Source organism: Dermacentor andersoni, chromosome 7 (assembly GCF_023375885.2).
Source record: "Dermacentor andersoni chromosome 7, qqDerAnde1_hic_scaffold, whole genome shotgun sequence".
In the NCBI taxonomy this organism is placed as follows: domain Eukaryota; kingdom Metazoa; phylum Arthropoda; class Arachnida; order Ixodida; family Ixodidae; genus Dermacentor; species Dermacentor andersoni.
Window position 1 is genome coordinate 86,309,775 of NC_092820.1, and position 104,588 is coordinate 86,414,362.

Here is a 104,588-nt window from a genome sequence, read left to right on the forward strand (position 1 = left end):
ACTAAGTGTAACAAGATCCAATGCAGCGCTAACTAAATACTGGATAAAGTAAGTGTCACACTGCAGAATATCACAAATTAAAAGACAAATGGAGGAAAACAAATGGAGAGATGAGCATTCCAAAAGCACAACTGACTTTTCTTTGGTAATTGCGCAATATCAAACTGCCTAGTCAAGCATAAAAGCAGGCACTCTAAAGCAGTTCTTTTTTATTTGTTTCATTAAAGCAGATACGCTGATAAGACACGCTTATAACACATGTTTATGCATATATTAAAACCATTTTATGTATTCTTTACTCAGTATATCGCCATTCAAGAATGCTTAAGCTTCGCATTTTATCTCGTATATTGCAATTTACGTAGTAGTGACTAAGCCTTTTTACTCTTATGCACTCAGGCCTCAAGGATCAGTCCATAAAACAAATTTAACCGTAACGTACTCAGGCGTACTTTATGGTCGGAGTTACAGTTTTTTAGCACGCAGGAGATGTTGCATAGTAGCAGCACAGCATGTAAATTATTCTCCAGATCACATAGCTTACCTCAGTGCCTAGGATACCCCGATACGACTTGCGCGGTAAAGTACAGGTTCTGGAGCAGCTGTGCCCAGTTCTGGAAAAGAAGAGCGAATGGTTGTGTCTACCGGTTCCGTTATAGCAATTTCGTTGTTTTTGCTCTCACTTCTCCGCAGCTCTCAAACGATCTATGTACACCTCTTGGGAAGCTTTTACGACCCATGCAACGTGTGGAATGCCGGCTTTTGTGGTGCATTCGCAGTTGTCATATGGCCGGAAATACGGTCTTTGTTGCACACATCTGCTGATAAGGGCGCTGGATAGACGACTACGACGAAAAAGTAAGCTTGCTCGCATGGGCCGAGAAATGTGGCGGTCAGCGGCACTCTGTGACCTACATTCACTAGAAAGCATACCACCGCGTGCTTTCCCATCCTTAAGGTCCAATGTTCTCTCACGTCATGTAGTTTATTTCTTTAAAATGTGCAGAAAGAGAAACAAAGATACGTGAGATTTTACCAAATATTTTGTATCCCTGCGAGCTGCACGTCCAATGACTATTTACCAACAAATGAAACGCGATGATTTATACACTATGGTTGTTTTCTTCGTTAAGTTGACTCTGGACTCACTGAAAGAAATGCGATGCAAGAAATAGTTTTCAGCGAGAGAGAGCAAATGATAAATGAAACATACGGATGTTAACCAGGACTGAGCCCGGTTGGCTACGCTACACTGGAGAAAGAGAAAAGGGGACGAAAAGATTAAAAGAAGAAGAGAAAATCTACTGGCGATATCATTCGGTCACTCAGTCGGGATCACAGACGGTGACTCAATCCGGTAGCTTTCCAAAATAGTAGCAGCGCTTTTGTGGCTTTCTGTAGCTGCGATATTTGAGGCCACAGTCCTAAGGTGTTGTTCAATGTTAACGGTGTTCTATCTAGCTCATTGAGAGCCGTGCAGAGGTAATGTCTTTCATGTTCAAAAGATGAGCAGTTCCCAGTAGATGTTCTATAGTTTCCTCGACACCGCAGGCATTGCACTCGGCGCTATCAGCCATTCCAATCAAAACATGTATGCATTGGTGAATGCGACGCCTAAGCGTAAGCATTGACGTTTGGATTGTGAGTCCTGCCGTACTACTTCAAAACTTGCAATTGTCATTTTCCAGTAACATTTAACAGGCAGTAACAGGTAGTAATTTTGCAGTAACATTTAACATTTTGCAGGTGCAGCGGTGGCGTAGAGGTAGAACACCCGCCTCGCGTGCAGGAGGTCCGTGGCTCGAATCCTGGTGCCGGCAATTTTCCACCGGATTAAAAAAAAAATCCGCTTGTTGATAAAATTGCATAAACAGGCCTGGAGTGTGGCCTGATCCCGGTGACCAGAACCGGTAACGCACTCCCTCACCAGAGCAGGATTGGCCACCCTGGTGCAGTACTTGGCCACAACCTCCTATATGAACACAAAAATCAAACCCCGGCCCCTCAGTCCCCAGCAGCTGCGAAGCAACTGACCGCGGCGGCGGTCAGACCTGCGACGCAGCAGAGGGTGCTAAGAATCCCTGGCTCCGGACAGGCCGCCATTGGAATATGAACCTGGCAACGTTTAACGCTAGAACGATATCTAGTGAGCCGAGTCTAGCAGTGCTATTGAAGGAATTAGAGGGCAGTCATCATCATCATCAGCCTAGTTACGCCCACTGCAGGGCAAAGGCCTCTCCCATACTTCTCCAACTACCCCGGTCATGTACTAATTGTGGCCATGTTGTCCCTGCAAACGTGTTAATGTCATCCGCCCACCTGACTTTCTGCCGCCCCCTGCTACGCTTCCCTTCCCTTGGAATCCAGTCCGTAACTCTTAGTGACCATCGGTTATCTTCCCTCCTCATTACATGTCCGGCCCATGCCCATTTCCTTTTCTTGATTTCAACTAAGATGTCGTTTACCCGCGTTTGTTGCCTCACCCAATCTGCTCTTTTCTTATCCCTTAACGTTACCTTTCTTATCCCTTACCACTTCCAGTGCTTCGCTACCTATCGTAAACTGCTGTTCTCTTCCGAGACTGTTAAACAATACTTTAGTTTTCTGCAGATTAATTTTCAGACCCACCCTTCTGCTTTGCCTCTCCAGGTCAGTGAGCATGCATTGCAATTGGTCTCCTGAGTTACTAAGCAAGGCAATATCATCAGCGAATCGCAAGTTGCTAAGGTATTCTCCATCGACTTTTATCCCCAATTCTTCCCACTCCAGGCCTCTGAATACCTCCTGTAAACATGCTGTGAATAGCATTGGAGATATCGTATCTCCCTGTCTGACGCCTTTCTTTATAGGGATTTTGTTGCTTTCTTTGTGGAGGACTACGGTGGCTGTGGAGCCGCTATAGATATCTTCCAGTATTTTTACATATGGCTCATCTACACCCTGATTCCGTAATGCCTCCATGACTGCTGAGGTTTCGACTGAATCAAACGCTTTCTCGTAATCAATGAAAGCTATATATAAGGGTTGGTTATATTCTGCACATTTCTCTATCACTTGATTGATAGTGTGAATATGGTCTATTGTTGAGTAGCCTTTACGGAATCCTGCCTGGTCCTTTGGCTGACAGAAGTCTAAGGTGTTCCTGATTCTATTTGCGATTACCTTAGTAAATACTTTGTAGGCAACGGACAGTAAGCTGATCGGTCTATAATTTTTCAAGTCTTTGGCGTCCCCTTTCTTATGGATTAGGATTATGTTAGCGTTCTTCCAAGATTCCGGTACGCTCGAGGTTATGAGGCATTGCGTATACAGGGTGGCCAGTTTCTCTAGAACAATCTGACCACCATCCTTCAACAAATCTGCTGTTACCTGATCCTCCCCAGCTGCCTTCCCCCTTTGCATAGCTCCTAAGGCTTTCTTTACTTCTTCTGGCGTTACCTGTGGGATTTCGAATTCCTCTAGGCTATTCTCTCTTCCACTATCGTCGTGGGTGCCACTGGTACTGTATAAATCTCTATAGAACTCCTCAGCCACTTGAACTATCTCATCCATATTAGTAACGATATTGCCGGCTTTGTCTCTTAACGCACACATCTGATTCTTGCCTATTCCTTGTTTCTTCTTGACTGTTTTTAGGCTTCCTCCGTTCCTGAGAGCCTGTTCAATTCTATCCATATTATAGTTCCTGATGTCCGCTGTCTTACGTTTGTTGATTAACTTAGAAAGTTCTGCCAGTTCTATTCTAGCTGTAGGATTAGAGGCTTTCATACATTGGCGTTTCTTGATCAGATCTTTCGTCTCCTGCGATAGCTTACTGGTTTCCTGTCTAACGGAGTTTCCTGTCTGACCTGGAGAGGCAAAGCGGAAGAGTGGGTCTAAAAATTTATCTGCAGAAAACTAAAGTAATGTTTAACAGTCTTGGAAGAGAACAGCAATTTACAATAGGTAGCGAGGCACTGGAAGTGGTAAGGGAATACATCTACTTAGGGCAGGTAGTGACGGCGGATCCGGATCATGCGACGGAAATAATCAGAAGAAGAAAAATGGGCTGGCGTGCGTTTGGCTGGCATTCTCAGATCATGAACAGCAGGCTGCCATTATCCCTCAAGAGAAAAGTGTATAATAGCTGTGTCTTACCAGTACTCACCTACGGGGCAGAAACCTGGAGGCTTACGAAATGGGTTCTACTCAAATTGAGGACGACGCAACGAGCTATGGAAAGAAGAATGATGGGTGTAACGTTAAGGGATAAGAAAAGAGCAGATTGGGTGAGGGAACAAACGCGAGTTAATGACATCTTAGTTGAAATCAAGAAAAAGAAATTGGCATGCGCAGGACATGTAATGAGGAGGGAAGATAACCGATGGTCATTAAGGGTTACGGACTGGATTCCAAGGGAAGGGAAGCGTAGCCGGGGGCGGCAGAAAGTATAGTGGGTGGATGAGATTAAGAAGTTTGCAGGGACGACATGGCCACAATTAGTACATGACCGGGGTTGTTGGAGAAGTATGGGAGAGGCCTTTGCCCTGAAGTGGGCGTAACCAGGCTGATGATGATGATGATGAAAACGATGTGTAAATGCAGCAAACATTGCCACATAAGCAGTTTTCTGCTGGCCGCTGTTGAATTCGAGCCCAAGTGCGAGGCCAGTTTTTAGACAATTTAAATATTGAATAAATATTTCTGAAGTACGGATACTATAAGAGAACCCAATAAATTGTTTTATTTATGCTTATTTCCAATGCTCTATGAGTGTTTGTGGTAGCTTCAACAGAAAAGTAATAAATTAGGCATAAGTGGCCTTACAATGCGCGACCTTCGCCCTGTTTTGGAATTTGTAAGTGGAGAAGCAAATCAATTACTTTTAATACGGGAGGACCTGAAGCAGGCAAATAAAAGCCGCCTAAGCTGTTAGAATTGTGTGCATAGCTAAACAGCGAAATATACCGCACTTAATTAAGTATGCCCTCTGGCTTACTGAAGTAATGTCTATAAGAAAAACGGGGACAGTGTATATGAGTTAGCCTTACAAAACAAGAAAAGCACACCAGCACAGTTTTACTGGGATGACGTGTATTTAATTACCACAAGGCTATAATAAAATATGTATTAGAGGATTGCCTGCTTTTGAATTAAATTTTAGGCGTAAAATATTACCTGTTTTTTACAAAGAAGATGCTAAACACAGACAAAAGACATTTCGCTGTTCAGTAGAGAAACAATAAATCGAAAATGACTTTTCCTCCAAACATAGTGCACTATGGTTGACAAAAACGCATTACGATCTTCCTACGACTCTCACAGACGACTGGCTTTGAATAGAGACAGCAAAGCCAGAAGAAAACGCTTAACCTCATTGCCATCACTCATCTCGCTCTGTATCAACACATGCTGCTATGATTATGTACTACAAGATGACGCTGTCGTTAAGCCGTACCACGCCAAGCTGGTAGCTCACAGCATGGCGAACCAGCACGCACCACCTTGAATCTTCCGTGTGCATAAATAATCAGATTCTTGAACCCTAGCTAAAGGACCGACTAGGAAGGAGCATGGCTTTAAAAAAAGCGTTGTTCCGCGTTTTCAGATTCATTTATGGAAGGTTAATTTACCCTGCATGAAAAATTGATGTGTCAAGGCGGCTCAAGCGAAGATAGAGTAATTGTTCAACAATGAAATTTTGGTCGGATATTGCATGTGTGAATTCCAAGCACAGCAGCAGTGAAATAACTTGTGCTGATCGTAGTACACATGTACATTTGGCGTTGCAGTTTATATTGTGTTTCATTAATTGAGGTTGGCTTTGCGAATACATTCAACGGGAGCCCCAGTGTGTTTTGTAGCACTTTGAAAGGACCAGTTTCTCAAAAGCCTATGATATTTATTAAGCAGACACAACCTATTTACTAGGAAACAAGAGAGCGGGCAGGAGAAAGGTAGATACAAAGAAGACAGACGACATAAGCTTACAAGAAATGCGCTCACTACACTATAAATTGCTACAGCACACAGGAAAATATACAGTGACGTTGCGCATGTCAACATAAACCAGACTTTGCCGATAATGAAATAGCAACTATATCAACTGTCCCTCCTATTACAACTGAGTTATTGAGTACAATTTTGCAATTTAGCAAATGTTTAAACGGAATAAATATGAATTTGTTTAGTATTCTGTTACCTCCTACCTGTAAATTTCGATTTGTCCTGCAAGTATGTCCAGCCCTTCATTACATCATGTGTAATGGCCTGAAGTGTAATGTGTAATATGCGCGATGTGATGTTATAATTATTTGCTCGAAGTAAAAGAAATATACGTATGCGCAATATCACACTGTCTAATCATGTGCGGTTTACACTGATTTGCCATGGCATGTCAGATGTATGAAATACTGCATTCATTGTATTCAAATTGGAATGTTATGACTTTAGAAACGCGACGTTATATTCAACATCACTAGGTGTGACATATGCCATATCTCTCCTACAGACATAAATAGCGTTACATCGGTGGCGTTGTTATAACGCTGTAACTTGACTTTAAATTTTACGAAATCAAGTTGCAGTTTATAGACGAATGTTTTTTTCTTCATTCACAGCGGAGACCCCTACGAGCAGAAGAGTGAAAATATCTTCGGTTGCTAGTCAAAAAGCGCTTGACCGAGCAATCTTGCGATAGGTTGGCCATCATGAAACCTTGATATCTTGCTTTACCGGAACCTGGAGTCAAGCGCTACCTCCTTGGTGCGCACTTAAGGATATCTCGATGAGATATGAGCTCTCGAAGGAGAGATGCAATAACAACGACACTCACGCATGTTTGAGCTAAACTGGATGTTTTGTGTCTCCGTCAGGCTGATAGTTGCACTAACGCTTACTCGGCGGATTGCTCCTTGTTGCCAAGATAAAAGAAACTGGAATTCTGTTGAAATCAATAAACAAATATTGTGCAAAGATGTCCTCAAAATTTTTGCGTGATATCCCGTGTTGTCCGCAAACTGACTGAAAGATTTTATAGTGAAGAAACAATTTTTTCATATATTTGTATTCTAAAGTGTTTGAGGCAGAACTAAACTAGTTATTGCAATCTGAACATACTAAAAGCAACATGTAATGGGGTGAATATGAAAGAAAAATAAATACCCATACTTACCGATGCGAACATGCGCACATGAGGCTTCTAAACCAGTCATCTTAGATAATCGCCTAGAAACAAAGTTGAAAACTAACTTCAAAAGCTTGGTAGGATCGTTTTTTCTGCACCTTGCCGTCACCTGCCTCTATGAGAACCTTAACTTGTACTAAAGTGGAGCCATCACAGATTATTTCTCGGCATTGAGTTAAAAGTTTATTTACTGAAATATCTGCATAACCTTAGCTGATGAGTTAAGAAGCAGGTTATTGTCTTTTTTCATTGCGCCAACATGCTGCGTCACACTGCTGGCATCGCCAGCTTCAAAGTTTACACACGTCAAATTCTTTGGATTACCGCTCTTCTTTTCTGTCGGGTTGCTTGTACTCTGTACATGGCGTATGAGCTGAAATTAAGACACTGCGGACTATGACATATCTTATTTACCTTTGAGTTGGTGGTTATAAGTTTGTCTGCAATTTGTACCCAGAGCTCACATACATGCTGCTGGTTGACAAAATAAGCATATGTTTTTGTGGTGTACAAGCTAATATTTGCTGCTACTTTATTTGCGTTTAATGCATACAGCCTTAATTTGCACAAGAAGCATGGCCGCGCACGAAGATAATGTAATTCTTCCCACTTTTTCATTGTGCTCCTAGAATGGAATACTAATGCTGCTATTGATATTTTTAATGTATTCTTCTGGAAAGTTTCTTTTTTTCCATGTGAAAGTCTTTTGTTTAGACTCATGTTTGTGGACATACTGCGTGCAACAAAACATGCACATTTGCCAACTTAGAATCTTCTATGAAAGGTAACGTGATATGCGTTGGTATTCACTTTTTAGCTTATCTGTGCACCTCTTAGAGCTCTGGGCTTCGTTAGCGAAATGCTGGCAGCAATTAGAGGAATCTCAAAACTATATACCGGCGTAATTGCTGCTGCGTTGTTCAATAATGTGGAGCCAATATTTATGATATGTCGAATTGTACTCAAGAATAAATTATCTATTGTTTCGCAATATCAAAAGAGTACACCACGACGAATTTATCAGTCGCGATGAGGTGGTGGTTGTTCGAGTAGCGTAACAGCGCGTGCGGCATAAATAAGAAAAACATAATTACCAGTGTTGTGGAACACGGCTTCCGTACTAAATGTTTCATTCGTTTATGGCATTTAATGCAAGTCCCATCTGTAGACATGTCACCCTCGCTTTCCCACTAGATAAATTAGCCTTAGAGAACTTCCCTTATTACATCACTGAAATTTATAAACTCAACATAATAACATGGGTGACTACTAGCAATATATGCCTTTAGTCTTGAGCGCATGAGGTGTCCTACACTTTGGATGTTTCGGTAAAGGTATGCGAAACACAAGGAGCCAATCAGCCATTTACCTCAATTTATAAACATGTGCATAGTTTTGTTAGGATCGTAGACAAGAGTGGAACACCACTTCCAGGTTTGATTTTTTACCGAGTGCTGTAAGACCACTGGAGAACCATCCGTATTAACCTTGCCGTGTTCTAACACAAGTACTGAAACCTAAGAACTGTGCTACCAATAATTGCATAACTGACTTTTTTCTACGTAGCATTATACCAACGCCAATGTGCTGCTATATTTTGATGCTTTATTTCGAGCGACCTTGCATTGATGGTGACTTCTCTAGTTAATGTAGCTTGCCACCAAAAATATGGTAGCTTGATTTGTAAACGCACCTATCAGTAGTAATAACAGTGTCATTCTTTGAAAATAGACTCAAATGCACTCTGAAATACAGACAGTCGTGGGATATGAAGAAAAATTTTGAATCTTTAGGAGCATCATGGCATCCTTGTTGATTTGCGATCACAAACTTGCAGCACGTTTGCAGAACATTGTGCTTTTCAAGAAATGAGCATGTAATGAGGGAAAGGTCGCTCCCACAGTTTTAAAAGAGAGCCAGTAAGATATATAGCAATAATTATTGAGTCCTCAATTTTGACTTACTTTCAAGTGTTGTCTGCCACACCAGTTCGTCATCGTGGTTTTCCCGCTGGACAATGACAGGCACATTGTTTACATTTGGCTGAAATAGAATAAATTTGAGGGCGACGGCAAAGAAAAATTTTATTTGCGTAAGTGAACTACAACCTTCACCCGCCACAGGGGCTTAGCGGCTATGGTGTTGCACTGCTAAAACACGGGGTCGCGGTATCAAATCCTGGCCACCGCGGCGCCATTTCGTTGGAGGTGAAATGCAAATGCGCCCGTGCACTGAGAGCACGTTAAGACCCCCTGGTGGTCAAAATTAATCAGCAGTCTCCCGCAAAGGCGTGCCTCATACCCAAATCATGCTTTTCGCACGTAAAACCCCAGAATTCAATTCATCCTTCTTCTAGCAGGGCAGTGAGGTCTGTCTACCTGGCGTCTTCCGCTGGCTGCCATGCGACCCTCAGCCGGTTTTCTCCTTCTAGCCGGGCTGCGTACATATGGCGTATTATTGTACCAGCGTACCAGTGCACATTATGGCGCGGTGACGTGCGGGTTTGTTCAGCATATGAAGAAACTTCGTTAACTAATGGAAAAAAGCGCATTACTGGCGCTGATGAGCCACCATATTGCAGCGCTCTATACCATTTTTCGAGAGAACGATGCGCGTGCGGAGACCTTATCAACCAATATGAGCGGCGTGACTGCACCAGCACCTTTCTTGGCGACACGCGGAAATTGCATGCGGCCGTCCCTGACAAACGACAGCCAAACTATCGCACGGTACATTTTCATGAAACACGGTAGAGAAGGCTGCAATCCGATATCGCCTGAGCGCGGTCGCGTCTTTTGTTGCATTAGCAATTATATGGGCCCTCCAGGCTCATTTCCGCCATGAGCGTCGCCATTGCCGTTGCCGTGAGGTTCCGTATAAAGTCACGCAACGAAGGAAAGCTGGAGGAAGCGCGCCGTATTCTGTCGCGCGTAAGGCCCCGAAGTTGCGGCAAGAAGGCGGCGGGTGGCGTTAAATCACTGGTGGCCCGGGCGTCGCATACGCCTATCCGGGCCGCTCTATCTTGAAAGACATATGCGTTGGGTAGAGTCCGCCGTGTGCTGTGTTTTTGTGGCTTAGTTCGCCTGATTCCATAAGCTGCACGAAGCCAGTTCACTCGCTACGGCTGCCGCGCTTCCTCACTCCAGCCTTCTGACACCGAGTTTGCGTGGTCATCGAGTGAGAAGTGTCCATGTTTCCTTGTACGCGCGTAACACCATGATTGTTAATTTATTAAACATCACTATATTCACAAGTTTATACGGCTGATAAAACTAGTATATTTACTTCGTTTAGCTGTCCACTAATTTGATATCGCAATCGATGCTGAGCGTTTGAGGCGAATCTTCGACATTATTTCTTTTTTTTCCATCTTTTGGGCATTTCTCAAATGCCCGAAAAAAGCACTATGACGGAGGAACTCTGCAACAACAAATGCATCGTTTTTATGTGAACATCTCTACAACGTAACGAAACGCACTTTGCCTTAAAGAGAACTTAAAATATCTTTCATAATTATTCTTCATTTATTACCCATTTGAGGAGAATATGTTAAAACAGCACCGCACTTACTCTGTCCTTATAGGTACCGCAGCAACACCTTTCTATATTAAAATATGTATGCTTACTCAACCTGAGACAAACACACCCCTCAAACTCTTCTGAAAGCAGTGCTTCCAGAAAATTCCACATTTTGCCACCATTCACGCGCTATAGAATCTACCTAAGTTGCTCTATCACGTTGGAAGAAAAAATTCGTTGCTATGATCTTATTTACACTGTCAGGTTTCTTAATGTCCGAGAAACCCGCATCTAACTGGCTAATACCTGGATCCGAGGAAGACATCGGAAGGCTCATCTACAGAGTCGAACGTTGTGTCAGCGGCAACTCTCACTGACTCTCGTGCGGCGCTTCATATGCTGGGGACGGACTATGCCGGAGTGCCCCTTGTTGTTCGAGTTGGCTGGAAGGTGTGACGCATCGTCAATCAAGGTTGCGACCTGGCGCTCCAGTGGATACCCGCACACATCGGATTGCCAGGCAACGAAGAGGCTGCCTCCCCCGCCAAGGCGGCGCACGGTGAGCGCTTCCACCTCGCCCATTTGGTGACGAGCTTCGACGCGGCCAAGACAGCGGTTCTGCGCAGCCTCTCTGCGCAACACCCCGATCGGCGCATCGTTGCGGGAACTCCCCCGCGCCTGCTCCCGCGTGCGGGCCTCACTCGGGCTGACTGCGCCTTCGTTCTCCGCCTGCGCATCGGCTGCTACAAAACAGCGGGGCGCACAAATAGGCTCACGGGATCCGGCAGCCCCGCGTGTGGTAGCTGCGACGGCGTGGAGACACTGGAGCATCTTCTGCTTCACTGGCCGGCCTTCGGGACCGAGAGAGAGGCTCTGTACACCAGCTACCGCCGATGTGGTTAGCCATCCACCACCCTGCAGTGCCTACTCTTCCCCAATGATCACAGCTCCATCACCAGGCGTGCATTTTCGACATTGGTGGAATTCTGTGAAGCAATACACCTCCGAGCGCGGCTCTAGGCCCCGCAAACGCTTAGCTACATTGTCGTTTTTTTTACTATTCCGTTCTCTCTCTCCTTTTTACTTCCGGTCTCTCTCTCCTTCATCTTTTTCTTTCCATACCCCTTCCCCGTGCAGTGCTGTTGAGGTGTCCTCCAGTGAGAGACAGTTACGTCACTTTAAAAATACGTTCTCACATCTACAGAACATAGTTTTTTCTCACTATCTCTAGTATGCGCGCAATACCCTGTCCGATTAAGAGTGGGCACTATTGTGCAGTCTTGGCGGCTGCAATTCACCGGAGGTGAAAACTGAGAACGCTCTTATAATTGGCTTTAGGTACACGTTTAAGAATCCCTAGTATTAAAGATTATTCTTATGTCTCCCAATATGACGTGTGGCTTAATTATATCGCAGTTTGGGCACCTAAAACCAACCCCGAGCTTGTCTTAAAGGTTAGCCCGCGTCGAAAGTATCCGGGCTCTTCTTTAGGAATTACTTTAAAAGGCCGTATTTTCCCCCACACACATTTTACCTTCGCGTGCAGCCCACGCATGCTTTGTCTTTCGTTGGATGTGCGCTTACGACGTCCATGATAGTGGGTTTTCTCAAAGGTACTGTAGAAGCGTAAGCGAGCGAAACTCGGATTTTCCCGCCATCAGCGAGTCGGTTGTACGCAGCCGTACATACCTATCGCTATTTCACGTGGTGCGTTTTCAGAGAACGAGCGTACCTGCACCCCGGCGATTCAGATCTGTTAGACTTAGGCCGGTCACTAAATTAGTAGAAAGTCCCAAAATTTCTGCGAAGTTTAGCTACTTGGAATAAAGTACTGGGGAATGTACGCCAATTCCGAAGCTGGTGCAGCCTTATACAGGGTCTGAAAGCGCGATCTGACATGAGGAAATAACACTAGATACTGGCACATGACGCAGACGCCACGAGGGTGAGGCACGAAGTGAGCACACGTGCTATTGTGAACGAGTGGTTAAAGCCTTCGGATGCGCTCAAACGCAAAGGTTCGTTCGCACTGCTGATCATGTACTTGTTCCTAATAGAGAGGCCCCGGCAAGAAATACCTACCATACGTACCACAAAATAGCTAGAATGATGGGAAAATGCTTCTCAATTAAAAAGGCGACAGTGTAGCGATGTGCACAGCTTCTTTAGAAAGGAACAGACAGTTATTGAGACAGATATTTGAGGCTCCTAATCAAAGAACGCAAGTCTTCTATTGGATTGACGCTGGTTACGTGCCCCTGGGGCTTTCGGAGTGCAGAGCCCACTTTCTAGATTCGTGAACTACGTTTATACATTCGCCGTTCTCCTATATAACTTTCGGCTCGGCACCTCATAAAGCTGGTGGTCACTGCGCTTCTGGTCAGTGGTGGTCGTATGCTGTCGGTGCAAGTGAAAGCGTCCGAGGGTGAGCCGATGATAGTGCTCGATTTCTCACGTGGAATGGAGGAGCGCGGGGATGAAGCGCGACGTCTTCCATCGCGCGCAAGTAGCGGGTGGGGAGGGGAGGGGGATGCCTGCTATTCCGGAGGCGGTGGGTAGAACAGAGTCCAGGAGCAATGAGTGCTTACAACTTCGTGTAGGCTGTGTATTCGGTGCTCGGTTCGCGTGGAAGGTAGAGGCAGCATTAAGGACAATTCGCTCGCTCGGCGCTGCTGTTGCTGCTACTGCTGTTCCACTCGCCAGTGTTTTTATCGCCAATGTGGGCTTTCATCGAGCGAGATGTGTTGATGTTTGCCTGTGCAGGCGAGACATGATGCTTGTTAAGTTTTGTTCGTTTGCGAATGTTTATAAGTGGCTGCGGTCGTGAAATTTACTATCCTTACTTTATATAATTGTAGAGTAATTTGTTATCGCAATTGATGTTATGCCTTCCGCGAGAAACTGACTTTCTTTTTGGATGACATTACCTCAAGTCAGAATGACTAAACAAAAAAATAGAAAACACAAAAGGAAACAAGAGGAAGAGGGCGCTGCTTCCCTCATTCCTTAACACGCATGCGACTTTAGACTCATGGCACATGTTGACGTCAATGTACTCCCTGCTAGATAGGAAGTTCCAGTACTTTCATTTGCCATCCCTTTTTGTATGGGCCCCACATCATGCACAAGAACATACGCTTGAATAGGTCCTGTATAAGTTGAAGTAAGGAAAAACTTATTGCGTTTCCTATATTTTCCTTCACACATTCATTCAAAAATACATGTCAGTTATAGTGATGAAGAGATCTAGAAAACGAATCCACGTGGGCTGCTATATATTGTCTGTCTTGCATAATTTTGGTCGTACGTCACGAAGTCCACTCTAGCATTTTTGTTAGGAGGGTTAGCAATGGAAGGTTGAATATTATGGATTGGAGCAGAACATGTCTTCCACTGATACATTAAAATCTGGGAGGCATAGACACGGGAGTGTCGCGGAGGGCTGAACAGGTCCGTGAAGTGCCGAAAGTTTGACAGGGACCCTGCTTATGAGATTTCTCGCTAATCTGTCATAAAAATGGTGTGATACTGTGACGGGACAGTTTCAGATAGAGAAGCATTTCAGGTTCACTGTGAAGAAACAAGAATTCTTAAGAAAACCCTGATTCTCTTACATGAATATATCTGGATGCACATAGAGACAAAGTAGATTAATAAGTTTGACCGAAAAGTTTCCTGTATAAGTATCAGCATTTTGCTTAGATGGGCCAATAAGATTCGTATTAGACAAATATTTCTGCAGTGTTCGTCCGGAATTTTTAACTTGATAGCTGAGCATATGGCTTTGTCCCAGAAGAAGTTGTGCATCCACACTCCTTCAAGAAACCGATATGATTCTTGGTTCATTTCAATCGGGTTGTAGTACCCGCAAAATGTTGTGTAAATCAAATTAACAATTCCAGCTTTATTTGCTACGTAATCAGAACCTCTCATGAGCTCCATTAGGAAGAACAGCTCAGTGTGGCATGCATGTGGTACACGCACATTTATGAGGAATAGGAGTTCGACAACAAATCTGAAAATCATATGCAAGTGGGTGTTGGCATAACAAAGCGCAAACCTAAATACAACCTAATAAGCTCGCTTGATATTTTGGCCCCACCAAGCTATAAAAAAATAGCAAAAAAAGTCCCGTTAGCTTTATTGTCACTGTGCTAGTGTCCGGATTTGAATCCTCTAGATACAGGATCATTTGCATTGTTATATCCGTAATTTACAAAGTTTCATATTCTACCTTTTTAATTATTGAACTTAGGTGGCTAAACCAAATGAGAAACTTCAATCTCATCCACTACAATATCTCTCTCTCTAAGTGAAGAAACTTTCATCAAAAGATTAGTAGTGTGCGCTGCACCAACGAACATTTCGCCACATTGGAAGGCTTTCTAAAATCAAAATTGAAGCGGAGAAAGAGCACCTATGACGTGGACCTCATCATACTCTGTTTCTCACGAGGTTGCCATCCCCGCCAATAGCATGGCCCCACGAGGCACTGCGTTGCGGTCCGCCCATTTTCTCTAATTGTTGACTTTTATTTTCTCTATAGGAAATGAAAGCCTGGCATCGGGAACTAGGTGCATCGCAGAAGACACCCACAATGATAGGATGGTGTAGGTATGAGCACACCACCGACAACAGACATGAACACACGGTTACACCACCGAAGCAAATGAAAAAACGATGCTAATCTACAAAACAGCCCATCATGGGTCTTTTCCAGCGGTCGTTGTGGCAGCGTGACCTACTAATACGCATTTACAGTCACCAACGATGATTTTTAATCAAATGTTATTTGAGGAAACATTTCACTTACAGAACTGCGTAAGCTACTCCTTATCTATAGACTCACCATCCACACGGTCAAACTCTAGGTATAACGTCATCGCGATACATGGTGATGTAATTAAAAGAATGGTGACCTTATAAAACAACTAATACATATGTGTTGTAAAAGAAAGCAGAGAAGTACACGTTCAGCAGACCCCTTGAATTAATTTGCCTTCTCGTGTTTTGTTGTCTATGCTTCGCGCTGCATTTCACTTTCCAGAATTAAACTCGCCTAAGTTGCAAGTTTCCAGTGCGGCTCGCAACGTCGCTTCCAGCACCTCGGAATGAGAAGTGACCCGTCTACGACGGTGACCCGTCTAGTGTCCTGCCAGCATCTTTGTGGGGCGGCTCCAAGGAGGTGAAAGAAAACGAAACTGGTGGAGGGGATGCTCCCATAGTATCTTACAAGGAAAGGTGAAGCTAATGCTTGCCCATCCTTCACCTGAACTAGAGCCTCGTTGGGTGATCTTCGCTTACAGATTAAGTGATTTGACTCTGTTTTGGTTATGCTAGTCTTGTTTGAAAATAAAAACCTGTTGTTCTCAAAGAAAAAAAAAACCACTTATTCTGAATATTGATGACGTTCTTCCCGATACAATATGGCAGGATGTCCATATTTCACACTAAAACCAGTAATACAGAAAAACACATACATAAGTATCTGTTTGGTAAAATAAGCCTTCATAAAGAAGGAGGTTGATTAACTCGTCTATAGAGTGCGAAAAGCGCTTCTTCGCCATTTTTCATTCTTTATTCATATTTTGTCATGCCTCTTCTGTGAGGCTCCACCTTCGGGACATTGCTTCCCTTCCAACGGTTTTTCTTTAGCCTCCTTGGGCATCCCTCACATTTACTCTCTCGCCCAGACTTTTGTATTCGGAATATTGGGTAAGCAGTCGATGGTGCAACTGACATGGCAGTAAACGCTAATGGCCTAGTCGATGCCTTTCTGCCTAAAGCATTGAAAGAATAGCGCACTTCTCTTCTCCATCATTCTCTGCTCGGGAATGGTTTTATTGGTGCGCATTGACGTGTCAGGCGGAACCATCGGCGGATGAGAATGAAGGCAAAAACTGCAGGCACACCAAACAATCATTAACTCAATTGATAATCTCATTCGAATACGTTGTTACCTTCTGTTACTTGTTTTTTCCAACCAAATGTCGTGGGTTCGAGTGTCTTAGGTAGCTCTACATTAAGTAAATGTGCCTTTACTAACTTCGCTTTAATTAACGCCAAAGTTTGTGGGTTCGAGCATCAATGGCCGCACAACTAATGTGGATGCCCTTCAATTTTGGTCCCGCATAAGGTCGAGAGTTAGATTCCCAGCAAAGGTTTTGCGTTTGAGTGCCTTAATTACTTAGCCTTAATTAACACGAAAGGTCGTGGGTTCGAGCCCCACCAATGGTTGTGGGTGGTGTCATCAATTTTCCTGCCGTAACGCTGGACGCTCGATTTTCCGATAATGCTGGACAACAAATTTTTTTATCCATGAGGCACTTAAAGCTTACGGCTTAAGAGGAAGCTTTAGCTCAGGTGCTCCCATCTTAATACATGTAAAATGAGAATTAGTTTTTCTCGGCAACCACTGCACCAAATTTGACGAGCTTTGTTGCACTTTAAAGAAAAACTCAAAATCTAGTGACTGTTTGTTTCAAATTTTTGAGTTAGGTTGGGAATGTTTTATTAAAATTAACAAATATTGAAAATTTTCAGAAAACGAAACTATCAAGTTTACAATCTGTAACTCATCAACGAGAAATGATAATCTAATTTTGTGAAATGAATCTAGTAGCACATCCAAAGCGGAGAGAATCTAAGAAAATTACTAACATGGAAATACAGCTTTTGTAGAACCCTTGTAAACAACGTAACAAATTCACATAAGGTGTAAAATGACATACCGAATTTGCCCGCTTGCAATGATCGAACGGATGCCGTTCACAGAACCGTAATATCTGTTCTTGTTGCAGAGCTATGAATTTTTAAACCTCGTGCTTCCATTTTTTTCAAACTTCCGCATTTTTGAAAATTATTTTAACAAAATTCAGGCCCTAAATCGAAATTCCGCTTGCGACAGTCTCTAGAATTTAAATTTCTCTTTCAAACGCAACCAATTTCAGTAACATCAGTCCAGGGTTTATTTCAGAAAAACGTTCTTGCGTTTTACATGTATTTGAATAGGCCGCGTCGGAGTTGGGCCCGAGCTAAAGCTTCCTCTTAAAACATTCTTATTGCGCAAACTTTTTAAAAGAAACCAATATCAAGCCAATTGCGGCAGCGGCCAGTGCATAGGTTATTACCTGTACTTACAAAAAAATTACGTGTTCCTACCCTAAATTCTTCACTCAATAATCAATAGCCCTGCTTTACGAAGCATGTCATTAAATAAAAAGTAATTGAATCCTGCTCTAACCTAATGGCGCTTCACTACTAAAGCGATAAGGAAATGCTTGAAAACCTGCACTTACCTGAAAGTAAAATGGCTAATGTTAGAAGTTTTCTCAGTTTTCTGCTCGGTATATTGTACATGACTGTGAACATGTTCCTAGGGGTGGGCAGCGCAACTCGGACGAAAGCCAAAAAGAAGTACACGAAACGAGCGCAGACTAACAACTGGTTTATTTTTTTCAAACAAGTGACTGAAATATGCAAAAAATGTGAACACGTGTAAGGTGACGCTTACAAGGGTGAAAGGGTGTTAGCCTATCTTGCCATTCAAAAACTGATATTCTTTATCCTGCAGAGCGATAGAACTCTGCCTGACGCATGCGCCTCAGCTTACGTGCATGAAAGAGGCGTCCACAATCTCGCGGTTGATTTGATTCATACTTTTAACCAGTTGTTAGTGTGCGCTCGTATCGTGTACTTCATATTGTCTTTCATCCGGGTTGCGCTGCCCACCCCTGGGAACATGTTCAATCACCAACTCGCCCAGCTTGCCTTGTTAATGCATGACTGTGAAGGCTGGCACCAGGGGAAGAAACGAGAAAACACATCGTGTGCGTTAGGGGGAAAACAACGAAGAATGTACTCAGTCGCGTATTCAGGCTTGGGAACCTCTCATCAGCGACTTCCACGGCCGGTCGCTGAAAAGACGTGCAGCCGTCTCCTATAAGCGACAGCCAGGTTATCGTACGGTACATTATCACGATCGAGAAGGCTGCAATACGAAGGCGCGGTCGCGTTTTTTTTTTTTTTACTTTAGTCCTGTCTTTTTTTTTATTTCTCGCGGGCATTCCTTAAATGCCGCAAAAAAGCACCATGCCCGAGGTACGTTCAGGAACAGATGTATCGGTTTTCTTTTTGCGCGCCTCTCTACAACGTAAGGATAGACATTTTGCCTTGAAGTGATTTTAATGTTTTTCATAATTAATAATGATTTATTACCCATTCAAGCTGAATATATTAAAACAGTACTTCAGGAAGCGCCCCATCATGGCAAACAATATGTTGCTCCTTTCACCCAGCTACTGTTGACAGCTTCTTTTTATGCTGCTGCAAATTGCTTGAAACACCCGGTATGTTTCTAAACAGGTGTGTTCTTGTGTATGTTATGGCGTTCAACTACCAAACACATAGCACAGTGTGTAAATCGACAATGTGAGGGGAGCTTCTTTAATGCAAAAACTGTCACGCACCCGACTCTACAACTCGTAAAACAAAGGTCATTTCCCTTTCTTAGGAGCACTCAAATCATACACGGAACTCACCAACTTACCAGTGAATATTTCCAATGACGCCTAGATGGAGAGTTTCCTGCACCCCTGCGTCCCCTTATTACCAACACGCGCGAAGGCCAATGAATATTGTGAATGAAGTTTCGGGTGAACATCACCTTAATTGGCAATAACACAGCAGCCGCGCCCCATACTGGGTGTTTCACGCAAGTTGAGCCTAATTATATAAACTGCAATGGTACACCTTAGAAGAATAAAAAAATGGTGCGTTGTTAGTACACGTCTTGAGTTACGGAGACTACTTTTTAAAATATGTTAATTGCGGCACTAGTTACACTTAAATGTACAAAATATTATGCGTATATTGTGTCATAAGTTTCATTTGAAAAATTACACAGCGTGTTTGCCAGTCTCCAGGTTTACACAAAGGGGCTGTACATGCCCAAGCTAGAGAAACACGGATGTTCACATCATCAGCGAGTCGGCTGTGTGCGGTCGTACTTACATATGGCTGTGTCATATGGTGTAAGCTACAATGAAGAGGGCATTTGGACTCCGGGGATTCAAATCTGTTGACTAAGGCCGGTCATGAACGCAGTAGAAAGTCGCAAAGTTTCTGCGAAGCGTTGGTTGCTTCGAGGAAAGTCGCCCAGAATGCAGGCATATCCCGAAGATGGTCCAGTCTGACACAGAGTCTCAAAGCGCGAGCTGACATAAAGAAAGTACACGCGATATTTGCAAGTGACGCATGCTCCAAGTGTCTCGGAGGGCGAGTTAAGCACGAGGGGAGCTTACGTGGTTACGTGCGCCAATACTTTCGGATCTAGGAGCGCACATTATAGATTTCAGAACAATGCTGATACACTCGACTTTGTGGTTTCTAGCGCTCGGCCGCCAGGCGCCTCATAAAACTGGCCGTCACTCTGGCTAATAAATTGTGAATAATCGTTACGTGAACTTAATATGACCGGAAGTTACCAATCTCGTGGACTGGCTCTTTACTACGACTTGCTCACTTATTGTGCATCCGCAGCGAACATCATAATGAAAGAAAGAAATCTCCTCTACGTTTTTTGTCTTAGCGTAACATGTATTTATTTATCAGAAAAAGAGTTATACACGGAGGATAAAAAATTTGCATATCATCCTTCGCTTACACAGTCTTATTTATACATTGATGACAAAATCCGGATTGCCAAACATCCCTCTTTTGACACTAAAGATATCGTTACCTTCGAATGTTTAAGGCAGGTCACAGTCATTCCAAAGCTCCATTACGTCGCTCCCTTGAGTATTTCTGGTTATCCAGGCTTTCGTTTCTTTTATCTGCTCCGGCGTGAAGTAGTTTTTCCAGTCACCTACGATTCCTTTACGCACAAACCCAACTCCTTCGTGCATCTCGCCAGTCTTCGTTGGTATGTCCTTCACCATTTCAAACGAATCAGGCTTGTCCTTCGCAGTTGCTACCATTTTCTTCACTCGGTCAGTCGGCTTGTCACTGAAGAAGACCTTCATGCTTTCGAGACTGCAGGCCTTCAGCACCTTCTGCAGAACAGTCTCGTCTTCGCGCAGTGCAGCTCCATGGTCATTACCGAGAAAGTCGGCGATCTTGAGTACTTGCTCTCTCGTGTCCACCTTTAGCCTCTCGTACGTAAGGAAAAGGACATTGGCGTCGTTTCTCCGCTCGTACCATGCCAACAGGTGGTCGAAATAGTCGCCGTAAATCACCTGTGCACGAAAAGAAAGCGGGTCGTTGGTACCTAGAACGCAAGAAAAACAAATTGTGTCTACACAAATTTAGTGTCAAAACAAAGGGAACTTTGCTTAATTGTAAGATTAGTCTCTCGTAACTTGCTGTAATCTGCTTCGCGTACTTTGTGTTAGCTGAAACTCAGTTACGCGCTGATGTTCTTGCTGTGTAATAACTGTTACCTCACTTACAAACAAACTTAAGCACATTGCCCGCGGCGGGAGTTGAACTTTGAGCAGTAAAAAATCACCACCCCGACTGGCAGTGGGCCAGCGCCTTCGCAGAGGGAAGGGCAGTGTGGGAACGGTGGCATCCTGAGCGGCATCGGACCCAGCTATGGAGGAAGGCGACGACGAACGCACGAGGAGTGCCCCGAGCACGTCACTTTGATCACGTGTCTCCTTGAACCATCTACGGCCTCGCCACTGGACTTTCCCCTTCATGAGCCCTATAATGTTTTCGCATTAAAACTCAACATTATCTGGAGCTCTACTTTAGTCTTTTACGTAATAAGTGCAGGTAAATGCTACCTACCCCTTGTGATTGACCTACTTTATCGTATGAAATTGTAATAAAAGGATATGCCAAGGCACGTAATCTACTGTATACGGTGCTGCCAATGGCAGTAGTCAAATGCACCGGAGAGTCTGGCAGAGAACCTTGATCGCATTGTATCGTTCGTGTAACCTAACCGTAGGAAAACATTTCTCGCACTCTATGGCTGCAAGTTTCCTTTTTGATTTTTTCCGGTCATATTGTTTGCCACCTGAGATAATGTCTTTACCATCAGGAATCCGCGCTACTTGCTGGGACAAAGTTACTATGCAGCCCGTTCTACGTCGTGATATATTGAAAAACGCTTTTTTGTTGTGGTTTCTGGGGTGCCTCTCTCGACACTCAATCAAATTGCATCTTCAACCAGAACCGCATAAGGACTGTCCTTTTTTAATTAAATATCACTCATGCGGACACTCCAGGCGCATTCCCGCCATCGCCATGGGCGTTGGCGTCGCCGTTACGTAGCGTATAAACTCTAAGTGCGATAACATCTGGGTGGCGCGCCATATACTGTGGGTGCGAGTAAAAGCGTGCGAGGGTGACCCGATGATCGTGGCTTCCTCTCGCACGTGCAAAGGAGGCAGGCGAGGATGGAGCGTGACGCTTTGCATAATGTGTAAGGTGCCGGGGAGGGGGTTGGGATTCTTGTGGCGGCTGCGTATTGCTTGATAGAGCTCGGCGGCATGGGCCCTATCATGGCTTCCTCTCGCACGTGCAAAGGAGGCAGGCGGGGATGGAGCGTGACGCTTTGCATAATGTGTAAGGTGCCGGGGAGGGGGTTGGGATTCTTGTGGCGGCTGCGTATTGCTTGATAGAGCTCGGCGGCGTGGGCCCTATCGTGGCTTCCTCTCGCACGTGCAAAGGAGGCAGGCGGGGATGGAGCGTGACGCTTTGCATAATGTGTAAGGTGCCGGGGAGGGGGTTGGGATTCTTGTGGCGGCTGCGTATTGCTTGATAGAGCTCGGCGGCGTGGGCCCTATATTGAAAGCGATCTGCGGTGGCTACTGAATCTAGGCGCAATGAGAGCTGACAGCTAGGTGTAGGCTGTGTTCTCGCCGCTTAGGTCCCGTAGAAACAAGAGGCTGTACGAAAGTGAATTCGCTCGCTGCTGCTGCCGTGCTTCCTCACGCAAGCGTTTGACTGCGAATGTCGGCTGTCATCGAGTGGGATGGTTCCATGTTTACCGGGGCGGACGTGACACCATGCTCGTTAATTTAGTTTGTAAAGGAATGTGTACAAATAGTTACGGCCGACGAACGCACCACAGGTGTAATCACCTGTCGTGCGTTCACCTTAATCACCTATAGTGATGTGCTATTGAATTCAGTGCTACGTCTTTAGAACGAGACTGCGGCTTTTTTGGTTGTCATTATCCCAACTCAAATGAGTAAAGGATGAAAATAGGAAAACGAAGGAAAAAAGGAGAACCAAACACAAGAACAAACACTTGTGTAGGATTCGTATAACTTGTGGTTTGAAGAAAAATATTGCATTTCCTATATTTCCTTTCAGACATTCTGTCAAAAGTTTCGTGTCGTTCAATTCAATGAAAACGTATTTATTACACAATTTCCCACAACGTTACTCCCGTCGGCTGCTACATATTGCTTGTCTTCCATAATTTCGACATAAAATCATGAAGGTTTATGTGACAGTTCTTGTTAGGAGTAGTGGGAATGGAAGGTTGAATTTTGTGCGGCGTAGGAGAACATGCCTGCCATTGACATCATAAATTGTGGGTTAACTTAGAGATGGGAGTTTCGCGGGCGGCTGAACAGGTCGGCGAAGTGCAGAAAGTTTGACATGGACCCTAACTAAAAGAGTTCGCGCGGATCTGCATGAAAAAATAATGGTGTGAAACAGAGGTGAAACAGTTTTAAATGGACAAGAATTTCAAGCTGAACTGTAGACACTGTATTACACTGCACTGTATTGTTAAGATAAGCGTGATTATCGCACATAAAAGTACACGGATGTACGTAGAGAGCGATTCAATAAATGTAATCTTACGCAAGGGTTCCTTATTTATTATGTAGCTGCATTTACTTTAGATAGGCGAATACGATTCGTATTGGACAAATAATTCTGTAGTCTGAATGTTTACACTACCAGGCGAGGAAGATTACACTTACTTTGCCGGATAAGAAAAGGTGTAGGAACTTCTCGAACGAAACGTCGGTGACCGTCTTTGGAGTCAGTCCCTTGAGGAAGTGGTAATAGGAGACCGCACAGTCGTAAGGGTTTCTGGCCACGTATATGTACTTTGCGTTGTCCACTGGCGGGAAAACTCTCAACGGCAGGTGGGTCATAATAGGGCCTGTTCTGGATGGATTATCGGCCGCTGCGGCTCCAATCATGTCAATAAACGGGCACACGAGCCCAAACTCCCCAATACTGGAAAGTTCTTTGCCACGTGTCACGATGTTGTAAACAATGAACATCGTCCACGTGGTTCCGCATTTAGGATATGTTACGACGACAAAATCTCCGTCTCGGGGTTTGAAATTGATAACTGAGCGGATGGCTTCATCCCGGAAGAAGTTGTGCATCCACACTCCTTCAACAGACCGGTATGACTCTTGGTCCATTTCGATCGGATCGTCGTGCCTGCAAAACGTTAGGTAGATAACATCAAACATTCCAACTTTATTTGCTAAGCATTCAGAAGCTCTAATCAGCGCCACATGAAAGAAAAGCTCAATGTGGTATTTAAAGTGCTCTTATTTACATGCACATTCATGAGGGATAGGACTTCGAGAACCAACCTGAAAACAATGTGAAATCGGGCGCTGGCATAACAAATACTGAACCTAAATAGAGCTTAATATAACATAAAATATATTTTTTTAAATTTCACCAAGCTTTAAATGTTACAGCAATGTAACTCACATGAGCTTTATTGTCCCTATGGAAGTGTTCGCATTCGAAGACTCTAGATACAAGGCAATTTTCGCAATTACGGTGATATTTTACACAGTTTTATTGTCACGATAATAATTATTGAACTTCAGTGGCCAAACCATATGAGCAATTCGGAGGTCGTCGACGAGTTTATCTCTCTTGCGCAATAAATTTAAATAAACGAATAGTGGTACGCGCTACGCGAGCGAATACTGCGCCACATCCGAAGGCTTTCTTAAAGCGTAACGGACAAACATCACCTAGATGGTACAAGGCCAGTTTACTCCGATCCATGACATCATGCTATTGGCCCGACTGCCATAAAGCCATAGAATCTAATTGGGATGCTGCCGAGAAAGCAACAGTGATTTTGACGTCACCGCTTTCGTCATGCCAGCCTTGATAATGAAAATTTCGGGTCATAGCATGACGTCATATGTCGGAGTGAACAGGCCTTGTGCTGGCGTTGTACCGACAAGGACAAAGAGCGTCTATAACATAGGTCTCACCACCCTTTTTTTTTTCGTCACGTTGCATTCGAAATCAATAGCATGGCCACACGAGGCGGTGCGTTGCGGTTGGTCTATTTTCACTTTTTATTCACTTTTCTTTTCTCAACAGGCAGCCAAAGCCTGGCCGATGGAAACTAGGCGCACTAACGAAGGGTGCCACGTTGGCGGGATGGCGCAGATATGAGCACCCCACCGACATCTTGACACTGTTCAGCCACCGAATAAACGGAGATAACGAAGTAAAACCGTTCTTTGGGACAATAGGTGCATTCTTGAGCCCCATAACAAGGCAATGCATTAAAACAACGATGATGAAAGGAATGTACACCGGACAGGCCCAAATTTCTGACTATATTCCGGAACATGAAAGCGGTCCTATATGAATACACAGCAGATCAAAGTCTCCCACAACTTTTTAAAAAGTTCAAGCGCTTGCATTTTCTAATAGGACAAAGAATGGACTAGAGAGAAGAGACATTTGCCGCGCTTCGAATGCAAGAGTGCTCAATATGAGTGGTCTTCCCATAGCACTGTCACAAAACAAATCACTTACTAGGTGAGTCCTTGTTTTGCGTACGAAAGTGTATTTACGTGACTCCCTCCTTCGTATGCAGCGTCGAAATTCCGTCTCCACGACAGCTTGCGCATGGCATCGTATGAGGGGATAGCTACGTGCTGCGCATTGCATGCAGGCGCAGGCGTGCTTTGTGATGTTTATGTGTGTTGGGATGCTTGTTTTGAACCTGTTCTTTATTGAAACGTATGTTCCTCTGCATGGTGCAGGTGGGATTCCAAAGATTGTATGCACAGTTCGCTTCGCTTTGCTAAGCGCTCGTAGCCTCTGCTTGCGAGAGTAAAAACTGTTGATGATAAGCGTTTTCTGGCCCAGTTACGCCCCGAAGAAATCCCTGGATCACAGCCTTAGACAGCTTCGCTGTAAATCCAATAGCACTTCATCCGCAACACACCCCTCCACATCTAGTGCGGCCGCTTGATCGATAGCGATTGAAATGTAGTTGCTGCAAGGACACTATATTGACAGGGGGGATTTATAAGAAGCTTCTTCCTGCATGCATTGATTACAAGATACGTTGTGTCATGACATCATTCAGCATTATGATTTGTAGCTAAATTGACACTACTTGCAGCAGCTGAGGTGCCCGCGAGGTTTCTTGTTGGATGACATGGACATAGCATGAGGATGTGCAGCTGTCTATACACGAAAGGTATAACTGACTTTCACAATCATAGTGGATGGTTAGCGCCGCCAGTTTTTGCGAGAATACTACGTATAGGGGATGGCTACGGAGTTTGAAATGAGCTGTATTAGTGCGAGCAAAACAGAATGTGTCGTGTCATGGTTTGCTCGCTTGTCTCTGTTTCATGCATCATTATGCCCATAGGTAAAAAAAAAACACTGAGGCTACACACGTACACACAGATACATATTACACTTGTTGCCACTGGGCTTGCCTGTACCCTTGGCAAATCGCCCAGAATATATGCGATACTGTGATGGAAGGCTTATGAAGACATAAATATGTTAAAGCGACGCATACTTTACGTTTTCCCGGGGTTTGGTTTGGCCCGCTTTTCTCGCGTAGTACGACAATTGATCAAGTAGAGTCGCTACCTCGAAACGTGCATTGAAAGTGAGCGTTTTGTAGTTAGCGTGTGTTAAGTGGCTACGAAGAACGTGGTGGCCATTAAGAGGCGTCTCGATGAGCAATCCAAGCATTACGCCGCTAAACACAAGAGCACACTGCGGCCACTTTGGAACGGAACAACACGATGCACGCCTTTTAAATAGACCAACATATACTCCAGTGACCACATGCGCAATATGCTTTTACACAAAAAGTCACAATTCAGAAACAATTACGCAGACATCTTATGTTATCGTTTCATGAGCATTTGCATCAACGTGTGCGTAAACATCGTGAAACTCGTGCACAAACATTGTACAAAGTTTCGTCCGAGAAATGTACCAAGATGCCTGTTGGATTTGCATATTTTTTTTTTGTGGTTGCCTTTACTCTACTAATCTAATTCGTGACTAAAAACGTCCCCGGAGAAGCGTCGATTTTCTCACGCATAGGAAACTATGTCACTGAACATTTAAATGCGCTGGTTTGCTTGTGCCCTTTTATTCAATGAGTGACCAACTTAAAGTGCAGTTAAATTACAGTTTTTTTTAAGAGTGTTTCTTATTAACAGACCGCCGTTTTTATATAGTGTTGTAGAGAACAGGTGGTTGTGCTTCGGCTCACGATGACCTCCTGTATAAGCCATGATCGAACTCACTGGTTTTATTCTTAGTGACTCCTGACTATTCTGTGTACTATCCGCTTCATTAGTAATTAGTAATACCACTCCTTCTGTAGTCACAACCCCATGCACGTGCCATAGCAGATGACCGAAATGAAAAATGCATGGAAAAGAATTTGGCGTGAAGTCTGCGAATAGCAGTTAGTTGTTACCACAGAAACGGGTTGTAAAATTTAATTTTTCTTTTTTCGTACAAGAGAGAAAGGCTGCAAGCAGTAGAACACCTGTGATAAAAGTATAACCTTCCTTTCTCGCGACTCTATAATTCCTAGGAAAGGTGACCGAAACGACTATGTGAATTCAGAAGTCAATACGTGTATATTGTGAAGTATCTCCTTTTTAGTAGCAGACATTGGTTTACAAAGCTTTCTTTGTCTTTGCGGAAAAGCTTGTGACGCTTCCTCAGAGCTTTTGCTAATACAATGCAAGCGATAATGATGGCGAGGCCGCGCGGACACCGTATTTTATTTGACAAACCACTGCGCCGTAGGAAGTATTCTTAAGTACGAGCTTTGGCAATCTTTAAAGTAAATTGTTAAGCGGTTAGAATAAAGAAACAAACATTTTGCTCCACAATCTTTCGAAAAAACGGTAATGGCAACCCATTTGCCACTGTGGTCAAGATGTATACAGTATAAATCTTTCTAACAAAAATTCTACGTATTTCTGCCCTATCGCCTTAAACCCACAATCAAACACGTATCTCCCCGAGATTTATCTTCAAATATGAAATTGCTATATAGCTTCGTTTAACATAATGGCGCTCCACTACAAACCGATGCGGAAGTTGCTAATAACGGCCCTTACCTGAACGTTACACACCTCCTAGTACCAGTTTTCTCAGTGTTCTTCTCGGTGCTTTCTAAGTGACTGTTAAGGCGGGCGCCAACGGAAGAACTGACAAAGCTTATGATGTCCGGCCCGGGAGCAACAAGGAAGCGTATTCTCTGTCACGTATTTTGTTCTGAGATACCCATTTGAACGGCCTTTACTGTGAACCTCTCGTGATTACAATCTAAGGGAGGAACGAGCTTTGTGTCCGATAGCGTAGCCGAAACAAGCAGCCGATAGCCAGCAGCAGAGGCTGCGAACTGAAGTGCTCGCAGGATGTGGGACATGGTGGAAAAAATATTCTTACGCGTCGTAGCATCACAGTATAGCATTTGTAGTAACATGCTATTTCAATTTGCAGCGGACCTTATAGGAAGATGACAAAATAGATAATAAATTGTTAAGCTGGTACCTTCACATAGTATTTCAGTTCGTGGCAGTGATTTCTTTATTTTTGTTGCGACTATTGCTAGTCTGGGAAAAGTCGCGACTATATACACGTCCCGAATAACTGCGCAAGAAGACAGATGTTAATGACAAGGAAATATAAAAGGTGATGCGCTTGTCAGGTTTTAAGCCGCACGTCTAGTCACTAAGTCATCAGTTTTCCAAACCACCTTTTACAGCTCGATCAACGACTAGTTTTGATAACCTGCGTTAGAAGTTGTGCTTGCTTTAGTACTTTGACGAAGGGGTGCACTGTAGTAAACCCGGAGCTCGGCCATAAAGGAAGGCGGACCACAAATCCAAGTTCGTTCTGTGTGTATTTTCACGGGAACTTAAGGTTGTGCATATTTACTATCACTTTGCTTTGATAATTTATTCCGCATGTATGTGGCTTATACATTCGTCTTGATCCTGCGCCAAAGAGAAAGCGCAGGCAAAAATAAATTGGCATGCTTTAAATCAATGTAATGGCTGTGTTGCCTGTCGCTGTTGAGCATTTCAGCAAACTTTCTATATTTTATCTTTCTCAAAATTTTCTTTGCTCTTAGCACATGCTCCACCTAGAACCTGACAAATAACGCTTACCCTTGAAATCAAAATAATATCCCTGTTATCACGGTGGGAAAATAATTTCTATGGGAATACAGCCGAGCCAGCGTAATAAAATATTATTTCAGTTCATTTTATTAGTTTTATCATCCACCTCTGACCGATTATAGATTTCGATACTAACGCAGCGGGAAACCGTTGGCCCAAGAATTATTCAATTAAAGAATAGAATTGGAATGTATTTATGGAAGCTTTTCTTCAATTACTTCGATTTTTATTGCCCAGTCATGGTATCTACTGCAGTACGTTACGCAAGATAAATGTTATATGTCTTCCGGAAGCGCAGGTTAAGAAACACCTGCACTTAGGTTATCTCCGTATTAACAGTATGCGAGGGATATGAATACATTATCAAAATACGGCTTCTTAATATGGGTGCGTTTTAAGCTATTGAAATACGTGTTTGCGCGAGGGTGCTACATGAATATAGTGTTCCAGGAGTGGTGGTCAGGGGGTACACATTGTTGTTGTAATAACAATTTTCAGTAAACTCCAGACACATCTTCGCGTCGGCGTCGGCGTCGCCGTAATGTTCTGTATACAGTCCCAGCGCTATAAAATTGTGGCGGCGCGTCGTATGCTGCATGTGCGAGTGAAAGTTGCGAGGGTCACCCGATGATCGCAGCTCAAACTCGCGTGCGCAAGGGAGGGAGCGCGCCGTCTTCCGTCGTGCGCGAGGCACCGGGGGGGGGGGGGGGGGAGGGGAGAGGGATGGGAAAAGGGGCGTTCTACTCCGATGGCTATTGCGCACGGCGAGGCCTCGAGGATACCGCATCTTGTGAGCGAACTGCGATGTGGACAAACTGCCAGGTCGCGTAGGCTTCATCTTCAAAGCAATCTGCGATGTGAGCGAAGTGCGCCATGTGCTGGTAGCTTCGCATGCGCTGCGCTTTCGACGCTTAGGTCGCATTGAAGCGAGAGGCAGCACAAAGGTCAGTTCACTCGTTGCTGCTACTTCACTCCAGAGTTTTGGCAGCAAGCTGCCGCGGTCATCGAGCGACAGGTGTTCATGTTTATCTGTGCACGCGGGACATCTTCCTTGATAATTTAGTTAGTGAGCGAATTTTTACAAGATTACGTGATCAATAAAACGTGTATCCCTGTTTCATATAGCTCTATACTAATTTGCTATCGCAATCGATGCTTCACCTTTCGGGCCAAACTGCGACTTTTTACATTTGTCAATGCAGTTATATTGAAGTGTAAAGTTTTTTCCATCAAGTCAGTCAAGGTGCCTTGCTTTATAGCTGTTATGCTCAAGCACATCACATGTTGCTCTGACTTTTCCCAGAAAAGCTTTCTATCAACTGTATAAATATGGGAGCCATTCACAGCGCCATTTAATAAACGGCGCCATTGGGCTGTTAACAAAGAGTGATGCGCAATTACGAGGCTCATTGAAGATCGAGTGACTAAATATGTGATATTTACGTTGGAGGTTTTCCGAGCTGAATTTTGCAGAAACAGAAAAAAATATGTATATCCCACTATTTTTGAAAGCAATGGTTAGACTACGGCAGTGTCATGGCGACGGATGGCGCTTACGCAGCGGCATGGTGACATAATCTGTGGCGCATACCTAGGCACGCATTGCCACGAGAAATTTGCATTGCGATATGTCCGGGATTGATCCAATACTTATGCAAAAAAGAGGTGAGGCGTGCAGACAGGACACAAGAGTAGAGAAGTGGACAACACGAACTCCGACTAACAACTGAAGGGAGCACTCAGGCGAAAAATAATAAATCCTTATAATAATGATAATGAATCCTTACAAACTAGCTCAGCTTTCTGTCGTTCTAATGATCCGACACTGCGGATGGCTATAACGGCGCAAAAAATAGCAACGAGCTTTAACACACTTTACGCTTTCAGACCAAGGTAAGAAAACATTAGTCAAGCAACACACACACATTTAAGGTATCTTTGCAATATACAATTTTACAAACATACAACGTAGTACTGCATCCGAAAGCTTGGTACAAAATGTGACATACGGATAGGGGAAAAAGCTAAAGGTATGTGATACGAACATGCTTCATTGTCAGACAAAAATTGAAAGAGTAAGCCTGGAATGTGCCCCTGTAATGTTGCTATATTGTACATTTATGAGATGCATATGTTGAACCACTCTATCCCCAGAACTTGAAAGGAGTGTGACATTCCAAACAATAATAATATTGGTAGTGTACGGTTAATATATGCGTCTTTATATTTTTGGAAAATAGTAACCTCGGGATTTTTTAATTTTTTTTTCAGCACAAGGAGACTGTTACACTTCTAGGGCATCAAAATATAGCATCACCACCGACAGTAGGCGTGCAAAGTGCTGGTACAAATCCGCCAGTAAGAGTTACGCACCTTCTTTATGTGTGAAGTTGGTTCCTTCGTTGACACAGAAACCTTAGTTTAAAATCAGATGAATATGAAAATCGCACCCATAGTAAGCAAGCCCATAGTAAACCCTACGAATGCAGAGGGAATGTATATTGTTAGATTTCATTTGAAAAGTAGAAGTGATCAATAAAAGGAAAACAAAAGTGGACACCAAGACCACTGGCTGCGCGGAGGAGCCGAACCCACAACCTTCGCATTACGCGTCCGATGCACTACCAATTTTGCTGCGCGGAAGCCGTTTCGACGTACACGTTCTTGTGTATCAACTCAGCACTTACTTTTCTACTGAGAAGGAAGCGTCAGTACAATATTATTAATTGCGAAATTTCGCTACTGAGTAAATCTGCTACAAAAGAACCTAGCTCTGTGTGATGGCGTCTCCAGATTAATCTTGCAGCACCGTTTACAAAACGAGCCCTCAGCGATTTCTAAGATAAAACGACACAACTGCTCTCTTTACTTCAGGCGTAGTGCCAGCGTTGCAAAACAGCGAGAGTACATTTTTTGTGGATAAAGTTGTAACTAGGCCACGCTGTGTGAACTTAGTGCTTTCCTAATCATAGATGAAGGGTAGAGCTCAAAGCCACCTCGCCGGTACTCATTGATGGAGCTACAGTTACTACCAGTATATTCTCGAGAACCATCACATTAGGAAAATACCACTTTATATAGAGTGACGCCGTCTCACAGCGAAGCAGAATATCCAAGCAAATGAAGACAACTTGTGCACCATTAAGTTGTAAGGTGCGACTGTTTTGCACGGAACCAGGGCTTTGATGCCTCGCTACGAAGGCTACAATAAAGGCTGGTGCAGTGAGCTTGAAAATTTGACGCTTAATAAATTGACAGAAGTGGCTAGAGGCTATTGATACAACCCGCGCTCGAGTCTAACGGTGCCGTACATCAGTTGCTCACAGCGGCGCACATAGGAACCAAGGTGACTGCTTGTTTCTGGCTTTGAGAAGCTCAGCTATTGAATACGCCTTCGCCAATCTGGCAAGCAGCCCAAAATGTAACCAGTCGTGTATGGATGGGGTGAAAGGAGTTTTTGTTGTTACCACTGCAGATATTTATTACCAAGGTCCCTCACGGGCCATGGAGAGGGAACTTTTTCAGAGCGGCTAGGCGTCATTTTAGACGCCAACGTTACCCCTAAACGCCAGAAGAAGAGGTGGCCATCTATTAGCTGTCAAGCATTTCAGTTCTTTTCTTTAACGCTATAGCTTTTACATTCTAGCTGACCACAAACAGTTCACCTTTGTTTTCAAGAACAACAGTTTCTCGTACTTAGAATGTGAGCTTTGGCAATTTTCCTTTATTTCCACATTTTCTACTGACATCCCCAACAAATACGGGACAGAAATTGAAGCAGCTGACGCACTGTCGCGGATCGACACTGTGCCTGCTGGCGCACTGGATTTCCAAGCTCTAGCCGTGGCCCAGCAAAACGACCCCGAGCTGTGCAAATTCCACGAAGACGGGACGTTACGGGAATTGATCACGTTCGACACTTCGCAGGCAGTCCCAGGCCCGTTCGTGCCCCATTAGTTTCGGCGGCCAGTATTCGATTGACTGCGCAGGTTAAGCCATCTCGACATCAGAGCGACACGGAGGGTTGTCACAGACGTCTTCGTCTAGTCAGGGATCAATAAAGATGTTCGAAGCCGGTCAAGAAGCTGCCAAACCTGTTAAGCCCTGAAACTGACCCGGCAGACGCCTTCAGCGGTGCAGCCGTTTCGACCCCGAGAGAGCCGTTTGGATGACGTGCGTATCGACTTGGTGAGGCCTCTCCCGCCTTCCAAGGTTTCAAGTACGGCCTCACATTTGTCGACAGGTACTAATGGTGACCTGAAGCGATCCTTCTACAATACATCATGGCCAAAACAGTGGGGGAAGCATTTCTTGCTACGTGGGTGTCGCCGTACAGTTGTCCTTTGCGCAAAAAACTGACTGAGGCCGGCAATTCTAAAGCTCGCTTTTTTTCTGCCCTGGCGAGACTGCTCAGTACGCTCCTTCATTATACCACGGCTTACCACCCACACAGCAACGGCGCGGCCTGCAGGCGTCAACTGAAGGCGTCATTGACCGCTACCATCGACGGGCAGCAGTTGGTGGAAAGGCTACCCCTAGTGCTACTGGTGTTGTGAACAAAAATCAAAGATCACCTCGGAGTCAGTGCATGCCAGGTGCTGTATAGGTCATCGATCCACTTTCCATGCCAGTTTTTCGACACCCAGCAAGGCACTCCGCCCGTGGCCGCACTGCACATACAGAGGCTACATTTCTGGCTCGATCAGCTTCCCGATACGCGGCTGCCCCTACGTATCGCCCGCAGGCAGCCTGTGTTTAGTTTCCCGACAATGGACACAACCACGCACGTCTTTCTATGAGGCGACTCTATCAAGGAACCATTGCCTCCTTCCTATCAAGGCTGCCTTCGTGTTGTTTCGAGTTCAGACAAAACCTTGAAGATTGACCTTCGCGGCAAAGAAGAAACAGTGTTATGCGACGCCGTGAAACCAGCCTATCTTCAGTAGAAAGCTACTTCTAAGTATTATCCTATCACTAAACATCACTTTAAAGCTTGTGGATAACGTTATCTATTTTTAATTTTTACATTTGCCTGTAATTTAGGCTGACTTTCATGGTGCAGATTCACAACCAGCCACATCGGCTACGCATTGAGATGACAGTGTGAACCATAGCGTACTAAATTATGATGGATTAAATATTTGTAGATCTTTGTCGTCATCTTCAAATCAATATTTGTGGAATACTAAACACTTTGCTCTAAACAGGAAATCTTCAACTCAGAACTTCTTAGGCGTATTGAGAAATATCCAATTGAATTGCTTTCAGCTATATAGCTGCTGTGAATTTATTCAATGGGGGCTAAAAATTACGAAATTTGTCGCGTGACTAGTCGCCTAATCGTATCAACACTATTGCGCTCAAGTATGCTTTGGAAATAAGAGCAATGCTGTAAGCAGACGGGGTGTATGAAGAAAGCTTGAGCTAAGCAAACGGCGCAAACACAATGGTCATTGCACCCACTTGTGCCAAAATATTTGGCTGTTTAAGCAGCAGAACATGTGGAGCCATCGGTAAACCAAGCACAACATTTTCGTAGCTATGTCAAAAGTTTTGCTGTAGATCGACCGCATAGGCGAGAAGGTTTCATTGGCTGATGACGATATTTAGGCAGCTATGAGTACGAGTATCCCTGTAGTTGCTTGATATTCACATCTTGTGTTATGGCAGTTCTGTTCATAATGTTCATAAAGAAAACAGTTTGAAAAATCACACAGGCGTTAACCTACACAAAGTTCGCGTGCGAAAGTGTAAATGTTGTCGCAGTTTAAATTTTCATGCGACATATATGTATGCGCAATAATGTTCACATAATTGCAATGTTCTTAGGCAGTTACAAACGATTTCTTATATTTAAATTCATTGCTGTCACGTGAACAAGTAACGACCTTATTATGGGGTGGCGGGACTTTAGATTGTTTCATAGACCCGATGTATTTGCATGTGCACCTAAATATATGCACACGAGGGTTCTCTTGCGAATCACCCCTGTCAAAATGTGGCCGTACCGGCCATGATCGAAAATGCGAAGTCAAGCTTAGCAGGGCCACACCATAGACGCTAAACTACTGCGGCGTGTGAAACGGCACTCTAATTCCTCATTCGCAGCAGAACACTCGCGTAGGTAAGACACAAAATGCAAAGGTATACGAAAACAGTAGGGAAATGATAAAGATGAATGTTTAAAAAAGTTAAACTACGGCGAAACACACGGGACGAAAAGAAAGACTTGGACAACACGGGCGCTGACTTGCAACAAAAATTACAAGAAAAACCGCGGCCCCCAGCGTACCATTGAGCATGCACAAAAAGCAATCACCATCATTAAACTTTTACTAGTGGATGATGATAAAACACAATCTTGAAATTACACCAAAATATGAACGAATGGGTGATATACCCATGGGCAGAACCGCGCATATGACAGACTCACTTGGCTTGCGGAAAACTCGATGATCCGCGCAAGTCAGAAAACCTTATCTGGGATTAAGCAGAACAAATGTGGTCCTTTATCATTTTTGTCTTTTATCATGTGAACACTTCCGGGGTCAAGTTGAGAAGGAATGCCGGGCTGTCCAGTGCTTAATAATAACAAGCGGCTGCCCCGTGCTGCAGGGGGGGGGGGGGGGGGGGCAAATGGGATAAAAGCAGCTGAATAAGTGTGAATATTTCTTACAAAAAGAAATATTTTTGGTTTCTGCCTCCTACTCCTCTCCAGCAATTAAGCCCTTTCATGGCACAACAGTTACTCAAAATAAAATGGGAACAGATTAGTTCTAACACATTCCAGCTGCATTAACACCAGGGTGTTAGAATGACGTGATAAGTTTCGAACCACCTGCTTGACAAGTAAATGATTCTCCAAGCAAGCACTTTACCCACGACTAGTTTGTGGATGCCATATAATTCTGGTACGAAAGGAAGAAAATAAAAAACATCTCTATCGGTTTGTCTGAAGGCCACAACAAAGGATATTTTCACTCTGGCTGGCGATACCAGCCACCCAGCTCTCTTTCCATGAAATTCCTTGCGATAACATGTGGGACAGAGAAACGCAACCAATGTGTGTGATATCTTAAGTACGGCCATCACTTGAAGCACATCCTCGACCACCTGCTTATGATAAGAGCTTGAAGAAAACAGCGATTACAGAGGTGGCTTAGCAGCAGAGTATGATGTACATAAGCATTATTTGAGAGTTGCGGTTGGTCCAGGAAAGTATATTTGGAAATATTTTTTTAATCTTGGTAGTAAACAATAACATTTAATGATTTGTTTATTTAAAAGTGTTTATAGTGTAGCCAAGCCTCGAAGAACCTGCTCTCATTTAGATTTTTCGCGTAATAAATAATGTTCACTGACCTAAGCTAAGATAAATTTTCAGCCTCCTATTGCCTTCTGGCTTTTCTCAATGAATATTATTTTCACTTTTTCCTTTTATCAATTGCTTAAGTCCATCCACATACTTTCCCTACCTATGCCTTGCGTTAGGAAGCCTAATAAATAAGTTGTGGTTAGCGCTAAAATCTTACCTTCTGCTGGTACATAGGTACGATGCAATGACTCCCATCGACTGCTTTATTTCCATTCATATATTGCTTAAGTCCCGACAGTTTTCCGTTTGTAATATTAAGGGAGGGAGAGCATCGGTAAACTCATATTGCATTAGAATGAATAAATAATAAGGCATAATGAAATTTCTTGATTATTTTTATCCTTAGATATCTGTTGTGCCTAAACAGGTGAATGCGCCAAGGAACTAGTACGTTCTCGTCATGCCATCAGTTTGCATTTGTACGCTGCTGCTCAGAAATTTTTCCTGTACTTACCATATGCAATGTGCACCCCCCCCCCCCCTTTCTTTTTTGAGGTTGTCCTTACTTATGAACGTTCAGCATGCGTTCATCTTAACTAAATACACGTACTTATAAGAATTCAGGCGGGATATTTCCTTCCGAAGCCTTACACATACATATTTAAAGATGCAATGCAGAGAAGTTCAGTTCTTCCCTATGGAATCCTTACAGCTTAGCGTTGCTCCATAGTTACTGTATCAAGGTAAGGCGAACTTTGGAGCATTTTTTGCTCGCCTAGTGACATTGGCTGCCACAGAGGTCAGGCTTACACACACACACAGACATATATATATATATATATATATATATATATATATATATATATATATATATATATATATATATATATATGTACGTATGTATATATGCCCATGCTCATTAGGCGTTCTAGTCACACACATAGTGGACTGGAAGTATTGGTGTTCGAGATTGTACGGCCGTAGTGGAACCTCCGCGTACAAACTTTCATTTTCATTTTCAAACCCCATACCTTATCTTTATTTCTGGGATACGGTGCTGCCAAAACTTACTAGACACAGAAGGGGAACGCGAAAGTTGTTTCTTGTTCATGTTCTGGTGTCTGCTGGGTATTTTGCAAACTTCCCATGTGATGTAGATCCGCAATGCTCTTGCGACTAGCCCAAACGCATGCCTTATCCACGTGAAGTTCACGAAGGTCACCGTTTAGGCGAGTTGGTATTCCAGTACGCTTTGTAGAATTACCACAACTCAATATAGGAGACAGGGGTAAATGTACTGTTTTTTTTTTGTAAACTGTAAGCCTACTGTTTTTTTTTCTCTGCTGTGTTCTTTCTTACATTCTATTTTTCCTCTACAGATTTTTGAATTGCGCTAGTTTAAGAGAGCACCGTAATCAGCTCTTTTAACAGCACGACGTGCAATAGTGCCAGGAATAAACGTTAGCATCAACGTAAAGGTTTAGGTCCAGAACATTTAGCGAAATCACAATTATAAAACGGCAGATGTCGCACGTTTCGTCCTAAAACCTCGAACGAAAGTTCGGAGTCGTCGGTGTGCCTTGAAATACGCGATGACTGAGCAGAGCGCACATAGGTTAAAATAGGACAGGAAAATTGCACGTATGCTACAATGACTTTCTTTGCCAGATTACCCGTAAAAACGCACTTCCACAAAGCGTTTTCAACCCATTTTATCCCCTATGGGCTCTTCCAAAATAGCAAAGAGTAACCCCTCGTTATCACGGTATAACAATGAGGCAAAATATATTAGAAAAAAGAATTATTTGATAATATAAAAAAGCACCTAGTCTGCGCTTTTTTTTGTCTATTAGCGACTCGAAACCCAACCTTTTTTTTACAATAGCTCTGAGCGTTTATTTTTATGGGGATAATCACGTGAGATACTCATGGGTGTCATTTTACACATGTATAAACACCGATAATTTATAAGCTAATAGTCCATAGATATTTGGGTTTTTTGTATGAGGGCGCAGCTATGAATAGCAAGTAATTAGGACAAAATACTGAACGCCCTGATATAGAACAGTCCCTATTCGTTGCTAAAAAAATAGGCGACAGAAAACTTTACTAAAATAGCCCGAAGGAGAACAATCGGGCTTTTGTACCTCAAATTTCACTTGTGTGTTCCTGAGATTACTTGTCTGGAAAGGAATGTTTGCAAACATCGGCATAAATAGAAGTAGATGAAAAAAAAGAAAACGCTTGAAATAGCAATATCCTCAAATACTCTAGTATAGGCAACTTTTCTGTACTAATATGAAAAGGCGTCAAGAAAAAAAAATTATAGGTAGGTATACTGGCTTTCGCCTTAGAGGAGGGACCAGTTATGAGAAATCGTCGCCACGGCAGGTCACAGTTTTTACAGAGGTTCATGACGTCACTTCCGTCATTCTTCCTCATGATCCACTTCTTCGTCCGCTCATTCTGCTCCGAGGTGAAATAGTTCTGCCAGTCGCGGACGATTCGTTTACGAACATACCCAGGTTCTTCTTGCATCCCGCCAGCTTCTGCTGAAAATGTTTTAGTCATTTACCGCGGTTGTAGCTATGTTGACGTAGTTTCCTATGCATGTTTCACCCTCTCCATGGGCTTAGCCGTGACAGAAAGGACTTCACGTTTTCTAGACTGCAGGCATTCACCAGTCTTCACGCAGCGCTGTGCCAGGTTTTTGTCAAAGAAAATGTGCGATCTTTAGAATTATGCCCTGGTGCCCTCTTTCAGTTGTTCATCAGTGATGAAGAGGACGTTTCCATCATATCGGCACTCGTGTCATCGCAGGAGATGATGAAAGTAGTCACTATTAATCACCATAAGGAAAGAGCACTAGTCTAAAATTTAACTTTGTTCTAAGTGGTTTCAATAAAAATGCCTAGGCAATAAGTTACCAGAACTATTTCATTTCAGTAGGAATAGAAGTGTGGTCGAGTATCAGACATACTATAACTTGCTGTTAACACTGCCGCCGCCGCCACCGCCGACAACAACAACAAGAATAATAATAATACAATGCTAATCTTTAAAATACATATATTTGGCATATAATGCAACACATAATATTTACTGAGTTTTTTTTACGATCACAGTGGCAATAATTCGTAAAGGCGGTAAGAAACACCTGCTACTGCGGCAGAAAAACTACAATGAGGAGCCGCATGAAAAGGCGTTTCGGGAATGATATCATGTGACCTGCGTTTCCGTTCACTTATTACAGTACAGAGCAATACGGAGGGAGCTGATATATGTATATATATCTATATATATATATATATATATATATGTCCATGCGCATTCGGCATTCCAGTCCATATCATCCTGCATCAGTAACAGTTGGCTTTGGGCATACAATTACCGGGAGTGGCAGTGGGTTTCGTCGCACATTTGGAAGGCAGATTTCTGATAACGCTAGGATATCTACTGAGCAGACGTAACATATCTGTAGGAAGAAATAGCGCTCATACGTAGAATAGAAGGAGCTGACAGAAAAATGTGCTCACTGACAACGGAATTTCTAGTGCCCACGAGAAAAAAAATTGCGCATATCACGATGAAACAAGCATCCCCGATAATAAAATACCATTAACCCAACTATCCGACCCCGCCTAATTTAATATTTTTTTCAGCTCTAATTTCACAATTTACCATCGGCCCTAAAGAGAATACATACGAATTTATTTTCTTCTTTCGTTTATTTGCCCGCCTAAAGATTTCGATTTGTTATGTGAGAAATACCAACCCCCTTCAGGTAATTGCCCTGAAGCGTAATGTGTGATAAGCGCAACAGGATATCGTCAATATTTTCTACCAATAAAACAAATGCATAAAAACATGGTAAAATATATAATCTTCTACGATTTATATGAATAGAATTAGAGCTACTGTAGTTTTAGCGCAGCTACTTCAATATTTACTGTCATGAACCCTCACATGCCACGTATATGAAATCCGGCAGTCACAGTATTCAGCCTAAAATGGTATATCTATAGGAACGTTTCGTTAACGTCACTAGCCATGACACGTACAGATACCTCCACTATAAACATAAACAGCGTAACATATGTTGCTTTGTTCTTGAATGAAAGAGCACCTTAAATTAAACAATTCGAGTACCACTTTACGCACGAATACTTTTTTATTGACCACGGCATCCTCTACGAGCGCTGGAATGCCACTACCATCGTCGGTTGCATGTAAAAGAGCGATTAGCCGGTGGTTTTGCCATATCTCGGCTATGATGAAACAGTTATATCTTTCATTCCCGAGAGCTATTCGAACAGTTCAGTAGCCCATACGATATCGTGGTGTCTCGCTTCGGCGCCATGGAGGGTCACAATTAAAAAAATACCTAGATTATGGTGTTTTACGGGCAAAAACCACGATCTTATTATGAGGCACACCATCGAGGGGGACTCCGCAAATTTGGATTGCCTGGGGTTTTCGAAGTGCAACCTAATCTAAGTGTTTTTTTTTGCATTTCACCGCCATCGAAATGAAGCCGCCGTGTCCGGGATTCAATCCCGCGACCGCGTGCTTAGCAGCCCAACACCATAAACACTAAGCAAGCATGGCGTGTTCGTTTTGGAGGGTCAAGCGCTATCGCCTTGGCAGGCACTTAAAGCTGTAGGGCATGAGATATGAGCTCTCGAATGAGACAAGCAAAAGGAAGGACGCTTTCGTGTGTAGGAGCAAAACCGGATGTTTCGTCTCTGCACCAAGCTGCTGAGTATACTAACTTTGACTCAGCTGCTTCTTTCTTGTTACCAAGAAGACATGCACCGCAATCGTATTAAATGGAATGAACAAAATTTGTGGATCGAGTTTCTTATAAAATTGTCCGTGGTATTGTTCTGTTCTCTGTAAAGTCACTGAAACTTCTTTTAGTAACTAACTACTTTTTGTTGCCTGTATTTTTGAAGTATGAGGGCCTGAACTAATTATGGCAATTTTAAGGCCTCAAAAAGCACATAAAGGCATGCCTGTGAAAGGTGAAAAAATAGCAATCTCACGCACCGATGTGACTTTGCATAGAGAATTTTGAAAAGGTTCGGGATTAAGTTAAGTCACCCGGAAGATGAGTGAAAACCAGCTCCAAAAGTATCGTGCAGTCACTTTTTCTTTGTAGCTTTCCTTCATATGCCTACCACATCATCATAACTACGACAAAATAGGAGCTACTAGGCATTCTTTATCAGGTTTAGTTGAACGTGTAATATAGGAGTATGCACCACAATCGTACACGAAGAATAAGGAAGATGTTCAATTTCTTTTATTCATTGTATAAATAACGAAGTCTGACACTGCTGGCGTCGTCATGCTTCAAAGTTTATACATGTGCAATTTCATAGATTACCACTTTTCTTGATAGAAAAGTTGTGCAGATTATTTGTATGGTATAACTGGAGTGTGAACTAAAATTAGGACGGTGCGGGCTAAGACGTAACCTATTTAGCTTCCTGTTGATTGTTTTCAAGTTATATCGGCTCTTTGTATCATCAAATATTGATTTTTGTATTATAGTAGTCAATATTCATGGCCATTTTTTTGTCCTTTATTAAACATAACCTTCATTTTCACAAAGAAGCATGACCACACATACGCATAATGTAACACATCGCACAGAATTTTTTTGTGCTCGTAGACTGAAATGCCAGCCTTGCTATTGATTTGACAGGAGCTTAAGTAAACTATAATGTTCCTGTTCACGTCATTTATTTACCCTCCTGCTTATACACATACTACGCGCAACAACATATGCATATTTCAGAACATATCATGCCCTAAGGAAGGGCACGGTGTCTACATTTTTATGCGTATATGTAACTGTTCTTATTTCCCTTAGAGCTCCGGGCGTCTCTAGCAAAATGCTCGGACAAATGCAAAGAATCGTCTTACAAATCATTCTGTACTTGCAGCTGCACTGTGGATTAGTGTGGGGCTCATATTTACGAACTGTTGAATTTTACTGAACAATGCATGTGTAATGCAGCAGCCACTGTGAAACTCTACAGCATTTTGCAGTCATGGTAAGGCAGCTGTTGTTCGAGTAGCGTAAAGTGTGCCTATTCTATAAGTAAGAAAACATTATCAGTAGCTTGGAGCCGTTTAAACGTACTAACTTTATCATATATTACCGCGAAGCATGTCACCCTCAATGTGAACTTGGCGAAGTTGACGCCAAGAATTTGTGAAACAGCGCTCAACTTTTGACTCCTACTGTTTTTATGGTGACATCATGTCAGATAGTAAGACCTGGACAAAGCAATAATGAACAGATGGCGAACTTATCTCGTACAAAAGAACAGAGTGGTAGGAACGTTGGCACTGTAGTCCCAGCCTTTGTCTCCTCTTTCATGCTGCGTGCCCTTTTGCTCTATACCTTAAGGCACCCTGAAACGATTTTGACGATTTTGTACAAACGTACTGAGACGTTAGAGTCAGCATTTCTGATCATCAATTGACGCATCTCAGTGCTCCGCGTAAATCGTGTATTTATTGCAAGGTTTCAAAAATGTACATCGCTACCGATCGCAGCACACATCTCGGCGGAATTTTCAGCCGCCCCTACCCATATGACGTAAATCACCCAATTGACGTCATGTGTGTGAGCTATGCGATTGGCTGCCCAAGGCGCGTCATCTATAACTTTTCCACCTATGTGGTGAACAAATGATGTTTTTAATATTTGGAGTGTTAGTTACTTTGTGTCCATAAAAATAAAGTAACAGAAAGAGAATGCATAAGAATAATTTCTCACTACACTTAAGCACCTCCGGCACACAGCAAGCGTCGTCTGCTTGTGTTACGACCTACTCCATTTTGACGATACCACCGCGGTCAGAGTCGGTCTCATCTTTTCGCGAACACTATGATTCAACTTTGTTGCGTTGTGGACTGCAAACGTAGCAACTGGCAAAATGTCAAGCTGCGACGTCGTGGCTCTCTAAAAGGCAGCAGACGGGTGGACTGGCTGCAGCGCATCGGATTGCCGTTATCCGATCGGCGCCAGGATTTGCACGTTTGTGGCCGTCACTTTACACCGGAAGTTTACTAACGCAATAGCGTTTCGCGAGTACGGTATTAAGGAAAACGCAAGCGCCAAGGGACAGGGCCTGGCCGCTTGAATGTGCGGTTCAACGGGATGGGCAGAAGCGCAAATGTGAATGGCCTACATGGTGCCGCCACCTGGTGGCACACATCTCCACCATACACACTAGCAGTAACGAAATGTATTGTTCTTCGCATGCTGGTGTAAATTTTTTGCAAGAGTGTAATCATCAAGACGTTGTTTTGTAAATATTTAAAATGTTTTACTATTGCTTCGAGCAATATTAGCGCTTTGTTTGGCTGGTTAAGCTCTGCGCCAACAAGTTGCTGGATCGTCCAGACCGATCAGGCGGCTCACTGTACGTCTACGCTAAAGTTCTTTCATCAGCTTGAGTTGATGCCTCCAGCCATCTGCCGTAACCTCCAGCTTCGCTGTGGGGACCGGAACACCAGACACGTTCGGCGCTTCGACAGAATGCTCGCAACAGATTTGATAGCTGTCGGTTGGGGTTGACTGCGAAGCAGCTGGTGGAGAGTATGGAGAGACTTTGCGCGCTCACTCCTAGAGGACCGGAAGCGGACGACACGACGTGCCATCCTCACGCAGAGCCAGTGAAGGCGGAGCTTAGCCCCTATCACTTGGCGAACGAGTTGAGGAGAAAATGTATGACTCTGGAGCAGGGTCCATATCGGGTCCAATCGTCCATAGCTATATTAATATGAGACGTAGCACGAAAATTGTGGTGCGAATGATTAACTTTAGCTGTACCGTACGCGTCTACAAAATTTCCCCGAACCCTTTCAGGGGCGCTTAAATCTTTATCTTACTTGAATATCAGCGTACCTAACTACCGTGCATGGAGTCTTTCGATGAAACATAGAAGGTTCTCTATGCGGATTCAATGCCACTACTATAGGTTGCGTGGCAATCGTTGAGGTCTAACTTTTTGCTGCTTCGGGAAAATAATGGTGCATATTTTGATGCCTGTCATTTGCGCCAGACAAAATATTTTGCCGCTGGAGATGGGCAGCATTGTGAAAGCAATGTACAGACAGCTAACCAGCCCCTCTGAAAAAATCTTTAGCCGTTTCTATTGATTAGAATTGAAAAGAAGCACTGCAAGGAAGGTATCTGACTCAATTATTAATTGTGTAACGTAGGCAAACTGAAATGATCGCTCATGATGCACCTAAAACACCTAAAATTGAATTACACGCTTCCGCGTCAGCGTCGGGCAAGCAAGTGCTTAATCAGGGAGATTCCTTTTTGAGAAAGACGTCCTTTTATGCTCGAGCTATGCAGAGAAAAATAAAGCCTTGTCACTCATGGGGCCTCTGTTAGCGGCATGACTTTTTTTGTATACGACATTTCTGATCACATTCAGGGGTCAAATAAGCCAGATTTCAGTAACATTAATATTTTGTTGTGTCAGCGTTTTCAAGCCCTCGAAGCGTTTGGGATAATTTCAGACGTCGGGCTTGAAGACTCGCTTTAAAACTGATTTTGTGACTATCGATTGCAAAGGTAGTTAAAGTTGCATAGATACGTAATGACTACCTCCATCCGTCATAATATTTATCATCCTGCGGTAAAATCATCAACCAGAAAATGGTTCGCATGTCTCACCTTCTTTACCATTACAAAATTATGAATGCCTCTCCTCAAAGACACCTTCGAGGAATCAGAATTAACTGCTGTATAAAAAAGTTACAAGAATTCCAAGACCGCTGTATTTTTCATGCCGGTAATAGCACGGAATAAGTTATTGGGTCTAAACATGTATTTGGGGTTCCCTTCAGTATACTGGCCCATGGTGTATTTTTCGCTAGACTAGTATAAACACGGTGTTTTTTATCTGCGCGACATTTTTACTATTGCTTGTGGAAAATACTACAATTCCAACTCCTGGCTTCCATTACACGATGAGGCGGCCATTACTTCTACGAGAAATAAGAATGCTTATTTCAATAATTACTATTAAAATGGTAAATGCCTTTTATTTATTTAGTTTATTTACGTATTTACATATACGAAATGCCGCTAGTGAGTTCACAAGGCCTTCGTGCTTGAATGCATAAAAAGCGTTTTGTTTCAAAAAGTTAATGGAACAGCAATTAATTTCATCGGACACTTCAAAAATTATTATCGCGAAAGTGGTGGAGTCCTGAAAATTTCTTGCAAGTGGATACGCCTTGCGAACTCACCGGGTGAACTAGTAGATTAAAATATGTCGCGTAAAGTAATAACTGAAAAGTTAATTAGCCTAATTCTGTTACATAATTCAATTAAAGCATCTGATTTCTCCTATAAGTTAAGGCCACCTCATTGAGTAATCTAGCTCAAGTGTTAGAATTGTGGTATCCGCTACCGGAAATTTTTTAATATTTTTTGCAACAACAGAATCACCCAATATTAAACCTGCTTTTCAGTGGTTTTTGACATGAGATCTCTGATGTAAGAAAAAATATAGAACAGTGGACGCAAAATACTGATAGCACCTTTATTTAGGCTTACAGTATGGCGATGCCAAAGACAAATCTGTTGAATCGTCTATATGCGTCGAACGGTGTCCTGCATAATCCTGGTTAGGAATGTGGGCAGGATGTTTACCCACAGATCACGCAGAATTTTTGGCAAAACCTTGCTGAACGCCACGCCTGCTTTCACACCGAGGGATCCAAGCCCTTCTAGGTGAAGACCAATGTCCTCCATCCACACAGGATGCAATTCTACGGCACGAAGGGTCACCTCTTCTTCGTCGGCGCTGCTGACAACCTCGAAAATGATGGTAAACCTAAGAATATTCAAGAAAGCAAAGTGTAAGTTTTCAAAGGTAAAAAAAAAGCATCTAAGCAAAACGCAGGCTTTTGTTTTCTTGTAACTTGTTGTAGTGATTCCGGACGCGATGAATATGGCCGTGCGATTAGAATGTATATTAAGCATAGCAGGGTGATTAAGAGGAAGGAATGCTATACATTTTGATATTGTATTTCCGCAGTCGGTTTGCAAACGAACTGAACCAGTCTGCTAAATAAAGCGGACTCGGCAACTGAACATTTTATTTCAGTTATATCTCCCATGACAGAAATGTCAGCACAAAATCCTGTTGAAGAGCTGTGGTCTCCATGCCATAAATTCCCTTTATTCATTAGGTATTATTAGTCACTACCTAATATAACATTTATGTAGCCAAAGCACCCTAACTTAGCTCTTCCCGCCAGTTTATAAACGTCTTACTATGGTGTCTAAAGCAGAACCTAAACTTCACACAAGTGAAACATTTCAGTGGCGATTTAGCGGTAAACGCGAGAGGAATGCCGTTATCATTACGGCGCACCGCTTTGATGTCCTGGATCCAAGATATAAACCAAATGAGCGACATTGCATAGTGTTGAGCAGGTGACTCGACACACATCCTGCCTTTTCGAAGAGCGAAGTGCAACTAACGCTCATCCGAAGCAGACCACTGTGTACACATACACGCCCTACACAATCATACACGCTCTCCCAAACCCATCTCTAGCTCTACACGTGACAGGCCTCCCACAATTCACGCCCATACTTTTTTTTTAACCCATGACTTTCATATTGCTAACGCATTCAAACCTCGAATTCGAGAACACTTGATTGGGGAATGAATTGCGCAAGAAGAGGATAAAGTTGCAGGTAAAACGGCTTGAACGACTTAAACGCTTGCCGGTTAGGTTAACGCGACTTTCTGGCAAGATAATTTAAGCGTACCTTGGCTATGACCGTCGGCTAGCCTAAGGTAGAGAACTGGTTGCGTTTGGGTCGACATATATAATTGTGAATACTGGCAAATGCACAAAATGAATGATAAAATAGACATGAAGAGGTACACACACACACACCCACCCACCCATATATATATATGTGTGTGTGTGTGTGTGTGTGTGTGTGTGTGGGTGTGTGTGCGTGCTTGTGTGTCTGTGGGTGTGTGTCCACATTTTTTTTGCTGTGTTTGTTGCGCTAATAAAAACATGCACGTGTCTATAATTCTCCATATCCTCCGATTTTCTCTACCTTCGTGATTTAAACTAATTTCCACTGTCTGACGTTTGCTGTTTTGCTTCCAGCCTCAATTTCTGAAATATATGGTTCAAACGGTCTTACGCTCGTTATCGACTTGCATTTCTTAAGGAAGAAGCTCCTTTTTTTAAAAAGCGACCGCTGATGGCGGTGGAAATGATATTGGTTTGTGGTTTCAGGAATTAACGAGAATGCAGATAGTAAGAAGCTATCTAATTCTCCGTCTAGTTTACCTGAACCAATTGCGTGCGCATCTCTCAACAGCAATGGAGAAAATTAAATTAACATTTCCTTGGAGGACAGAATGTTACCCACCTTGTCTTACGGAGATCAAGCTTAGCATATCCAGATTTTCCGCCGCAGTAACGCCAGGGAATATTTAGAGCTAGTCCTGTGTCCGTGGTGAAGTCAACCCTGACCATCGTCTTGGCTTCACCAAATCTGCTGTAATAATAAAAAAAAACGCTTTCACAACCATGTAACGACACGTTCATCTTGCAAAAATCAACGACTGATCACCCCCCCCTCCCGAAAAAGAAAGCAAAAGAAAAACACGTTCACCACTGAAATAAATTTGAAAGTGGTGTACACCGTAGGAACACTTTCTTGTTATCTTGGGTATTCTATCATGTGACATCGCTAATCAGTCAGTGGCCAATTTCGACGAAATAGGTAACAACCTGCACGTATCTGCCGGTTGTAAGGAGTTAAGGAGGACACGCTCACGGCACTCATAGAACGTATCAAGAATGGTGAACCTAATTGCTGAGAAGACATGCAAGTCCCACCAAATTCGCAACCCAGGAAACTGGCAGCATAACCAACCCGCCAAAACTATACTCTGTGGTAAGGATGAATGGGCAAATGTTATTTGCCAAGCTGTCAAGTTCAACTTATCGGTTTCATTTTCGGCGTAAGTAGTAAAATCTCGCTTATACAGGGGCATTAACACATGCGTTAATATTTCCCCTGAACTCGCTTAATTTAATCTGTAGCTGCCGTGAATAACCGTGCTTTCTAGCAGCAAGTATAAATGCGGAAAGGAAATATTATTCGAAAGTCTACAACAGAAAGTTTGAGCCACCTTCAAACGCGGGAAACGCCCGACGGAATTCGACAGCTACTGCACAGACATTCTAAGCTGACGATATAAATGCACTCTGATAGTCCATGACATTACTACGCTAAAGCATGAAGCTAAGGCATCCTGGTTTCAGGATGTAGAGCAGTTGACCGCCAAGTAACATTTTATCTCTCTGCACCGGAAAATAGCTGTATTTTCCTTTTTTTGCCCTCTTTGTGTGCATTCTTGCTTTTCAGGGGTAACGATATGAAAGACAGTTCGTCCCATTTACAACCATTTACAACCAGTTACATTCGCGCACATTGCCCTTGGATGTCTCTACAAAATATATTGACGCATGAACTAGTTTATCTTTTACGGAAGAGTGCTTTTCATCGTCTAACAAATGTTATCGCTCAGCGCAGGACGCGCCTGCATGCATTGGAAGTTTCTGGAATATTATCGCTGGTTCCATCCGCTGTCTGTTGTTGCCAAACCTTGTGTAATCTTATTGCACGTATGTGCATCGCAAATAGTGTAGAACGTTCTGGAAGACCCGCAGGCACCAGCGATTACTCTAGAACCTTCGACGACTGATGTATGAAAGCTGACGCGCTTGACCTGCTTAGATTTTCGAAGATCGCCGACTGTGTTCGCTGCTATCGCACTTCTTTGAGTGTAGCCTGTTCGGTAGGGCACCAGCCAACCCAATGAGACGCTAGTTTTCTCATCCCCAGTTTTGGCGCTTTATTCACCGTCAATCCTACGTGACAATCAAAACGTGCGCCCGTCTATATTGTAGGAAGTGGCGGCCCTGAACGTATGCTCGGTGTCCGCAAGTTAAACCTTTATTTGCTTTTGCCACTGTCGCTGGTTTCTAGCATTTTTGAGGCTCATCACTTAATATAATCTAAAGTTTAAAAAGTAAAGCTTGTGCATACTTCAGGGTTTAAAATAATGAAAAAATTTCGAAGCACCGCTACAGTATTTAAAGACGCTGACATAGAATTACCATTGCGTTTACAGAACAGTGATGGTGCATACTAAAAATAAAGCCCGAACATTCGATTTATTCTTTTGGAACAGTAACTTAAGTGTAGAAAACAAATAAGTGTATAACAGTGACAACTGCTTTCACACTCGCGCATGAAGCCACCCATTTAAGCAAGGGACGCAGAAGTGAGCTCTGTTAGAACGTTATCGCTGCGATGATATGCAACACCTGACAACTTAATGAATTTGTGATGCACGAAGGCTCGCAGGGTTTCCATCAGATATTAATAAGAACATATTTTTCTACCATAGTTATGGTGTTTGCTGCAATCAGAGTAACGCGTTAAATTGTAGGATTTTTTTTATATTGATCAGCCAAGCTGCTACTTTGATTTGGCATTTCAGTATGTCATCATTTCAATATTCTTCGCCCACCTAATAATGGCCCAAATGCCCTGTTTATTTGCAAGTTTGTAAAATAAGAAATGTATAGAGCTAAATGACAGAGAGCAAAAAGAAAAGTCTTCGAGAGCCCTCGCGATGTCAATATTTTGAAGAACTTTTCCATTCCCAGAAGCTTTAAACCCCAGATATTCATCAATCATTGACAGTAGTGTTCGGACGTACGATGTTCCATTGCGTTACAATCGTACCAACTTCTTTTACTGCACGCGTACGTTTACTGTCCGCAGTAGTTAAGTACTGCACGCTAGTTTGCGCATAAATTCCATAAAGATACGCAAGAAATATTTTATTAAATGATAATCGTATTCATCATCGTTTCATGGATGAGAATGTAATCACTTTTGGGTTGTCATGTTGATAAACTGGTAACAAACAGGACACAAATTGCAAAACAGTTTATACGGGTTTTGTAGGCTATCGAATGTACTTTAATTATTAGTAAATATTATGGCTCGTTTCCTTTCGACAGTAAAAATGACTAATAATGGCGGCTGTAGCAGTCTTAATGAAGAAGGGCACTTAAACACACTATACATGCCGACAACATTAGCGTATTTTCGTGTTGACGCGCACGTGCTAACCTGAATAATCACGAAAGAAAAAAAAATACTCTATCGCACATTTATGCCCGGGAACTAAATAATAACCTTGAGTGAAAGGTCGAAAAGCAAAATCAAACCTTTTTTCACACAAGCTATAAAACTACAGAGTATGCGGTTGTTGACATTTAACGAGAACATGTAGAATTTGCGAAGTTCATCTTTTGTCTAAGAGGTAATATCTCAGAAAAGCTCTTCTAGAATAAACACATTAATACTTGGCACAGAAGCTATCTCGGGCAATCGCTTGCACGCGCCGTGATTGTTCCTATTTTTTCCTGTTTCCATAAGTACCTTACTCGGTAATGCGCTGTTTTCCTTCGTATTGTATGACGAAGTGTGGTTGGTGCTTCAAGGACGACAAGGAAGTGAAGAAAAATACATGTAGAAAAATACAGCTTCTAACACGCCGCATCTATGTGCAATACGGAAACCATTGTTTAGTATTGCAATATAGTTTACAATGACCCGCTGTTTAATTACACGCTGTACATACGCTGTATATTAAAAAAAAGAAATGAAATGAAGATGAAATAACTGCACTGGCTCAAACCAAGTGCAACAGGACGCCCTAGCACGCACGAACCCTATAGCCCCCAAAAGCCTACAGCTGAACAAATTATGGCAAACTGATGCTGGGTTTACTTAGCCAAGTGTGGTTATTGGGCCTTTCTAAACAGTACATTATCAAGGTAGATTCCGCTTCTAACAATCAGCTTCGTGCTTTCTTCGTATGACAGTTGACGACGTCAAATTTTCACTACAGCATATTTCTATTTCCTCTTATAACAGTGATATGGAAATATACAGCTTCAAATTTGATGTGGATGCACTTTGCCGACTCGAAATTATGCTAATGATGCAGAACTCTAAAAAATTCCTTGATATTTTACCTTGCGCTATCTTGTCCTATTTCCCCGCATCTCGTTATTGTGTGATCTACCATGTCTTCTGCAGTTAGAGCATACTAAGTATATAATCACTTTTATAAAGACAACTGCACCGTAATTACCCTCTTCCTACATAAGCGTGTTGTCTTTGGTTGCCACTGTGAATGCCCCTCGATCTTGCACCCTCTTGAGTATGCCAGTAGGGGGCGCATATTTTTTTCAAGCAATTAATCAAAATGGTTAACTTCCATAGCTTCTCGGAGGGTCTAGACATGTTGAATAAACTGGTCTGCATTGAGATTGTGCGATAGGAAACAAATGGGAAGCATGATTACCTTTGATCGCAGTACACTTGGAACGGCTTTAGGACACGTAGATACTTCAAGCCAAGCAAAGAAGTTGGACCAGCAAAAAGACCTGGTAAAACCGGCGCTTCTGCATCACCAGGGAAGGGAAAGATTTCTGGAAGAGCATTGATGAGCTTCTTCGATGCTCGCTCGAGAGTCTCGGTCGAAACGCTGCAGTGTTCTGTGGTAAAACAAAAGTAATAACAAGAACAAATACAAAACCACCTTTTTTTTAACTCAACCATTGCTAAGTAGGACTTTCTCTCCTGATAGTTTACTTATGCTTTAATGAAAGTTAAGAATGCCCGAAAAAACGAGGAGAAACGGAAGGAACACAGAATACACCACGAGCGCAGACTGACATTTACTCTTCCTATTCGAAGCATAGCCATCATCAAGCGCGACCAAACGCACGTTACCACATCTTCACGTACACATTGGGCAGATAAGATAACGGATAATTCCGCAGACTAATTGTGTAACAATGCCTGCACCAATTAAACATTAGGAAAAACGTGAACCAATCTATGTTACGAAAAACAATATTGAACGGACAAAAGAACCGGAGGCGGCACATGTCTCCTAACAGTAATAGAAGTGTAGGCTATAAGTGAGGGAATGAAAAATCGTGATAGCACCTATAAAACGTGGTGACTACCTATAATTGCTTCGTTTTAACCCCGCTTTATGAAACCATCGCGCTTTCCCATTCCTTCACTTATCGCCTGCACTTCGGTTACAGTTAAGAGAGCTGTGCCCTCGGGGGTTCATTTGTCCGTTCAATAATTTTTTTTTCGTAGCATAGAATGGTTCACGTTTTGCCCGATGTTTATTCGGTGCAGGCACTGTTACAGAACTAGTCTGCTAAATTATATTTTACGTTATCTGCACAAGTGTGGGTGATGTTGTGGTCACGTGCCTGGGGTCCCGCTTGAAGAAGCCTATGGTTTCGTTACTAATAAATATTTGGTAGTCTGCGCTCTTGGGACATGTCCAAGGTCTTCATCATCATCATCAGCCTGGTTACGCCCACTGAAGGGCAAAGGCCTCTCCCATACTTCTTGTGGCCATGTTGTCCCTGCAAACTTCTTAATCTCATCCGCCCACCTAACTTTCTGCCGCCCTCTGCTACGCTTTCCTTCCCTTGGAATGCATTCCGTAACTCTCAATGACCATCGGTTATCTTCCCTCCTCATTACGTGTCCTGCCTATGCCCATTTCTTTTTCTTTATTTCAACTAAGATATAATTAACTCGCGTTGGTTCTCTCACCCAATCTGCTCTTTTCTTATCCTTTAACGTTACACCTATCATTCTTCTTTCCATAGCTCGTTGCGTCGTCCTCAATTTAAGTAGAACTCTTTTCGTAAGCGTCCAGGTTTCTGCCCCGTACGTGAGTACTGGTAAGACACAGCTGTTATAAACTTTTCTCTTGAGGGATAATGGCAATCTGCTGTTCATGATCTGAGAATGCCTGCCAAACGCACCCCAGCCCATTCTTATTCTTCTGATTATTTCAGTCTCATGATCCGGATCCACACTCACTACCTGTCCTAAGTAGATGTATTCCCTTACCACTTCCAGTGCCTCACTACCTATTGTAAACTGCTGTTCCCTTCCGAGGCTGTTAAACATTACTTTAGTTTTTTGCAGATTAATTTTAGGTGCGATGAAGTAAAGCTCGGAAAGCCACATCCATACCTTTGTTTATTTCGAAACCAGCCATTTTGCATAAAGTTAGCAGTCAACTATACGCAGTCACTAATGTGGTGACGACTGGGTGTCTAACAGGAGAAACACAGCTAGGTTTTAGTAGTGTGTATCCGGTATTTTACTAAAGCTCTTGAAGTTTCTTGGGAATAAAAGAAATGTGATGTGGCAGAGATAGAGCACCTGCAGGCAATACTTGCAACCGTGATTTTTGTCCAGCGATGGGAAGTCCTTCCAATAAACTCGTGAACAAGTGGTACCAAACGTGCAGTTTCTAGGAGTTCTGGGATCTCGAACGGAGGCGAAATGTTGGAGCCTTATTCTTTGTATTAGCCCATAATGCATTGCCTATTACTGGGGGAAGTTATGCATCATGATTGACAAAGAGTTTCCGTTGAAGAATTAAGGGGAACTTCGAGGAATAACTGAAAAAATAATGAACCAATTCTAGAGACTCATTCGCAAGGTTACATACATGCGGTTTACTTGAGTTCAATTCTGATAAGTGGGCAATAAACGTTTCGGTGACTCTTCGTCATACAGATACATTATTTATAGGCCGCAATGACTGTTTTCCTTTCAGGTGAATGAAAACGATAACATTCCTAATGTCTCCCATATTCACTGAAACAAACTGCGCGTGGCATAATTATGAAGCCGTGCTCAAACTGGGTCAGTGGTCTTATTACAAAAGCAAGGATTATTCGTTATCACAGGGCAAGCGACCCTCTTGCTCAGGTTAATGGACCAGTTTTTCTTTTCTACTTCTTTCTCCAGTGGACATAACATACGCCAAGGGCCCTATAACCTAAAACTATTCCAATTTGTTTTTATTCCAATCTCCTAACATCACATTTGCGTAACCGCCGATGCAAGCATCGGGAGGTGACCCGCACGGTTTTCTGAAGAGACCAATCAAACGCTCTCCTCGTTTAGAGGAGGTCACTTTCGTTTGCTTTAAAAACGAATAACATTGCCTACACTGAGCGGCTTGTCTTATGTATTTGGCTGACAAGAGGCGAGGAGCACGCTCAAGTACCGAGGGATTCGATGGAGCTGAGCCAGTGCACTCAAAATCGATAACCAGATGAAGAGGGTGTTGCCGGTGTCTGCGATTGGGCCGCTTTCGCTTACTTAGCTTGCGGTGGCTAGACGAAAATTGCGGCGGCATGCAATGGAAGGTTAAGAATGCCGCTAAAACGGATCCTCAGCAAAAAAGACTTGGCAGAGCGAGGTCGTAAACGCGCCGGAAGTACTCGAAAGCGTTACACTGCCACGCAAGCAGTTTTATTGTGCGATAATAAGCCCAAGTTCTCCAGCAGGTGCGAGTAGGCAGTGCCTGAGCGATCGGCGGCAGTCATATTTTATTCCTTTCGGGATGGGGCAGCCTGTGGCTATTCAGCAGAAAATTCTGTTTTGTTCGGATATTAATGTATGTTTAACGCGTGCATGTCACTCTGACGCAATGAGTTTTCGCACTTTTGTGACGTCGCGTGACAGGCGGGTAAAGTGAGTGCAGTCCTAAAACTTTTTGACAAATAGCCTAGGGCTAATGGCAAAACGGGGCCGAATAAGAAATAACTATTTTTCTTTTGTTCAGTCCAATCACGCATAATCAATGTGTCGCGTCATATCAGACGGTGAGCTATCGCGGTTTTCGTTACATCGCATGAGAGACGGGCGAAGTGGCTGTGGTCCAAAAAAAGTTTTTGACTGATCGCGGAGGGCTGATTACCGAATTGGAATAGAAAAGTTTGGAATAGCTTTACGTTACAGCGCCCCATGATTCTGATGGCATGCAGGACAACGATAAAAAATTGCAATAGGTGAAACGGCAAGTTTCTGGTGGAGAAGTCCTTAATCCTATTAAATGTTGCTGTCGTGGGTGCAGTATGCTGGACAGAATTTGTGTAGCGCACCAGATGATATTGTCCTGAGACAGAAACGAAATAATCAATATATTCATTTTAAAAATTGTGCATTGCCCAGGTATTTGTATGTGTAGTTCTGTTCACCAATATCTGCTTCTCTGCTGAGCTAGCGTGCCAATTCTAAAAGAAACAACTTATCGCACTGCACTGTGATTTATTTTGCGTATTGTTCGTACTTCGCTAACGCGGCATTTTCATTGTCTGTGCTCTCGCAGCTATTGACTAGTAAAGCAGAGACATCAGCTTTGATTAAATGAACATGCCATCAAAGTTTTGTGTGGCGGCTCACTTAAAACTTATCAGAAAGCATTATAATCATGGGATACACTGTCGTACTCTATTTTTATTGCATTTCTTCTCAGGCGGCCGAGAATGAATATGACAAATAAGACCGCGGTTGTGAAGTTTTGTGCTGAATACCACGATGTCAGGGTGGCCTCTTCATTTGCTTACTTTTGGAATGACAAACATTCAGCGCACTTGTGGTTCCCCTAAACAAGCAATACCGCATGAAAATATCAAGGTAGATGTCCTTACCTTCAGCGGATGCTGTCGACAGGCTCAAGGTGGCCAGTGCCACCCATACGCATCGTGAAATTGCCATAGTAGCGCTACACAGATTCACCATAGAAAACGCAGCGTTAACAACAGGGCACATTGCAGACTGCTTATCTACAAATATATATTTAACGGTGCCACTCTAAGAATTCAAATGTAAGAAAAAGTGACAAGACACGCTAAATATAACACCATTTAGTCAGACTAGACATCATTGTTTCCTAAAATAACGCATACACTTGGTCATTATCCTTGTTCAAAGCCACATCAAAATTGTAAACATCACCTAAGAAGTGGCGATTTACACAGCCGCTCACGCAACATAAACCAAAGTCCTTAAAAACTGATTGGCAAATGCCAGACAAATTGAATCAGTAAAAATTTAAAAACAAACAAAATGTAAGGTACATTACGGGGGGAAACTGTTTTGCATTCAGCAAATGTTTCTTACAAAGTTTCGATACTGCGTTTGAGCATCCAAAGAATATGGAAGTCCATCAAATATATTTGAATGTATGTGACGCGAAGCTTTTTGTAAAGTGGTTAATCAAATGCTAGAATTTTCCCACTACACCTTCTTTGGTGTAATGAAAGCAGGCATGTGCACATCTACTCGCTCTTGACAATTCTACAACAACGTGACACGTGCGGTGATCATCGCAAAGAGTTAGATGACGTTAACCTGCTACTGTTGGTATATTGGTTACCAGATCTGGATGCTATGCTGAAAGTTACAGGTCAGATCGCCTGAGTGAGGTACCGTGGTTCAATTATTGTTAAGCGTCAGGTATTCGGTAAGACCGCAGCAGCATCTCACAGAAATGGTTACAAAAGTCCATGAAGGTTCGCAAAAAAAGAAAGCTTCGCTTTATTATATTTTATTCTCGCTTTGTCACTCCCGTAGTCAGTGCCGCGAGCTACACGCAAGGCACGCTTTTCATGAAGCATTCCAATAGGTGAGGATTTCGCGTGCTTTTGTGATGCTCTGCCCACATGCTCGATTAGAGAAACTGCATTTACCTAATATTTACACAAAAAGAAAGATTGTGGGTCCCAAACAATTCACTTGCACCTATGCGCTACGTTGTCCTAACGAGAAGAGGGTTTAGTAGCAAAAGATTGGCAGTAGTTTACCGTGTTGTAAATTTTTTTACATCAAGAAAAATCATTCTGACAATTCTGCACAAATTGAAATAATATCCCCAATAATGCTCTAACGTCTGCTGAGTAGCGCACCTATATAAGGGTTTTTGTAGAGCAAAGGGTACGACAAATACGCCTGAAAGTCCAGTTTATATGGTGGAGGCATACCGAGGGAAGAAATAAAAATGTATTTGATCGATCCTTGATTAATTCAGAAAATTCAGCAAAAATTCAGAATTATCGCCAGTAGCGCCGTTCTTTTTTTCTTAGTAGCACGTCTATATTTAGGGCCTAACGAATGAGCAAATCTAATCCATCTGAAAAGTGATGTTGATATGGTGGAGGCTTACCGAGTGGAAAAACCCTAGTTGTTGCTTGACTGTCAGCTTAGCGCCATTTACTAGACTATATCTTACGTGGAAGTTGTAGTGAAAATGCATGGCGGGTGCAGTTGCCACCCAACAAAGTGTGGGGATGCCCATTCGTAAAATGAATTTGTGGCAGAATTCCGCTCACGGTGACTGTCCCTGATAAAGGGATAGCATTCAAGCACTGTAGTGACAAACCCGCATTGATGAAACCACATCAAATATCTAATCTCTAACGGACGTTCTGAGACTTCGGTTGCTTTGGCTATGTGCTCATGCATTTTTCTTCAGTACGTTGCTATGACATTCGCTTGCCAGGGCTGCCCATAAGCATGACGATATGACAACGACAGAGGGACGACAATAGAATGACGAACAATAAATTACGTCGATGGAAAGACAAAGGCGGTGTGACAACTACGACGTGATGACAATGACTGGATGATTAGTGATGAAAATGGTATACTCAGGACAGGGTGACCGCTAAGACTGTACGATGACGACAGCGTGACGATGAAGGAACTACAATACTATGACAATAATTGTGTGATGACGTTGGCGTCATTACGACTACACGATGGTAGTTGGAGGGGGACCCAGAATGGCAAGGATGAAACGGCCATGACATCATCATGAGAACGGCATGACAACGAATGTATGACGACTACTGTATCATGAAGACACAATGATAACGACGGCATCAAAATGGTATAAAAGCAATATGATGATGACCATGGGGATCACCACCGTATGACGAAGACTATGTAGCTACAATGTCAAGGCAACAACGGCATGACGAGAATCAGGTTACGAAGCTGGAGCCACAAAAAAACATGTTATCTGGTTTTACGTGCCAAAACCAGTTTCTGAGGCACGCAGTAGTGGCAGACTCCGGAAATTTTGACCACCTGTTTCTTAACGTGCACCAAGGTCTAAGTACACAGGTGCTTTCAGCGTTCGTTCCCATCGAAATGCGGCCGCCGTGGCCGGGATTCGACTTCGTGCTTAGCAGCCGAAGACGATAGCCACTAAGCAACCAAGGCGGGTACTGGAGAGGCAATAATGCAACAACCAGGATGGCTGTGAGACGGTTTGGATGACGGAGCTGGAATGAACACGATGCAACGATCATGAATTCATCAGAACAACGAGTACGTATATAGGGACCCAAGCTATCGGGCAACTTGGTACACTTAGTAGATGTTGAAATGCATGACGAGGACGGCCTTATACGATTTAGATGACAAAGCTGGGATGAGGATGGTGGAGAGGGGACGACGGCATCATGACGGCAATTTCACTCGTAGTTCCTTTCGACTGTTCGACGACTAATGCATGACGACGATTACATACGTATACGTAGTGGCCCAAGCTATTAGACAACTTGGTCCACTGGGTCGGCGCAAAAGCCGTGACGACGGCGGCCCGAAGATAGATGACGAAAATGGAATAACAATGGTGCAATGATGTCGACCAATTCACGCCCACGAGCATATACCTAACGGCCAAGCTGGTAGATAACTTGAACCACTGAGTTAGTGGGAGAGGACAGACAGACAGACAGACAGACAGACAGACAGACAGACGGACGGACGGACGGACGGACGGACGGACGGACGGACGGACGGACGGACAGACAGACAGACAGACAGACAGACAGACAGACAGACAGACAGGCAGACAGACAGACAGACAGACAGACAGATAGATAGATAGATAGATAGATAGATAGATAGATAGATAGATAGATAGATAGATAGATTCCAAATGCGTAGCGCGGAGCTCAGCACTGCATTGAACGCTACCGCGTGTCCTATAGCAGCTAATGTGTGCAGGTTCGCGAGATTAAAGACGACATAAATGCGGTCAATTCCTACTCAAAGCAACGCAGTCACATACAGTACTCTAGAGTGAACGTTAACGATGACTCCAGCGAGTCTCCCTAATCTGCCTAATTTTTGACAGGAGAAGGGTGAAGAGAAAATTTGTTGCAGCGGTTATGGATTCGCTGCAATGATTCGTAGCAACAGTGGCCTAAATGCTCCACACAGCAGTACAAAGTTTATGGAAACGTTTTCCACAAGCTTAATGCTGTATATTCACATTATTAAACGTTCACACATTATGCGGAGCTCATGGCCTAGGACCCCCTTTACACGTAAGAGTTCTTAGTGCGGCTGCACATCATGCAAAGAGGCTTTCTCACCAAAGAGGAATAATGAGAGAAACAGTACTTACAATTGCACTATGCCGCTGGCAAATTGAAAACTCTGCTTGCCCTCAGAGCTGAGCGGAATTTAAGCATCGAGGCAACTTGTGCTCTTTTTCTTTTGTTATCATTAACTCTACGAATTCCGACAAAGGAAGCGGCCCAATTATGGCACAGTGTCTAGAGTCAAAGCTCGGAACCCTTTGGGTGATCTTATCAGTCCGACACAGTCCGCTCGCTTTTCCGTTCGGCGGCTAATATTTCCGCTCCGCAAAAATATTTTTGTCAACAATTTACACTCAAGGAGTAGGAGCATACAGCGATAGCTCGGCGTCCACTTTTGGGGCCTTGTGCTTGTTTGAGGCCGCCGCATATTAGGCTAAAAAATCGTACTGCTGCGTTTATTACTGATGACGGTAGAGCCTCACATGAAAACCGGCTCTCGGAATAGTAATGCCATGACACGAAAATAATGAAACGCCAAAGTACATTCACCTTTTTCCGGCGACGCTTTCGTCGCACAGACATGTTTTGGCGTGAGATACCTTGCTTCATCAATAGCCGCTGTGAAGATAAGGATTGGGTAATTATTGGTATATCGAAATACTGTATATCGAAACTGAACAAGCCAAAAATTTCTGTCGATTTTGCACGTGTACGTTGAAGTGATCTCAGTCAAGCGAGTCTAGCTCTTCTAACATTGCTCCTGCAAAAACATTGCAAGACTAGTAATGAGTAACGCGAACACAGATGACCTGGTGGTCAGGTTGGTATGCTTACGAAGCTGAAAAATAAACATTCCACACATTTTGTGGCTTCCACTGAGATGAGTATTTGTCGAAAGAGACATCACATCTCTCCTTCGACATAGTCAGTAGCAATAACAATAAACAATAAAAGTAACATAATCCTTAGCAATAAACGATTTGTCAGTGACTTTTAAAGATTTGGTTTTCAGCTACCCTGTTGCCTATAACTAAGCGGTTACTTTGTAATACAAGCAGCGAGTGAAGTTGATGTTTCAATCATGAACGCAGTAAAGGTACTGAGTAATATCAGAAGCGAAAAAACTCGCAAGAAGCTAACCTCCGTGAGCACTGTCTATGGTAAAACGCATGCGCGTGCACGCAAGGACAAATGAAGATGGCAAAGGTGAACTTTCATAAGTTTTACGCCGAACCTTTAAAGGCGATCTTGTAAAAGGAGCAATGTATGCATGCTGCGCGGAGCTCCCAATCACTGTTGGTTATCAATTACGAAGTTGTCGATAGCAGAAAGCAAAACTGCCTTTGACGCTACATTTCGTCATTGTTCAATGCATTTGAAACTACAATTCTACTACTGCGGTAGCAATTTCAAGGAAATCTACTACTACGACGGCGAATATACAACAAAACATGTCCTTTTTAGTTGATCTCTAAAGTAATTTAACCTTTCTTTGTTAGTAATTTTGCAAGTCGAAGCCCAAGCCCAGCGCTTAGCGGCACCAAAAACCGCAAGTACAAATTTTGCATTATTGAGTAGAAACAATTCGGCTACATTTAATTAGACTCTAACGTTAGTGAATGAAGGCTCGGACAAGCTTATCGAAGGTGAGGACAAACGCTGCGAACGTTGCCACCTCAGGCGAGAGCACACACGGGCACCTGGAATCAATGGCCTCTCAAGACCAGCCCCTCACGCATAGCGATGCCACTACACATAGCGAAACGGCGCAATTGGTAGTCACGGCGTTACTTTGTCAACATTACATGTCCGCGATGTGCTGCTGTGGTGCACTCACGAGAGATGGCAAAGCGAGTACTTATCGACTTTCGACGCGTTAAGTGACCTTGACAAACTCTGCTTCTTGTGATCAAATGATAATTTTTGCCCTTCCGACGATTTCATTTCGTCATAGATATTTTGAAATATCTCAATGGCTCGATGTCTACTGTGGTAAAAATGAATTGTTTTCCTGGCACAGATTGAGATAGACATTCTATCATAATTACTTTACAGAATCACATTGTGCAAATTCTTTACACTCACATGTATTTTGTTCTCTAATAATTATATGGAAGAATATAGCACTAAAAGATTCCAGTAAAGTGCAGCTTGTTCGGAAGGGGGGGGGGGGGGGGTGTTCCTCAGGGATGTATACTGAAGCAATTCTTCTTTTTTCTCGAATAAGCGCATTTGCGCTTGAGCAAAGCGTACTTCGAGGTGCGTTCCCGTTCCCACTGTCGCCGTAGTCAAATGAAAGACGCTTGGCGCCTTACCACGTCCTAGCCCGAATTCCTGGTGTGGCATCAAGGGTCAGTTGAACGCCACGCCACAAGCCACAGGCGGACGCGTCTCAACAGCGACGCATCATGCTCTGAGCATATCTGTTCCCGGGAGGTCCATTCAAGTGAAGCCCACACAATTTCTACCTCTCTCGTCGCGGCGTCGGTTAGAAATCGTGCTATCGAAGTGCTGCACATTAGTCCTCACTCGCCCTTTATCCAAACGCACCGCTTGTTGCAACTGCACTGCATTACTTTGCGGTCAAGCCGGTATGAGCCGTCTCTTGGTGCTATTCCATCAGAAGTCACGACCGAAGTGTGTGTCCGTCTCGTGGCACTCGCAAGTGGCATACAGCATAGACAAGCTTTGGGCGGGCAGTCATCGCACGTCTTTAGAACTACCCAGCACGGGCCGCTTCGTGCTGAACGAGAACTTGGCGATCGTTAGCCACTCCAATTCGTCTGACATCTTCAACCCCGGCTTGTCGACAGGGTAGCCTCGGCGTGCGTAACCATGCATTGCCGCTCATTTTTTTTTTCGACAAACGCGTGGCTCTCGCAACTACGCATTGCTGTCGCTTCTCGCAACTCACGGCGCTTGCTTTTATTGTTTCGTAAAGTGAACGTACTGCCAATAATGAGGCGCATAAAAGAAGCACAGGCTTCGGTCCCACATGCAGACTCTTACCACCAAACTGGCAGATGCCCAGACCTGCTTATGTTCGTCCACGTCGGTCCCGTCGTTGATGATTGCTCGCCCATGCTCCTAGGTACTGGTCATCATCGAAAATCGCGTCCGACCTCACGGTTATGCTTTAAGTACGACCATTTTAGTTCTGCGGGTCACCGCAGCGAGTCACTCTACTCGTTATTCTAGAAAAAAAAAACAACAAAGGTGCCAGTGCTGTGCATAGGCAATGCGGCATGACCACGCCGACACCACCAACCGCCATGTCATTGCACGATGCTGCTATTGGTCCGAAAGTATTGCGCAATTTGGACAACTCAGTCTTTATAAAACATTGGGGCCGATGTACGGCGTGATAAACGTCGTCTCAAATGGCATCTTTCGTTCAGCAGCGGCTGTCAGTCCGACTTTTTCTCAAGCCACCTGATTCAGTTTGCTCGCAACGCCACTATGAGATTCGATGAGATCACGAGGTAAATGTTATTAGTGAGGTCGCTGACACACTGCGTTTTTCTTGCCGCATCTGTAGCTTAAAACAGAAGAAACAGAAAAAATCTTCAGGAAAGAAAATTACATTATGCATTTCATTTGCTAATGTGCCTTAAGTGTCCAAAGCATACTTAACATCATTCAAAGCACATAGTAATTGTTCACCGTTCCAGGTGCGAGCTTAAATCTGCATTTTAATTATTGTTCCGTATGAGTGAGGTAACACTTACCCATAATAATAAAAACCACGTAATAGCTGCTTCATATTCCTATTTGCGCGGTTCTTGACAGCAGGACTAATAATAATGCACACTTGTATGTGTACAAGTACAAAACGACCACATACTATTGCAAGCAGTAGTACCATATACGACATGAATCGCAATTGCCACATAAGAAACAATACTGACTAACTTGCCACAGCAGAACATTTGCTGAAGATTTGTGGCGTTGTTCTTTTAGTTTTCCTTCTGTGTAATTTTCTGTATTGGTTATTGCAACTTTCGGACATCTATTACGCTCGTGTTTGCTATCCCTAACTTCTCTGTACTCTCGTTTATTGCCTGTACGAAACAGCGAAGCTGTAGATGGCTAGGCTTCCGTGAATCTTTATTCTCCGTGAACAAAAGCTGTCATCATCAATGGCCCATACCCCGGTAAACATACATATTTCCGTAAGCAAGCAAAAAATTCAGTGACTCATAGCCCCGTAAGGCAGAGGCTGCAAGAACTCAGCAAAGTGATGCGATCAGTGCTTAAATTATTTCTGCTCACGCATGCAACATGTAGAACAGCATGTCGAAGGCTGTCGTCATCAATGGCTCATACCCCTGTGAACAATGGCTCATGCACCCATGAACAAGCAAAAAATGCAATGACTCATAGTCATAGTCATAGTAAAGTTCATGGCTACTAACTTGACGTGAATTAGCTGCAGTGACACTACCCCTGTCGTCGTAGTCGGGGATTTCAATGTGGATGTGTCGGTACGAAGACGATGTGGTTTACGGGTTCCGTGCTGCAGGCATATGCCTTGCGATGCCACACCGATACGGCCCAACCGACCACACAGCGGCGTACGTGCACAGATTTGAAATTATCAATGAATGTGATTGCTGTTGCGATTTCAATAAGGAGCTACGATCAAGACAATAACTGAGTGTGCGTACCTTTCGTCACGACGACCATCCCTCGATACAAGAAATAAGTTCGTATGTTTGTTCAAAATTTTGTGTAACCTCCCTGTCGTGTGCTAAACAGCTTCGCTGCTCGGCCACCTGCACGGTTGGAATGGTACATGCTTTTTAAATGTTGCGTACTTATTTGGTGTCTTATTTTTAATGGCATATCACTACGCGTGATCTCTTGTTTATCTCGAACGTCAATGAATAATATTACACCTCTGTAGCTCTCGTAGCTTCAAAACCACTGCTGTAAGGTATAATTTCAACAATTTTAGATTTTCGATATTTCTTACTTATTGATAGTATGTGAACTTTCAATGCAACTTCCGTACGTAAAAAGTTACAAAAACAGAGCCTCGCAAATGAAGATTCTCGACCAACACGCGGAGTTCAGCCTGATAGACTACGTAATTGCGGTCAATTATCACAGCTTTCTGCACATCACCTAGTGGAATGCACCACTTTGTCACGCCACAGGAGGTGTCCGTCCAAAGAAGATTCTTGTTATTCTTGTGTATTATTTATAAGTTACAATCGAGTACCTGTAACGGAAAATGCGTTGACCTAATGTATCTAATTATTTACTTTATTGGAATACTGGGCGTTCCTTACGAGCAAAATGCGTTGGTTGTGCAAGTGCAGTGCCCTGCTTATTTTTGAGGAACCTTGCAAAAGTCATGCAATGTAACACATATAGGTTTTCAGCTGTAGTCAGGACGCATTGTATTTTATGCAGGCGTTATATTGAAATTGATAATGAAGGCATTTCTTCTGCTGCAAGTGCTGTTTTCGCGTGCGCTGTGCTTGTGACATCTGTTCGCCATTGAAGTAGCAAAAACCTTACGGCAGAGGGCTGTTGCAGACAGTACATATACCTAATAATTATGAATGTATGAGGCTATGAGCTGAACGCAAGGGGCTCTCGCTTGTAATTATGGAAAACCAACCATACAGGGAATGTTGCCAAACGCTGCCACGTTATATGTGTGCTGTGCATACCTAATAAACCGCACGCTTTGACCGAAGATGCCACCGTTATCCTTGACCTGGTGTGGTGATGGAAGCTCAACCCTTCTATCGTATGCACTATCGGATCGCGAACTGGTCAACCACCGTCATGAAGGATTGGGAAAAAAAACAACCTTTGACGTAGTTTTCATGGCTTAGCGGTTAAAGCCAGAGCTAAATCTAGAACTTTTAACCCGCAGTTACAGATACAGTACCATAATTTCCAAGTTTTGTAAGCCTTTTGCACTGTACGACTAGAGGATTATACTCGCTCGTGTTCGAACGGTTCGAGAATCACGGAAGGCAAGCGATGCAACATGTAACCTATGGCTTTGTTATGAGAAAGAAAGGAAAACAATATCTGCTGAAATATTGTCGCTAGATAAAGTACAGCACAGACTGGAACGACCACCCAAATATGAGGTCACCATCACGTGCCATACGACATAATGTGAAATTGAAGCAAGTAGGTTTTAATTACTTGTCGATATCTATTATCTCATCCACACCCTATGCATTCCATCATTGGCTACATTCCACCTCCCATGTGCATGTGCCAACTACCCAAAACAGGAAATTTTACTCTTCGGATAAAAAAGAACCAGACGCCACAGAAGGTGGATTCTCGCCATTATCAAACTATTGCGTGCTCAAAACGTGGCAGTGTGTTCTTGCATAGATATCGCTACCTGCGTTGTAGAGTGCTCGCTTAAGCATCGGAACTAAACGGAGATAGGGAATGTCCACTTCACTTTCTGTTCAGTAACTCACTCGCTCTGTGTGTTTGAAGAACCGGAAGGACGTATCTCTCGCTTGTATCATCCAGAAGACACACTCACACAAAGAAAGATAACCAATAAGTTGTACGTGATGTGCAGTGATTTTTATGGGCGCATCATAAGCAAGTGTCGTGACATGCCAATCAGCCTGCTGACTCTATCTGCACATGACACTCCCAAGAAGTGCCGACACGCCTCCTTTCTTCTACAGTTTACCTTACTTTTTGACACAGCTAGCATCCCCACCACTAAGGCCACCTGCGACTGTGACGATATGGTCACGATCACGTATCCTTCTATAGTTGTTGGCAGCCGCTCAAGTTTAGAGCACCCCATCGACTGACCAAATGTTTTCTTCCTCCTTGTATGATTTGCTTGCAAAAGTGATGTGTTTGAAAAATTCGCGCATTTATTGTTTCTAATTAATTCAACTTTTGTGACGAAGGGGCGCACAAGTGCAAAGTCGGAAGGTTTAGTCTAATTCAGGCCTAGCGTTTTATAGGCAGTGTATAGACACAGCGCTCACGAAAGGAAGAGCGTCAATTTAGGGCCTAATAATGCAAACTTTCGTTTCCATCGGCTGCAGTTCGTTTCTCACCGACGTAATTTCGGCGCGTACACTTAGATTGGAGTTCGCGTCACCTACGGTGACTAGATTCCTAGCCACATGGCATGGCTATCGTGTACTTTGCACCTATGCAGGGTTCTACTAAACGCTCCCTGTCACGTTTCATCCAGTAATCACTGTAGATGTTTTGTAGGACGTTGCGTATATACTAATTTAATGGACAATCGTAATGAGACAACTAAGAATTATTCGTGGGGCACACCAACCAAAAAGCAAGCAGTGTCTCACTCCGTTAACCAAGCTCCGATGCAGTACATGAAAAGGTTTTTCTTTTTTTCGAACAAGTTGCCGAGGCACTTTTGTATACCATCACACAAAAGGTTTGGTGGGCAATTTGGTATTTCATTCTTGATGAAAGCCGCTGAAGAGAAACCTAAGACGGAGAAAACGCAGGCCCATTGCTGACTATAACTTCAGGTTGTTATGGAAATAAAATATACAACTTCACAAGAAGGCTGCGAACACCGCCAAGAGCGACAGTGAAATGCTACAAAAGGCTTCTGAGTATTGGACATCTACGTACTCTTATGTATAGCATGCAGCAGGACAGATGGTCTTTCAATGGGCATTCCAAGCGAGTTCTGAATATAAAGCTTTACTGCAATTTCACATGTCGCCGTTTATTTGTGCTTAGGAAGAACCAGGCGTCCCAAACGTACCGAAACGCAGCAGCATTATTTACAAGGGAAGAATAGGTTGGCTGACGTCTGGTCCAACAGAGAAGTTTTATGCTCCATTAGACTATACAAAGAGTGCGCTGTCGGGTCAATGCTACATTTGACGCGTAAAAAGGACTGTCACAAGCGACTCTTGTCTCAAAAGTAAACATTACTTAATGGTGCGTTATAACATCAAATATGCACCTTTTGCGCCCGCTCGCCAGCCTTCTTTAAGCTTTTAAGCTGCAGCCAAGAGCTCGCGCCGCTGTTCTTTCTCTTTTTCATGGGGGGGGGGGGGGGGGTTGCAAAATGGTACATTGCCAACACAGCTTGCCCCCGCATTTTTGAGACGGTGCGATTTACTTTGCAGTACATGAAAGGCGAACTAGTGGCCATTGCCTTACATTTCTTTGCGGCACTAAGAGCTTAGCTTTAGCATTTACCTTCATAGCACCGCTTGCTGAGGAAATTTCAGCTGTCCTCAGGATACTGCGATTGCGTTGATCGCTCTAAGAACTTGGCGAAGCCTTTTTCACGGACAAGATTTCTTCAAGGCGGCATTGAAGCCGGTAACCGCAATGGCATTCTTTACTACCTGCAAGTCTGAGGGAAACTCATGGTTTTGCTTTTCCAAGACGCAACGCTAAATAATTAATTAATTAATTATTTAATTTATACATACTGCAGCCTTAATGAGGCTATTGTAGGACTGGGATGAACAGCAGACACACAAACATTTAAAAACAAGCTTGCGTGAATTGCTTCAGTTGTAGTGAACAGATGTTGCCCGGTAATGAATTACAGACTTCAATTGGGGGTGGAAAAATCTATTTTAAAGAATCACTACAGGCAAAAGAAAGAAGTCACTGTAGCAAATCAGGATTACTGTATTTCACTGCTCGTTTTTTTTTTTTACTGAATTTATTGTCACTCGCTTGGAACTCACAGGTTCTGATAGGTTTCGTTCATGTATCAGGTTATAATTTTTTTAAGTAATCACTTGTGGATGCGTCCATTGCGCTAGATTTGCGAGCGGCGCGCTCCCATCCTAAAACCTCCACGTTGGGAAGTTCTGTAGCGGCGTACACAAAAGAGTTAGTATCGTTAATTAGCGATTTACGTTGTGGTTCATGAGCTTAGATTTAGTTCAAATGTTTAGCTTGGAACATCTTTTACGCAGCAAATGCCAACCAATAAACGGCCGGCGTACTCTCTGAAGAGTGTACTCATGTGACTGAGTATTTGTGAGATTCAGTTAATGGCGCTGGACATTAGTGGAGACAAAAAAAATAATGCAACAGTGAGTGAGTACTAAATTTGCAGTGCTATCTTAGCAGAATTTTGTTCCGGGAACTTTGCCTATGATAAAAAAATCGCAAAATTGTTCCACTACAGTAACACCTGGGTTTAAATAAATAACGTTTAGACATTATATTCCGACGCTGTTGCTCAAACAAACAGGAACCAAGAAATTCTGCGAAGACAGTAGCTAAAGATAGAAGACAGTGTAAAGATAGTTAGAAGAAGGCTGTTAATGGGTGTGAACTCTTTTTCTAGATGATTCTCCCTTGTGAACACTAAGCACTGCGAGCTGGTCAGTGTATAGTACAAACATCCATGTGATAATGCCGCAGTTGTCAATCAACCAAGAAGTTGTCTGACTCTTGTGTGTGCATACAGCATGTTTACCAGCCAGGATTTTGACATCTGTGCCGTTAAAGTTTTGCTATTCTACAGTGATAGTCGAGAGACTTGGTAATCGGGGGGGGGGGGGTCCTTGTGACGCATTTTCGCATTCCAACGCTACCAGATTATTCCTCCCGGGACCGGGAATCCTTTGGCAGCCTAGCTCGTCGACGTGATGGTTTTTCTCGGTAGCAAGTTACAGATCTCGTCGTCAACGTCATCTGTGTGATGGGCCTGGACTAGCCATCGAAACGGTTTTATACCTTCAGACAGTAATATCAGTTCGCGTTGTTCATTCCCTTTGAGCTGTACATCTTTTCGTATTTCAAGCATAAAATCTCTAGAATATATTGCTTATATTAACGTAGTTGACACAGTATGCAAAAATGCTGGGAGAAATTTAAGATTACATTCTCGTGCCATCTGTTTCATCAACGCAGATATAGGACAATTCTCTAGGCTCAGCCAAGAAGAATAGCCCTCAACTCTGCGCTCTACTGTTTTGCCTCCTCAGCAACGGAGGAATAACTTTTCGAATGCTACGGAAGAAAGAATTAACTTTAATTGTAATTGTAATTAGGTGAAGGCATGCATTGTTGGTGTTCCATGTAAGCGGAAATGCACTTGTAAAAAATACCATATTTACAATTAAAATGAGGTAATTTCGCTTTCTCCCGATTACGCGAAAATGTCACAGAACCAAAATATAATAAGGGTACCCTTATAACTATGCATTAAAGATCGCCTGGAATTCTGTAAATTATCTTCCGTAAGAAACATCTGGAAAGTAAATTCAATATTTTGCACTCATGCGTGTAATATGTCATATTTTAGCGTTGTAAAGGTTATTCAGAGGACCACAAAAAAAATTAATGGCATGCGTTTATTAGTACGTTATACAGCAAAACCAGCATTCATTGGGATATCAGTTTCTTTTCTCCAACACGCGAATAATTTTTATTGCTAGCGCTTACAATACATTGAGTCATCTTCACAAGTTTGTTTTCTATGTGCCAAGTGGAAGCAAAAAATATAAATGACTTCTCAGGTATTACATTACAAAACCACGATCTGACTATGACGTGCGACCTAGTAGGACATCCTGAATAATGTTGACCCCGTGGATTGGAAAAACTTTAATAAAAGTCCTGCAGGACGCACTTGTAGTTTTTTTTTCAACCTACACCCCATACACTGCACACAAGCGCCTTTGCATTTCGCTTCAACGGTAAGCGACCGACGCGGCGTCAGATCACGGATCACCGACCCTTGATCTGGTGCACAACAGTGCAATGCCACATCAAGTGAGTTACCGTGGAGAGCTATAAAAGTTAGAATTTGTGGGGTACTCTAGCATGTATAAATAAATTTCGGCTATAATATGGGATATTTCAAAGCCTTAACGTCATATAAAAAATCATAATTGTTTATGTGCATGGTGCACCAAATACAATGGCCTGGTATATGGCAAATAGTGTTTAATCACAGCGTTGATTTTCTCGAAAATACTAATACTGGCCATTGCAGTCCCTGTTCTCTGATGACAAAGCTTGCATTAAGAGACACATAAAAGAAACACCAAATGAGTTAAACAATATATTCGTTTCAAAATGCTCTTCTTTATAAATATTTTTGCAATAACGGGTTAACTAGGCGAAAGCCACACTTCAATTTTCTTATTTTGTGCCAGAACTTCATTGCCCGTGCATCAACAAGCGGTTACGGATTTCAAATGTTCCAAGCGTGGTTGGGCAATTGCGGCGCAATAAACATGATATTGTGGGATATATCTTCTAATGACATTGGAAATGTTAGCAGCTCTTTTGTCGCCAGCTTCTCCACAAATGATGGATGCATTGAGGAGTAAGGGATAGCAACATGAGGGGATATGAAACGTGAACATACTGTTCGACAAGAAAGTAAATTTTTTAAACCCTGCGTAAAATATAACTGTCAATATGGAAAAAGAAATACAGCTCAAACACACAGAAAAAATTCTTAACCCTCACAAAAAGCTGCGCCCTAACAATAACACGCGACGACCTACAAAGTGGTCATACATAGATAAACAAACGCCAGTTTCAGTAGAAAGTGGCATTAATGTTTTCAGGGCTAATCACTGTAATGACGCCTTATGGCATTGTCCAAGCAGTTTTTCTACGCTAAAGGACGATTAAGAAGGGTCTTGAACAATGCCTTCAAATCACGATATCGCTGGTCAAACTAAGGAAAGCTTAGTCGAACGCGATATAAATTCTCCCATGAAGGGACCCACTTGCAACAGGTCATAGCTGAACGATGTGTACTATGCAAAAAACTACGTTTCTGCTTCACTTGTAACCTCATGCGACGAATGAGAATGTCCATTTCATGGTCGGCACCAGCAAACAGCGTAAACTGTAATAGGGCGTCAACTCTATACAGGAGACTGTTATTGGAATTCGCTTCGAAAACTCAGTAAATTAAATCAGTCTTGGGCGCCTGTACAATATAGTGTAGTTAGTCTTTACCAATTAACATAAACGAGGCCCGAGCAGAAAGTCCCGGGGCACGAAGTTCAAAGCTACATTGTCAACCGACTTTTAGATATTTAAGTTTCCTTGAATATTAAAGCCTCATCTCGCAGTAAAAGTAGTTTTTAGTGGTATTGCAAAACGTGATTTACTTGAATATCCTAGCCATTATTCATAAATATTTAGCATCCCCGTTCTTAGTAAAGCTAACGCGGGGAGATGGTTCACTTACAAACGCGGCGCAATGAAGCGCAGGGGTTTATGCTCAGTTTCCGCGTTTTTTTTTTTCTGAGAACATCGAGATGCCTTTTACAGAGGCACAACATGGCATCTGCCGCTTCATTCAAATTACATAAGTGATCCGGCACTATGGCTTAGTGGCCATGGCCTTGTATACTGCTGAGGACGTGGTTGAGACTTCGCGTCTCCAACAAGTAAGCCGTATTCCTATGAACAATGCTACAGCATTTTTTTTGCTGTGATTTTGACGCCCGTTAAAGAGAACGAGTTATTTTATACTGATTCAGAACCTTCCAACACAGCACCCTTCGAAACTTCTTGAGGAGTTTTCGGGCGCAAAACCGTATAATTTAATTTAACTTCTTTGGCGACTTAACGCTTAGCCAGAACGACCTGCGCAAAGAAACAAAGAACGATGCAATATATTTTAAATAGGTGATGACCTTGTTTTAATTCAGACACCGGTCGTGGCAGACAGAGCAGGGGGTCCAAGGAGTTAAGAAAAAGGCAGACCAGTGGTCAGTGTGCAGCACAGAAATTATTTATTGCATTTTAATTTGGCCAAAGGTTGGGCTTGTTCAGTACGAAGCTGGCCACATACGCAATACTTTGCCAATTTTGAACAAAACTAACTAGTGCGGCTTCGTGTTAAGAATCATTCAAAAGGATATATAGCCAACAATAGGACAAACCTTGTGGTTTGTGGTGCGCCTTTCTTTTCACATCTGCTGTAGCACGACGTTTCCTGCAATAGGTATTCCTAATGCCTTCCCGGCGCTTTCTTTCCGCAACAAGCTTAAAGTTAACAAAAGGGAAGCTTTTTTTCTTAAGACCAAGAGTTGAAAACGTATTACTGTTTGCTTGCTTTCATTTATTTTCTTTTTTTATGTTTCTGGTTAGGGGACGTATGAATAATGTTCTAACGGCGCTTACACTAATCCTCTCGTTTTTTTTTTTATCTCACTGAAGCGACGCGCTTTTTCTTTAACCTTGCAATGCTTAGAGCCCAGGCAGAGCACTGAATAATGGAGAGAACAGCTTCTCCGCAGTAGTGACAGTGACGATAAAGAAAAGGTCACCTTGTACCTAAAAGACGCGTGCTGTTTGGTTAGGCATACATGCGTTGAGAAATGGCTCGCGCAGCGTTTAATCTTTCGCCTTCGATCAACAACAAAAAAGGATAGAAAAACATACTATCGCTGCCATGTCATCTTACCTTAAATAACCGCAGTGATTAAATCTTACGAGCTACCATGCACTTTACGTGCTGCCGAACAAAGAAGTTGTAGCGTCTCCAAATGTATTCCTTCCTACCTGGTGCGCACGACCTTGGAAAAGCTGTTTTTGTTGTGGTTCAGGCAGCGCGCACTTCTCGAGTCCTACGTGATTCGAATGAACGGCGTCTCACCGCTCGATCTTTTCGTCCCCCTGTCCTTGCACCCCACTGGCAAAGGTGGCTCCGGGGATCATCCATAATGGCACGGTTACTCGCTGAACGCGCGCGGAGAGAGCCATTAGAGTTCGATTTAGGTGCTACGGGCTTTCGGATAACCTTCCGGCTGGGCTGCTCATGCTCCTTTCTAAACATAGGCTTCAAGGCTTCCCGGGTATATAAACGATAACTGCGAGTAAGTGGCGATACCTCACCGTTCTGCCGGTTATTGCGCGTTCTGCGTGTATCTATCCAGCTGTACCTACTTGCCGACTACTGCGAAAGGAACGCAGGTGAGCGCTCAATTTTCTCCAGTTTCGCAGTAACTTTTTTTTTGAAATCTAGCCTTTAGAATTGCCGGCAACGTTTGGCCATGCCTGACCTCACTACGCGGCCATGCCAGTTATAAATTTTGGTGGATTCAAAAACAATCGTGCGTATAGACCCTGTATTATGCCAGTCAAAATCAAGAGTGCTTCTGCGACGCAGAAAATCGGTGGTTCGTGGGAAGCAAAAACTGTAACTTACCTGCTTTCTGCTATCCGAAAATGGAAAAGTAACAGTGCGACATAGCAGTGTAATGTAGAATAATCTTTTCCAGCTTTGATTATTATTAGATATAGATACATATTTGCATTGCTGCATTTATTAGCGAGTTAAGGATTGTAAACCTTGTACGTGTGATCTTTATTTTGGGAATTAGAAGCAACTCCGCGAAAGGACATACCTTTTTTTTTCTAGGATCCATCAATATTAATTTTTTGCCGTATTAACTGCTTTAATGTACCTCAACTTTAGAACCCAGGCTAAGCGATCTCGCTAAAAGTCTAATCACTCATTTCTATTCCGTGTTTTCAATGAAGAAAATGTAATAAATAGAACTTTAACTTCTGGAGAACACGGGTGCATTGGTTTTCGAAAAAAAAGTCATCCACCCTCAGGTTTTTATAAAGAGTTCACCACCCAAACATACATATAACCGAGAATTGCTTCGTTTGTGTTGAACTGTGGCCAGATACTGAGTATATATAAAGAGTGAACTTCATCCTTGCAGCAAATGTAATATTGAAGTGACGTGTTTCTGCATACACGTACAGCGTATGCAACAGTTTCAAGAATAATGAAGTTTAACTATCTTTATAACAGACCTCTATGATTTAAGATATGTGCCGATAGGGCATTATGCATGAAAAGACGGCATCAAAAGCGACCTGCAATAGGGTATCTCAGACGCTCACCGAGCAAAAGTGACCAACAAATCTCTGACGCATGTTTTGGTATTTCAGAATTTGTGAAGAGACAAAATGGCGTCGAGTCATCTAGTGGGCTTGTTTCTGTGCTTGCTAGCAGCAAGTGTTGCAGCGATTCCAGGTAAGTTTGTTTGTTTAACACTTAGCGTCATGTGCACCGAAGTGTTCCAATGCAAACGTGTCTTTTGATGTTGGCATTCGAAGTTATATTATCAGGCAGAATATTTGAATGCCCAGAGAAGGCAAAGAAAAAGAAAGACGTTCTGAAAGCTTTTCATTCCAGCTAATGTAATGAAGTGCTAATTTTGGAATTCGGAACGCTGTGTCCTAGTAAAAACGTAAACTTAGCTAAATTATCTGTTTGCGCTTAAACGTAAGGACATTTGACTATTTCCTTTGTCAATTCCACGGCCATTTGGAATACTGGAGAAATATTGCGAAAGAACGGTATCTAGGTAAAAAAGAAATAGCTTCATTACCAGAAATATCAATCACAAAAGACGAAAACACGAAATGGCCACATGGCATGCAGATATAGTAATTTCCGCGAATATTTATCAAAATATGTAGTTATACAGATGCGATTTAGAAACAATCTTGCTCTTGCAACTTTTGTTTTCGACCGTTAATGTCTTCTTGGGAAAGGTACGTATTTTGACTGATAGTTTCACTCATGCGTATGCTGACACGTAAATGAGCTGAAACGCAAGCAAATATAAGTATGCAAGTCTTATACCGAAACCAGGAGTACATTGAGGTCTGCTTAGAAACGTAGAGCTCGTGGCTAGTATGCTTAAAAGTGAGACGTAAGAAAAAATGAACCCTGACTTTGCTTGAGTAGAACTGAGTAGTGCGCTTGAGGAAGCTAGTTTTTTCCGAATTTTCGGTCGAACTTGGCATTAGAGGTGAATTTAAAACACACTAAAATTTTTTTGTTGAAATCGCATTGATTATGGCTATTGAATGAGCATTTGTTTTCATGCCAGGCATGAATACAGTTTTTTAATTATTCTTTTTTAATGAGACAACCACTCCATGCACGTACTGGGGTGATGGTGGCTGTTATGTGTTTAATACCGATGTCATAATGGTCACTTTCGATCCCGATCGAACCTGATGTAGATCAAAATTTTGTGACCGTGATTGGCTGCGTCCCGCAGATTGCGCAAAGGAGCCAATCGAGACCATTAAAGTTGATCCCGATTAGGCATGACAGCGATCGAAAAAATGACTTGTGATACCCGTATAAAGGCAATACCGCTGGTTTATTTGCTGATGTATTGGTTTCTGAAACCAGTATATTCTTGTGGCGTCCGTAGAATGTACCTTCGGATGCTTAAGATCAAATAAAAAGAAAGGAGAGAGCTTGCGTAGGCATACATGTCCAACCAACGTTTTTTCTTGGGCAGAAAAATGCCAAATCCCGGATGAAGACTGGGAAGAGCTGGTCGACCAGTTCCTTGCCAAGATTCCCAACGACTACTCATTTCCCGGTCCGCACGACGCCACCAAACACAACGAAGTGCTCTCCGGCTTCACGGTTGGTGACATCACGCTGAGTGGCCTCTCAAACCTCAAGCGGTACGGTACTGTCCGCGTGTTCTGCAAGAACGGCAAGCCGGTCGTGGACATAGTCATGGGTTCGCATGTGCCAATGAAGATGTCCGTTCCCTGGAAGTACTGCGGTGGCAAGACGGGGCTCTTGGGCACCCAAGCCAAGCACGTCAAAGTTTGCATTGGCTTCGACGTTGAGCAAGTCGATGGCAAGGTGGCACTTCGACCGGTCAGGGTCTCGCCCAAGTGGATTGAGACCATGGACGTCAAGCTGGAAGGCGCTGGAGATGTGGTCAAGACGGTGGCACACTTGATGGGCAAGCTGATGCCAGCCTTTGTGAAGGACTTCTGGATCGAGAACCTGCCATGGAGGATGCACAAGATACTCGTGGAGATTGCGAAATGAATGAACTAAGTTCCAGAAAAATTGACCTGTCACTTCCGTTTGTTTATATTCTGACGTCCGAATAAAAATTGGTATCTTAAACAAATATTGCACGTAAGGATTCATGCTTCAAATCAAAGTTCCTAAGTATGGTACATCGTATTTGCAGGACGATTCAATGAGTGGTTCAGCGTGCAAGAAATACTAATTATTTTTAAATATGTAGCTGATGGCTATAATATATTGTTCAGGAACAGAATGGTGCAGTGTACGGTTGCGTACCGATTGGGTTCAGTAAGTCGACGAGGCAAACAAAATCATGACAATCTGTTATTGCGTATTGCGGGGGATGTTTTCCTAAAATATTTTAAACTGAAGCTAAATGTACTAGCGAGATACGAATACACGTATTTGCACGATTGTGCCACACAGTGGTGTTACCCCCCCCCCCCCAGATATCGATAAGAATGGGTTGGTGCCGATTTTATTGGGGACATGAAGCAACGAACTCTATGCAGACGCGGGCCGTATTTAACGATTTTATGGAACACACAAAGGCACACAGACACGCACACAGTCAATGCTTAGCGGCTGGCCGCAGTCGCAGTCCAACGACACCTTCTTTTCTCTGTCCACCGACCGCAGAAAGACATGTTCAGCTCTATTTAATGCATTGAAAATTCCGCACGACGGGTTTGTGCGACCACCTGTGACTATTAATGCAATTTCTGTAAAACCACACGCGTCAGCGAACTTGCCGCAATTTTCTTCTTTCCTTCCCTCCTCTCTCTCCCTGTGTTCTTTGCTTTCCGCTTTCCCATTCCCCCGGTGTAGTGTAGCCAACCGGACGTTATTCTGGTTAACCGCCCTGCCTTCTTTTCTCTTTCCTTCTCCTCCTTCCTCCTCCGCACTTCTTGAAGGCTCGCACTACCAAAGTCTACGCGAGGGCATTCCACACAACATGCACCCACCGAGCCCTGTCTTCGAGCGTAGCTCTCTTCAGGCGACCAATTCGATGACAGTGTGAATAGGTGGTTTGCACTGAGTTTGGTTTTTTTCAGCAAGGATAGGTTTCGTTTTTGATTTTGAGAAGGGATAGTTACGACGGTAAGGCGCATTCAAATTTGAACGTACCTTTTATTCACAAAAGGTTCGCGTTAGAATCGTGCAAATGCGGTGCGTGTTTGACTTACGGTTTATGAATGGTGACACTATCCAAGATTTACTTTCTAGCACAGTGTTGATATCTGTAATCACCCGCAACCCCGCTCTCTGTATGAGCAGCTACTGCTCAAGGGGCCAGTACTGACATCCGGCTAAGGCTGGAAATTTATTGAAGAAGTAAGAACAGATTCTTTGCGAAGATATATTTGTGCAATATAGAGCGACGTCGCTTATAACTAAAAGAAACAGCTTTGTTCCTATTGTACCCATCGTCGTACATATAGAGCTGTAATCAATGCATTCTGTTAAAGGAAAATACTAGCGAAATTAGGCTACGGACGTTGCAAAGGTATTTTTCTGAGATATGATAGCTCCTTTACCCAACAAAGAAAATCTCAAATTTCACACGAAATGCAATGTGATATGTAGCCCCTCCATTGAGCACAACGCAGTAATTGGTCTCGCAGTAAAACTAAATAAATAAAACAATATCTTACCTTAAAATAAAGCGCTTAACCTACGTTTCGAAACTCGCGTTCTTTAATAGTGAAGGTTGCCAGCACACATTAAGCACATGCTGGATCAACTGAAGAAAACAACAGGAGTCTTACGAAATCTCAGTGGAAAGAAAAAGTGTTTGATGAGATGAATTGAGAACGCCTAGCATCCTTTCGTGTGAGAGCGACACTGTCGTCATGTTCTTCTACCTACTTATGAAGCCCCACAAGAGGTGCATACTAAAACTCAGGAGCGACCACAACTAAAGGAATATTTTTTTTGCATGATAGATTCCTTGAATTTTAAGCATTTGTGCAGCAAATATCAAAGGACAGTCCATCAATGTATGAAACTGGTGCCGTATTATTCGAAGGAACTCATTACTTCTTTGAAGAGAAGTTCAGACGGCGGGATGCACATTGGCCAATTTTCGGAAGGCATTCTTATATAAACAGAGGCGCGTACACTAGAGTACAAGAATGAAAGAAAGACTTAAAACAGAAACGGGGTTTGATGGGGGCGAAATGCGAAAACACCCGTGTACTTAGATTTAGGTGCACGTTAAAGAACCCCAGGTGGTCGAAATTTCCGGAGTCCCCCACTACGGCGTGCCTCATAATCAGAAAGTGGTTTTGGCACGTAAAACCCCATAATTTAATTTTTTTTTAAGAAACGGGGTTTCGGAACATAAAATTCCACAATAGCGGAAAAAAAGGGAATAAAAGGCCTTACTTACTTACTGCCGACTTACCTAATGCTTTAAATAAAAATAAAGTTATCTGATCATGCTCAAGAGAACGCAGTGCCAACCCAACCGTCATCAACAAGGGGCTGGCACTTCTGAAAAATAATTGTTCAGGCATGACAATTCTTCGCGCAAAATATTCCATGTCTGAGTTGCGCGCACGTTACTGCTAAAAATGACATTCGAGGCTGCCACCCCAAGGCTAATTTCTTCGCTGTTATATGTGAAGAAAGCTGAAACGTGTTCAAATTCAGGCGTACACTTGCAATGCCGACAATGCAGCGAAATGTGAAGCGATGTTCCATCGGTCAGCGAGCATTTCTGCACCATTATTTAGTGATTCGTGCAACAACCTGTGTGTCCTTTATAATTGTGACCAGAGCTTAAATGGACTCTAAAGAATATATATTCGGCATTTTGTGAAATTTTGATATGCTTCTCATACCAGCTGCCAGGTCTGTTCTTGCAGTCCAAGTGGCTCTTTTTTTTTATTTTTACGGCGACGCGTATCTTTCCTAACATATTACCAGCTGTAAGCACAACGCTGGCCCCATATTTCCTCTCCACTTTTTTACGTCGAGGTGACGGAATGCGATTACTGAGAAAACGTTTTTTCAAATGTATGCGAACAAGAACCCATAATTTACCTTTCCAAGCATATTGAAGCAGTCGCTACGACAACAGAACGAAAACTTGCGTCTAATAAACACGTAATCTGCTTGATAAAGCTGATGCGCATTTTGTGAACACAGGACTTTGGTAGGGTAGACTAAAGGCAGGACATGGCTATTTCATTTTTTACACGTTTAGAAAGTTTTCAAGAAAAGTTCGGCAAAGCTTTCAATGATCTCGAACAATACTGCGAAGGTATGTTATCGTCTAGAAATGTTTAGGCAATATCTCGATATTTGACGGTATATGTTTAAGGCAATTCCCTACCCTTTCATTTAAACAATCAGCAACTGAAGCAACGGCACTAAATGTGATCACTAGAAATGAACATGGAGGAATCATACGCGTAACTAAAGATTATGAGCTCGTGTTCACCGAAAAAAAGTAGAAGTCACAATCAACCTTGCTTAACCTGACATCGCTATGAAGAGGGGCAACCTTAGTGCTGATTCAGACTTGGCTTGCGCAGAAACACAGCATCTTTTCGTATACCACTATCGCTGAGAATCAACAGAGTGACAGTATCGCCTCCAAAGCCCTCATAGACACACCACAAGCATTGCTTAAATGTAAAAAACTACCACGATGCGCCCACCGCAGTTGTTTAGCGGCTACGGTGCTGCGGTGATAAGGGCAAGGTCGCCGGATCAAATCACGGCTGCGGCGGCCGCCTTTCGATTGGGGCGAAATGCAAAAGCGCCCGTGTCCCGGGCATTCGGTGCACAATAATTATCCCCTGATGGTCAAAATCGCTCCGGAATTCCCTACTACGGCGTGCTTCACAATAAAATGATGGTTTTGGCACTGAAAAACCAAAAATGCAACCATCACGACGGGTGCCTGCTCACTGCGAAGTGTGGCTGCGTTTCTTTTTTTATTTGAGCGAATGCGTGATTCTTGCCATAAAAGATGGTGGCGATGTGCGTGACATTATAGAGCTACAAGCTAGCAGGGGTACGCCTGGAAGCTGTGTTAGCATTGCGTCTGTGAATTGTCTTGGTGAAGAGATGGCCTTTTTTAAAAGCAGCTGTACGATGTGTTGAGCCGCGATGGCGCTTGCATGCATGGTCTAAAAGGTGCGAAATTCGCCATGTAATTGCTTCAAGTTATCGCCTGGTGTGCCCTCGTCTCCTCTTTTGGCCTTCTCTGCTAGCACTAAGAACTGTATTTGAATTTATCTAAACACCAGAAGCCCCGATGCAGGCGATTCAGTCCGAAACACAGGATTGTTCTTCTCAGGAAAAACAAACTCTAGTAATGAGGGGCGGTATGATTAAAACAACCTCAGGTTTTATGCGTGACTCAAAGCAGTATTTAAGACCATAAGGTGAGATTTGTTGTGGCTCTCGTCAACGACGCATCCCTCAGAGCTCGCAACCCCTTAAGCGCCAAAGCAAATACAATTAGAAACGAGAATTATGGCAGAACCTAACTCATGATGAGTGTCGACGTTAGTGTGATTGGCATTCAAGGATCGCAGACACGTACACCCGGCCACAAAAGTTTACGGACCACGGGATGTCAGAAAACGTTCAATACCCGGGCAGCTTGTAATAGTAGCCAGTAAAACTGTATACGAAAATGTTGTTAGCATATTCTAGTCGAGGCGCGAATTGCAAATGCCAGGCTTCATTGTGAGGTTGCGGAGATATTGAGCTTTTTCTCACTATTCACGGTCCGTAATATTTTGTGGCCGGGTGTACCATATTGCCAACGCCGAAAGGCGTCAGGTATAAGTCGCATATAGCAGCGCGGCTGCTCTCTCACTCTTCCCACAAGAAACGTAGTCACGCATAGCGGTGCGCCCACGAATCGCCTTTGAAGGTTGCGTTACCTTTGAGATTGGTGTGCCAGTGCGCGCTAACGAATTATTCCCTCCCTGCCTGTCAAACTGCGTAGCAAAGCTAAAGTGCCCGGATTGTGAAGATCAGTATCAGTAGGACGATATGCCCTTATAGTTCTACGACCTGGGCTTCGTACGAATGCAAGTTAAACAAGTTCGATGCAGAGGTGCAAATAAAGGTAAAAAAAGAAGCGACAGTGTCTTCGCTAACGCCGATGTCTGTGTTGTCCCTTCACCGTTTACCTTTTATTTATGCGTGCACGCCTACATTTTAGTAAGATGAATCACTACTCACTTACTCAACTTTCTTTCCTTCTAATTCGGTCTTAATTTATATGTTGCACTCTTATAAATGTACATTATTATTAAAACTATTTATCAGGTCAAAGCACCGAAACAACTTCATTATTAGCTGCTGACATTATCAGCATTGAAACATGATTCCTCAATAGTGGTAACGCAACGTGGCACGATAAAGCTTCTATGAGACTTTTATACGGCCTTCTGTAAATTGGTCTTGTGTAGCAATACTTTGCAAACTGCACAGACCCACATGTACATTAGAGCAGTAGTGTGAGATTTACCACTACCTTAAGTTCCATGGCTTTACCTTAAAACTGTCGAGGAGAACTGGCAAAAAAAAGCACTTCCGTTCCACCCTGTGAAAGTAGACGTACGTCGAAGCCCACGCCGATTTAGGACACGTGTCCACCCAAAGTGACGTTAGATGACGTTACGCAAGCGCCACCACTTCAAGCAACATACTTCATGCATGCAAGCACGTGTGCCTCAAGTGCAGCATACATCCTTTTTCTTCTAGCCTGTCTGCCGAGTGGAAGTGCCTCATTGAACTAAATTATATATTGAAACGGAAATTGGGTCAGAAAATGGGTAAAGTACGACTTACATACGAGTTGCAGATACGATAGCCTCAGATTGGTATTCGAGTATTGGGGACAAGCTCTACCACTAGAAAAGCACTCGTACCACGTGGAATGAGGGATCGCATGGAACAGTGGCCGCGTCGGCTCATTTCGAAGCGCCGAAGCGAAGTGAAAAAGAAAGCTTAAAGTGCCACCTGCGCTGCGATTGTGATTAAGTGAGGAGGTTTTGCCGACTAGGGGTGCCTGCTTAACAACATTTGAAAGCACTCTAATAATAGATAGCGCTGCTTTGAAAGCATCCAACGTGGTAGGCTGCTGCTCAGTGCCGCAGTCCCTGACGTATACAACAGAGCCCGGTGTCAGCCTTGACACGTATCCGCAGGACAAGAAGCTGAGTGAAGCTTGGATCGGTAAGTTTAGAGCCGGCAAGCACCCATCGGCTACAAATCGGGTGTGCAGCAAGTGCTTCCGTCTGGAATATTCCTGGTACGAAGGCGGGGCTATGTTCCCTTTGAGTTGCAGAAAGCGCGCCCAGAAACGCTCACCCGCAGGTACAGCCCCGCTAATATCACACGAGGCTTTGGTTTATGCAAGTGTTGATGCTAGACAGTTGAGAGTTCACTGGAACGGAAAGGGAACGGGAAACATTAAAAATGGCATGGCACGTGCTCATGTTTGTGTTAGCACCAAACAATGAATACACTGGATTAAGAAGTAGAGTAAAATTGCTCGCTGATGAAACGTCCAAAAAATATAGAAGAAATAAAAATTCAACTGTCGCGACGGCACATCACAATTTGCCGTAGGCCTCGAAGTCCGTAGTAAAAGCGAAATTATTTTTGAACACGTCATACAGCCCCAGCATCAATTGTTTTTTTTTTGTGTAGCTTTTTACGGTCATTAGAGATGAAAGTGTGGTGCTTTCGACCTATGCGCCATTCTTCCAGTATGGTATCTATTAGGCAACAACTAAGCAACTGGTAGTATGAATATACTTCTTACCGCATCCTGTCAGTACTTTCTATAGGCATCTCAAACACGAGAGATGGAGAGAAATCAGGATATGCGAAATACTGCAAAGTTAACTAAAAGAAAAGGATCCAGTTTGCTGCCCTGCACTGGGAATTGATTAAAGGGGGGGGGGGGGGACAACAACTTGGCTGAATCTGCTTTCCAAAGGATTGGTCATAACACGAACATGAAAGAAGTATTCTAAGAAGCAGCAGCAGCAGTTTGAATGCACATTCACAAATACACGTCCACAAATTTACACAGTCTTTAAATATCTATAGCTTTCCGAAAGGTGCACTAATCCGAGGTCGAAAGGTGCAAAAAGCTTCTGAGGCCTAATAAGATGTATAATTTAAGCGTGAAGTGTCGAACAACCAATTATACTGTAATAGTTTTTTTCGAAAGGCTTGAAAACACTCGTAATACACCCAATCCACGATTATCACATGGAAATAAATATAAGGGCCGGCAAGGGTACATCCAGAGAGCTGTTTTCAAAGACTGTGAGATGACGTCCTTGTGAATAACTTCCATTTTATTTTTTGGGATACTCTTCTCAGCTTTTGGAATTCTAATGTAGCAATTGTGAAACCTGCAAGCTTTTGTTACTACGTAGTTATTTTTCCGATTGAAGGTGCTGCGTGGTCAATTCCATGATGCTGGTTCGACATGACAAGACGAATTGGTGAAACTTCTTTTCTACATTAGCTGTGGGTAATCCGATAGAATATGGGCAGTCATAAATCGATCTTCATGTTCGGTACTAGTCGAAGTCAGTTATTAATGGAAAGTTCATGCTCCAAATATTTTTATTCATTCTCAGACAAAGAATACTACTAAGTAATTGAAGAAATCAATGTGAAACTTTTGTTTTCAGATATTTTTTTGGTGCTTCAGAGCCGTCATGTATATATAAGGTAAAAAATTTTAAACTGGTTCTCATATTTGAGAAGTTATAGCCCGTAACTAAGTTTTCAAAAGTTGCTAGGTTGAGCGTTTGCTTTAGTCAAAATACAGTCTAGACTGTAATCATTTTTCAATGAGAAAGCGTTGGTTATTTATCGAATCAATCGCTCTAAAAATGTATGATATCTTGACTACTCAGAGCGAAGAAATTCAGGGCAGCAGTGCAGCCCAGATTTCTCTTTTTGGCGTATCTTTCTTTACTTTTCTATGTGAATGGGGTATTTTTGACACTGCGAAGGGCAATGTACTATAGTACTTATTCTTTTTCTTGAGTGTTACCCTAAGGGTCGAAATACTGCGTCTGACATAACATCTAATCCATGAATTTGGTTGTTGGGTACAAAGTCTCGGAATTCTTGTTCAGAAGGGCGTAAGTTGAAGTTGTGTAGCCGGACAGCCTACCACCATAGAATATTACAGCATATATCTTCGCATTGAAATTTAGAGTGAGGCGCACAATTTTCGCGGTGTATCTTATCATTAGAATGGGGTAGAAAGCAAAGTCAAGCCATTCCTTTGGAAAAATCCTAATGGAAGTATTTCTAAAAATACAACGGAGTGGCGGGTGTGTCTTTGTGCCGCCACAGCGAAAATTAGTTCGAACTGTGGTAAAATGCTGCGCTTAGTTCACACCAAGAAAGATGAGCAAGAAGTAGGCACTCGAAAATACTGCACTAAATTGCCAATCTCTCGACTCAGGTGTACTTTGGCACAAGGTTAAGACAAGGGTATATTCAGAGCACTCGTACCCACTGAGACGTTCATTCCGAGAGCTATCATGCCTCTAGGTCGTGCGTATGTCGTACTTTACGATATTTCCTCGTATTTCATCTTGAGGAATTCAATTAGTTCAGTAAATTGCTTGCGTCACATGGATGGCCTCGGTATGGGCGGTTCAAAAATCTTTTTGCCGTAACGACGCCCGACGCCGGATTCCTGCGACACGGGCTCCATAACGCTATACCGTTAAAAAGTGCTAGAAACGCGCGATAAAGGGCGTCGCCCATACACGCCTGTTCGTACCGGAACGCCGCATGGACCTCGCGGCGCAATGCGCGCGCAACAACGTGCTCGTACTGTGCCTGTTTTGCTCAGCAATCTGGCAGTTGGGACGTGTAGAGACGTACACGATTCCCCCGGCGCTCAATTCATTACCGTGTGGAAAGTAAATCCAAGCGTCGGCGCCAAACGAAATCATGCATGTGGGCAGTTCATTGTGAACCGTTTCCGTTGAACTCGGTTCATGAGGGGGCACCGGTCGGTCCGAACCAAATGTAGTAGAAAGGCACCGATGATTTCAACTACCCTGTCAGTGGCGATGTGGGCATCAGGGCAGGTAGTCTTGAGCATAGCCTGTGAAGCGCAACGCAGCGCGGGACTTGCATAGTGCGGGTACGTTCATGACCTGCGTTCATGAACGCGCCCGTCACATCACGGCGTTCAGAGTCCGCAGTGATGTGACGGGAGAGTACTTGGCAAGTGTTTTCGGGGGAGAGAGGGGTTATCGTCGCCTAGAAAATTTAGCATCAAGGTGCAGAATGAACGTACTGTTTCCGTTACAAGGACACTCTGAAAGAAAAAAAAAACATCCACTTTCACTTTATTGTCGCAAAAGAAAGAGTTTGCACTATTCCGTACAGTCACCTTGACACGGAGTAAGGGCTTGCCTTCATGATACAATAAAGTACCGGAAAATAAAGTTCGAGTTAGGTATCACTGCTTAAAGCCAAGAAAGTCAAAACCACAGCCAGATTGAGCGTCGATATTAAATGTTTAGTCCACATGCCATCCTTGATGCAGGATGTGTCGAATGTTAGGCCGGCAGTTGTGATTCTCGTATTCCACTGTAATAGCGACGCTTAATGAAAACATGTACGTGGAGAACATACGAAGAAATATTGGATGTTTCGATAACCCCGCCTGTGTCCTGAAAATTTTTATTTCGAAATGAGACGATACGAACAATGAGTCACAATAACGGCACAATTCCACGAGGACGATAAGATAAGAAAACGAAGCATTGCATACACGCCACATTTTCAATGTAGCGCTCGAGTCGTCACTCACTTTTTTCTTAGCCATTAGGTAGGCACAAGATTGCAAGCAGTGACCGTCACACACTTTTAAGCATTTTCCTTTTTACTACCTAGTATGTGTTCAGGTTGCGTGCCATATCTTTTACAGAAATACTGAGGGATTGAACAAGTCATACCTAAATATTCTCATCGTAGCAAAAATACGGCACAAAGAGCACATTTTCTTTAAATAAAGGAAACACTCCTAACCTTTGTCTGCCTGCTTTCCTAACCATTAGGAAGGCACAAAATGACAGTATATTACTACATCGTGGTTGTACGTGATGACGACACAGCGTCTCCAACCTCCTGAAGTGTGTCTCAGCACCATTGCAGATATCTTGTGCTAATGGCCATGTCCATCTGATTACTGGACCACTCGCCCAAACCAATGCGTTACCGCACTCCTTGTTTCCATGTTTCGTTTCATATAGGAACCATCCTTCTCGCCATATCGCCACTGCAAGACCTCTCTGGCAACCTCTTTGCACAATTTACTAAATTTTATCACACGCGAAAATTCTTATATAAACGGTGTTATCTTCTCTGTATTAATAAATTCTGTAAAAGACTTTGCTGCGCCCTACAGAAAGGGAATCGAGGTTTTCTGCGGGAAATATGCAGTCCACCAGGGAAATAAAAGGGTAGCTGGGGGAGGGGGTATTCTGCAAGAGTCTACCCCGCTGCTGATTGGATGCAGCTGTGCGAACAAGGAGGAGACGAGCGGCACCAGGCAATCAGCAGCGGCCGAAATGGACAGTCCACTAGGTGGAGTCCTACAGAATACCTCCCCTGGTGTTTTTATTTCTGATGGTTGCTTCACACTAACTTTCATAGATTCTACTGGGAAAGCGATATTTTCGTCGTGAAGTCGTATAAGCACAGATCTCAATTGAATGTTTGCATTCACATGATGGGTCTAATTACCGATTGGTTCGGCAGATAAGCGTCACATGGCGAAGGTGCACCAAGCAGAGCCGCTAAAATTCCTCTCTAGGGAGTGAATCCAAGATCTCCTCAGTCAAACTTTTTCGACCCGACATGCTAACGTTTCAGCAGAGCATAAAGAGTGATACGTGAGCATAACATAACAATTGTGGCCGGCGTGTGCCTCATCAATGAACTGCCATTATTATTAAGATTATTATTATTTGTTTCGAACACACATATATAGATTTACCAGGAAAGGGAAAGCGAAGAGCAGGCTTCCAACTGCCACCTGAAGGGGCACTACGCCTGCCTACTCTTCAGGAGGTAGGTGACAACACAGAAATGGTACATAGGAAGGAAGGGAGGATACAGAAAAGAAGCACAAATCTAAAAGTATAACACACTGTACAGAACTCACACAGTAGGACTGGTAACTGAAGGTGACGCAACTAAATAATGGTAAATAGAAGAAATAGTATCAACGCTACAGACATGAACCTAAGTTCCAGAAAAATAAGCAGGACACGATGAGCCTAATAAGGTTTAGACGCGCAACCACTGGGGCACAAACATTCGCCGCACCCGCCGTGGTTGCTCAGTGGCTATGGTGTTGGGGTGCTGAGCACGAGGTCGTGGGATCGAATCCCGGCCACGGCGGCGGCATTTCGATGGGGGCGCAATGCGAAAACACCCGTGTACTTATACTTAGGTGCATGTTAAAGAACCTCAGGCGGTCGAAATTTTCGGAGTCCTCAACAACGGCGTGCCTCATAATCAGAAAGTGGTTTTGACACGTAAAACCCAACATTTTTTAACATTCGCCGAGTGTCGTACACAGCAAGCCACGAAGATGATAGTCTCTCACTAGCGACATGCGCTGTGCACTGAAATCGGGACACTCAAATATAAGGTACTGAAGTGTGTCGCATCAATCGCAAGATGGACACGATGGACTGCCCTAACGTCCTTGTCTGTATAAATGTTCGCGCACGCTCGCGAAGGCAACCCTCGGCTTGAGTAGTTACGCTCTAGCACGACGAGGCATGCTTCAACCGCGAACACGGGGCGGGAATGTTCCATTTCCGACGCGCAGACCTGGATACTGCTTCACTAGGCGGCGAAGAACCATTTGAGCAATCTATACACAAAGACCCAGCTTTAAAGTAACACTATACGGTGACAATAAGCCCTCGCAGTCACCATTCATCTCCAATTTATTTGATTCCACGAAGGCGACGCTAAAGCAGAAGACCAGATTCCAGGTTCCAGGTTACTGTCCAGTTATTGGGAGGCATGTCCCCGTACTATTGTTGCAAGATAAACCTTTGCTGCATTCAGCGGTAGGCGGGGTTCCCGTTAGCACCGCTGGTAGACATGACTCATGCAAATCTGAAACGAAATATATAAGACGAAAAAGTATAACCAGACCAGTCGCTTTGAAGAAACAAAAACCTATCATCCAGTGAAAAAAAATTATGGCTGACTACAATACAGCGAACAAGTCAGTTCTGACATGGTTCCGGAAGACGTTACTTATCTGCTAATGACTTTTGATCGTTGGGTGCTACTAGTTTGAGTTTTATTAACGTACAAATTTTACTTAAATCCAGAAGTGTCGATAGACACTCGAAAGAGGTTGCCTTTTCTTGGTACCATAGCTGCAAATGACGATAAAGGGTAGAGGGGGGAACTACACCATAACCTTAATGAGCAGCCAAGTAGCGGCCCTCACATTCTGTAAACAGACGCACAAACACTGAGCTGTTCGGTAAAAAAATAATCGATCACAACGAGCCTAATTGTGGCCACACTAAAAAAAAATTCAGTTTAGCACAAAGAAAGAAGCACGTAGTGCGTTATCAAAATTAATCATTGTGCCTGAGCTTCTCGAACGGTGCTGTAACTACACGTGGGTCCGACTAACGCGCACGAGACATACCCAGTTGCACCGAAATTTCTTGCGCCCTTAAAAGTTTTTACACGCCTTGCAGGGTCTGTACTGACATGGCACCTACGCCACTACGCCGCCCCTAAAGAGCAGCGCCAGTAAAATTATATTCCTTTCACGTTCCAGCACAGACATCCTTGCACCGATGTGATATTTTATCATCTGAGACGTTCTAGGATAAAGGCATGCTCTGCGAACGTTCTGTTTCTCAGAATTGTTTGCTGGCTGCCAGACTCAATATTACGAGGAATCGTTTAGTGAGGAACGTAAGACCCGGGATTACAAACTTTAAGCATTGAGTAGTGCAGCAATTTTGTATCCCAGTTAACGTTAGCGAAGCTGTTCAACAAAGGATCTTTAACACAGTGCAATGTACGATATAAAGACCTATGGTTTTCGGCCGTCAGACACATCACAACAAAACCGCGAAAGCCTTATATTTGTACCGCGCACCTTCTGCAATATTTTTTTTTCACTTAACAGCTCGGCTAACGTTAGCTGGGACCCACGGTAAAACCACGTATGCAGCACAGATGAGCTTATAGCACACATATTCTCAAACGTACGCGAAGCACCACGGTGAAGACGGCGAACGTTGTCTTAGACTGTTCATATAATTGCTAAAGCATTAAATATTTCACCGGATATGACGAGCACACATAATGAAGGCGCAATATATGTTAGATGATTCCGCAATTGGTGATGAATGACTAAGTCCTACCTTGATTATTTTAAGCATGAACACGGGAGCCCATGAAATTCAGTGGCTTCAGCGCACTCAAACTAAGCGGTGGCACCGAAAACTTGCGCATGCTCAGTGGCTGCAGCTGAGGAAACATTGCTTCGCGTGCATAACGCCACACCACCACGCTTGTCTGCTACACAGAGTCGTCACGGCCGAAAAACTAAGTAATAAGCCCTGCTAAATTTATATCCCAGATATCAAGGGAGCCATTGAGAAAGGGCAATTTGTTCTACCACTGCGAAATAGCGATGACACTTGTTTGCGAAGAGCCGGGAAATCTGAGAGCAGGTTGATTTCCCGTCTATACAATTTACTGCTGTGTAGAATGGGAAGAAGGTTCCAGCCAAATAATGTTTCACCATGTATGCCGATGAAAGCAGCGGTCAATCTCAGCCAGTAGCTCTTACATTTTCTTATTCTTTCTAAACTATCTCTACAGGCTCCAAGTAAATGAACAAAATTGTCTGTAGGTTGCTTCACGCTGTCTGTTCCTCTGTCTCTCTGTATAAAATTGTAGCTGAATAAATTTGCGAGCTGAAATGACAGCAAAAAGTATACTCCATGGTATTTAGCCGAGACCGGAAAGTTGAGGAACGCACCTCGTGGCCTGCGATTTAACTGCGACCAGCCCTGCAGGGAAGAAAAGCGTCCAACACACGACAAGCATATGCTCCGATGAAGTAATGAGCGCTGAAGGAGGCTACTGTCGTCAAGCGTGCATAGGACGATTCGGAGGAGACGCCAGGCTGCGCTCGCAGTAGTGAAAGCTACGCGCTCCCCTGTTCACGCTCAAAAAGATCAAGATAGCACAGACGTGCAGCATCGTCTTGTATTAGCTGATATCTAGACAATTAAAAAAAAAAACGTGTTGCAGATGGGTGATTCGTGGGTAAAGCGTGCGTAAAACACAACGTACGGGTGAATTTAGAGCCTTGTGCGGTGTTCGCATATGACATATACCAGCCAGCCATTCGACCGAGAGACGGGCGGTAGCATGCACAAGCTCGCAAAACAAACCTCAGGGCGCGCAACGTCTGCTACGTGGTCACACTCAGGTGGACACACGCATTACGAAGCAGGTAAAAAAAATTGCGGTGCGCACGAATTTGTCGTTTAAAGTGCGGCGGAATGTTGTTCTCTCGTATTTTTAGACCTGGCGCATGCGCCACAGTAATTAACATAAATGAAATAAATAGGACACTTAACTAGAGCTTAAGAGGTATGTCATAAAAAAAACGACGGTTGTGAAAATTTGTATCTGCGTACTTGCCGATGAACGGCCGTGCAAAATTAGGCCTCGCGGGTAAGAAAGGTGCGCTGGGGTGGGAACTCTGGAATCGAACAGAGCTAAAATACCATTAGATTCTGCGTCTTTATGTGCTGCAACCACCATCTTATGTCACACGTCACACTGAGGAATTCCGCAATAATTGTGACCATGTTTGGCTCTTTCACGATCCACAAAGTACTAACCACACGAGTGTTCTTGCATTCTTCAACCTTCCATTTGCTACCGCAGCGGAATGGATTGAACCTGCGGCCTCGAACCAAACAGCGCATTGCCATAGACGCTCATCTATTACGTCGGGTCAAAACGAACAGCGCAGCAGGTTGTGCTCGCACTGCAGACAGCGTGGAAATTGTGCCTCTTGACGTCAATCGCTCCACTCCACGCATTTACGGTAAAGTACAGTGATAGTTTGAGGTCGAGGCTCTGAGAGAATTATTTTAAACGGTCGTGGCATGTCGTGGCATGTCGTGGCATGTGAAATTAGATAATCTAAATAAGCATTTTTCTTATAGTTTGGCCACGCCGCTTTAAATACCGAGAGGTTGACGGCACCACTTGGCCTGTGATCGTGTTGTGCCAAATCAAGCTGGTATACTCTTATACTGGTACACTGTGGTATAATGTTTGTAAACAAAGATAAGGTGCCTCAGAAAGGCTGGCCAGCCTTTCTGAGGCACTTTATCTCTCTTTACATATTCGTACCACAGTGTGCTATTCCATCTGTCAGCCCCTTTCTTGTTTTTGGTCTTATAATGGTATGCACTCGCTTGGCCGAAAGCTCGCTCCAATGACGCACTGATAAAAATGGAAAATAACGAGGTTGAATTTGTCAAGTTTATCCTTTACTTCTGTACAAGTAAAAAAAGAAAACATTTCCAGGCAAGATACCCTAACTACTACCTACTTAAACTTCACAGTTGTGTAATTTTAAAATGACCCCCTCTAGAATTTGTTCGCCGAATAACAGTTCAACAGTTTTCGGCGTTTCGGCCTCGCATGCGTTCTAAGCGCCTTTTACTTGCCGAGTAATTTAATGCAGGCAGGACAGCAGGCACAGGCAGTGGCGTTTGGCTTTACGGCTCCGTTGCAGGTAGCTGCGTCGACAGGCTTGCATGGTCCCTGTTTTTCGCAGTAGTCCGGATCACACACGATGCCCTCTGCCTCACTCACAAAAGTAAGCAGCGTCACAAAGGCCTTGGTTAGCAAGAGGGTTGCTTTGGCCGCCATGACACCTTTGAGCCGAAAAAAATACATTGTTTAGGAGCTCAAATTCATTTCTAATTGAGACACTTACGATGTTGACTTTGGAACGTTCACGAAGACCGAGTGAAAATTAATGCACCGCATACCAGTGCCGACTAACATGCATCCCTGTGCGACACTGTGGCGCATTTGGGAAACGAGATTAACGATTTGCGCATGCTCCTTCAGAGTTTCTCTTAGCTGTACACCTATTGGCGCTTCTTTTGGAGGCGTTCGAAATTTAATGCTTCGTAAGTTTCTTAAATCCTGAAAAGCGTCGGATTCTCGATAGTTATTATGAAATTTCAACTGTAAATACAGGCGTGGAACCGAGCGTGCAGGGAGCACAGAAGTGGCGTCCGTGCGATTATGCGTGACGTAAGCGCCACGTGACTAAAACGCGACAAAGTTTCAAAATGAACGCCGTGGCCACAAGAGGCATGTACTAGGTACGGCATGGTTCGGCTGTAAATCATATGGGGTTGTGCGGTGTTTTAGAATTTACCGCAATATGTCGTCATATAAGCTTGCACACGCACCTTTTTAGGGGGCGTTATTCTTCTAGCAGTAAAGTGTATTTCCTTTCCCTAGGAACTCTTCTGCAAGAACGCCGCATTCGCAGCGCTTATAGAATTTTTATAAGAAATATATATGGCTTTAACAATGTACCCGGTATATTCCACAATAAAGGTGCTTCTGATACCATTTTTTTAAAGTTTTTGATGAATAGATTGATTTCGTTGGTTCCTTACCTTTCATTTATTTGAAAAGCTTTTATTTACGCAGCAATTTGTTAGAACATAGAAAATAACCATGATGGGCGTTATGCGAATGCTTACGAACCTGAGTAGCTTAGTGTTTCCGTGAAGCCTGCATCATTCGAACAGCATGTGCTCAAGGAGGACTTTTCTTTCCAGCGCGTTCGCAATGTCTAAAACCAGGGAATTCGTCGCAAAAAGAAAAAAAAATACTTGCTACATTTTTGATGTCAAGGAACGATTTTGCTATATACAACACAGCCAATTTTATTCCGCACGTCCCGATTAAAATGCGTTTGAGAACCGGTATGGCTCTAGAAAGCGATGCTCTTCGATTGATTAATAACGTCTGAAGCATTCTCGATTTCCTATTTCTGTGTACTTTCAATTGTCATAAATTTACTATGAAAACATCGCGTGTGGGTGATCATTTTTCGAATGCATTTCTTAACTGCTATGCATAGTATCACATGAACTCTAGCTGAAAAAAAAGCATTCTTTGGGAACGTCACCAAGTTAAAAGTAAGCATCTATGTGCCTGTATACGTATGCGTGACCGCGCAAATCTTTTTCCCAATAACTTACGTCACTTGGTAGCCTATAATCCAAAGGGAAGGGAATCGTGCTATTACGCTGAGAACCCGGGTTTCAAACCAACCATAGGACCAAGTTGCGTCAGCGGACATGTAATACTCGGCATGTAAGATTGCCCGCCGAGAACTGCGCGAAGGGGGGAGATTGCAGGTGTTATAATATGAGCTGTAATCCGTGCGCTGTTTTGAGCCCCATGGATTCAAGAAAACATTATAATATGCATGCGAATTATCTCCTTTAGAAATAAAAATATAAAAGCACTTTACTCATTCACAGTCGTCCAAACATGTTCTTGAAGGTAGCGCTCCGCATTTTTGCAGCGAGATAGAGTAGTCTTCTTTGTCCTCTTTTTTATTCTCTTTGTTTCTACGGACAACTGGCTTCTTTATATTAATGCAGATCGACGTTAGTGTATGGGTCACTTTCCGAGATAGCATAAGCCAGTCATATACTGGAATCTCAAAATGCCATGTGCGTTACTTTTTTTGCATTGCTATAATACAGTTAATTAGAGCTCAAATGTTTCACGGCACTCGATGATCTCAGAGCTCATGTTGTCACTGTTGATGGTTTGTATTTCACTATACAATTCCCTCAAAATGCTCTGTAACCAACGCAATGGACACCGCCAGCTCGAGCGGATAATGAAGAAATGTTACGGGGATTTTGGGAGTATAGAAGATTATATTTATAATATATATACAAAATGGAGTAGTTAAGATTGCGGACCACCAACAAACCGCGGCAGCTAGCGTCTCGTGATCTTCTTCTTCCTCTCTTCGTTCATCGTTCCGTAACAGGACCCCCAGGTGGTGAAGCGCCATCTAGGCGCATGGTAGGCCAAGAATTGCGAGCGAAGTATGGCTTCAGCCGCGAAACGTGGACGACGTCAACAGGTGTCGGACTTGAAGATGCATTAAACTGTAGCAGCGCAATCACGTAATTTACGTCGTTAACTTGACGTAGGACTTCATAAGGCCCTGTGTAGCGAGAGAGAAGCCTCGGGAGAGGCCGACCTGACGATATGGTGACCAAAGGAGCACCCAAGCACCTGGCGCTAACATAACATCACGATGGCACTGGTCATAACGCTCATATTGTATATGCTGCGAGCCTAATAAACGAGGTCAGGAGACAACGTCTCATGTGAGCGCGATCAATAACTTTACGAGCGTATTCAGTTGCAATACGTGGCACAGAGGGGAAGATGGTGTCAAACGGCAATTTGGGGTCGCGACCATACAAAAAGTAAGATGGTGTTCGAAAAAGATAAGAGGGTTTTTTGTTCGAACAATTAAACAGTGGAATAGGCTGACTGAAAAGCAAGTGCATTGTGAGAATGAAAATATCTTTTATTCCATGTTGTACTCCCCCCCCCCCCCCCCTGCTGTAACGCATTTGAGCTCTGCGGGGTAATTGGTGAATAAAGAATAAACAATATCTTATGGTGTCATGTCGGGACGAGTTGTACGCGAACGACACGTAGGCCAGCGTGTCGTCGCCGTCGTGGTGATCGTTGAAGGCGTACATCGACAGCATCTCTGCGAGTGTTTCGTTGAAACGTTCCGTAAGACCGTTCATTTGAGGGTGGTAGGCAGTGGACAGCTGGTTCTCAGTGGCACAAGAGCGGAGGAGGTCGTCGACAACCCGAGACAAGAACGAATGGCCGTGCTCTATAAGTAACTGTCGAGATGCACCGTGGTGCAGAAAGACGTCGAGGAGGAGAAAATCGGCGACGTCTGTTGCGCAACTAGTCGGCAACGCCTTTGTTATCGCATGGCGTGTCGCGTAATCAGTAGCGATGGCGATCCACTTATTCCCTCTAGTCGTCGTCTGAAAAGGGCCCAGCAGGTCAAGGCCTACGCAAAAGTACGGTTCAGAGGGAACTTCAATGGGATGGAGTCGTCCAACAGGCGGTAGGGGAGGTTTCTTCCGGTGCTGACACAATTCTTAAGCTGCGACATAGCGCCACACGGAGCGGTAGAGACTCGACCAGAAGAACCGGCGTCGTACGCGGGCGTATGTCTGCAAAACGGCAGTGTCCCGCCCTCGGTGCATCGTGAAGTTGTTCGAGAGCGAGGGATTGCAGATAATGAGGAAGGACAAGGAGCAACTCAGGGCCGTCAGGGTAGATATTACGGTGGCAGACGTTGCCGTCGTACAGGACCAACCTGCGGCATGTGGCGTCAGTGCAGCCAGATTGCACTCCAGCCATGACGAACTGTAAGGATTGGTCGCGTTGTTGTTCAGTGCGCATGTCGGGCATGTCAGCAAAAACCATCACGCAGGTCACCGGATCGTGCGCAGCAGGATCAGGGGGATCCACGGGGTGACGAGAGAGGCAGTGAGCATCCTTGTGCATACGTCCAGACTTATAGTTGACATCAAACAAAAATTCCTGGAGCCACAAAGCCCAGCAACCAAGCCGTCCTGTCGGGTCCCGGAGGGATGACAGCCAGCAGAGTGCCTGGTGGTCTGTAAAGAGCAAAAACGTGCGGCCGTACAAATATGGCCGGAACTTGGCGACAGCCCAAACTAAAGCCAAGTACTCCCGCTCGGTCATGGAGTAATTTCTCTCGGCAGGTAACAGCAGGCGGCTGGCGCAAGGTATCAGGCACTCGGTACCATTCTGTTTTGGGCGAGAACAGCGCCCATGCCGTGGCCGCTTGCGTCAGAGATGACTTCGGTCGGTGCAGATGGATCAAAGTTGGAAGTATGGGAGGGGTGGTCAGAAATCCAATGAGAACAGCGAATGCGTAAGCCTGCTCCGGGCCTCATGAGAATGACGTGTTCTTCTTTAGAAGATCTGTCAAAGGCCAAGCAACGTCGGCAAAGTGTTTGACGAAATGGCGAAAGTAGGAACACAGGCCATCGAAGCAGCGCACGTCAGAAGCAGAACGTGGCACAGGGAAACTACGTACGGCGCGAAGTTTTTCCGAATCTGGTTGGACATCGGTTGCGTCAACGAGGTGTTCAACACGATAATCTGTCTGCGCCCGAATTGACGCTTCGTGGAGTTCAGTTGTAGGCCGACTTCTCGGAAGACCACAAAAATGGCAGCGCGTCGGGTAAGGTGGCTGCCGAACGTGGGAGAAAAAGCAAGGTAACAGAGACAAGTGGTTCATTTGTAGCTTTGCAGAAGAGAGTCCATAATATGTTCAAATGTCGCAGGGGCATCGTATAGGCCAAAGGCAGGACTTTGAACTGATATAAGCCATCCGACATGATGAAGGCCGTCTTCTCGCGGTTCATTTCAGCTACTGAAATCTCCCAATAGCCGGATACCATCCAGGTACCATCTTTATATACGCCAAGTACCATGTTTATTTTTCACAAGGACGACAGGTGAAGCCCAAGGGCTGGCTGATGGCTCGATGACCCTTTTGCGGAGCATTTTGTCCACTTCTGATTCGATGACTCGACGTTCAGCATGCGATACACGATAGCGACGCCGACGAATAGGATTCGTGTCTCCACTGTTTATAGGGTGGTGAACAACAGATGCTTAGTCTAAAGGCCTGTCATAGATGTCACTGTACCATTCAAGCAGGAGACGTACCTCCGTGGCCTATGCAGATGTGAGGTCAGGTGCAATCATTTTCGCGAAGTCATCCGTTAAGGAACCAGAGCTGTGAGATGCAATTGGCGCTAATAAACCAATCTTAGCATTGAGGCCCTCAATGTCAAATTCGGAACCACTAGAAGCACTGCCCAAGAAAATGCCGTCCGGAATCACTTGAGGGCACAGGCTGAAATTCAGAAGCGGTAGAACGACGTCGTTATTAGTAACCGTGACCAGCGTATACGTAACAGCAACGTTCCGGTTCAAAAGCACGTCGATGAGAGAAGAATGAGTGGATAAAAAGTCCAATCCAAGGATAACGTCGTGACGGCCGTTGTCGATCACAGAAAAGAGAACAGATGTAGGGCGGCGGGCTATACTCAAACGCGCAGTACACATTCCAAGAACAGCCAGCACGTCGCCGTCGGCAACACGAAGCACTCGGGCCGCTGGTGGGGTGAGCACCTTTTTTAAACGTCTACGTTGGCTAGCAGTCATTACAGGTAAGTGGGCTCAAGTGTCGACGAGTGCTTGGACAAGTACGCCGTCTATTTTAACGTCAATTACACTTCTCCTTGTGGGCACAGACAGAGGATTTGCAGCAGTACTCGGCAATGCAGGCACCACCTCTGAGGGCTGCATTTCCTTGTTTTCGGAAAGAGTGCGGTCAAAAACCATGCGGGACGAAAGGCGACGTGGCTGCGGCTAACGGAAAGATGGGCGACATGTTTGCGGTGAACGAGACTGGTGTCCGCGGGGCGATGGTGAGCGACTGTACCACGTGTTCCTATCAGAGTTGTCAGCGTTCGTAGACTCGGCGGTGGGCGGAATATTGCTGGCATTTCCGTCAAAACGGCTCAGGTTGGTCGGCGTGCTAAGTGTTGAGGGCCACGAGTTGCGACAGTATCGGGCGACATGACCAATGCGGCGACCGGTGAAACATATCGGCTGGTCGTGCGTAGTTCTCCACTCGAAGTAAGTTGTAAGTTCGACTTTGTTGAAGTTACAAATCATGTTCCAGAAATGCACATCCGTATGCACATTGTGGAACTCCAGTCAAGATACTTCGGTCCACAATTTTATACCGACACCTCGAAGTCACCTAATGCTGCATCGTATGCGGAAGTTGGGCCATCCTTCTCGGAATGCAACATTCTGCACGCAGAGCGAGTATCTTTACGGTAGAAGCTTCTGCATCACTCTCGACGGTAAAACACATAAAGACATTAAAACTACAAAAGGTTGTCATATTAACACTCTCCGAGCCTAATAAGAGCTTTAGTGTCTTTGCGGATACATAATATTCCAGTAGTCAATGACCTTTACTCATGTCTTACTTAATATGTCGGCAATTGAACAACATGTCGCATTATTTTGGGTGCCAGGCCACAAAGGCATAGTGGGCAACATGTTTCCAGACGAACTTGCTCCATCCATAAAAATGAGAGCCTGTAAAACCACCACAGCTATCCGCTCAGAACGCTGAGAAACTTTTGTTAGTCTATTTAGGATCGTGAAATTTCTAATAAACTTCATTTAATTAAGCCGAAGGTACGAAATTGGCCTTCGGTAACAATAGCGCGACAAATTGATTTCATGTTCTATTGATTGAGAACAGCACCCGCATAAGGTAGTCATTCTTAGCTGCCGAGTGATAGTGAACCTTCCGTCTGTGACAGGCGTGGTGCGAGGCTGACCGTTCTTCACGGTTTGGTAGTGTCGGGAAGGAGAAGCTGGACGAAAAAGGCGCTGTCCTCTAGCATACCGATGCCACATTCCCCTTCACCCGGCAATGTTTCTTGGAGCAGACCCAATTTTTTTATGAGAAATCGGTTTTAAATTTCCTACAAGATGTCGATTTATTGCATGTTATAAGCCCACAATATTCGTAGCGCATCCTCTGACAAGAGGCTGATCTCGCGATAGTAGGGACCTGTATGGCGCACGCCTCTGGGCTCTTGTGCTTCAGGGCCTTGGTAACGCACTAGTGCTACATGTAGCAACATATTTTTGTACGTCACCTCTTCATAGTCATCGTTTCTCCATAGCATATGTCTTGTAAAACTGTCTAGTTCTATTAGAAATATATTTACGCATTTTGAAGCAAATATTTTTTAGGCCCCACGGTGAGGCAAGGCGAGGTATACTGAATTTCCGGAGTAAGGGGCAAGGACCAAAAAGGCGAGACACGGTGAATTGGCGGACGGTCTCTACAACCCTGAAATAAAGCGGAAAAATTTATTTATTAGTGGAATATTCATTTCTGTCTTCGTGCAAGTCTTCACCGCTTCTACGAGCATATCAGCTGAAGGACTAATATAGTGATACCTTCTCCACACACCTTTTGGGTTTATATATTGGCGTCGTCTCGAAAAACCTAAGTGAAATAGGCTTGACATCATCAAGACGGTTTCAATAGTGGTCTAACTGAGACTCTCGATATCTGATGCTTATATTGTTTTGAGTTGCGAAACGTCTCACTCATCATGGAGTAACGTGTAATAAAACGATCGTTTCCATCTGCACGTCCTGCTAGAAGCACTTGCAGATGCTGCGGAAACTAGAACTTCATATTCTATCAGGCTCCTGGCGATGTTTTTGACCATCTGTATCGACTAGAGCAAATAACCTTAAACCAGTTTCTAGATTGCTTCGAGTGCAATATAATATCTAGCCTGAAACAGCCGTTGCAATTCCTTCCGTAATCCATAGGTAACGAGGTTAGCACTCATTTTATACGGCTGCTGGCGCTTCGTGTTTCGACAGCGTCAGTGCTTTTCATGAAAATGTTCTAGCGGATAAAGTTCCTTGGAGCGGTAATAAATTGAATGTCCCAGTCATTCCGCGCAATCGCCTTGGAAGTGTGTTACAAAGCTAGCTTGACATTTGAACCTTGGTTCCCATTCGTAAACCAATACTAAAGGCTCATGCCATTTTTAGCTAACGCACAAGAAATGGTCACATGTGAACTATGCGTTATCTGTCAGACTTCCATTCACTCTATTTGCAGCCTGCTCATAGGTAGCTATTCTGCACTGCATGGGCTCTCACATGAGCCATCGAATATCTCTGGTCGCACACTTCTGAACCGAGGATTCTCGTGAATGTTCTCTGCTGACATTAGGTTTTCATTTAGTTTCTTGTGCTGCGTCATGTGCTGTGGAATCTCAATCGACGACAGGAAAGCTAGCCACCTATGATATTGGGATGACTTATGACTAGGGTGCTTTCGAAGCCATCTCAACAGAAAATTGCTCAATAAGAGCGCCGCTATAACTTTTGCTTGCCCTATCTCGAGTACTTCGTTCCAAGGACGGAGACGCTTCTGCTAGTGGATCTTTGAAAAGCTCGTTGGTAGTTATATGTTCAGCAAAGTCTATGGCACATTCGTCTTCGACTTAGGAATTCATGTGAACCATAAGGCCGCCACATATTTCAACACTGTAACTAACATCATAGCCTCTATTAGCTAGTGAGCGCCAAAATGATCCAATACATGGCACACTCACGATCCCGTCAGAATGACGTGAGCGTATTGAAAGTGAACGTAAAGAGTTGCGAAATCTTGAAGTCGAGCACCGCTGAAACCTTCCGAGGGACCGAAAGAAGCGGAAACGTCGCATCAGGCGAATAGCTATCTTCACACGTGCTCCGATGTGTTGTTTAAGCTCCTACTATAACAGCTCCTTTTTGTTCATTACGTTCCAAAGGTGAAGGGTATACGCAAGTACTGAAAAACCCTCTTCTTGTAAAGAGCTCACTTGCGTGTGCTACTATAACTGTAGTCGATAGTCACTAGCTTTGCTCACTTCGCCCAGTGATTCGTAAGAGCTTACTAGGATTCCGCTTCTATTTGATTGGTAACGTTCTTATAAAGCGTTAAAAATGCGTTGTATCTGTGTTTGAATGCAATGTTCGTAACTTTAAAGACTCACAAGGAAACAATGATGCGCTGCAGCCGCCCTATTCTGTGGCAAGCACCCGGAAAGCCAGCAGCCCTGGCAGTGACTGATCGTTTGACCACGAAATCTCCTACGTCCAATGGGTGGTATATGCACTTTCCACTCCTTGGTTCAGTATAGTGAAGGAAAGTAAAACAATACGATGAGGCTTAAGGCAATAAAAACGGCCAAAAACAATACTGTTAAATAAAATAAAGTAACAATGAAGGCTATAGCCATTTCGACAATAAAATTCTGCGATGTCGGCTGCATTGAAAATGCAGCTGTGGCGCGCAAACATCTTATGCACACGTGCCGCTTCTTGGAGGCCAAGCGTCAGATGTGCAAGTAAATATGATCACCAAAACATTTTCGTGTGCTTCATGTGAAACTGTAAGAGCAGTATCCGGTTTGAGTCGTCTTTGAATGACCTTCCCACAACCATAAAACGATTAGAATATTTTTGCGTTCCAAAAGCTGTACTGAAAACAGAAACACATTTTATGTTCCTTTACGAAAATGGGCTCTGTGCTTGGACGCTTGAAGCAATATGCATGAACAACAGTTTTCCAGAAATAAGTCTCCGTGGAAGGGTCTGACTACTTACGAAGTCGGTTGGGTGGTTGCACACCCACAAAATTTTGCATTGATATTTTGCGTCTATAATACAACGATTACAGCAATCTTAAAGTTAAAGCGGAAAATGCACCGTCGCTTTCCACACAGTTTCCTCTCATGTAAATTGCGGCGATGGCTGTGAAACGTCAAGCTCATGCGATGCTTTTGGGGCTCACTCTGTTTTACGTGCCACGTAGGCCTCGTGGGATGAACTAGGGCTTTGTTAATGATGGTGTCACTTGCGGAGAGGAAGATATTTTATTACAGGAATGGTGGACAGGTTCATCTAAGCCAGTGCACTCTAGCCTGATAATCTGCATAATATGGTTTCAATTTCCAGCAGTGCAATACTACATAAATATTTATTATTGCCAATGCGGCTAACGCAATCAATTTGACGTGTTTTTAGGTCGAATACTGTAGTGGTGGATGTATGTAATTAAAGCTATTTGCTAGGCAGAGCTTCGTCGAAATAGTGCTGACAAAAGTAAAGTAAGTTCTTCATTGCAAAAGAATCCGATCGAAAATTATTTAGACACAGGGTGGCCACTGTATTGATTACGTCGGAGCTTCGTTTATCCGGCCTCCATTCAAATGAATATTCATCATAAGAAACGATGCAGATTGCATGGAAGTAGGCCTACAGCGGAGGCGCTTTCTCCAGTTTCTCAAGCTTCACATACGGTTAGTATTTACACTAGTCTTCTACTGTAATGAAAAAAATCCCACTGTACTTTTGAGATACATTGAGATATATATTGAGATAAGATGATATTTCCACGTAAACCTTCTAGGTGCGTGCTTTTGAGGCCGCGCTTTTATGATGGTTTAAGATATCTTTGAAATCGGTGTAAGAATGGTCGAACGAAACTACCTGAATTTCTCCAAATACAAGATGTTGTCTGAATACATTTAAGGCGTTACCTATGTGATTACTTCGTTCACGTGGCAGCTGTTTTGCAGCCCATTTGAGTACAATTCGAGTCCAAAGCTGCTTTAACATGTGCCCTGACTATTACACGTCCAACGTACTGTTCCTGTTAATAGTGATTTCAGGAGAGAAATACTAGAATTATGTCACACTGAGCCATTTAATGGACAATCTTTTTGTCTGCACTGTGAAATAGTGTATTTGCTACATTTCACAGAGAAATGCGTTGAAACGTTATTTTCCGAAACTTGAAGAATTTCATGTAGCGTTTGTGGCACATTTTGACGAGAAATACGGATCACACCACCGAGTTAGAGCAGCACTTAGTGAGAAAACATTGCCTGAAATATCAACACATTCCTTCAATTTAGGTAGGAGGAGTGACATCAGATAATTTTATTGGGTACCAAATGGTACCACGTGTTATAAGATAATGCAATCCTATACTTCTTTTGCGGTGTTGTACAGTACATAGATGAATACACAACGGAGCAGCGCAGGCATTGGCGGTGTACTTTATACAACGGCTTCAACTCCTTGAAGTTCTCTCGGCTTCAGTTGCGCCTGTTTACAGCAGGTAAACAGTTCTGCAATAAGCAGGATACGGTCATTTATAGTGTACCTGCGTGTAAAAGAATGCACAAAAATTATTAGCACCAATGCTAGAGTAACCTAGTTATATAGCGAGCTTGACTGATATGCTATTCTTCGTCTTATTATATCCACGTAATCTCTTTTCGTTCATTTGGCAATAGTTCCAAGCTTTTAAAAAACATTCTATGGCGCGATGTCACTGAAAAGCGGGTGTTAGAAGCAAAGGACCATGAATTCCACTCATTAAATTTTGGCAATGCGAAGCGCGCTCTAGGACTGAACACTTCGTAATGTATTTGTCTTTTTAGGACTCGCCTCTATTCCTACTTACTACAAACTTGGTGTAACATAAGGTTATGTCGGGACAGTAGTAGACATTGATGATAGCAGTCGTATCACACTTGTGAACACTCATGCGAGAAATATTTTGCAGCAACGGTACTTAATTCAGACGCATTTAGTCTCGCGCAAGGGTTTGTCAGAATAGCTACCATATTGTCCGTATGATTTATTATGATTTATGTCGATGACATGTTAATTATGCCAGGGCTGCGTACTAAATTTTGAACTACACGCAAGGCTCAATCAAAGCTATGTAGAGAGCTTGAATAGGTATTATACTGCAAAGGCAGCAACTGATGCAAAGGCTTTTCCTAAGTATGACCAACGACGCGCCACTCATTTTCACAAGTGATAAACTTCGTAAAACGTAAAATTCTAACAAAACATTGAAAAACGTAGTGTAAATGGTCCTACGGATGCTTCCTAGCACTTACCAAAGAAAAGTTTTTGCAAGATCGCTATTTCATCCAGACGCAAAAAAAAGAAACTTTTCGCAATGTGTTTTGCATTAGCGTTCCACCCATGTTCGCTAAATTCGACATCAGTAGGAATGGCAGTTATGCCAGCGCAACGGGCTAACGTTTGCGCCTTGTCTGTTTCTCTTAGACGCCTCCACGGCACATACATATGAAA

The 104,588-nt window shown here is 43.5% G+C and overlaps 3 protein-coding genes across 4 annotated transcripts; 1 reads left to right on the forward strand and 2 right to left on the reverse strand.

Annotated features, from left to right (window-relative positions):
- Positions 1-20,276: 20,276 nt before the first annotated feature.
- Positions 20,277-28,175, reverse strand: LOC126534156 (sulfotransferase ssu-1-like). Its single transcript, XM_050181395.2, has 3 exons — positions 28,048-28,175; positions 23,632-24,106; positions 20,277-20,919 (listed from the first exon to the last, which is right to left on the reverse strand). The coding sequence occupies exons 2-3, from the start codon at positions 24,085-24,087 to the stop codon at positions 20,434-20,436; spliced, it is 942 nt and encodes a 313-aa protein (XP_050037352.1). The 5' UTR covers positions 24,088-24,106; positions 28,048-28,175; the 3' UTR covers positions 20,277-20,433.
- A 17,834-nt stretch (positions 28,176-46,009) lies between these two features.
- On the reverse strand, positions 46,010-63,184 carry LOC126534784 (uncharacterized). 2 transcript variants are annotated; one of them, XM_055072714.2, is made up of 6 exons: positions 62,795-63,175; positions 60,335-60,403; positions 56,099-56,172; positions 51,910-52,102; positions 47,880-48,008; positions 46,010-46,308 (listed from the first exon to the last, which is right to left on the reverse strand). In XM_055072714.2, the coding sequence occupies exons 3-6, from the start codon at positions 56,163-56,165 to the stop codon at positions 46,065-46,067; spliced, it is 633 nt and encodes a 210-aa protein (XP_054928689.1). In that variant the 5' UTR covers positions 56,166-56,172; positions 60,335-60,403; positions 62,795-63,175; the 3' UTR covers positions 46,010-46,064. The 2 variants fall into 2 exon arrangements, with proteins under 2 accessions (XP_054928689.1, XP_050037979.2); XM_050182022.3 differs by lacking the exon at positions 60,335-60,403 and having other exon boundaries at positions 62,795-63,184.
- Positions 63,185-73,598: 10,414 nt separating this feature from the next.
- Positions 73,599-76,707, forward strand: LOC126534155 (uncharacterized). Its single transcript, XM_050181394.2, has 3 exons — positions 73,599-73,705; positions 74,699-74,783; positions 76,072-76,707. Exons 2-3 carry the CDS (start codon positions 74,717-74,719, stop codon positions 76,620-76,622), a joined length of 618 nt encoding a protein of 205 aa, XP_050037351.1. The 5' UTR covers positions 73,599-73,705; positions 74,699-74,716; the 3' UTR covers positions 76,623-76,707.
- Positions 76,708-104,588: the final 27,881 nt, after the last annotated feature.

Excerpts from the sequence above, each read along its gene's own strand:
- LOC126534156 (XM_050181395.2), bottom strand. The coding sequence starts at position 24,087 with ATGGACCAAGAGTCATACCGGTCTGTTGAAGGAGTGTGGATGCACAAC. Across the intron at positions 20,920-23,631 it reads ACCTTTTCTTATCCGGCAAA|GTGATTTACGGCGACTATTT; the intron begins GTAAGTGTAATC and ends TTTCGTGCACAG.
- LOC126534784 (XM_050182022.3), bottom strand. The coding sequence starts at position 62,868 with ATGGGCGAGCAATCATCAACGACGGGACCGACGTGGACGAACATAAGC. Across the intron at positions 56,173-62,794 it reads GGGCATCTGCCAGTTTGGTG|CGCTACTATGGCAATTTCAC; the intron begins GTAAGAGTCTGC and ends GAATCTGTGTAG. Across the intron at positions 52,103-56,098 it reads GTCGACAGCATCCGCTGAAG|AACACTGCAGCGTTTCGACC; the intron begins GTAAGGACATCT and ends GTTTTACCACAG.
- LOC126534155 (XM_050181394.2), top strand. The coding sequence starts at position 74,717 with ATGGCGTCGAGTCATCTAGTGGGCTTGTTTCTGTGCTTGCTAGCAGCA. Across the intron at positions 74,784-76,071 it reads AAGTGTTGCAGCGATTCCAG|AAAAATGCCAAATCCCGGAT; the intron begins GTAAGTTTGTTT and ends TTTCTTGGGCAG.